At 50.0% G+C, this 140,828-nt stretch overlaps 4 protein-coding genes across 6 annotated transcripts; 3 read left to right on the forward strand and 1 right to left on the reverse strand.

The window, feature by feature from the left end:
• Window positions 1-264: 264 nt before the first annotated feature.
• On the reverse strand, window positions 265-32,350 carry Slx9 (SLX9 ribosome biogenesis factor). 2 transcript variants are annotated; one of them, XM_029482815.2, is made up of 6 exons: window positions 32,072-32,350; window positions 30,153-30,261; window positions 19,327-19,395; window positions 10,312-10,462; window positions 3,579-3,644; window positions 265-2,050 (listed from the first exon to the last, which is right to left on the reverse strand). In XM_029482815.2, the coding sequence occupies exons 1-6, from the start codon at window positions 32,207-32,209 to the stop codon at window positions 1,927-1,929; spliced, it is 657 nt and encodes a 218-aa protein (XP_029338675.1). In that variant the 5' UTR covers window positions 32,210-32,350; the 3' UTR covers window positions 265-1,926. The 2 variants fall into 2 exon arrangements, with proteins under 2 accessions (XP_029338675.1, XP_021030002.1); XM_021174343.3 differs by having other exon boundaries at window positions 3,579-3,647; window positions 32,072-32,340.
• Window positions 32,351-46,446: 14,096 nt separating this feature from the next.
• Window positions 46,447-82,930, forward strand: Itgb2 (integrin subunit beta 2). The gene is made up of 16 exons (XM_021174344.2): window positions 46,447-46,537; window positions 58,402-58,462; window positions 58,826-58,914; window positions 62,463-62,643; window positions 63,560-63,730; window positions 65,033-65,274; window positions 66,566-66,721; window positions 67,605-67,700; window positions 73,505-73,594; window positions 74,807-74,947; window positions 75,375-75,562; window positions 76,934-77,178; window positions 77,627-77,849; window positions 78,462-78,664; window positions 81,993-82,159; window positions 82,533-82,930. Exons 2-16 carry the CDS (start codon window positions 58,405-58,407, stop codon window positions 82,593-82,595), a joined length of 2,313 nt encoding a protein of 770 aa, XP_021030003.1. The 5' UTR covers window positions 46,447-46,537; window positions 58,402-58,404; the 3' UTR covers window positions 82,596-82,930.
• Window positions 82,931-99,861: 16,931 nt separating this feature from the next.
• Window positions 99,862-117,510, forward strand: Pttg1ip (PTTG1 interacting protein). The gene is made up of 6 exons (XM_021174088.3): window positions 99,862-100,079; window positions 105,099-105,151; window positions 107,664-107,772; window positions 110,865-111,036; window positions 111,931-111,977; window positions 115,797-117,510. Exons 1-6 carry the CDS (start codon window positions 99,974-99,976, stop codon window positions 115,832-115,834), a joined length of 525 nt encoding a protein of 174 aa, XP_021029747.1. The 5' UTR covers window positions 99,862-99,973; the 3' UTR covers window positions 115,835-117,510.
• An 11,539-nt stretch (window positions 117,511-129,049) lies between these two features.
• Sumo3 (small ubiquitin like modifier 3) lies at window positions 129,050-140,380 on the forward strand. Of its 2 annotated transcripts, none has more exons than XM_021174962.3 (4): window positions 129,050-129,199; window positions 132,707-132,835; window positions 137,016-137,087; window positions 139,087-140,380. In XM_021174962.3, exons 1-4 carry the CDS (start codon window positions 129,179-129,181, stop codon window positions 139,195-139,197), a joined length of 333 nt encoding a protein of 110 aa, XP_021030621.1. In that variant the 5' UTR covers window positions 129,050-129,178; the 3' UTR covers window positions 139,198-140,380. The 2 variants fall into 2 exon arrangements, with proteins under 2 accessions (XP_021030621.1, XP_021030622.1); XM_021174963.2 differs by lacking the exon at window positions 129,050-129,199 and adding an exon at window positions 129,485-129,826.
• Window positions 140,381-140,828: the final 448 nt, after the last annotated feature.

Genomic DNA, 140,828 nt, shown 5'->3' on the forward strand with positions numbered 1-140,828 from the left:
TCCCCCCAGCTCAGCAAACAGCCTCAGGGAAATGACAGGGCTGCCTCCTACTGTCTCCTGTCCCTACTGTCTGCCTACCTTCATGCTTCCTTGGTGGCAGTCCAGTGCAGAGTGGGATGTGTCCTGAGAGGGTGTGTTCAGAGAAGCCAGGATCCACCTCGTGAGGGAGGAACCAGGTACTGCTGTTCCCCATGGTCATTTCATTTATTATCTAACCTTCAAGTCAGGAAAGCCAGGGAACTGTATGCTTTCACAGAAACCATGTTACCATGTGACTCATGTTTATTCTATAAAGATCAGGAAATACACAAATCCAGCAAACTCCCACCATCCACGCAGAGGACCGCTTTCTTGGAATCTGCCTCCTGTGTCAGTCCACATGAGAACACACGCTTTGTCTCAGGTGAGAAGGGGCGAGCCCTGCCTGCCCAGTGTCTAGCCTCTGGCCAGCTGTGCGGCTCTGCCAAGCCTTAGACACATAACTCATGTCATACCACGTTTTGCAGATTCTGAGGTAGTCCCAGTGATGTCCGCTTGTCTCCTCTCCTGCTCACTGCACGTTAGTGTCCATGGTTGGGTGTGACCCCCTGACCTGCTGTAACTGACCTGTAAATGAAGCTGGCCAGTGGAATGCTCTTCCAAGAAGGACCCTGAAGGGTGGGCCTATGTTCCCCAGCAGGGGCATACTGGAAAGGTGCTCGCCATGGCCAGACCAGAGCTGCTTGAAGCCACATCAAAGAAATCTTAATATACATAACTCAAGGAAGGTGGAAACTTCCTAAGCGGTGTCAGGCACACTGGCCAGTGCTTGCACCACAGGTGGGTTTAGGCACACATGGCTTCTCTTAATGAGAGCCTATTCCCTCCTAAGCAAGGTAGCTGCAGTGTCTCAGCAGACTGCTGGAATGGCCCCTGACGAACGGATCTTGAGTCTGTGTCCAGGACGGTTCACTTTTTAATTAATTAATTAATTAATTAATTAATTATAGACAAGGTAGCTCTGGCTGTCCTAGAACTCCATCTGTAGACCAGGCTGACCTTGAACTTGGAGATCTGCCTGCCTCTATCTCACCCAGTTTAGGCCTATTCAGTCTTACCCACTTCCATTCACCAAGTGCCCTAGGTGTCCATACCATGCCTAGGGGGCTCACCTGTTCTGCCTGCTCCCCACTCACAGGGCCAAGGAGCCATGAGCACGTGGGCCACCCTTGTAAAAGGCTTGGGAACACCGTCGGATGAGTAGTGCCACAGACACGCCCAGGTGAAGCATGGGTCCATATGAGCTGTGGGGCCTGTGGATGCTGCCCTGAGAACTCACACAGGTCTAACACAGGTCTATCTTGCCACCCAGCCAAGTGGCTCCTGGGCCGGGCTGTTCTGCCTCCAGGCAGGACCATCTGCTTCTCTAGTCACAGCAGGGCAAGGAAAGGCAGTGAGTAACCTGGGCTGAGAGAGGTCAGAGCCACAAGAAGCTATGGCTTGGCTGAAGGCAAACAGTGTGAGAAACAAGGTGGCTGGCGGAGGGCCCTGCTGGGACCAGGATCCCAAACAGCTGGGAAGGAGTGCTGAGGCCTTAGGGACCGAGCGACTTGACAGGCCTCTAGTTTCACACTGGCGTAGCCCTTGCAGATCCCCACAAGAGCAACCACTCCAACTCTGGCCCCTAGCTGGGGACCCTGGGCTTGTTCCAGGGTCAGCAGGAGTGGCTGTCTCGAAGAGGGAAGTAAAGCCACAGATGGGCCTCAGGCCATGGAAGCCACAGTCCCTAAAGTCATTTTATTTGTCCTCACTGGCAGCTCTAGCTCGCCTTCCCTAGGTCTCAAGGCTGGCTAGTTGGCCATGCAGATACAGGATGGGATTCAAGAGCTGCCAGCACCTCTGGCCACATGTGAGTCCTCTGGATCTCATGGCACACGCTGTCCTTGGTCAGAGCTGTTCGCCACCTTCCAGCTGCATCTGGTGTGCCAGCTGCTGCCCGATGGCCAGCAGGGGACTTGCTCTGTAGGCTGGGCTGGCCAGCAGCTTCTGAAACCGGGTCCTTTCTTCCTCACTGAAAGTGAGGAAAGCAGAGGTCAGCATGGGGAGAACAGGGACCCCAGGTTCCATCCACACGACAGCCCAGACACCTAACACTGGAGCAGACAGCATCGGCCCAGAGCACCCACGAGTGCAGTACCAGGGCACACAGGCTGCTGAGCACATACCAACCACCCGTGGGGTCGCCCTACCAGTAGGTCTCAGAGGGATTTGCTAGGGGCTGCTGCCAAGGCACAAGCTGATGATCAGGGAGCAGTGGCAGTTGCTTTATGTAAGAGGTGCCTTCCTCCCAAATGAGCCCAAAATATATGTGCACTGGATTGCTGTGAGCAATGGGGCAGCTACGGACACAGGCAGCTTGGGGGCCTCTCAGATACGCAAGAGCCTAGGCTGTCAGGTCCTCTTACCCTTTCTCTAACTCAGCATGGCTACTTCAGTAGAGCCTGAAGACACAATGAGAGTCAGCAGAGAAGGCAATGTCTCACAGGCTCCTATATTTGAATTTTTGGTCCTCAGTTAGTAGAACTATTTGGGAAGGATTAGGAGGTGTGACCTTGTTGAATTAGGTATGTCACTGGGGGTAGGTTTGAGGTTTCAAAACCCCACACCCGGCTCATTCTCTCTTTTTCTCTACCTGCTGCCTGACTCAGTCAGAGAGAGTTCAAGACTAAACCTAGTAAGAACTACAAGACTAGATTTAGTAAGAACCTATCTCAAAAAAGCAAAAACAAGAGCCAGGTGGTAATGCACACCTTTAATCCCAACACTTGTGAGATAGAGGCAGCTGGATCTCTTTGAGTTTGAGGCCAGCCTGGTCTACAGAGCAAGTTCTAGGACAGTCATGGCTACACAAAGAAACCCTGTCTCAAAAAACAAAAACCTAAAACCAAACAAACACAGGACAGGCTATATCTCAGCAGTAGAACCCAGAATGTGTGGGGGTCTGGGTACAATTCCCAGTACTGGGAAGACAGTTTAGACTGTAAAATTCTATACTGATTTCCAAAATCAAACATAATCATTCAAAAGGCCTTACTCAATCTATACATTATTGACACAGAACACTCAACACTAAAAACTAACAGAGGTTGTATACAAACAAAATAACTACCCTGCGTGAGTGAGATCCAGGCTGCCTCAGGCTCCCCCAAGACAGCACAGCACTGGAGCTAAGTTGACAGAGACTTAAGAGCAGAGGCAAGAATCTCATGCCCAGGCTCACATCTGAGAAGAGAGTCAGGCAGCCAACAGGGCAACACCGCTGATGGACGAGGGGCAGAACTCCCAGCCACCTCCCTGGAGACTGGGGAAAGGAAGTTCTCACACCAGATAGCATCACCTCTCCATGGAGGAACTCCAAGGCCTAACTACAGGACAGCAAAGCTTTTGGTTCCCAAAAAAATGTCTCCCACCTGTAGTCAGAAGTCAAGCTAGGAGAGAGAGGAGGGTGGGAGGTAGAAGTGGGAGGGGGCTGGAAGTCGGGGTGGGAGTGCAGATCAGGATATCAGGAAGAAGGCCCTGTGGGGCAGGGCTATACTCACAGAAGCTGCTGCCTCTGTGCTGTGCTCATTCGGCTGAGCTCCACTGGCCGGGGCTTGCTGGTCACCCTGCTGTGGATACAGAGTCCAAGTGAGTCTGATACATTTCATCAGAGAATTTATTCTGTAGCTCCTAGTGTCTACAGCATCAGGAGTTCAAGAGTCCACACTGTACATTGGCTCTGGAGACTGAATCTAGATGAGCGGTGTCACCTGGCTACCAGATCTAGAGTTAATAACCACAGTATCCAGGATCTTGTCTCACTCCCTAAGGTTCCTGTGTGATATAGAAAGGTCTATCACCTCAGGGAAACACATCACTTTCGTACCCCGAATCTGCCACCTGACCAACCTGAGTGCTGAGTGGAGAACAAGTCCTCTAGGCGGCAGCCTGCCCTAGACCCTCGACTCCACTGCCAGGGCAGAACCTATTTCTAAAACCAGATGGCACTTCCTGGCATCTGTCCTCTCACTTTACTAGCGGTATGTGGTACCTGCCATTCCAGTGCAACCCTAGGAGCCAGGTACCAACCCATGCTGCCTCCAGATGCCAACGTGCACCGAGGGACATTCTAGGGCAAGAGTGTGGTGCCCGCTGACCACCAGAGGGGAGTGTCATGACAGATTCTCAGGCCTTCCAAGCCACTACACTAGGTATGACTGGGTGTGTGTGTGTGTGTGTGTGTGTGTGTGTGTGTAAGGTGGGGGGTGGGGGGGTAGGTCTGAGGGCCTGGGGCTCAGGACCTGGCAGCATCTCCTAAGGTCAATTCTGATGGCTGCAGGTCATGCCAAGAACATTCCTATAACATCCTGGGGAGCCTGGACCAATATCTGAAAGGGAGAGGCAGCCCCAGTCAGCAGCACAGAACCTGGGCAGAGAGGAAGAACCCAGAGCCCACCACCTGACAAGATGATTTCAGAGATGTCATGCTCAAAGAGAGGCCCAGAACGGGAGGCAGCCAGAGGAAGGGCCAAAAGCCCCGCTGTGTCCTGGGCCAACACCTAATTTAGGTTCCAGATCTATTCATGTTCCTTTTCAAATATGAATGAGCCGTGCTTTTGTGTCTTCTCAGTGACTTCTCACACCCTGGCCTCAGGTCCCTGCCTGGAGAAGGACTGCCAGGCTGCATGCAACCCTTTCCTGCCCCCGGGCTGTTAGGATGGTAACCTCAGGCCTGTTTGCTCGGCTCTTCCAGGGTCCCAGAATCCGCCATGGTACAAGAAGCAGCACCTCTGTTCCTCCTGCAGAGGCCCACTGCCTCCCTCAGGTGACCTAGCTAGTGAGCAAGCGCTCTCAGGCCCACTGGCTATACCATGGGGAAAGTCTCCCTAAATGCAGGTCAGGGCTGCTGAGTATGGTGGCAGTAGCCCAGGTCTTATAGGACTCTATGCATGGACACAGAGAGATCCTAACCTCAAAACACTGGAAGCAAGAACACAGCCTGACTCTGTAAAGTTCTTCCACAAGCAGACGGTGGGACTTCCTAGAGCACAGCCCCATGTGGTGTTTCATAACTGAAAAATTTAAAAACGGTAGATTTCCAAACATACAACAGCCAAAAATAAATCCAGAACCGAACGCAAAACCATTTAGGATGTCTTCAGAGCTCGTCTGAGCTGCATCATGTACTTTTACTGAAGTCTTGGTCCTGATTTTGCACAGCATGCCTGACACCTCAGCTCAGAGGTGAGACAGTTACATGGAGGAATGGCAGCGTTCTCCCTGCACAAAGCTTCTGGCTCCCAGAGAAGCACAATGGTGTCACTGTGGAGACAAATGCTTGTGATGTGTTCTTATCATCCTTCATGCCAGGATCAAGGTGTCTTTGCACTGTGGGTTTTAGAATCCTTGATTTAAAAATTGCTGTTTGAGGGGCTGGAGAGATGGCTCAATGGTTAAGAGCACTGACTGCTCTTCCGAAGGTCCTGAGTTCAAATCCCAACAACCACATGGTAGCTCACAACCATCCATAATGAAATCCGATGCCGTCTTCTGGAGGGGGGTGGGGTGTCTGAAGACAGCTGCAGTGAGTGGGGCCAGAGTGAGAGCTGGAGAGTTGGCTCAAAGGTTAAGAGCACTGACTATTCTTCTGAAGGTTCTGAGTTCAAATCCCAGCAACCACATGATGGCTCACAACCATTTGTAATGAGATCGGATGCCCTGTCTGAAAACAGCTACAGTATACTTACATATAAATAAACCTTCTTTTAAAAAAAAAAATTGCTGTTTAAGTTGCTGGCTTCAGTTTGTAAAAATGAATGAATGAATAAAAGAAACTGTGTTTGGAATCAGAAATTAGTTTACAGCAGTTTCTGAAACAGCCCTACCCACACATTTTGCCCTCTATACTGTTTACCATGTGACCCGCCATTCTCAGCACTTACTACTGTAATATAAAAATGAAGATTAACTGAAAAATACTAAAGAAGCTCTACAGCCTTATTAACACAGCCAGGATTTACAATTTTCTTAAGACTTGTTTTTTATTTTCACTTATGTGTACATTTGTGTCTGTGACTGAATGCCATGGGTGCAGGTGCCCATACAGGCCAGAAGAGGGCATCCGATCCCTGGAGCTGGAGTTACAGGTGGTTGTGAGCCACTCGGCTGGAAACTGAACCACAGACCTCTGCAAAAGCAGCAAGCGCTCTTCATCACTGATCCATCTCTTCAGCTCAAGACTTGATTCTTTTATGTTAAACAAGCATGCTCATTTCATCAGTATGCAAATATGCTTTAATCTTTGATGAGGATAAAATTATCCCACAGGATTTTTAAAGTAAATGTATTTATGATTTATTCTGTCAGTGTTTGATTTGCTCAGCTACCTTGTAAACCTCTGTACTTGGGGCCACATAAAACCCCCTCAACAGCCAGGCACAACGCACGCCTTTAATCCCAGCACTTGGGAACAGAGGCAGACCAGTCTGGTCTACATAGTGAGTTCCAGGCTAAACAGGGCCAGTGAGACCCTGTCTTGAAAAAAACAAAACCAAGAACAAACGAACAAAACAAACAAAAAAACAAAAACCCCCTTCTCAGGTGCAAAGGGGCCATGAGTGGAAAGCACAAGCCCTGTCCTAGAGAATTTCTTTTTGGTTTTGTTTTTTGGTTTTTTAAAAAAGATTTATTTATTATTATACATAAGTGCTCTTCAGATGCTCCAGAAGAAGGTATCAGATCTCATTACGGATGGATGGTTGTGAGCCACCATGTGGTTGCTGGGATTTGAACTCAGGACCTTCGGAAGAGCAGGCGGTGCTCTTAACCAATGAGCCATCTCTCCAGCCCTTGGTTTTGGTTTTGAAGACAGGGGATCTGCGTAGCCCTGGATGTCCTAAAACTTGCTCTGTATACCAAGTTGGCTTCGAACTCATAGTTCTGCCTGTCTCTGCCTCTGAGTGCTGGAATCAAAGGCGTGTGTCACCACACCTGGTTTGTTGTAGAGAATTTTCTCTCTCATAAGTAAGTTAGATGGAGACAGACAAGATGGTCTACCTCAGTCTATGTCAGGAATTCTGTAGAGCACGCCCTAGCCTAGCTCCAGTGAGTACCTGGAAGATACTGTGAATGCCCTCGGGCTATGCTGTCATTCAGCAATGTTAGGCCACACCATGGACTTACAGCGGACCAGGTAATGAGAAAGGGTCACAGGACTGTCTCATATCATGTCCCTCTAAACTTAGGACATGGAACAGGGATGGGCAAAAACTAGCTGAACCCTGTGCAGCCATCTGGATATAGCACCTTCCTTCCCACTTTGAAAAGCAGTACCCAGGACAAGGCCAGTTTAAAACAGTAAAGAGATACCTGGGGCCTGAACCCCAAGGGCCAGAACAGCACTAGGTGGCCCAGAGGGTGGTAAAGTGAAGGTATGGAGAGACATCTAAAGGCAGTCCCTGGCATGGGGAACATCCCTACTGCAGCCCTCAGTTCTGGGTGAGCCTCCCATCCTGTCTCCAGCCTCTGAGACTCCCCATGCTCTGCTGTGGGTTTCCTTTCCTTTCCCATATAAACCATGACCGTGATGTAACAGCTGTCTCTGAGACCACCGGATCCTAGGATCACCAGAGTGGAGTGAGCTGTCTCTGGTGCATGCACACAGGTGGCAGAGTGTCTTCTAACTCCCAGTACGCAGGCATGGGTCGGCTCTATTAGAAGTAAGACTCTGGAGTGCCCAACACTCCAGTCTCAGATCCTGCTGCCTGGTGTCATTCTCCAAGGCAAGGAGCCAGGTTCCTCGGAGAAACACCCGGTACCAGGACCAGGCAGAAGATGCCCAAGGTGAGCTTTCAGCATCTGCTGACATCAGAAAGTGAGGAAGTGCTGACACACCCACTCCACAGATGGGCAGATCAGAGCCATTTGAAAGCTGCTAAAAGAAATGACAGTGGCCACTGCTGGAACAATTTCAGCAATAAATAAAGTATCACTGGATGAGAGCCCACTGCATAAAGTAGATGCTCAAGGGAACCTAGTCCAAGGATGGTTTGTCACTGGACCACCTGGCAGAGGTGTTTCCCAGGATTCTCACTGTGAAAGGCTTCGTCCCCTTCCACTCTGTGCCTCTGGGAAGGAAGTGGTCACTCTGCGCCCAGGGTGAGGAGCTCTGCTCCCTCTCCTCAGAGGCAGGGTCTGCAGTGTCTGGGGGTTCTGCTGAACAGGAGTTTTGACTCTTCCCCAGTTATTGACCTAGCCTATCTCAAACAAGACAAAAACAAAACAAAACAAAAGACCCCCACCCCACTCACCCCCAAAAATGCTTGACTCAGTCTGAAAAGCTCACAGCCAGAAGGAACCTGAGTAAACAGGAGAACCACACTTTAAATTTCTTCCTGCTAACTATTTCATTTTATGATGTGTTTATACAGATATGTTCATATATGATTATATATATAATCAATCAATCTGTGTGTGCACGCACACAAGTGTATATGAAGGCCAGAGGTCAACCTCAAGTGTCTCCCTCAACCCATCTACCTTATTTTACTTGGAGCTCATCAATTTGGCTAGGCTGGCCGGCCAATGAGCACCAGGAATGTTGCTGCCTCCACCCACAAGGCACTTGGGTTACAGATACCACACCCAGCTTTTTACATGGGTGCTGAAGATCCAAACTCGGGTGAGGTGACACGCACAGAGGGAACTTCACAGCCTGAGATGTCTCCTCAGTTCTCTGGCCACTGCTTTAGATTTGAGACTACACACAGCTCGATCCTGGCTCATTGCCAGGATCAAATGACAAACCACGATGCTAATTTAGATGTTAACCGTCTTTGCTACTCTTGTGCAAATCTAAACTGCTATTGGTATTGCTTCTTATTCTGAGTCAGGGTCTCGTGCTGTCGTGCAGGCTAACCTCACGTCTGTAGCAATTTTCCTGCCCCAATTACTCAAGGGCTGAGATTCCAGGCACAGGCCACCAAAGCACCCGGTCCATGTGAGGAAGCAGCCAAAGCTGGGGCAGGATGGGAGCTTTCTCCCTTCACAGCCGAAGCAATCCTGGGAGGCTCACGGCCCCAGCACACCTCTCTCTGGGCTGGTAGAGCAGGCTGCTTGCGTGGCTCTCCCGGGTCTGGGAGCCCCAAGCACATGTCTCCGAAGAGAAGCTGTAGGAGGAAGGGCTCCTTGGGATCCTTGACCAGGGTCACATTTTTTGCTTAAGAACAGGAATGGACTCTGCATCGCTGGCTCTGCTCAGCTGCTGAGTCTTGACTCTGTGTTGGGGCCCTGTCTGGCCTGAGCAGAATGGGTATCCCATCTTGGGAACTCAGCCCTTGGCCCTCTGGTTCTATAGCCAGGCACCCACTTACCCCATGACAAGGGCCAGGGCTCACAGACAAGTGCACGGAACCTTTGCTTTATCCTCAGATAAAAATTCACTGGGAGAAAGATTTTTTTTTTAAAAGGCAAAATAAGAAGTAATAAGCCTTGGGTGGTTGAGGCAGGAGGACTGTTTTAAGTTCAAGGTTAGTCTGAAGCACACAATTAATTACACGCCAGTGTGGATAGTGAGACTTTGTCAACCCTCACCACCACCACCCTCCAAAACCCAAACCCAAACCAAAACTCCAGAAAACAGAAATGACAAAGCCGAGAGTTTTGAGAGCAGAGTCCTGAAGCCCCTCCCTCCAGCTGCCCCACCCCCACCCCCAGGGCAGCTCTGCACTGCTGAGCCCCGGGGCCTGCACCCATGCCTTATCCTTTCACTGAACAAGGACAGGTGCATTTAGGGCTATGTGGGCTCCAGCCCTCTCCCTGAGGTCTCCATGCAGTGTGCCCACATACAGAGGCTCACCATCAGTGGGATCAGGGGAGGGAGGAACCCAGGCAGATGTCAGTGAAGTTCCCTGAGAAAGGGATGTCAGAGCTGTCTGCAAGAGGATCAGGAAGGTCAGGTGGATTCACAGCAAAGGCCACGAGGCCTCATGCTGACCCTGTGCATAGTATGGAAACAGGCCAGCCAGAGGGAGGAAGGCATGAGGGAGCACACACTGGTGGGCTAGGCAGGCTTCCACCAGTGGTAGGCCTGGGGCTGCTTCCACAACACTTCATTTAAGGGCTCAGGGCAAGGGAGAGGCTCTCTGAGCCATGTGTGGCTTGAGCATCAACTCCCTCACCTTTTGGGGATTGAAGACTTCAGAGACCACTATCAACCCTTCTCCCCAACTCTGAATCCAGGGCTATGGCGATCCAGGCCAGCTCTGTAAGAGACATCCGGTGCCTGACACTCACCGTCTGGCTTGCTGCCGCTGGCGGCCGGCCTCCAGTTCCTGCAGCTCAGGTAGGGCATCCCTCAGGGGGTGCAGGTCGCCTACCACCACCATGGCCTTGCGCTTTCGTTCCTCCCTGAGCTTCTGCTCTGCCAGCTTTATGGCTTCAATTTCTGAGGGGAGAGACGGGAGTATATGGCAATTCAACCCCATTCCCTGGCCCCCTCAGGGGCCACCAATGCCAAGGCACCCACTAAGCTGTGTGTACCCTGAGGCCTGCTCGCTCCCACAGAGCACAAGTGTTCTTTGTTACACTGCTGTCACCTGCTTTGTGCCCCTAAAGAGTTGGGGGGCGGGCCAGCTCTGAGTTATTTTTTTCTCCTTAATCACAGAGGCACACTTTAATTACAGGGCTGACTATGAGCTTGGAGCTGCAGAACAGAGGCCTGACTCCTCTATAAGGGGTGCAGTGCAGGGCCTGGAAACACAGACACATAGGGACAGTGGGTAGATGCAGGCCCTGGGCTTCACTGGTAACTTACTGAGAAGCCACGGTGTCCTTTATCCTGGGCAAAATAGAACCGTGCAGCACCTCCCTGAGACATGAAGAGGGGGAGAGTGGTCCCATAGGGTAGAACTGTCAGCCATTGGGGACAGCAGGGAGCAGGGTGGGTGGCCAGGTCGCATGCACAGCATGAATGTAAGAGAAAGTTCACTGTGGGGCACAGTCTTGGAATTTAATGTTCTTCAAAAGGTGGATTCAATTCCAAATTGCTAATGTAACAAGTACTTAACCTTGCTGTCTGCCTGAATGTGGCTGTGGGGTGTATGCAGTTCTGGGAGAACACCCCACTCTCTCTGGGTACACAGCCACAGAAGGACCTTTATTCAGATACTTCAAACATGGTAGCAGAGGGGGTGAGGCAACCAGCAGCTTCCCCCTCAGCAAGACACAGCTAACTCTGCCACCCTCTACATCAGGGAAGATGCCTCACAGGACAGGTCAGAGAGGCCACCCTGACCACCCCAGGCAGGCCCAATACGTCAGGGTTCATCACTTCACACTGAGGCAAAGTCAGCCCTCCAAGGCCTCTGCCCAGTGCAGCCTAGCAGTCTGTGATTTATAAGGTGACAATTTGGTGGGGGTTTCGGTCTAGATGAAACAGAGCAAACAATTCACTTAGCGCCTCATCAAGACCAGCAGCAGAGCGGAGAGGGGCGAACTTCCCTGGCAGAAAGAAGGGCTGAGGGACCACTCCCTCACACATACATGCTGACAGACCCAGAGAAAGGACATCGAGGCTGAGGGAGACATGCAGCCCAAACTCACACAAGCAAATTCAGATCATAGATGCCCAAACAGGGTGATCCAGGGCGTGCAAGGATAGTTTGGGATCTGGAAGCTGTTGTAACCCACCATGACTGGGGGCAGCACTGGCTAAAAGGGGAAAAACTTGGTCACTAGATGTGCCAGAAGAGATGTGGTAAAACTCACTATCTACCCACGATAGAGTTACAGGGAAACTATAAACAGATCCAAGATAATAAATAGCTCATTTCTACTGAGTTCAACAAGATAGCACTGACCGCATCCTGGCACTCCGGTCTGGCAGCTCACTGCTACCAGGGAGGCAAAGACAGCAAGCAGAAGCCAGCAGGGGAGTGGACAGGGTCAAGAGATGTGCCCAGCCCCAATCCCTAACCCACAATGCAACACAACTTTTAACCAAGCTGAGAAATCTAAATCCTTTCTTAAGCAAACAAACCAGACAAAAACAAAAACCCTCAAATATTACAGACAGGAGGATGGCAATTCAAGGTCATCCAGACAGTCCAGGATCCTGAAGACCCTGCCTCAAAACCATAAAGATCTCAATGTGAACAAAACATTATTTCAACAGAATGAGCAAGAGAGCAAGTCTACTAATACTCAAACAACAAAGGGAGCCTGGGGCAGAGCACCAGACAGAGACGAGAGGTGGCCGCACTTGTGGCTGCCCCTCGCTCCCTGCACTGGAAGATGAACTACTTGAGTTAGACACTCTAAATAAGTAGAGAACCACAAAAAGTCAAAACAGTAAAGCCACACGACACCACTGGAATCCAGGAAAAGAAAACCGCAGCCGTGAAATGCAACTTCTGAGTTGCCTCCATCCGTCGGGTACATCAAGCGTCAGAAAGCACTTTACGGGGGCTGAGCTATAGGTGCTGTAGAGCGAAGTCCTGGAGGACACCTGGTCCACGCAAACTCTCAAGGGCCTTCATGCTCAGAACACCATGCTCCAGGGACGGGGAGCACTTCGCTCCAGGGACGGGGAGCACTTTCCGAGGAATCTGATACTGGGGAGGCAAAGTGGAGCAAGATGGAGAGGGGTCAGGGAAAGGTATAGCTTGGGACAGTTCCTCACAGTGACAGCAGGGAGAGTGTGGCAAACGATCAACAGCCACAGAAGAGACACACTGCTGATGGTACTAGAGAATCCAGTATGGCTACCAGACTTGAGACATATCCTGGGCCAGATCACAAGACATAGGCTGTTACTAAAAAAATAAGAAAATGACAATTACTGGTACTTTTTAAAACTTTTAGAAGCAATTTGTCCAAAACACAAAATACCAACACACACACACACACAGAGAGAGAGAGAGAGAGAGACAGAGAGGGAGAGGGAGGGAGGGAGAGAGAGAGAGAGAGAGAAATTAAGATAACAGTAATTTTAAAAACCTGACCAATGATGAGAGGCCCTTGACTTGATTGGGTGTCAGCAGCCCACTCTCCTGAAGCTGGGCTACAGACTCGGTGTGGCCACAATCATAACCCCTCTCACCCTCTCAGCTTCTGTTGTCGTCTTTAAGGAGAACGACATCAGTGAAATCGGATGAAGTGCTGAGAACCAAGAATGCCCAGAGCGAGCTAGGATGAAGGAGCAGAGGAGGCCTTCTGTGCCTGTCCCTTGCTGATACCAGAGTCATGGACCACAGCACAGGCATGGATGGAGGGAAGCCATGTGACTTTCAAAAGGACACTCCAAAGAGGAAAACTATCTGCACCAGACTGTGGCAGGACCACCTCCTAACTCACAGCAGCTCAGGATGGACCACAGCCTGTGGCAGGACCACCTCCTAACTCAGCAGCTCAGGATGGACCACAGCCTGTGGCAGGACCACCTCCTAACTCAGCAGCTCAGGATGGACCACAGCCTGTGGCAGGACCACCTCCTAACTCACAGCAGCTCAGGATGGACCACAGCCTGTGGCAGGACCACCTCCTAACTCACAGCAGCTCAGGATGGACCACAGCCTGTGGCAGGACCACCTCCTAACTCAGCAGCTCAGGATGGACCACAGCCTGTGGCAGGACCACCTCCTAACTCAGCAGCTCAGGATGGACCACAGCCTGTGGCAGGACCACCTCCTAACTCAGCAGCTCAGGATGGACCACAGCCTGTGGCAGGACCACCTCCTAACTCAGCAGCTCAGGATGGACCACAGCCTGTGGCAGGACCACCTCCTAACTCACAGCAGCTCAGGATGGACCACAGCCTGTGGCAGGACCACCTCCTAACTCACAGCAGCTCAGGATGGACCACAGCCTGTGGCAGGACCACCTCCTAACTCACAGCAGCTCAGGATGGACCACAGACTGTGGCAGGACCACCTCCTAACTCACAGCAGCTCAGGATGGACCACAGCCTAAGGACAAGCCAGGCTGTGACATTTTCAGAAGGAAACAGAAAAACATCTTCATGACTTGGGATTCTGTGTGTTCTGCCTGTCTGTCTGTCTGTCTGTCTGTCTGAGACAGAGTCTATTCTAGCCCTGGCTGTCTTGGAACTCGCTATGTACGTAGACCAGGCTACCTCAGACTCACAGAGATCAACCTAAACATCATCTTCTTAAAACAAGACACACTGTAACCATACGGGGAAAATACGGGTAAGATTTTTAATAATTAAACTCCTGTAGCTTAAAAATGAAAGTTAAGAAAATGAATAGGCAAGACAGTCTGCAAGGAATACAGCACACACAGCTGACCAGGGCCAGCAGGTCCCCAGCACACACAGAGTCCCCAAGCTCAATAATAAAAACGCAGAGCACCTGAAGAAGAATGACCCTCACTGAAGGTGAGATGCAGACGCTCTTTCACAGATCACAGACCAGCAGCCCGTGAGAGACAGCAGCCCAGGTCACCAGATACACGACAGAGGACGTACCATCACCGTACGCACAGCTGCGGGGCCACCACAACTCTCCTGATGCAGAAGGGGGACACATGAACCTTGGCTTCAGAAGAATGCCTGGCAGTGCTTACAAAACTAAACATACACCTGCCCTATGACCCAGCATTCCATTCCTAAGTATTTACGTAAGAGGAATAAAAAACATGTCTGCAGAGACACTAGAGCAAATGCTGGCCAGCCTTACTGACCACAGACAAGATGGAAGGGCAGACATCCATCAACAGGAGACAGGGCAGCAAGGATGACTGTGAACAAACATCGTGGTGCCTCTCAGCCATGGGACTGGCTGCTGCTGCGTGCAGGGCAGCCTGGCAGGGAGGCACTCTCAGGAGACAAAGTACCAACGTAACCACAGGCCCACCAGACATGGCACCTTCGCCGTGGGCAGGCGGGTGGCACACACAGTTGTCAGAAGTCACTGCTGATGCCAGGTAAACATCCTCTTCACAGGAGAACAGAGTTGGGGGGGCTGGAGAGATGGCTCAGCAGTTAAGAGCACTGACTGTTCTTCCAGAGGTCCTGAGTTCAAATCTCAGCAACCACATGGTGGTTCACAACCATCCATAATGAGATCTGATGCCCTCTTCTGAGGTGCCTGAAGACAGCTACAGTGTACTTACATATAATAAATAAATAAATCTTAAAAAAAAAAAAGAGAGAGAAAGAGAGAGAGAACAGAGGGGATCACAGACAAGTTCAGCACTAGCCAGCCTATCTGCCAGCAGGTATACGAATGCCCGCAACTTGCCTCAAAATGCACTAAGAAAGTGCTGATGGGTGGGCAGGAATGAACCAAGGAATGGCTATGACAAAGGAGTAAACTTAGCTCAGGACACAGCTAACATTGTACTCAGAGGCTGACATGGACACAGTCTAGCTACTTAACCAAATCTAAAAGAAAGCCAGGCCGGGGGGAAATCGGTGGAAGTTAATAATGCAGAGGAGAAGCAGGCAGGGCTAGTGATGAGCATCCTGGGTTTGTGCACTAAATCACTGAAGCTTCTTAACAAATCTAACCAGAAACGGTGGAACACAGAAGTGACCACATGCTCAGCAGATAGCAATCCTTCCCAAGGACTAGGGGTCAGTTCTCAGCACCCACATGGTGGCTCATAACCGGTTATAACTCCAGTTCCAGGAGATCTGATGGCTTCCTTTGACCTCTGCAGGCATGTGGGCCACTCATACACACACACAAAAGGGATAGAAATGAGAAAGCAGGGCTGGAAATGTAACTCAGTGGTAGAGTGATTGTCTAGCATACGAAAAGACCCTAGGTTCAATCCCCAGCATCAGAGGCAGGTGGGGGTGGGGACAAAGGCAGGGAAGAGACAACACACAGCCTTTTGCTGATAAAGTCTGAGAGCTGGTGAAATCAAACTAGAAGAAACCATGAGGCATAAAAATCAACTCACATCATCCACCAGGAACAAAAACTTCCACACCAAAGCCTCAGCACACCTCAGATGCAGCCAGGGCCACACCAAAGCCTCAGCACACCTCAGATGCGGCCAGGGCCACACCAAAGCCTCAGGACACCTCAGATGCAGCCAGGGCCACACCAAAGCCTCAGGACACCTCAGATGCAGCCAGGGTCACACCAAAGCCTCAGCACACCTCAGATGCGGCCAGGGTCACACCAAAGCCTCAGGACACCTCAGATGCGGCCAGGGCCACACCAAAGCCTCAGCACACCTCAGATGCGGCCAGGGCCACACCAAAGCCTCAGCACACCTCAGATGCGGCCAGGGCCACACCAAAGCCTCAGCACACCTCAGATGCGGCCAGGGCCACACCAAAGCCTCAGCACACCTCAGATGCAGCCAGGGCCACACCAAAGCCTCAGCACACCTCAGATGCGGCCAGGGCCACACCAAAGCCTCAGCACACCTCAGATGCGGCCAGGGCCACACCAAAGCCTCAGCACACCTCAGATGCGGCCAGGGCCACACCAAAGCCTCAGCACACCTCAGATGCAGCCAGGGTCACACCAAAGCCTCAGCACACCTCAGATGCGGCCAGGGCCACACCAAAGCCTCAGCACACCTCAGATGCAGCCAGGGCCACACCAAAGCCTCAGGACACCTCAGATGCAGCCAGGGTCACACCAAAGCCTCAGCACACCTCAGATGCGGCCAGGGCCACACCAAAGCCTCAGGACACCTCAGATGCGGCCAGGGCCACACCAAAGCCTCAGCACACCTCAGATGCAGCCAGGGCCACACCAAAGCCTCAGCACACCTCAGATGCGGCCAGGGCCACACCAAAGCCTCAGCACACCTCAGATGCAGCCAGGGTCACACCAAAGCCTCAGCACACCTCAGATGCGGCCAGGGCCACACCAAAGCCTCAGCACACCTCAGATGCGGCCAGGGCCACACCAAAGCCTCAGCACACCTCAGATGCAGCCAGGGCCACACCAAAGCCTCAGCACACCTCAGATGCGGCCAGGGCCACACCAAAGCCTCAGGACACCTCAGATGCAGCCAGGGCCACACCAAAGCCTCAGGACACCTCAGATGCAGCCAGGGTCACACCAAAGCCTCAGCACACCTCAGATGCGGCCAGGGTCACACCAAAGCCTCAGGACACCTCAGATGCGGCCAGGGCCACACCAAAGCCTCAGCACACCTCAGATGCGGCCAGGGCCACACCAAAGCCTCAGCACACCTCAGATGCGGCCAGGGCCACACCAAAGCCTCAGCACACCTCAGATGCGGCCAGGGCCACACCAAAGCCTCAGCACACCTCAGATGCAGCCAGGGCCACACCAAAGCCTCAGCACACCTCAGATGCGGCCAGGGCCACACCAAAGCCTCAGCACACCTCAGATGCGGCCAGGGCCACACCAAAGCCTCAGCACACCTCAGATGCGGCCAGGGCCACACCAAAGCCTCAGCACACCTCAGATGCGGCCAGGGCCACACCAAAGCCTCAGCACACCTCAGATGCAGCCAGGGTCACACCAAAGCCTCAGCACACCTCAGATGCGGCCAGGGCCACACCAAAGCCTCAGCACACCTCAGATGCAGCCAGGGCCACACCAAAGCCTCAGGACACCTCAGATGCAGCCAGGGTCACACCAAAGCCTCAGCACACCTCAGATGCGGCCAGGGCCACACCAAAGCCTCAGGACACCTCAGATGCGGCCAGGGCCACACCAAAGCCTCAGCACACCTCAGATGCAGCCAGGGCCACACCAAAGCCTCAGCACACCTCAGATGCGGCCAGGGCCACACCAAAGCCTCAGCACACCTCAGATGCAGCCAGGGTCACACCAAAGCCTCAGCACACCTCAGATGCGGCCAGGGCCACACCAAAGCCTCAGCACACCTCAGATGCGGCCAGGGCCACACCAAAGCCTCAGCACACCTCAGATGCAGCCAGGGCCACACCAAAGCCTCAGGACACCTCAGATGCAGCCAGGGTCACACCAAAGCCTCAGCACACCTCAGATGTGACCAGGGCCACACCAAAGCCTCAGCACAGAGAGCACAATTCCTTTTGCTGGGAATTGTGGAAAGGTGACCAGAGCAGCCAGCCACCTTCTTAAAAAAAAAAAAAATCCAAAACGCAACAAAATGTAACACTAGTAATTGTTGAGGAAATTGACCAATTTCTAGAAATACTGCTTCCAAAACACCCCTTTATTTAAAGTTTTCAAGAAAAAAATTTCAAGAAAAACTACTTTATTTTCAAGAAGAAAAAAAAAGGTAAACCATATTTAAACATGTAAGAACATATAGATGAAACTATTCCAAATTTTTAACTCCCAGAGTTAGGGCTGGGAGAGATAGCTTAGTGGTTAAGAGCACTGACTGCTCTTCCAAAGGTCCTGAGTTCAAATCCCAGCAACCTTGTGGTGGCTCACAACCATCCACAATGAAATCTGACGTCCTCTCCTGGTGTGTTTGAAGACAGTTACAGAGTACTTACATAAAAATAATGAATAAATCTTAAAAAAAAAAAAAAAAAAAAAACTCCCAGAGTTGGCAGAAACACACTAAAAAGAAAGATAACAGCTAAGAGAAACGCTACAAAGCAATCTTCGTGATTTTCAAGTAAACACAGAAAATGCTTGGGGAACGTCGCACATAATCAGCTTTGTGGAAAATGACTGCTTACTCCAGGAAGGGAGCGAGGGAGAGCTACTCCATCTGCTCCAAATGCTCGGCTGGAGACCGAGACCAGACTCAACTTCAGCCACGCAGGGTGGGCGGGCGGGCGGGCGAGCTGCCTTGCTCCTGCCATCCCACAGCTGCAGGACAGAGGCCCAAAGATCAGGAGCTCAAGGTCAGTCAGGCTTGGCTACCCACAGAGCTAGGCTGGCCTGGACCATATGAACTCTATCATCAAATGACAGTAGCCAAGCTCACACAGACCTGGGAAGAACAGCAGACAGGCCTCACCTGTGCATGAGGCTCTGACCCCAGAAATGTACAGGTTATCCCTGCAGTTAAAGCTTTTATCATGAAGCCCCAGACAGACCACTTTTATCCCAAGGGACAGAGAACTTTCAGGATGGAGAACTTTCTGTACGGAGGAGGAAGCAAGGGGGTTGCAGGAGGCTCACACTGGTCTACACCCACTCAGGGACAGATCGCCTCATGCTGCCCTGCTGCTGCCGACTCCCTCAGCAGCCACTGATGCTGCTTCTAACGCTTCCTAGGGAGTACAGGGTCTGAGAGGACAAGCACTTGAGCAATCTCCACAGGGTGCAAGTCCATCCAGGCGACACAGGCATCGGAATGAGAAGGGCAGATGCAGCTAACTCACAAGATAAGGATGTGACTTACTCTGTAACCATCGCTCACGGCGAAGCTTCAGCTTTTCCTTCTTAGGCAAAATGGCCTTTGGCTCTGCACCTGAGGAGAGAGCACAGGAGTAATGAGGTCAGTGTCTGTGCGGCCCGGGGTCTCCCCATCCCTGCAGAGGCTAAGGTCGATGACAAGCCTGTGAGTCCCCAGGTGATGAACAGCCTCAGGCTCATGCAGCAGTGGGTCCCTGTGCTGGTACAACACTGTCAGGTTCTCCAAGCTCAGCTGGACCCCAGTGTATTTGGGGAATGTGAGGATACCACAGCGCTAACACCAGGTCTTGGGCATGACAAACGGTCACCTTCCATGCCAGCATTAGGACCAAAGCATGAAAACAAAGTGCCCGTGACTCCTCCTGTCCTCAAGATTGCTCCCATCCCTGCAACGAAGCCTACAGCCCTGCATCTCCAATCTTCTGGTGGTAGCTTCCCCTGCCTGGTTTTGTCTTCTCTTCCTTGTGCTCCTTGGCCTCAAATAACCTGCTATGGTGTTCTGATTGGCACATCCCTACTGTAATGGCTGAACTGTGTTCCAAATCCAGTGCTGCAGTGCTAACTCTTGGTTCTTTAGAATGGAATGGCAGGCAGCCAGGCATGGAAGCTCATGCCTTTTATAATCCTAGCACTCTGAAGGCTGAGGGAGAACAGCCTTTAAGTTAGAGGCCAGCCTGGGCTACACAGTGAGTTTCAAAAGGAAAAGTAATATGACTATCTTTGGAGACAGGGTTTGATGGTGAGTTCTGGTTGCTGACTTGGCATAATGGATATGTTGGCTGATAAGGGACATTTTTAATTAGGTTGAGGTCGGAAGACCCACCCTGAATATGGGCAGCACCGTTGCAGGGCTAAGCTCTGGACAGGAGGGATGCAGAGGGCAAGCTCAGCACTAGGATGCTGATGTTACTCCATCGCTCTCTGCTCCGATGGTGGAGATGATCTGACCTGCTGCTTCAAGTTCCTGTGGCTTCTATGTCCCTGAACTGATGGGACTGTAACCTGGAATTGTGAGTCAAACAAACCCCTTCTCCCTTACGTTGCTTTCCTCCCTTACGTTGCTTTCCTCCCTTACGTAGTTTGGCCAGGTTGTTTTAGCACAGACACAGGTCTTGGGGCCAAAGAGGTGGCTCGGTGGTTAAGAGCACTTGTTCTCACACAGAACCTGGGTTCAGTTCCCAGCTACTGCACGGCAGTTCACAACCATATATAACTTGTTTTAGGGGGACCGAGACCTTCCTCTGACTTCCACGGGCACTGGACACACAGGGTGCACTTACATACTTGCAGACAAAATACTAATATAAATAAAATGAAAATGGAAAAACCAAAATTTTGAAGGCATGGGTCCCCATACAAAGGTGGTCTACATACAGGGAGGTCCCCTTTACAGATGAAATGAGACCATCAAGGTAGCCCTGATCTGACTTTTCCTTAGATGAAGACCAGGACACAGGTATATTCAAAGGGAAGACCATGGGGGGGGGGGGACGACTATGTGCTGGCCAAGGAGGACCAGGACACCCATGCCCCCATGCCCTGTCACAACTGCTACACCGTTCTCCAAAACCATGGCAACAATACACACTGAAGCCACTGGGTCTGTAGTACTGCCATCTGAGTTAAGTCCACCTTCTTAGACACCGGCCAAGGAGAGGCCTTGTATAGACTGCCAGACTCTGCTGGTCACCACTGCAGGCAGAGAGGGCCTCTAGGCACTTGTCTGGGGACATTGAAGAACACAAGTGGAGATATATCTGCACCAGGAGCCAGAAGACACGGTCCCACTTTTCAAAGGAGAAAACCAAGGCTGACCACTGCATACTCTGTGGTAACATCAGTTGGACCTGTCCCACCGACCAGAAGTTGACTGACTGGGGCATAGACAACCGGGCTATGTGAGCAGAAAGGATAGACAGCACTGATGGGCTGGCTCTGAGGGGCCTGGACAATGCTAGCTGGGCTTCCTCTCTCTAAGGATGGTCTCAGTCCAGTGGAAGGCAGCTGGAACCAGCTAGGGACACTGCCCAGCCAGAGCAGCAGCCCTGCCCATGATGAATAAGAAGGACTAAGTGTGGAACTGAGAACTATGAGGCAGGAGGAGGAGCTCCTACTGGTTACTGGGCCTCGGGCACCTGGGTTGTAGCGTTTTGGTGGGATGGAGGGTGGGGATCGGATCACTGGAATCTTTCCCTGCTGCTACTCTGTCCCAGAACAACACAAGGAAGGTCCATGCCCTTGGCCTTAACTGCCTTTCCCAGACCTGACATGGTTTTAGCCACAGAGAAGAGAGAACATGGTTTTAGTTCCTAAGAACATGTGTAGGAAACATGGTCTCCTGCCATCTCGTACATGTAGATGTTCCTGGATTGTATGATGGAGAACCTGCGTGTCTAAGGATAAACGTGGCAGAAGCAAGTTCTGTCAGGAGAAGCTGGAGAACCTGGTAAGCTGCTTCAGCCTCTGTTGAGAGGACGGGGACAAAGCCTGGGCGTTTGGTGACTCAGTTTCTCCCCATAGCTAGGGTCAAGGTGCTGGGGTCTGGTGCCCATGCTTCCAGCCTAACTCTACCTGTTCATTTTCCCTAGAAGAAGGGCCGGGGCTGTGCGCCTTGGGCTGGGCTGGGATAAGAGGGCCCAGGCTCCGTAGCTACTCCTCCAGCTGGCCTGACAGATGGAACATCCGATGCACTTCCAGTGCACCAGACCTAGGCAGGTGTCACATGACTAGAAGCAATGTCAAACCACAAGTGAGGTGACAACAGGCCTAATAGTGGGATGTCAGGCTGGGGTGGGACTTGGGGTTTTCTGAGGTGCATGGAAACTTGTAAGAAAAATGGGCCTGGCACAGCCAAGACAGCACCAACGGGAGTGGGAGCTCACACAGAAGTGCCCAGTGGGAAGACATCCCAGGGGACAGGAAGTAATTCTCTCTAAATGATTCTTTCAACTTTTGGTAATTGTGCAATTACTCCAAAGTAAAAATAACACCGAGGTCATTGGAGACTGGCCCTAGCAATCACATGCCTAGCACCGCACACAAGGAAGGATGTTGGAGCGGGCTACTGAGAACGCTAGCTAGAATGTGACCTTTTTAGCCCTCCGTCGCTCCGGAGAAACAGAACCGAACAGGCTGTTCTTGCAGATGCAAAGGGTTTGGAATGCTGAGGTCATGCAGAAGCTGAGGCCTGACGCAGCCCTAGGATCCTGCTGCACTTGGCACTGATGGTCACACTCGCTTCACTGGACTCTGCAGTGAAGACTGACGGTTACTCCCTGTGGGCAGAAAGACAGGCCCAGAAACAGGCAGCAACCAGACAGACATGGGTAGCCTCCATGATGAGGACGGGGATGTCTGTGACGTCAGCAGGCCTGTGCTGGCTAGAATACATACACAGAATGAGCTGTGGCTGCTGCCCAAACAGAGGGGGCTTCACAGGAGCACTGTGACAGAACAGCAGCTCAGTCCCAGCTGAGCTGGGGACAACAGAGCTTGGAGGCCTCTCCCTGGCTACCAGTTGTCACGGCATCCGCTGCAGCCTTTATCCTGTGAAGGAAGGAGACAGAGCCCAGCAAGCATTTCTGAGACTTGACAGTACCAACTGCTGTACTGGGGCAGGGCATCTCAGCCCCAGCTTCCTTACCAGAGACCTGGAACTTGGAACAGGTACCAGGATTACTGGGCCCAGGGCAGGCCAGGCCCAAATGCTTAACATTGACTCCCATCTACAGCTTACTCTTAAGGATGAGCAAATTGTTTAAAATAAAATTTGCAACAAAGTGAGACCTAAACCAATCACCATGGACCAGGCTGAAAGCAAGACTACTGGACAGACAGGAAGGGTGAGAACAGCAGTAACCTCAGCCCTGCATCAGGATTTCCCAGTGCCAGAGAGAGATGGAGATGTAACCAGCAGTCCTCCCGGGATGCTCAATGGTCACAGCGCGGAAGGAGAGGGGCAAGCAGTCTGTGTTGGTCAGCCTTCTAGTACTGTGACAAAATAGCTCAGATAAGCAGCACTGGAAAAGCCGTGTGCACCAGGGTGAGAGAATGGGTTTCAGAATAAAAGGAAGTGGGCTGGAGAGCTTGGGCAGTATTAGTGCTGGCCGTTCAAGCCTGAGTGTTTGAACCCTATACCAGTAGCCAGCAACAGTCAACTCTCTCACACTGCTGTGTGACCTCAAAACACATGAGGCTTGCTCTTGTGCACATAAACGTATACGCACTGCATACACAGACTAGTAATAAGGCATGCAGTTAAACTGTAAAAAATAGGAAGGGCTAGGTATCTGTGAGGGATTGTCTAATGAGGCTAAATGAGATAGGAGGAATTACCCTAAATACAGGCAGAGCCTCCCACCCACAGCCTGGAGCCCTGGACTGCAGAAAAGCAGAGAGTGAGTTGAACACAGTATCCATTGCTCTCTGCCTCCTGACTGTGGACAGGGGCAGTGGCTCAGGAAGGCATCTGGGTACCAACGGGCCAGGAAAACCGTACAGTGTCCCTGGGGTTGTCAAGCGCCCCCCCCCCGCCTCAAAAGGCACCTCCCTGTGGAATTTGGGAAATACACAGGGCAAGGGTATCCCAAGAGAGGCAGCTGGGTCAAAGGTCAAGGTCATAGGAAAGGAGCTGCTAACACAAGGTGACATCTGCATCCAGCACACGCAAGCAAGACTTTCCTCTTCCTGTTCCCCCTCCACACATACACACAAATTTTATCTCCAAGCCTACAGCTGCCCTCTAGCCCAGTTGTGGATCGATGGTGGGATTCCCCTCCCTTGAAGGATTTTGAAGTAGCTGGGAACAACCTGTAATAACAGAAGAGCCCCTGAGTCTTCTGGTTCCAAACAAGAGCCACCGGGAAGAAATGACACCTCCTTGAGGCTACCTGTCGTCAGGTGAGGTGGCCTGGGATAAAGCACAGAGATAATTCTCTGAGTACCCACAGGCTGAAGGACCAGGTGGGTCCTGAAGTCAAATGGGCATGCGGTTCTGAACAATGGAGCATGCAGTAGGCCCCACGTGATGTGATGTCACACACAGGACCCACACTGGACCAGGCTCAGCAGGTCACCAAGGCAGGGTCAGATGTCCCTGCTGATGCGTATCCTTTTCTTTTCATACAACTCCAAGTAGAGGCAGGGCCCTAATGGTCAAGCCTCTGCTACAGGGCTGGCTCTGTACTTACAGAGCTAAGGCCAGGCCTCTAGCAGGGCAGGGAGAAGGAGCCATATCCAAGTATCCTCAAGACTGAGCACGCCAGGACCCCAAGAGCCTTTACACCAGGTCCTATCTCCTGGGGTCCCACAAGAGTTCTGGGCAGGACCACCAGCACAGAAGGGCAATTCCTGCTGGGTAGAGGTGGGCACTCAACATGGTCCACTCACCGAAGAGCACAGGAGGCACACAGGCAGTGAGGTTGGCTGGTGAGCCCACACACATATTCTACTACATGTTCTGCTACTGCATGTTTAAACTGTTTATATGGCCTTAAAACAGGCAGCTTTAGCCTGAGGAAAGTGTGGCCCGTCCTGCTATTTGGAACATGTTCCTGTCCCAATCACAGATGCAGACCTGCTTCCTTACCATAGGCCAGCCGCTATGCTCAAGCTCTGGAAAGAGAATCTGGTAGGTCCTGGCACCTTATATACTAAAGCTGCAGGAAGGACAGAACCAGGCCTTGGCTGGCTCCCTGCTGGCTCCCTGCTGGCACGTACAATCACTTCCGCATCACACTCCACAGCTAGGTAACTGAGGACCCAAGGAATGTCACTGGAAGGGACACACAGAAACAGTTACTGGACCGTGTCTGTCAACAGGTGTTTGGCATCTCTACAAGATTTGTCCACCAGTATGTCAGCCTAGCACCCCACAGCTCAGCAGCCAGCACACACACAACACAGCAGCCAAGGTCAACTCATGCTGTGACTTGCTCCTAGAGTTTGTTCCCGTGACTCCCTGCTCTGTGCAAAGGCTAAGCCTAGGAGCGGAATGGAGACAGTGATGCGTACATCCTACTGGCTGCCGTAGCTCTGACTTCACAGCATTCTTCTAAACAATTCCTAAAGAAACTCATCCTCTGAGGGTTCCACACACAGAAGGAAGTCGCTTGCTGCAGGTCCCCTGCCCCAGGACCTAGGAAGGAAATGAGGCTCTGCTGCCCTCTGCTGGCCAGAGTCACGGAGGCCTACCGCTCATAGGAGGGGGAGCCTGAAAATGCACATTCACACTCTGCTAAGCACAGGGGAGGTCAGGGTCTGAAAAGATACAACCAACCAACCGGGCAGGAGCCTGTCATGATGCCTGAGGAGACCATGGAGTGCACTCTGGGTTTCCTGGGGCCACATCACACAGCCTAGGGCTCTTAATGACCTCTTTCCCCGCCTCCCAGTGGCCTTTGCCCCATGATCGAGAGAGACTGGTGGGGTGGTTCCCATGTTTCTCACAGCCTCCCCCACCCTGGCTCTGCTCTCCTCCTCTACAGGACTTGCCTCAGCCTGCCCACGGCTCGGAGCTAGAGTCCAGATGATAATCTGGAAAACGGATTGGTTTGTTTTCTGCAGTCTTCTAGTGTGCGGGCACAGAGAACTGGAAATAAAATCTAAATGTGTGCTTGCAGACTTTCTCCTCTGAACAGCACACAGTCATGTTCTAGCTTCGTGCCCAAGGTCAGCAAAGGCGGTCCCAGACAGCATACTGTGACCATCTGCCAGGCAGCGGCACGACCAGGCTCACTGCATCAGCTCAAGCCTTCTGCACACCAGGTAACACACCACGTGCAGGATGGGGGTGGGAGAAAGACTGCTTCATGCTGTCTGCCACAACTCCTTCCACACCGGCCAAAAGAGCAGGCAGGGGAACCACAGGCCACTTCACGGGAGGATCACACGGGCAAGACCCTCTATCCCATAGGACAAAGGTGAGTTTGTTGGCCAGGGACAGGGTATCTCCAGAGCAGCCTCACTCCTTTTCCCAGGGCGAGAGGTGAGGACACGTAAGTCAGAAGCCCCACAGCACAGCCGCAGAGCCCAGCACCTCCCAGGCTGAGATCTTGTCTGCCACAGGAAGATAAGCTCAGGGAAGCAGGAAGGGGCTGGTTCCCAAGGTACCAACAGAAAGATGAGAGCTGCCACCAGCAAAGCACTCACAGGGACACTGGCCATGCCACCTCCTGGGGCTACAAGCCTGTTCATGGTATGGCAGCCCATGTGTACACATGACGGTCATGGCGATGTCTAGTCTCTTCAGGACCATTCATTGCACTTAGAGCTACCTCAGTTCCTGGGCTAAGTGTCGAGTTGTTTGTGAGAGAGGGGCAAGAGGCGCTGCAGTGATGCATACAGTAAAGCACCCACAGGCAGTGCTGGTGCCCCTGAAACCAGCAGGTCACTGAGATGACTATGGAGCTGTGTATGAAGTCCTCAGTAAATGTGTATTGTCCACATGGTGGGCATCAGGGACCCCAAGGCCTCAGACCCACAGAAACAGCAAAGGCTTCTTCTGGTCCAAGTACAGTGTTTACCATTGATCAGTGAGTACAGAAACCACCAACTACACCTTCAGCCTTGCAGACGACTGCAGCGTGAGACTGCTGCCCTACAGAGAGAGAGCCCTTGGTCTGGCTCCTTGGTGCTTGACACAAGCTAGACTCATCAGAGGAGCCTCCAACGAGAATATGCTGCCATAAGACAAGGCTGTAGGCAATGCTGTACAGGACTTCCTTAACCAGTGATCAATGGGGGAGGGCCCAGCCCACTGTGGGTGGTGCCATCCTTGGGCGGGTGGTCCTAGGATGTATAAGAAAGCAGGCTGAGCAAACCATGGGTAGGGGTAAACCAGTAAGCAGCACCCCTCTGTGGCTGCTACATCAGCTCCTGCTTCTGGGTTCTTGCCATGTTTGAGTTCCTGCCTGGCTTCTCTCAATGAACTGCAATATGTAAGCCATATAAACCCTTTTCTCCCCATGTTATCTTGGTCATGGTGTTTCGTCACATCAGTAGAAACCCTAAGACACCATGAGTTCCCAGACTGCCTATGTGTCCTCCATCGGAGAGAGCACAGCCCGCCAGAGGCTTTCTTGTCCGTGTGTCCTTTCTTCATTCCTGCATTACCCCAGTCAGGTTTGAGCACCAAGTCATGCCCGATGCAGCGAGAGACTGAATCAAGGACTCAGCTCCCTTTGTGACCACTCTGACACAAGTCAGGTGTCCCTCCACCTGCCTGGCTCAGAGACTAAGCTGGCCATGAACAGAAGTAGCCAGTACCAAGAACACAGAAGGTACCAGGCAGCCAGAAGAATGATGCGGAGAGGGGTCTGAGATGCGGACCTCGAACCCTGGGAGACGCAGGCTTTGACCGTCTCAGCCAGGAAGGAGTATGGTAAAGGACTGGGGTTTTCCAACCGCAAGTCCCTCCTACACATGGGGCCCTCCCCAAAGGATCTTGCAGGCATTGTTACGGCCAACAAGCTGCTGATCTTTTGTGCTAGTGGGCAGAGGAAGAGGCAGGTCTATCCTACTTCGTCAGGACATTCTGTGAGGTCTAACAGTCACTATGTCTAGCTTAAAGTTAACTGAGGACAGGTATGTGGGACTCAAGGTCAGAATAACAACTGGAGAGACAGCCAGTCAGAAGGGCCACCAAGAAGGTGAGGGCTGATTAGGGGACAGGTGATACATACACCAGGAAGAGTCCCTGGATGTCTCAAAACCACCCCTAAGGAACTAAAGTTGGCTGTAGACTGGATGAGTCCTACATCAGGATCACCTTTCTCCTGGCGACACCCTGTGCCCAAACACATGAACTGAGGCATCACGGGCACGGAGAACCAGGGCTACGCTCTGGCCAGAGCTATACATGGTCCAAGCCAAGGGGCCATTCCCATGTCCCCCAAACCCATCTCTGCCACACACTAAGACTGCAGTCCCTATGACCCTCTCAAAGAGGCAGGCCGTGGGAAATACATGCAACTAAGGAGGTCAAAGGCCGCTCTATAAAGGTTCTCAGAAGTCAGATGTGATTTGTCCCTTATTTAAGGTTTTATGCATATATATGGGTATACACTTTTTTTGTTGTTGTTGTTTTGGTTTGGTTTTTCAAGACAGGGTTTCTCTGTATAGTCCTGGCTGTCCTAGAACTCACTTTGTAGACCAGGCTGGCCTCGAACTCAGAAATCCGCCTGCCTCTGCCTCCCAGGTGCTGGGATTAAAGGTGTGCGCCACCACACCCGGCATGGTACACAAATTTTTAAAACATCATTTTCTGAAGGATTCAATCAGGTACAGTCTTCAAGCTCTCTCTAGATAACTGTTACATTAACTCTTTTGAGGAAGCGTTGTTATCAAGTTGGGGCAGGTCAGAGGGTGACAGGTGGCTCCAGGATCATCCAAACAACAGGGCCTGACAGAGGTTCTAACAGGAAAAGGACATGACAGAGTTGAGGGAGGCACTGCCAAGGTAAGGCCAAGTTCTTCAGGTCCAGTTGGCAGTAAGAGGGCCCATAGCTGAGAGGAAACCTACGAACATCTTGCTGTCCCAAAGAAGGATATGCTAACTCCTCTGCAGTTGTCTAGCCTGGTCATCGTGCTGAGCCCACCTCACGAATAAGGAGCAAGGAACCAGAATTTGCTGAATGCCTGGACCTTTCTGGATAAGGTAACCTCAGTCTCTACGAGGTGGGTCTGTCACCACTTTATATACACCAAGACTGGCAGTTAAGAAGCACTGACTGCTCTTCCAGAGGTCCTGAGTTCAATTCCCAGCAACCACATAGTGGCTCACAACCATCTGTAATGGGGTCTGATGCCCTCTTCTGGGGTGTCTGAAGACAATGACAATGTACTCACACATATGAAATAAATCTTAAAAAGGAAGAAGAGGAGGGGGAGGCGGTGGCAGCTGCGGAGGCGACAATGGTAGTGCTGGGTGTGGTAGTACATGCCTTTAATCCCAGCACTCGGGAGGCAGAAGCAGGCAGATCTCTGTGAGTTCAAGCCCAGCCTGGTCTACAAAGTGAATTCCAGAACAGCCAGGACTACATAAAGAGAACCAGTCTCAAAAAAAAAGAAAGGAAGAAAGGAAGGAAGGAAGCCACTGGTAGCCAGGTGTGACAGTGCATGCCTTTAAAACCAGCACTTGGGAGGCAGAGGCAGGATAGCCTAGTCTACAGAGCAAGTTCCAAGACAGGCAGGTCTACACAGAGAAACCCTGACTTGGGGAAAAAAAAAAAAAAAAGAATGAGTCTGGTCACAATACCTTCAGCAGCAATTAGAACTGTCTTCACGGGGAGGGCAGGAAGGGGAGGAAATAAAAAAACTGTCTTGACTAGATGGCGACCACAAGGCCTGCCTGCTTTCTGCCACGCTGACAACACAGGCGCAGCATCAATGTTGCAGGTAAGTTATCTAGTGTAAGCACGCTCAGAATTTATGAATGGAATGCCGGGCAGCCCGATACCTGCTTCAAAAGACTCCTTGTGTGGCACCAAGGGTAGGCACCGGCATGTGGCACTCCTCAGCGCTAGTCTTTCTACTTTGGTATACTTTATTGTTCTTTTTTAATTTTTCCTGTAAAAGTAACATCTCCTTTAGTCTTGCTTTGAGACGGGGTCTTTCTACACAGCCTTGTTTTTTCCTGGAACTAGATGTGTAGTCCAGGCTGGCCTTGAATGTAGAGACTGGCCTGCCTCAGCCTCTCAAGTGCTGGGATTTAAGCTATGCAACACATGTCATGCCTAGTGTCATCTTTTAAAACACGGGCTAGTCCACAGGCAGTTAGGCTGCCCTCTCGACTCTCCCAAGGCAGGAACTCACCTCTCTTCAGGGACACCACACTCCTCTGGTCCAGCTCCAGCCTCTGCACCAACGCACTAGGGTCTATCTGTGTCCTGGCAAAGATGTCATTGTGAACGAATGTCCAGTCCTGCAGTCCCAACAGGAGAAGAGAGAGGACATCAAGTTGACCTTTGGTTTGAGAGTCACACAGCGAGAAGATGCTAAGGCGAAAGTCCTCTACTTCTCAGCCGGGGAGGCCCCGGAAGAGTATCTACATCCTTGTTCCCAGATCAGGCCTGTTCCTTCCTGCCCCCATCAGAGTTGGGACAATTAGAGTCTTGGGTAGTAGAGCCACATTAGCACAGGGCCTGAGCACAGCCTCCTTGCAAACATACGCAGATCCAGGAGTAGCTGTGAGGTAAGGCATGACTGCTGCTTACAACTGTATGCATGGGCCCTCCCAGGAGTGAGTAGAGGGAATCCTCTAAGTACTGGTCCTTGGGCATCTCTGAGGAACAAAAACAGGAATTACCAACCACATAACCCTCCAGTGAGGCAAAGACGCGGCTGGGTGAAGGGACATAAAAACAATCTCTGTCAACATAAGGCTTAAACTTGAGCCAAGTTACCAAATTAAAAGAAAAATGGGAAAAATAAGAATCAATGGCTGCACAGCACCTCCCGTGGGTGTGGGAGAAAACAGAAGCAGCTCTCAGTTTGGCCACAACAACAAATAAAAGCTGGGCACAGTGGGCTACAGCCTGGGCAGAGGGAAGTGACAAGCTGGGTGGGCTAGGGTGAAACCTTGTCTCAAAAGAATAATGAAACAATGAGATGAGGTAAAATAAAAATAAGTAAGATCTCCAAAGCCAAAGCAACAAGCAAGAGCCAGGGACACGGGTGGATGCCATGCTTTTAACCCCAGCACGTGGGAGGCAGAGGCAGGTCAATCTCTTATGAGTTCAAGGCCAGCCTGGTCTACAGAGTGAGTTCCAGAATAGTCAGGGCTACATAGAGAGACCCTGTCTCAAACACACACCAGAGACAGAGACACAGAGATAGACAGAGGCAGACAAAGGTAGACACACACACAGTAAGACTATGAATGAATCTTAACTAGGAGCTGGAGAAATGGATGACTCGTGGTTTAAAGCACTTGCTGTTCTTGCAAACGACCTAAGTTTGGTTCCCAGCACATACAACCATGCCTAACTCTAGTTCCAGGGGATCCACACCCTCTCTGGCCTCTCACAGTACCATGTGTGCATGCGGTATAAACATACATGCGCTCAAAACACATGCATAAAAGATTTTAAAATAAACCTCATCTGTCGAATGACATTGTGTTGGCTTTACAGAAGTATGAAACGTGGTGCACAGTAAACGCGTGAAAACCCCGCTTTAGCATTACTGATGGGAAGCCGTCGGCTCCGCGGTCCAATAATATCCCTCCTGTTGCTCCTATGCAAACTAGAAAACACTGCCGGGCAGCTGAAGGAGGAGCACGAGGCAAAGAATGTAGCCTGTGTGTGGATGTATCGTGCAACCCTGACAATATTGTGCTGAGTGAAAGAACCCAACACAAGAAACCAGTCTCCCTCCATTCACAGGCTGTTCAGAGCAGAAGCCAAAAGCAGATTTTTGGTTGCATGGGTGGATGGGGCCGTGGTTACTGAACCTCAGGCATGCCCTCTTCTTTACTTAAAGCCCCGTGCGGACTTTAAAGAGCCTTTGCTAGAGCCCTGAGACATTTCCAGAGCGTAGTGGGATGCTTTCCCCCAGCGATGGAGCTCACACCCCAACCGAGAAGGCATGACGGCTAAAGGTGGGCCGGGTCAGGACCCTAACCAGAGTGGCAGGAACACACACAGAAGAGCGACACCCAACCATGCAGGGCTCCTGATCTTTGGAGATCCGGCTCGGCGGAGACCTGGCCCGACACGCACCCCACACCTCACCTTCGCCACTGCTCCGCCCGCCGGGGCTTGTGGGAGCGCGGGCTCCGAGGCGCGGGGCACAGGGCCGGGTGCAGCCTCCCCGTCGGGTCTCACGGCCGCCCGGTGCACACGAGCCCGCAGCGCCCTCACTTTCCCCATCTTCCCTGGAGGTTTCCGCCTGCTAGCAACGCCGCCTCACTAGTGGAAGAGCCTCCCGGAAGTGCTCCCAGACAGCCGGAAATAGAGCCGCGGCTGCGTAGATCGGCGTTCGGCCGGTCCCCGGAAGTGCCTCCCGTAGCGCGTGCGCAGTTGCGGTGCTTACGTCGCGCGCTCCCGCTAGCGCGTTAGACGTGTGGCGATGTGACTGCAGCCAAGAGCCAGGGAAGTAAAACTATAGAAGCCTCCGGTGCACGTTACGCCATGTTTCTATCGCGCGCGTCTGGAGTAGGGAGACAGGTTCACGTCGGTTTTACTCATGCGGGTCTTTATGTGTGCAGCATGGCGTTTCGTCCTTAAAACAGGTCCTGGAGTTGGGGACTTTGCACTTCCACTTAAATGGGTACCAGATGGACCGAGCGGCCTTCGTCTTCCTGCACAGTCGGCTCCGTGTCCAACAGCCCCTGTGCACCCAGTGCGGTATTGCTTAAGGAAAGCAACGACGAAGGGTGGTTCCAACTCTTCACCCAAATGACACCTGTAAAATACAATACAAAACCAAAGTGAGCTATAGTTGGAGCCACAAAAGAAAGTTGGTTCCAGGCACAGCCAGGATAGAGGCCTTCTGCCTTCTTCCCTTCTAGGGTAGAGAGCATCCTGGATGCCAGGACGTCTCTGCTCAGGATCCACAGTGAGATGGGATTTGTGGGGAGAAGGTGAGCCCAAAGCGGAGTCCGGTGCCCCACAGTGGCTGAAGTAGCAGAGCACGCCAGGGAGCAGAGCCAATAAGCATCTTTCCGATGCGGTTTCTCATCGGGGGCTGCCTCCAAGTTCCTGCTCCTTCCCTGACGATGAGATCCAACCTGTAAGATGTAATGAACACCTTCCTCCCCACGCTGCCTTTGATAAGTGTTTTTATCACAGCAACAGAAAACAATCTAGAACAGTGAGTGGCTGCAGGCCAAGCAGTGCACTAGGTGTGAAGCTGAGACAAACTAGATTGAATCAGGCGACTTGGAGAGACGTTTGAGCCAGAACAGCTGAATTGAATCAGCCAGTCAGAGTTCGGAAAGAGCTAGAAAAGGAGAGCGTAGTCAGCAGTAAGCCTCCGAGACAACAAGGACATCAAGCGAATAAAAGTTACTTTCGCAAGCCTGTTTTGAGATGACCTGGGAATAAAATCCATTGAACTCTTCACAACCTGGTTCATCTCCCCAGAAGATCTGGCAGCCAGAGCCACCCTAAAAGTTAGCCTGGCTTTTACCTAGGACAGACCCTCACCCCACCCCCACCCCCTAAATGTTTTCTCCTTCTCAACCCTCAGCAGTGTTCCTGTGCTCTGGGCTGTCCGCTGGACCCCAGGTTCCCCCATGGAGGATGAGTTGCTTAAGGCCAGTTCCAGGGCACCCCAAGGAACTCGCAAGTCAACAAAAAGTTAATTTTTTAGAACCCTCAATTCTTCTTCCTGCCGCCTGAGGGCGCTCGTGTCCTGCGCTTCCCTGGCTCCTGGCAAACTAGTTTTGCAGTTAGAGGACTGTACAGCTAGTTTTGCAGTTAGAGAGAGGACTGTACAGGTATCTCTGGCTAATCCCCCCCCCCCCCCCCTCGGGCTCTAGACCGCGACCCTGCTCCAATTCAACTAGAGTGTAGGTGTGAACCACCACCCGCAGGCTGGTCCACTGATACAGCTACTGGGAGCCGGGATGGGGGTTTGGGGCGAGGGGAGGCAGACACTGTATCATCGCGCCCAGCCCTGGAAACACAACTGCCAGACCCCACAGGAATCAGCAGGGTCCAGATCACCTCTCAGTTCTTCCCCAGCCCCAGTGACTGATCCAAGACAGTTCTGCCTGGCTTTTCTCGGGGAGGAGGGCTCCCTTGAGCCTCCCAGGGAGGTGGCCAAGTTTGCTGGGTCCACCTTTCTTTGTGTGACCTAGCCAAGGCCTGAGCTTTTTCAAGCCTAGTTTCCCTGTTTCTACAGTGAGAGTGGGGTGGGGGTTAGAATGAGCTGCTTGAGGACTAAGAGAAAAGTGAGAGCCAGGAAGTGACCCCTAGCAGCTTATAGTTGGAGATCACAGATTCCCAGGGCTGGGCAGAAAAGAGGCTAGTCTCACAGTGTGAAGGGCCGGAGCCCCAGGCACAGGGCTGGCACAAACACACAGCATCTCGGAGGCCCAGGACCTTCTGGTGACAGAACCTGCAGCACAGAGTCCTAATTTGACTCTGATCATGGGTGCTAGACCAGCCGCTCAAGGCAGTGGGGCAGGGAATTGGCCTCCTGTCCTTCACAGCTTCTGGGGGGGGGGGGCTGGCTGAGCACCAAGGCCCAAGGTCTTCCAGCCACCTGGGTCAAACTGCAAAGGGCACAGAGCAACTTCCCAGGAGTTCCCTGAAGTCTGGTGATCAGGGAGATGGGGAAGGGCAGGCATGGGTGTCCATGTGCCGTTACCTCCCAGACCCTCTGGTGTGTACATTGATGAGAGGCCAAATCTTTGAAGATCAGACTCCATTTTAGAGAACCTGACCTAAGTTTGAACTCGGGTAAACTAACAGGCTGGTACCTAGCATTAGTTTCCAAGTTGCCCCCCTCCTCAACAAAACCTGAGCCTAGCTCCAGTCTCTAGGCTAATTCCCAGCAAGACCAGCATCTCCAGGTTATACCCTCAACATGACCAGTATCTCCAGGTTATTCCCCCGACAAACCTGCATCCCCAGGTTACAAGCCCACCCCTGCCTAATGACCACCAATGCAGAGGGGAACAGAAGATAATTTTATGATCTGACTCCCAGATTGAAAAGCCACAGTGGTTTTCCAATTAGATGCTTGCACACTTAACCCTCCCCCTGCCCCCAGTTGCTGTTTGTATAAAGCCTTCCCCTGATAGGTATTTGGGCTCCCCCAACTACCAAAACCGTCCCGAGAGATGGTGGTGCATTGGAACGGCCCAAGTTAGCTCAAATAGAATAGAAGCTAGACCCTGCTGTGAGTTGCATCAGATTGGTTCCTATCTGTTTGTTTTGTTTGTTTGTTGTTTGTTGGGTTTTTTTTTTTTTTGATTTTTTCAAGACAGGGTTTCTCTGTGTAGCCCTGGCTGTCCTGGAACTCACTTTGTAGACCAGGCTGGCCTCGAACTCAGAAATTCGCTTGCCTCTGCCTCCCAAGTGCTGGGATTAAAGGTGAACGCCACCATGCCTGGCTTCCTATCTGTTTTTTGAGGGGGTCACAAACACTTCCCTGGCACTACATTGATGCCACTGATTCTGTGGGCCTAGGCTAATTAGGAAGGAACCTGGCACCAAGGACAGAGAGACGACCACTGGGTAGGTGTTACCTCTGCCCCAGTGATCTTTGACTTCTTTCTAGCTTTGTTGATGGCTGGAGTCAAAACTGTATTTGGGTATCTTAGTACCATTTGTAGTCAGGTTATCTCCATAGCTGAGATTTTCCCGCAGTTTGGGGTCTCCCATCACACTTAGCTCCTGAGACTGAGGCAGCCCCACACTCCTACACTACAGAGGAGGAAGGGCCAGCAACCCGTCCAGGGTGTGTGTCCCTGCCTGTTCTGTGGGAAGCCACATGGTGACACCCAGGGCGGTTCAGAGGAAATGAGCAAGGGGAAGACCCATGTCACAATTTCAATAAAGTGCCAAGAACCAAGGGGACTGAAGATATGAGAGGCCCCAGTAGAGAGCCCAGATGGTGACCCTGATGCCCTTGTCCTTAGAGGTCAATGATAAGATTAATCAAACTCTATCTCTCTTTTCCCATTGAGTCAGCCTGCTGAGTAGGTAGGGCTGGTTGCCTGGGCCTGAGTGCTTCCATGAAGTTGACTTATAATAACCTCCTTACTTATTATAAAATGAATACAGTTATTTAATAATTCAAAACACAGAAGAGTCAGCTAATATGTTAACATCTCCTGGATCCTAGTGCCCAGAGTTACCTGGCTGCTTCCTCCCGGGTCCAGGGGCCCATCATGAGTTGACTGCCACCACCGCTGCTGTCTTTAGATCTTGACCAGCAGTCAGCACTGCCACTGTTCTTACACTTGCTTTCTGAGCCCTAAGGTGGCCCAGCTACTTTTGTTTGTTTGGTTGGTTGGTTTGTTTTTCTTTTTTCTTTTCTTTTTCTTTCTTTTTTTTTTTTTTTTTTTTTTTTTTTTTTTTTTTTTTTTGGTTTTTCAAGACAGGGTTTCTCTGTGTAGCCCTGGCTGTCCTGGAACTCTCTCCGTAGACCAGGCTGGCCTTGAACTCAGAAATCTGCCTGCCTCTGCCTCCCAAGTACTGGGATTAAAGGTGTGCCCCACTGCTGCAGACTGGCCTCAGTCGGGCCCCCTCAATCCACGGGAGAAATCAGGGTTCCAGTTACAGGTGGGCAGGGAGTCGGCAAGAAGGGGGTGACAAACAGACACGGACACAGAGAGAGTGTGTATCTGAATGTAATTTGTCAACGTGAGCATCAGTCTTATATATTACAGAAAACAGAGATGTGAGGCCATCCAAGGTACATTGAAGTTATCTGATGCAAAACAGAAGAATGCATACTAAAAGAGGGATAAAACCCAGGGCCTCACACATCCCTAAGCATGCACTCTACCCCTGAGCTGCCCCAGTGCTCCGTTTCTGATGACTTAACTATCTTCACATGTACCGGACCTCTGCTGTGAGCCAGGCCTTTTGCAGGACCCTGTCACGTGTCCCAGTCAGGGAAACTGAGGCTTAGAGGAAGACACGGAGTACCTTAAGGATCTGACTGTTGCTTGTCGACTGTGCTGCGCCCCATTGCTGCCCCAGCCATCATGACTCCCAGACAGACAGAGAAGAGCAGAGAAAGGACCCAGAGAAGCAAGAGTTCAGAAATCAGACTTTGCATCAAATGCCACCCAGACCTTCGACTGATGCTTTCTCTCCTCAGGATGTTAAAAGTAGCTCTGTTCCAACCCTAGTGGAAACCACACGCTGAGCAGGAAGCAGCGGTTTGAAAACTGGAAAGAGAATCGACAAAGGCTAAGGGCAAGCAGAGGTCTAACCCAGGTGGGGCCTGGGTTGAGGCTAGGTGCCTCCTGTATGACTCACGAACCTCTGACGGTTCCACAGATCAGCATGGCTCTTCAGGTGGAGGTGACTGGGCTAGTAGGAAGGTTTTTTGGCCTTCATGTTTTTGTAATGAAAATGTTCCTTCCTCCCCTTCCCCTCTTCCCACAACAGTCCTGTACTAGTTTGATTTTTTAATCAATTCTTTTTTTTAAAAGATTGATTTGTTATGTATACAAAGTTCTGTATGCGTGTATACCTGCACACCAGAAGACAGCACAAAGATCTCATTACAGATGATTGTGAGCCACCATGTGGTTGCTGGGGAACTGAACTCAGGACCTCTGGAAGAACAGTCAGTGCTCTTAACCTCTGAGCCATTTCTCCAGCCCCAATTCTTCTTCTTCTTCTTCTTCTTCTTCTTCTTCTTCTTCTTCTTCTTCTTCTTCTTCTTCTTCTCCTCCTCCTCCTCCTCCTCCTCCTCCTCCTCCCCCTTCTCCTTCTCTTTCTTCTTCTCCTCCTCCTCCTCCTCCTCTTATTTATTTATACTTTTTTTTTTTTGGACAGGGTTTTTCTTTGTAGCCCCGGATGTCCTGGTATTCACTTTGTAGATCAGACTGGTCCCAACTCATGTAGCTCTGCCTACCTCTGCATCCTGAATAATGGGATTAAAAGGCAGGCACCACCACCACCACCAGGCTTTAATCAATGTTTAACCCTTTGTTGTTCTGATTACACAAATGTTGTTCAGTGCTGAGCTAAATGGCAATTATGTTTTTGTGTACAACTTTCTGCTTTTCCTCCAGAGTTGGTAATTGCTTTTTTTTTTTTTTCTCAACTTCTTCTGACTCAGAGCCACATTTCCCTCAACTTCCAGGCAAGTTTGTAAAATGATTCTCAGAAAAGGCCCATGTAGTCCAGCCTGTCAGTCAGTCCCTCTGAGGAGAGCTAGGGATTTGAGTTTCGCCTATGAGGGTTTATTCCTATGAGGGCCAAAGTCCTGCAGCAATTAAATACTGTTATTAGCAACAGGTGATCCCACAGGCCTTCTCCGAGGGACCTAGCAGCCACTGTGTCAGCACCTGTCACCACCAGATGCGCTGGGTGTGTGCTTCAGATAAAAGGGCCCCCGGACACCCCAGATCCCTCTCTCTGGGTGTGTGTGTGTGTGTCCCCGTCACCGTCCTCTCTGCCTTCTCTCATATGTCTCTCTCTCTGTCTGCCTGTCTGCCTCTATCCACCTCCCCTCCCCACTCCCTCCCCTTCGACCGTGTCCCCTCTACTCTCCTCCCCCACCTAATAAACCTCTTACACTACATCTGTTGCATGAACCCACCAAAGGTACCCCACCCTTCGTACATCTGTTGCATGAACCCACCAAAGGTACCCCACCCTTCGTTCGCATTTTTATCCTATTGACTGTAACATCTTTTGGTGACTCAAGGAAGCAAGAAATTTGGCTTCTTCAGCTCCTTCCCACAAAGAGGAAGACAAAGGAGTAAGAGACTTGTCTTAGGGGAAGTGGTTGGGTGAGGAGCCATTGAGGTCAGGACTGGGGGAGGGAGGGACCATGGGAACAGCCCAGTTTCTTTCCCTCCATTCTGCGCTCCATCCTGTCCTGCGCTCACACCTGCCTGCCCTGCATTGGGAGGGCTAGGATCCCCTTGTGCCTGCTTGTGTGGTTCAAAAGTACCAAGTAAGAGCCCAGCACCCTGCACATTGCCCACAGGTTTCCGGTGCCACATCTCCCACGGCAGCTCTCGCCTACCCCTCCTCTTACCTCCTCCTGGTGCCAGAAACACCTCCCGCCCCTGGCTCACCGCAGAGGGGGGCCAATGCTAAATCTATGCTGCAAAAGGAAGTCTCTCAGGGGAAGGAGTCGAAAAGGACGGGGGCAGGGCACCAAAATACCAGAGTTGGGTCAGAGGGAAATTTGAACGGGTCGGGTGGGAGGGGCAGGGAGGCCCAGGGTTGCGGGCAGTCTGTGAGCAGTTTCTGAGCGTATTAAAAAGACAAAGTGCATCCTGCCTCAGTTCTTCCTCCTGCCTCTCTCTACTGGCACCTAGCCCCAGCGTGAGCAGGCTGGCCCTTGTTGGTACCGACAAGCAGTTCCCATCCATCGCTGACCTCTCCGATTGATCCTCTGGCATCCTCTCAGTATTAAGCGCAGCACCACTTCCCAGAATCCCAATTATCCCCAAGAGCCGCTAGCTTCTTAGTGGTAACTGGGATGGGGTGGGGTGGGGTATGGTAGTGCTTGGATGGGAAGAGAAAAAGATTGCACATGCGCGAGCACATGCAAGTGAGCATGCGCATGTACTTGTGCACGGGAACACACACACACACTAATAAGTCTTCCCACCCTCTTCTGTCTTTTTTTTTTTTAAGTCAAAATCTGACATAGCCAAGGATGGTCTTGTATTTCTGACCCCGCTGCCTTCATCTTCCAAATCTTGGGATTACAGGCTGGGGATTGAACCCAAAGCTTCATGGATGCTAGACAAGCACTCTACCCACGGATCTATGGCCCAGGACTCTTTCTCCTGTCTTGCTTCTGCTAACTTTGTTCCACCAGGCCTGGGTGATGTTCTGTGTTCCCACTCACTCTGTGTCCTGACAGGCTGCTGACCTGCTGGCCTCTTTTTTTTTTTTTTTTTTTTTTTTTTTGGTTTTTCGAGACAGGGTTTCTCTCTGTAGCCTTGGCTGTCCTGGAACTCACTTTGTAGACCAGGCTGGCCTCGAACTCAGAAATCCGCCTGCCTCTGCCTCCCGAGTGCTGGGATTAAAGGCGTGGGCCACCACGCCCGGCTCCTGCTGGACTCTTAACACAACTCAGTATTCTATAGGGCCAACTGCTTGGTCTCTGTACTAAAGAGAGGCCTCTCCTAACCCTCAGGGTCTTAGACTCCTACCTGTGAAAGTGAAAGAGACACATATGACCCAAAAGGGGAAGCCAGCCAGCTCCCAGAACTCAACTCCAGCTCCACCCACCCCTCCAGCCTCGGCCTGGCTCCTGCTGTAGTTCAGGAAAAAAGCAAAGGCACAGTGTTGTCTCTCGGTACTTCTGTAGGAAGGAAGCACACTCCTGCTCTCTGGCACCACCTGCCCTCCCAACTTGGACCAAATACAACCCAAAATTCAGTGGCTTGCCTTCTCTCAGCGGGCTGTCTCTGGCCTCTACTTGCTCACTGTGATGTGAGAGGCTGGTAGCTTCCTGCTCCTCCCATACCTCTTTCCTCTAGGCAGGGGCATGTCTGGCATTTTAGATGAATTGCTTTCTGTACTTGCCAGAATGTCACATAGAAAAATGTGACTGGGCTTTGGTTTCCAGCTTTGGGGGCAGGCTGTCCATTAGAGATACAGATGAGTATTGTATGTGGGGTCTACAGAAGTCAGGTGACATGGAGTCTCCAGCACCTGTCCTAGTGTATCCCTGCACTGAAGCTCTGCAGGAAGACAGAAGGGAAGGTGGGGGAAGGAAGGAGGAGGTGAAAGTGTGCATCGATACACACATACCACACACATACACATAATACACACCACACACATTCACACACACACACATATGCCATACACCACACACACATACATACACACACCACACATACACTACATACACACACACACCACACACATACACACCACACACCACACATACACATACAGGCCACACTACACACACACACACACCAACACAACTGACCATCAAGGCAGGGGGGTGTCTCCCCTGCTGGGTCATTATGGCTGTGCTCCATGCATGTCCTGTTCCCTGTGATCCTGCCTGGCCATCCATACTAGGTTCTCAAGGTCAAGTTGAGCCTTATTCCTCACCCAGCTGCTGCAGGTTCCCAGCTGCTGCAGGTTTGCCTCAGTGGCCCCTGCCAGCACCCGGATCTGCCAAGACAAGCTTCCCTTTTCTTTAAGTCCCCTCCTGTTTTCTGATGGTTTTCTCCTGTTTCCCATCTTTCTTTCCTCCCTTTCCCCCTTTCCGCTGTGAATATTTGAACTGCCCCATTCTGGTTCAGGAATTGGTCTCTTGACAGTTTTTGTATAGATGCGATGGTAATGTTTGCTGTCAAGTTGACCACTTTTAAAATCACCTTGAAGATAGACTTATGGGTGTATGAGTTACTTTTGTTGCTGTGATAAAACACCATAACCAAGGCAATTTGTAGGAGGAAAATTTGCGATTTGTACTGGCTGGGTCAGTTAGTGTGTCAACTTGACAGAAGCTAGAGCCATCAGAGAGGAAGGAGCCTCAGTTCAGAAAATGCCTCCATGAGATCCAGCCGTAGAGAATTTTTTTCAATTAGTGATCAAGGGTGGGAGGGCCCAAACTGTGGTAGGTGGAGCCACCCGTAGGCTGGTGATCCTGGGTTCTATAAGAAAGCAGGCTGAGCAAGCCAGTAAGCCGCACCCCTCCATGGCCTCTGCATCAACTCCTGCCTCCAGGTTCCTGCCCTGTGAGTTCCTGACCAACGATAAACTATGATCTTGAAGTGTAAGCTGAATAAACCCTTTCCTCCCCAACTTGCTTTTTGGTCATGGTGCTTCACTGCAGCAATAGTAACCCTAACTAAGACACAGTTCTGGAGAGAGATTTTACCCATGCTGGAGAGACATGGGGACATGAGCCTGGAGCAAGAAGCTGAGAAGTCACATCTCTGATGGCAGCCCAGCCACTAGGCTGGAAAGTTCAAGGTTGGGGGCAGGGTATGCCAGGTAGGGACTAAGGGATGCTGGGAGAACTGGAAGCCAGGTCTGCTTTGATGTGTAAAATACACACCTCAGCCCCTTGTTCAGGGGGTCTGCAACCAAACAGTGTCCACTGCAAGCACAGTGCAGAGAGAGTGAACTGAAAAGAGAACAAGGCTATCAACCCTCACACTCCACCTCCAGTGATGCACTTTCTCCAGTAGGGCCCAACCTCCTAAAGGTTCTATAACCTCCCAAAACAGTGCAGCTTACAAGAACCAACTGTTCGTGTACGATGCGAGGGGGTGGGGAGCACAAAGGGAGGCACACTTCACTCAAATCACCGGAGCATGTCTGCGGGGTATGAAAAGCCTAAACTATTTCTAAATTGTGTCAAGTTTTTCTACAAAATCATATCACTAGTTTGCAAATTTGATCACTGTGTGCATTGCACATGTGTATGTGTGTGTGTCTGATTTATTTCACTTAACATAATGATCTCTACCCTCATCAATGTTCCTGTAAACATCAGGATCCTATTCTTTTTCGTGGCAGTTACCCAGTGGCTAGTTCTATTCGTGGGTTTCTGAGGAAGTTCCATCTGGTTCTCCACAATGGATGGACATGCTAATTGGCACCCCTACCAAAAGTTCATAGTGTTAGCAATCAGGCATTACGACTGCCTGCCCTGGGGACCTAGTGACAGCGGGATATGTCATCGCTAGGTGCCAAGATGTGACACATTCCCACTGTCTCCCACATCAGTCTCCCACATCCCTCCTACTCCCCATCCATGCCTCCCCCACTCTCCACTCATGTGCCAGTCCCTCCTCATTCTCTTCCTCCCACCACCCTGGTCCAGACGCAGTGGCCTCTGCACATCCCTCCCCAGAAAGCCTCCCACATGAGAGCTGTTGCATGGTATGACTCTATGGCATCCATTGCTTAGCTCAGGACACATAGGCATCCCCCTGCCCCATACCCTCACTGCGTCTGCCTTTCTTTGTCCAGTAATGGCCATGCTGGGGTGAGAGGTCATCTCTCATGGCTTTGATTTGCATTTCCCCTAAGAACTAAAGTTGTTTAGTATTTTTTATATTTGTTGGCTACTTATACATATATTTCCGAGAAACACATGATCAGATCATTTGCATAGAGTTAAAATGGGCTTATTTCTCCTTTTGGCTGCCTGAGAAGAATCTCACCATTGTGCTTTTTAAAAAGGTTTGTTTTTCTAAATCATGTGTGCATATGCTTGAGGAGGCCAGAAAGGGGCTTTAGCTCCCCTGAAGCTGGAGTTACAGATGGTTGTGAGCCGCCTGGTGTGGGTACTGAGAACCAAACTGCAGTCCAGACACACTAGGATTCTTTTTCTCCTCCTCTTCCTCCTCTTGTTCGTTTTTTTGTTTTTTGAGACAAGGTTTTCCTGTATAGCCCTGGCTGTCCTAGAGCCGCTTTGTAAGCCATGTTGGCCTCAGACTCACCGAGATCCACCTGCCCCTGCCTCCTAAGTGCTGGGATTAACAATGTGCACCACCCTAGTGCTCTCAGTCTTGAGATGCACCCTGTGGCTAACGTTCTCATCCAGTCCTTCCTACAGGCACGGGATGCTTCTCATTCTGTCGGGTGGGTCTCCAGCTTGGCGGAGCTCTGGGCATCTCCTTTCGTGGTCTCCTTAGTAGTTAATTTTGACTTCCTTGAGATTTCTGTATCTTGGACTGAATTGAGACTTGCTTTGTACCCTCAGTGAGTGATCCCAACGTGTTTTGACATCACGGCACGGTGTGGAAAGTTAGAATATTCGTTCAAGCATTTCACAACATTCTATTTGGCCTGTCTGCTTCTGTGTTACACTTGCAGTGGTTAATTTAAACTAAGAGATGACCCTTAGAGAATTAATGAGACACTCCTTTGGGTACTTCTGTGAAGGTGTTTGTAGAGAGGGTTAACAGAAAACCCATCTTGAAGGTGATCAGAACCATCCCATAGGCTGAGGCAGGGATGGGGGAGAGAATCCAACACCCTCTTCTGACCCCCAGGGGCACCCACACAGACATACACACAAACACTTAAAAAAAAAAAAAGTTCTCCGGGTGTGGTGGCGCATGCCTTTAATCCCAGCACTTGGAAGGCAGAGGCAGGCAGATTTCTGAGTTCGAGGCCAGCCTGGTCTACAAAGTGAGTTCCAGGACAGCCAGGGATACACAGAGAAACCCTGTCTCGAAAAAACCAAAACAACAACAATAACAACCCCCCCCCCAAAAAAGGTGGGCATGATGGTGCACACCTTTAATCCCAGCACTCAGGAGGCAGAGGCAGAAAGATCTCTGTGGGTTTGAAGCTAGCCTGGTCTTTCAGGGCAGCCAGAGGTCCCGTCTCAAAACAAAAATGATAAAAATTAATTAATTAATTAAAATTTAAAGTGTTAATTCCAAAATAATATTTTTAATTAAACTTTTTTTTTAAAGAAAGGAAAACCTGAACCCCTACTGAGCTCCAAGACACACCACAGACTTCCCCACCAGGATGGCCTGTATCCCAGGTGATGAATCCTCCCTCCCTTAAAGTTCTTCTTGTAAGGTTTGGTTTCTGTGATAAGAAGTCCCACTGATACCACACTACACGTGTCTGCAGGTCTGTGGCTCCATCAGTTTGCTCCAGTCTCAGCTTTCCTTTTGAGTGTATTGAAAAGTGATCAAGGTTGTGGTGTCTTTGTGAGTGCTGTGGCATATGCCCACATTTGTCTGTTTGTGAGGGAGCCGGCTTGTGCATGCATGTTCCCATGGAAGCCATGGGTCTTCCTCAATTGCCCTCTGCCTCATTTTTTGAGACAGGATCTCTTTGCTGAGCTCGGAGCTCACTGATGAGCTAGATTGGTTGACCAGTGAGCATCAAAGATCCAAGAGGACAATAGTCCATATCTCCAGCTCTGGAGTACCAGGCACACACAGCCACACCCACCTTTACGCATGCCCGATGGGGTGCTGAGCTCATGTCATCAAGTTTGTGTTGCAAGCACTTTATTGAGCTGTCTCCCTGGCTTCTGAACTAGCCTTTCTGATATTTGGTGGTGTTCGTTAGTATTTTCTACAAGTATGTGCAGGTCTTTCATTCTTGACTTTTGTCCCCCGTCCCCTGTCCTTTTTGAGCTAGGATCTTACAGTTCTGCCTGGCTGGTCTTGACTTCACAGCGGTCCTCCTTTTTAAAAAAAAAAAAAAAAGATGTATTTGTTTGTTATATGTACATGAGTACACTGTAGCTATCTTCAGACATACCAGAAGAGGTCATCGGATCCAATTACAGATTGTTGTGAGCCACCATGTGGTTGCTGGGATTTGAACTCAGGATCTCTGGAAGAGCAGTCAGTGCTCTTAACCACTGAGCCAGTGGTCCTCCCGTATCAGCCTCCTACATTCTGGTATTACAAGTGTGAACCGATACACCCGCTTTCTGACGATGTTCTTTCAACAGTTGGCATCTTTTGCACGTTTTTTTCAACTGTGAGAAGATATAGAAAATATGCATAAAGGTTCAGGGCTATACCTTCTTGTAACCCTCTCAACCATTATCACCAGGATGTCCTGTGTAGCTGATGTCCCCACTCCACAGCTTTTATCCTCCCGTAACTATGTCTTTAAAAATTCTACCAAACATACTACACGAAGAAAGAGTAGCACATGAACACCCAGGTCTTCAGCCAACCTCCCCCTTGACCCCCCCCAGCCCCCCACTGTGGTCACCTCCTGGCCTCTGTCTTGTATCCGCACCCACCTCCAACCCCCATCCTGATTACAAGGAAGAAAATCTGCCATGTTTTTCTACCATTTGCGAGCATTTCGACATGTAACTCTAAAGATGCGGGTAGTGGGATGTAACCATGAAACATTGCTGCGGAAAGAATTAACTGTTTTCTCAGCAAGGCTGACATCTCAAATCTTATGCTAACGGTTCCCAGCTCCCTTCGGTGTCTCTCTTTCTGCCCTCTCTAGTTTTGCAACTACTCAGGTGGGGTTTTGTTCACCACTAACTTTGTGATTGAGTTTCTACAGTGTTACTTAACACATCCCTCCATGCCCCACTCTGCCCCATGTTTGCCCAGGACCTTCCCCTGCCTCCTTCTTCCCATTGGCCTGCTTCCTCGAGTGGGCTACCACCTCAGCCCATCCACTTGTAGCTGGGTTCTTCTCCCAGACTGAGAGCCCACACAATCAGCCTCTGTTTCCGCCTGCTGGTCCATGAACCCCTACCCCTTCTTGACATGTGAGAGAGCCCCTCGATGCTATCAATGGCTGCTGCTTCCAACAGTAGCCCCTCCACTCTTGCCGTAAAAGCTTGTCATCACCTACAAGCCCCTCCCTCTCTCAGTGTCTCTTCTCTAACGTCCCACGTGTAAAGGGGCTGAGGTGATACCCACATGTGGGCCAATCAGCCATATGTCACTCAACTTCCTCCTGGGCGCTGACTTAGAACAGGAAGTGTCAGGCGGGGGGGCCTCAGCAGCTGTGTTCTTTAGACACAACCACACAGCCAGCTGGCAAGAAGTAGGCAAAGACATCTCCAGTCAGATTCTCGGAGTGGAGGCTTCCTGGGACTGAGAGGGGGTGAGTGCAGGGCTCCTGTGTTCAGGTAGCTCTTATGGGAAACACCTCAGAAGTGGGCTCTTCCGGTGGAATTTCTCTTTATGACTCCAGCCCGACAGTCACTGGTGGCCTTTCCCCATCTCCCACCTTGCCTATCTGTCAAAAAACGGTCTTGTACATGTGGCTTCTGGCTATTCAGACTCTCCTGACTGATGTCCAGGGATGGGAGGCCTGGTACCACAGCTGAGCAGAGTCTCAGGAGTTCTGGGAACATCTGTAACTGTGAGTTAGCAGGCAGCCGACTGTGTTGATTCTCTCTCTGTGATAGTCGTGGATGCCCGGGGCTGAGGAAGGTCAGCTATGATGGGGGGTAGGGGGTGGCGGTGGCTGGGACAGATTGTGGGAGGGAAGGGGTCACATACTGACACCCACCTACTATGAATGGAAGTAGATACTTATGGTCATGGAAGTGGGTGTCAGATTGGAGGTAATGAGCAAGAAAGGAGCTGCTGAGATGTCCATTGTCCCCACCTGCTTTATAATGGCGTGTGGGGAGTGTGTATGTGTGTGGGGGGTGATTCTCAGTCTACCCTGCAAGTCGCTGGAACCTGGGCTCCAAAATGCCCAGCCCAGCCTACAGCATAGCAGATAATAAGGAAGCCCTCTATCCAAGAATCCCACCCACATACAGTAGTGGCCAGGCCTGGGGCCAGCAACCACAGGGTCATATCCCAGATAGGAAGAAGGTGTCAGGTGACAGACACCCTTTCCACACCCACCAGTGAGTGAGCAGATGAGAGATTGTTGATAGCTGCCATAAGCAGGAGTAAAATGAGCAAGTCCTGAGGGTTAGTTAGGGCTGGAGAGGCCCAAGTTTCCTATCTCCTCCTTTCTCCAACATTTCTCTGTTGACATAGTGGACACAGTCTTGCCGCAGGCATGCATTATGCTGGGGTGAATTGTGTTCACTGCGATTGTGGAGGAACCATGCAATCATCCTTTGCAGGAAGTGCTGCAGGGGGCCGGGGGCTATCTTTGATACACAGCTTGGGAGGAAGCCTTCTGCTCTCTGTGGAGAAAGGGTGTGAACTGGGGAGGCTGCTGAACTCTGGGGAAATGAGAGGGTGGGCTGACTGGCGCTGCAAACTCCAAATGTCTGCAGTCAATAATGACTGAAAACTCCCGTCAAAACTCACTCCCATGAGGAGTGAGCCCTGGAGACAACTGAGGCTCCCGCTAGCTACAATCTATCATCTCGCAGGTGCAGGTGACTCTCTGCAGGTGGTAGGGCTGGGGGTAGGGGTGTGGGGTGTTGAATGTGTGTGTATGTGGAGCTACACGGAGCCCCGGTGGGGTGACTCTGTAGGGAGGTGCAGGTTCTGAGTCAGCCACTTTATTCACATCTCTCCCACTTTGGACACGAGTCAAACCTGCCTGAGGTTCCCAAATGCTTCCAAGTGCACTCGGTCATCCAGAGGTTACATACAGTTCAAGCCTTGGGGGGAAAAACAGCTCAGGGCATCCTCTGCCTGGCTGTTGGACAACCTTAGGGGATGTTCAAGAGATAACCCCAGGCAGCCAACCCAGTACTGGCTGGCTCCATTCTGTTGCATAAAGGGAACCTCAAAGGGAAGTGTTGGTTTCCTCCCTCACCCCACATGCCTGAGGTCCTGTGGATCACTCTCCGTGACATTTCTATAGTGGGAGATGGTAGCCAGGCTGAGACAGGTGGCCCAGGTAAGCCAAGTGATTAGAGCCCTATGACTGCCAAGTGCTGCTGTCTCCCTAAAGCAGATATCTCTGCTGCCAGAGGTCCAGGCTGTTACAGGCTATTTGATCACACTGTGAACCCCAAGATTGCATTATTTACCAAAGGGGAAAAAGGGGTTTCTATTTGTGGTGTGGCCCGTTAGCACATGTTGTTAATCCCTCTGAGTGGAATACAGACACACCCTTAGTACCCACCTTTGCTCCCAAACAATGAAGGTAAAGTTAATTTGTAGAAGGAAGTAGCCATGTTTGAAAGTGGTATCTAATTGAGTGGCAGACAAAGTGACGAATCAGAGAAAGATTTGACTGAATAGGATATGCCCAACTCTCACTAGAAGAGAGAGGAAAGAGAAGCTACTTAGAGAGAGAAAGAGGGGAGGGGGAAGTAGGAAGAGGAGGAGGGGGAAGAGGCAGTTTTTAGTGGGAGAGTTGTACAGACACAGGTAAAGACAGAATGAACCAGAGAATGAGAAGGAGCCAGAAGATCAAAACAGATTGCTAGAGTTAGTTTGAGGCCAAACAGAGCAATTCAGAAGAAAATGAGAGAGGTCAGATTAAATCAGTCAACCCAGAGAGGAGTTTGAGCCAGAACAGCTGAGTTGAATCAGCCAGAATTGAGAAAGAACTAGGAAGGGGTAAGTTTATTCAACAGCAAGTCTCAGAGGCTGAAAACATCCTAGGCCTAGATTAGATTATATGAAGGCTAGAAGCATCCAGGACTAGGCCTAGGTTAGCAGACTGACGCAGTAAGCCTCTGAGACAACAATTACATCAGGCAAATAAAAGTTACATTTATACCAGGCCTTGCCTCTGCATGTGGATTTTGCAAATAGTCTGATAGGATTTGCTTAAAACTTTAAGAGGAGTGTTATAGTCCTTTATTTAGGAGCTTTTCTCATAGCAGAGCAAGCCTGTGGCACAGCCAGAGTCCTTATAAAGCAGAGGTCAGGTCACCCCTGTCATCACCCAGCAAGTGGCTCCTTGGTAAAGAGTTGGAGGATCTGCAGAGGTCAGGTCAGGTCCTGGACTATTGAGGACATGTGCCCTGACAGCTTCTCCCTCCTTGGAAAACACAGCATCTGGGCTAGTCACTGCCCCCACTCCCCCACCACCAGCATCAAGGCAGCCAACACTGTAGTAAGAAGCCAAGAGGCTGCCTTCTGCTCCGTCTTCCTGGATCCCACAAATACCCACATCCCCATGCCATCAGTCCTGAGATGGTCTGTGTAGGGTCTTAGAAGGTTGGGGTCCGACACCCCTTGGAGCTGACAGAGAAGAGACTGGCACTTTGGCTGCCTCAGAAACAACCTAAGCAGGAAGCCATACCTCAGCCTCACAATGCTATTTTGCAGCACCATCCCAACAACTTTCTGAAAGCTGGGCATTAGTTTATGGTCTAGAGGTCTCAGGGTTCTCCACAGAAATGAGCCAACGTGAGGCAGGCCCTTCAACGGATAGGATGAGGCCCAGTGAACTATGGGAGGAAAATCTACTTTGTTGAGTCTATTGACACAGAGGTTAATCTTGGAAAACGCCTGCTCAGTAATGCCCAGCTCCATATTAGAACCAGTGTTGGGGCTCTGTAGCTCAGCCACATAGACAAACAGGGCCACCTGTGCCTTCCTAGGTCTAGAAGTATCAGCTCTAGGGCGGAGCCAATGTGTACATAACTTGCTGCTGTGCCTGGCTCTGGGGCTTAGGTGACAGGCTGGGCCTCTTGGAGCAAACCCACAGACTGAGGCCAGGCATAGGTTAATAGAGACACGGGCTAACCCACCTGCTGATGTGATCTCCATTACTGTTTCTGGAGGACCACTGTCCACTTCCAGAAGCTGGCCCTGACACCCGTGGGCCTTCCATAACAGGGTTCCTACCAGTGATTCATTGAAACCAGTTATGGCCTATGTGCAAGAGACATGGACATGGGCGTGCCAGGCCTCTATGATGCTCAGATCAGGCCTGTGAGAGATGTAGGGACTTCAAGGCCTCGCCTCGATGCTGCTGCTTTTGAGGCAGAAGTCTCATATGGGCAAGGATCTCCCTGAGCTCCAGGGTCTAAGGATGCTCATGGTCAACCCCCAAGGGAAACCATCAATGGTGCCTGGGGTGCTGTTTGGAATGGTGGGAGCTTTAGAACATTCAGAAACTCAGCCAGGGTGGGGGCAAGACACAGGAAAATTAAGCCTATGAATCTCTGAGGGCAGACTGGATATCCCAGTCCATGGCCCGGAAGAGACCAGCAAGTGCTTACAGCTAGCAAAGGTCTGATGAGCATGTTCCCATAGCAGTGTGAGGTCACCATTCTTCCTCTTCCCAAGGTCACGATGGAACTCTCCTCAGGAATGTTGGCAGTGGGGACAGAAACATCAATAGCTTTGGGGACTGTAAGAGGCAATTTCCCATAGTGTGTTCACCATAGCTTTTAAGTCGGCTCTGTGCACAATTATGATACAAAGCTGGAAAATATAGACCGACAATGAAGGAGCCTGAAGGCACGGGGATGATGCTACCCACAAGACCTGGCATGTTTTGATCCATGGCTTTTTCTTTTTCCCTTCTGTTTGCTCTCACTGTGAGAATGAGTTGCTCCAGCGGCTGTCCGTGCTATGTCGCTGCTGCACCAGATCCCACAGGAAGGGCATCATGAATGTTAAAATGGCGACACTGCCTCCTTCCATTTGTAAGCTACTCCAGAAATGTCCCAGTTTTGATGGGCATCCCGCGTCCCGCGGCCTCTGTGTTCTGCCTGTTGAATGCTTCTCTGAGTTTACAGTCCACGCTTCTCTGAGAGGCTCACCTTCTGTCGCTAGCTTCTCAGATTCTTTTAGAGAGGAAACTTAGCATTTGCTGTTTACACTAGAATTAGCAGTTATCTCCGTAGAATTTATTATGCATGGAATGGTTTCTTCTAGCAGTATCTTCTTGGTTGTTTTCCTTTAGATTTTGTACACACGTTTCTTTACCATAAGGCACACAGCCTTGTATTATCTTTTTTCCCATTGTATCTTTAGTGGGTTCTGTTGAAGACAGGCTTTTAATGTAGCCCAGGTTGGCCTCAAACTCACTCAAGAGTGACCTTGAACTTCTGATCCCCTGGCCTCAATCTCTGCTTGATTTTTCTAAAACTGAGTTATACAGATTCCTCTTCATTCTGTGTGTGTGTGTGTGTTTGTATGTTTTGAGTATATTTGTTTGTGTGTGTATTTGTGTGTGTGTGTGTGTGTTTGTATGTTTTGAGTATATTTGTTTGTGTGTGTATTTGTGTGTGTGTGTGTGCTATGTGTATATGTGTGTTTATATATTTATGTGTGTGTTTTATGTGTGTGCGTAATTGTTTGTATGTGTGTATTTTGTGTGTGTATGCTATGTGTGTATGTGTGTTTGTGTATTTATGTGTGTGTTTTGTGTGTGTGTGTAATTGTTTGTAAGTGTATATTTGTGTGTGTGTGTGTTTTGTGTGTATGTATGTGTGTATTTTGTGGGTTTTGTGTATATATGTATATTTGTGTGTGTATGCATTTGTGTGTGTGTGCGTTTCTTTGAGTGTTTGGGTGGAAGCCAGAAGACCTCAGCTGTCATCCTCAAGAACCACTACCTCCTTTGAAACAGTCTCTCCCTGGCCTGAGCTAACAACCAGCCCATACTGGCTGGCCAACAAGTTCCAAGGATCTATCACCTCTTTTGAAATTACAAGTCTCTCTCTCTCTCTCTCTCTCTCTCTCTCTCTCTCTCTCTCTCTCTCTCTCTCCCCCCCTTTCTTCTTTTCCTTTTTTTTTTTTTTTAAACAACGTGTTCTGGGATTGAAATCTGGGTCCTTATACAAGTGTTTTACCAACATTCACTCTCCCAACCACTCAACCACTCTCATTCTAATGTGACCACAGCCACAGCACCGGAGCCCTGGCTGGGCCACGCTAGATCACCGTAGACAGCAGGACGCCTCTTGTGTACTGACATGTCTGTAAGGATGCTTTGAGTTTCCCTAAGACTTGGGGCTTTTCATTGCATTGTTTTTCTGTTCATTTTAATGAATTAATTAACATATGTATTCATTTATTATTTGAGAAAGGGTCTCACTTTCTAGTTATGGCTGTCCTGGAACTCACTCTGTAGACCAGGCTGGCCTTGAGCTCACAGAGATCCTCTTGCTTCCGCCTCCCAAATGCTGGCATTAAAAGGCTTGTCCCACTACGCCCAGCTTATTGCCATGTTTTAAATGGCTTTAGAAAGGAGTCTCATCTAACTTCATTTGGCCAGTAGCCACAGCCCCCCCCCCCCCCAACGCCGTATCCCTGGACTCCACCAATCATAAGTACCACTGCCACCATGTCTTTCCATCACTTGTGAAGTTTTCTTCACAGGCAGGCTCTGCGGGTTTTCTGAGTTCCTAGATCAGTATCCTCCCTAGTCAGTCCTCCCTCTGCCTCTTCCCTAATCAGTGCTCTCTCTGACCCCTTTGGCTTTTTGTTCCCTGTCTGCCTGGACCCCTAGGAACCCAGCTACCCCATCCATTCCCATAGGCCCTTAGTCCTGATTAGCTTCGTCAATTTTCCACAGCAGTTAGTCAATTGAGGAACTTTCTGGATCAGACCGTCCTGTGGGTATGTCTGTGGGGTAATGTCCTGATGATTAATGGATGCAGGCGGGCCCAGCCCACAGGGTGGAGCACTAGTCTCTGGGCAGGTGGTCACGGGCTATGCAGAAAGCCCGCGTAAGCCCGTGGGAGGGTGAGCCATTAAGCAGCGCTCCTCCATTCTTTTTACTTCAAGTTCCTACTTGACATCCTGCCCTGACTTCCCTCCGTGATGACTGTGAGCTGTAAGCTGAAATAACCTTTCTTCCCCCAACTTGCTTGTGGTCAAAGTGTTTTATCACAGCAACAAAAAGGGAACCGGAACAAACCTTGTCCCTGTGCCTGCCCAGAGCTCAGAATCCTAGAGCTCGCTGCTCCCTCTATTCCTGTGGTCCCTTGTCCTCTATCCGGAGCTACTTGATCCCTGAATAGAGTTCCAACACCCTAGAGCCCATCTGCCCCTTGTGGATGTGCCAAAGGCAGAAGTGACTCCATCTTGACACTGGGCCTTGGTGAAAAAGTTCAAGGCTAGGCTGTGATTCCCTGTGATTTATTTTTTGTTTTCCTGAGACAAGGGTGGCCCTAGGACTCCATCTAGTCTCCCATAAACTACACTGAGGCTCAGCCAGTCTTTGCCTAGGCCACCCCGTGTTGTTCTTAGCCAGGAGCCTCATGTCCTCTGACTGGAGACAGGAAGCCACCCACCACCAGCCTTCTGTTACATTCACTCCACCTCTGCTGACTTTCTTACATCACCATCCGCTCTGTGTGTGTGTGTGTGTGTGTGTGTGTGTGTGTGAGAGAGAGAGAGAGAGAGAGAGAGAGAGAGAGAGAGAGAGAGAGAGGTTTCATGCCCCTCCAGCTGGCTTTGAACTCACTATGTAGGTGAGGGTGACTGACTTTTAACTCCTGGTCCCAAGTGCTAGGATTACAGTTGTAGGTCACCACACCCTGCCCAAATTACCTTTTGTCTCCTGTTTCCTCTTTTGCCATGTGTATTTCCTTCTTCTCGGGGACGTGTTAGGATGTGGATACTTTCCTACTACAGAACCTAGGTGCCTTATCCGTCATGAAGTGGGGTCTTTATTCGCTCCTCTGTGGAATGCCATAGTCCCCAAGGGAATCCTCAGGGAAGAACAACTCAGACCTTACAAGGTTAGGGGCCTGCTGATCTTCACCACTTCCTGGGTTGCACCAGCACTTGCCAAGCAGATGGTAGAGATCTGGGTGTCTCTGGTGCATAGTTCTGACAGCTACGGGGGCTGAGTTTCTCAGGAGGCCTCTGTATAAAGTTGCATCTCATGACTTGGTGAGGGTACGTGCCTGAAGATCCAAAAAACCCCAGTGATGTCCAGACGCTAGAGGAGACACGGCAGAGCTGCAAGGTAGCCAGGAGGACAGCATCCACCACTGGGCATTTTTGCTTACCTTTGACCTCGTGCCTGTTCTGGTGGTACAGTGAGTTCCAGGGAGCTGGGAGCTACTGTCACCAGACGGTCATTTGCTGGCTGTCAGGTTAAGTGGAGGGGGCAGCAGTTAAAGTATCAGACACTGAAATTCAAACCTGTCTTTCAGAGCGCAGGTCCCACGTGCCCTTGGCCAACAGGTCGTGCTTCAGTGATAGGGCCCTAAGAGGGAGGGTTCAGAGATGAGAAGATAAAGAAGATAGGAAATCTGAGGTCAAGAGGTCATGCACAAGCTGATGTTTGATGCCAAGTGAGTTTATTAAGAAGTACATTCGGCTGGGTGACGGTGGGGCACACCTTTGATTCCAGCACTCGGGAGGCAGAGGCAGGCGGATCTCTGAGTTTCAGGCCAGCCTGGTCTACAAAAAGAAGAAGAAGAAGAAGAACATCTTTTTTTTTTTTTTTTAAGATTTATTTATTTATTATATGTAAGTACACTGTAGCTGTCTTCAGACACTCCAGAAGAGGGCGCCAGATCTTGTTACGGATGGTTGTGAGCCACCATGTGGTTGCTGGGATTTGAACTCCTGACCTTCGGAAGAGCAGTCGGGTGCTCTTACCCACTGAGCCATCTCACCAGCCCGAAGAAGAACATCTTACATACAGTTTATTTTAAAGACTTATTTGTTTGTTTGTTTGATGTATATGAGTACACTGTAGCTGTACAGATTGTTGTAAACCATCATGTGATTGTTGGGAATTGAATTCAGGACCTCTGCTTGCTCCAGCCCCGCTCACTCTAGCCCAAAAATGTATTTTATTATTGTATGTAGGTACACTGTAGCTGTCTTCAGACACACCAGAAGAGAGTGTCAGAAGAGAGTGTCAGATAACGGATGGTTGTGAGCCACCATGTGGTTGCTGGAATTTGAACTCAGGACCTTCGGAAGAGCAGTCAGTACTTTTAATTGCTGAGCCATCTCTCCAGCCCTTATATACAGTTTTTAAGGGAGAAGTAGGACAGTGTCTGAAAACAACAACAACAACAACAACAACAAACCTATCATATAATGGGACTAAGCCATGAGAAGCTAATCAAGCAATGTTGTACCAGGGGAAAATGGGATATCTCAAGGACATCGGAGACTGAGAGCACACAGCAGACCTTGCTGCTGATGCCCATAGCTTTAGAGTGACAGGAGTTGACTTCTTGGGATGAAGCCAGAGCTCCCCAAGGCCCCCAGACTGTTGCCAGCCCTGATAAGCATATTCCAGGCTCTAGACAAGAGACTATGTGTTTTTTCTCCATACTTCAGGGCTTCAGGGAAAGCCGTGGATGGTCCTAGCCCGCAACACCCGTGATCTGCTCCAGTTACACAGAGGAAATGGAGGCAGAAAGAACTAGACCGGCTTTGCTCTCTTGGGGTTCTATGATGCTGGTTTCGCTCAAGGCCCCAGAACTGGCCAGGCAGACCTTTCCTTGTGCTGACTCCCACAGAGACGGGAGCTAGCTGCCAAGGAGCTCAGGCCCAGACTCCTTTTAGCTCCTGGACCTTGACCTTTATCCATCCACCTGCCAAGCTCAGGCCACTATCATTGTCTGGGGTCCTCTGTGGGACACAGTGGGCCCAGGTGGAGCTAGACCCACTCTACACCCTGGTCAAGGAGCAGGAGGTGGCTACCCTGGCCACCATTTCTGATGATGTTTCAAGGTCAGGGAAGTGTGGTCTGTGGGTTGATCTTGTAACCAAGTTGAACTCGTGTGTGTGTGTGTGTGTGTGTGTGTGTGTGTGTGCGCGTGTGTGTGTGTGCTTGCATGCTCATGCACATAGGTATATATAATATGACACCCAGCCCTCTATCCTGATGCTGCTTGGAGCTTCTGTTTCCCCATTTGGAGAACTGCGTTTAAATACTGACTTTCATGGCTGTTTGGGGGGGGGGGTCTTTCCCAGAAGCACCGTGCCTGTGACCCGGAAGGGCTCTCTCCACTCTCCCCCCACAGCAGCCTCAGAAAGGGGGCTGTTCCTGACTGGATTTGCAATGCCAGCATGCAGATCTCAGAGACCTGAGCCAGGCCCCCAGGTCAGCCAAGCAAGTTGGTGTCACCCTACTGGTGTGGCAAAGAGCTCTGGGATGAGGATACAGAAGTGGGACCAAGAACAGTGGCTTCAGCTTGAGCTGGGTGCCCTGGGACAGGGAGATATAGAGACAGTCAGAGCTAAGATGGGTTCCAGTGGCCCAAATCCTCCACCCTGCCTTGCTATGGAGTCTGTTAATTCAGAAAGCTGGGGAGGACATCCTGTCTTCCCTTTTTTTTAAAAAAAGATTTATTTATTTATTATATGTAAGTACACTGTAGCTGTCTTCAGACACTCCAGAAGAGGGCGCCAGATCTCGTTACGGATGGTTGTGAGCCACCATGTGGTTGCTGGGATTTGAACTCTGGACCTTGGGAAGAGCAGTCGGGTGCTCTTACCCACTGAGCCATCTCACCAGCCTCCTGTCTTCCCTTAAGTGGGGAAGAGGAGTGGGCTTCATTTAAAACCTCTGGGCCCTTGATGGGCGTGGTGCACACGCCTTTAATCCCAGCGCTCCAGAGGCAGAGGCAAGTGGAGCTCTGTAAGTTTGAGGCCAGCCTGGCCTACAGAGCGAGTTCCACAACAGTGAGAGCTATACAGGGAAATTTTGTCTCAGAAAAACTAAAATATAAAATAAAGTAAACAAAATCTCTGGGCTCTAGAGGTTATCCTTCTGAGGTCACAGGCCACTTTTAGAAGGGTCAGAAATGAGGCTACATGGGGCCCATACCCACAGGTTGGGGTGGCCCTAGAATGGTGTCACATCTACCACAGAGCCTCAGTGTGGACGTTGGGCTTCAGGAAGCAAAGATGGTGTCAGGGGCCACCAGTACTCTGAGGCCACAACACGGCACTAAGAGTCATCCTGAAAGCAGTGGCCTGACACCCCAGTCCCCATCTCCACTCAGCCTATGTGGTAGCTCAGCCCTGCCCTGCAGAGGAGCTGGTCATGGCTTGGGGAAGTATGTTGATTTTGTTTCTGTCAACACGGCCTCTGGTGCTGGCATCTCTTTCTGCCTGCCTGCCACAGTTTCTCATGTCATAGGAAGTCAGACCCAGGGGGCACCCCACCCAGAATATTCTAGGCCTCTGTGGGCTGAGTGCTGGCCACTCTGGCTACTTCCGGGGAAGGAGGGTGGCAGCAAGGATCTGAGAGAATCCGTACTTACCAGTGCCCAGCTGTAAGGAAGAAGGTCACAACCCAGGCCTCTCAGCATGCCCAGACCCAGCTAGCCCCTACCCCCAACTTCCCATTATTTCAAAGCTGGCAATGCCATTGATTGTAAGCAAGACATGGTGCAGGAGCTATGGAAACAAGGCAGCAGGTGGCCAGCAGTAGGGTAGTCCAGGCTTTGAGTGAGCTCCAGGAAGCCTATTGTCCCCTGTCTGGGACAGGAACTCCAATGTCCCCAGCTGTAGCTCCTCCAGAGCAAGAATAAAATTGGTGCTTCAAAGAGTGCCTGAGACAACCAGAGACTTGCAGTCTCTGTGAGCCAGCTCAGTCCTGCCCCGACAAGAACTCCAAGTTCATGACTTTGCCTGGGCCCAGTTCTGCTGTCTGGGTCAACCAGGTCTGGGGGTCTAAGCTTACTGTGGTCTTTGAATGTACAGGTGCCATAGCCCTGGGCAGTGCAGGCCAATGCACTTGTGGGATAGAAATGGGCCTGCCTGTGTGGCATGTCTGTCTGTCTGTCTATTTGTCTGTCTCTCTGTATTCTGCCTGTTTGTCTGCCTGTCTATCTATCTATCTCTATCACATTTATCCATCTATCTATCTACCTATCTATCTATCTATCTATCTATCTATCCCTTCCCCCAACTCCCTATATGTATGTGCATACCTGTGGAATCCATACAGAGGCTGGCTGCCTGTTCTTCCAGGTACTTGACCACCTGAGCCAGTCAGTATTCAGGCCCCCATATCCCTCCCTGAGGTAGCTGGGTAACATCTGTGCTGGCCCTGGCTGATTTTCATACCCTGTGGCAGCAGACCAGCAAGGAGGAACTCACTCCTCAGGTGATCAGCCTGGAGTCACCTGGTCCTTCTCTCCACAGGACATGCTGGGCCCACACTCACTGCTGCTTGCCCTAGCTGGACTGTTCTTCCTGGGATCTGGTGAGTTCTGTGGAGCTGCCCCTACATGTGACATTCCTTGACAGTGGGCCCACCTCACATCTCCTTGGGCATGTCCCCTTGTGCATACGTCCCCAGGTGGTTGAGGAAGGACCAGCCTTTGGGAGTAGAGTCTCAGGCATGGATGATGGCTTTGGTTGCCTTGTAACAGGAGGCGGGGTCTGACCTCTAGAGCTTTGCTTTGAATTCCATTGGGGTGACTCAGAGCCCTTCCCAGACCCCAGTAAGGCCACAGGCACTAGCCTGTACCCTCCCCAGTGCCCCATCCACCTTTGCACCCCACTCATTCATGAAGATAGTCGGGGTGGATGTGGGGCCCTCATTCAGTCCTGTCTGTCTCCCCAGCTGTGTCCCAGGAATGCACCAAGTACAAAGTCAGCAATTGCCGGGACTGTATCCAGTCGGGGCCTGGCTGTTCCTGGTGCCAGAAGCTGGTAAGAGTTGTGTGGGTCACCTGACAGAGTCTAAGCTGCCCTTCCTTCCCACTGGCCTGGGTAGGAACCTTTGCTTCTCTGAAGCCAGGGTCACTAGGAGGACCTCCTTAGTACATAGCAGAAATGGCTATGGTATATGAAATATACCATGATAACCCAAGTTGACCCCGGGTACATAGGGAGGGACAGTCACATTTCACGATATAAGTCAAGAGCAGGGGGAGGCGAAGGCCCCCGGTCAGGCATGGCGGAGACTCTTCATCTTTGAATCACAGTCCTCGGGACAGCTTGCCCCTCCTCCTATAGAAGGCTCCTCCCTTGGGACTAAATCTCATTACGGATAGGATTGGTCATGAGCCACCTTGTGGTTGCTGGGATTTGAACTCAGAACTTTCGGGAGAGCAGTCAGTGCTCTTAACAGCTGAGCCATCTCTCTCCAGTCCGGGACTAAAGCTTATCCCAGCCTTCTCCCGGGGTCCCCAAGCTGCTGACCATACAAGAAAGCACACGCATTACTCTTTCTTCTCAGTTACCTAATCTTTCCTGGCGGAAGCTACAGCCAGCCAGCCCCTGTGCATCTTTCTCCATAGGTATTTGAGAATGAGGTTATTAGCTTACAAAACCCAGTAAATGTGTTTTGATAAAAAACTGTACTGTCTTAGTTACTTTTCTGTTGCTATCGTAAAAATACCCTGACGAGAGCAACTTAAGGAAGGCGGGGTTCACTACAGTCTGTCATGGTGGGGGAAGTCAAGGCGGCTGGGGTGTGGGCAGCTGGTTACTTCTTATCCACAGCCACGAAGCAAAGTGCTGAATGTTCATGTTCGACTGCTTTGCTTAACACCATTCGGTCCAGAACCTAAACCCACCTAAACCACGGGGAAGCTCTTCTGGGTTCAGTGAACCTAATCAATTACTTACCAGTGTGCCCACACAGGGGCGCTCTTCCCGATTCAGTGAGCCTAATCAGTAAGATTCCTCACCAGTGTGCCCAGAGGCAGAGTGATTTCTGATCCTGTCAGGTTGATAGTCAACCCTGACCATCATATTGTGTGTGTGTGTGTGTGTGTGTGTGTGTGTGTGTGTGTGTGTGTGTGTGTTTTCACAGGTGCTGAGTTTGAACCTGTTATCAAGCTCGGGAGATTGGACATATCAACCCAACAGGCCCAACCCAATGTGCCAGATTTTCACATTTTTCCTCACTGGAGTAGTCTCAGGTCACACAGGAGGCTGCTTTACACACCTTACTTCCAGAAACTTCCCAGCCTTCTTCCTCTTCCTGTCCTTGTCATTTTAGGGTGAGAGGAGCCACCAGTGTAGAATATCCCTTGGTGTCTCCATCCCACTGTGTCCTCTGATTCAGCTCTAGTGTACACTGGGGACACCAGGCAGTGACGACATCCTCTGTGCCCCACATGAGACATATGTGGTCCCTATGTCCCTCTGCTAGTGGTGTTTCCGGAGGTGCTACCTTCCAGATTTCTCCTCACTTCCTATGTCACCTTATAGTGAGTGACAGGCCATCAGTGAGGCCCTATCAAGCTGGCTGTCTCCACTAAACTATATCTGTGCCCTTGCAGTCTGTCTACTGGAGACTCAGGCAGGATCCATTACCAATGTAGTGGTTATTAAATGGCTCTCTGTCTCTCTCTGTCTCTGTCTCTCTCTGTCTCTGTCTCTCTCTCTGTCTCTCTCTGTGTGTCTCTGTCTCTCTCTGTCTCTCTCTGTCTCTCTGTCTCTGTCTCTCTCTCTCTGTCTCTCTCTCTCTGTCTCTCTCTCTCTCTCTCTCGTGTGTGTGTGTGTGTGTGTGTGTGTCTCCAGACTCCTACCTCCATTGGTAAATCTGGAAATCTTAATTTTGGTCAGTAGTTTATAACCATTATTTTTCCAATCTGATGTTCAACCTGTCCACATCTGGCCGCTGGACCCCTCTAAGCTGTTCTGGTGTTCTGGGTGCCGTTCATATGAGCTTTCTTGTCATTTTGTTTTGTCCTCAAATTTTTCTTACTCTAGACTGACTAGCTGGGCTGACTGTACTCTGGCCTCCCCTCCCCTCGCCCAAGAGTTAAAGTTAAAGACCACTCCTAGTATTGTGTTTTATAAAACGATAGGGAAAAAAGGAGTATGTTTGCTGGATGTACAGTCAGGTGTGAGAAGGGGGTGCCTCTGCAGGCCCAGGCTGAGGCATCCCTTCCCCCTGAGGGACCAGCCACACGATGGTATAGTATAGAATAAAGTTTGTTCAGGGCATGGGGAGGGGGTTTAAGGGAGCAGAGGTGGATAAGGGCAGAGAGAGAGAGAGAGAGAGAGAGAGAGAGAGAGAGAGAGAGAATATGAATAGTAGTAGAAGTCAGCCATGAGCATATGGAGCATGGGTTAAGAAGCAGGAGCAAGGGCCAGAGAGAGGAAGGAGTAAGCAGCCTCCTTCATAGTGAGTCAGGCACACCTGGCTATTGCCAGGTAACTGTGGGGTGGAGCCTAGACTAAATGCCAACTTGTAGGCCTTCGCATTCTGTGCTACTCTCCTCATCTTCTCCATCCCACAAGGCTTCTGGCTTCCATCTCCAGCAAACACCCCCACCATAGGCAGAGCTCCAGAGCAGAGAGGCCTGATGTTGTAACCTCTATCCTGTGACTGAGGGCTGTGGTCCAAGCCTTGGACGAGCCATTCTCGGATGAGCTGGCGTTTCTCTCTTCCTCTTGAGTCATTTGGCTCATCTGAAATGAACAGCCAGATGGCTAGTTCTGCATGGATTAATTACCAGTTAGCTTCTCTTCTCTCTGTTCTCTCTGGTTGCTTGTGTTCCTTGAGGACTTAACACGGGGCTCTGAAGGCCAATGCAGAACAGAGGGACTCTGGAGGTGATGTCTACTGCATTTCTGGGTTGGTGTTCTTCTGGGTTTACTTTCTGCGAGCAAGCAGGCAGTCCCTGGTGCTTCCCAGTACCTTGCAGTTGAGCCAGACCTGCTTTGGATGCAACGGGTTCCAGTTCAGGACCAAGAACAACCAAATACTTCCATGTCAGATCCATGGGACCTTTGAAGAGAGATGGTGGTCAAGATGGAGGTGCCCTGGGCTCTCCAGTCTCCTCACCAACTTGATTCCCTATGAACCGGGAGAGACTTGACCCCTAGATCTTCCCTGTATCTCAGCAAGAGCTGTCACATAAGCCTAAAGAGATTGATCACCTTTGGGAGATGGCTTCTCCCCATAACAAAGGTTCTGTTGAGAAAGGGTTAAAGAGTTCTGGTCAACACTGAAACTCAAGGATGCTGATTAGCCTTTTGGCTGGAGGTAGAGGACCCCATGTCTTTGCTGATGAAGTCAGTGCCCAAATGATAGAGAAAGGTCTATATAGTCTATGCTTTTTGGTAACACAGAGCTTTCAGGGAGACCTAGACTCTCTGGGAGTCCGGTCTTCCTTAGATGACTACTGCATCCCACAGAGATGGCTAACTGAAGTTTCAAGGGCAGGTAAGAAGGAAACAGGGCTGGATCCCACTATTCCAGCCTATGCCCTCTGCCTGACCTCAGATCCCTCCTCTAGAACTTCACTGGACCAGGAGAACCTGACTCCTTGCGCTGTGACACACGGGCACAGCTGCTGCTGAAGGGTTGTCCAACCGATGATATCATGGACCCCAGGAGCATCGCTAATCCTGAGTTCGATCAACGGGGGCAACGGAAGCAGCTATCTCCACAAAAAGTGACACTTTACTTGCGACCAGGTAGGTATGGAACCTGGTTGGAATGGGGAGGGGGGTGGAACATCCTAGAGGGTAGGAAGAAGAACCATGGCCGTTGACATGAACCCACATGGCAATTACCAGCCACAAGTTGCTATGATTTCATAAGGTTAGAAATATTGGGTTAAAGCTTTATCATTATCAACTGGCTCTGAAATTCTTTATTGGCATCTTGTAAATTGTGATTTTATTGATACATAAATCTAATTGGTTAACTTTAAGATTAAGAGTCTGATTTTGCTTGGCAGTGGTGGCACATGCCTTTAATCCCAGCACTTGGGAGGCAGAGGCAGATGGATTTCTGAGTTCAAGGCCAGCCTGGTCTACAGAGTGAGTTCCAGGACAGCCTGGGCTATACAGAGAAACCCTATTTCGAAAAGCCAAAAAAAAGAAAGTCTGATTTTACCAGAGTACTGGGTGTTGTGAGATGCAACTGCGAGGTTGGTGGTTCTATTTGGCCACTGGAGTGTGGAATCTCTGGTTACAGGGGATTATAGCAGAAAGGGAACTAGTGGTTCCCTGGACAAGCAAACAAGCAAGCCAGATGCTGGGAGGGGGGGGGGAGGTAGCCACAGAGAATTGACATGTTCATTTTTTAATATTTCCCCACAATAGATGGCACCCAATGTGGGGGCACCTGACTATTTCTAGCACCATAATCTGGGTGTCTAGGCTTCCAAGTCATTAATCTGCACCTTACAGAAACCCTCCACCATCCAGGCATTCTTGTACCTGGAGTGAGCCTACTTATCTGAGTTCAGACCTGCCTGTCCTGTGTTCTGGTCACAACCCCTTCCAGGTCATAGGAAATGGGGGAGGCAATAGGAATCTGGGGACTGGGTGAGATCCAAGACTCCAGCCAGGCTCAGAGTGTCCCTTGTTTTCCTCTGACACGCAGGGCAGGCTGCCGCATTCAATGTGACTTTCCGGCGGGCCAAGGGCTACCCCATTGATCTGTACTACCTCATGGATCTCTCCTACTCCATGCTTGATGACCTCAACAACGTCAAGAAGCTGGGCGGGGACTTGCTGCAGGCCCTCAACGAGATCACTGAGTCTGGCCGCATTGGTGAGACCTGCAGTGCACACACTCCTTTCAACCTTGGGAACTCCCTGCCACCCCACACCTCCATGCACGGTGGATCCGCAGAGGCAGAAGCTGGGAGCTGCATAGACAATGTTCGTGGGGCCAGAGTTCATCCTGAATCCTTACCAGGAGCTGTCCTTGGTCACAGGCTGCTAAGACCTCTCTCTCTCTAGTTTATATTTTGATGTTTAAAAGGCAAAAGTCCTACAACGCTAATTACTAAAAAGTATATCTACCTTAACACAGCAACCATGCATTAACAGAATAGTGGGAGTAAACTACAGGGCTAGGGCCACTGGGCAGGGGTCATAGGGCAGGAGTCACAGGGCAAAGGTTGTAGGGCAGGGATCACAGGGCTAGGGCCACTGGGCAGGGGTCACAGGGCAGGAGTCGCAGGGTGAGTGTTACAACACTGACCAATACCATCAAGCATGTGGGACAAGGGAAGAGGGTACCCCTACTCACTCCAGAACATCCCTCTGCCTCATCATCTATGTTTAAGGGTGCCCACATGAACACTTGAACACTGGATGCAAACTCATATATTCTTCTTCTTCTTTTTTAAGACTTTTAAATTTCATTTATATGAGTACACTGTAGCTGTCTTCAGACACACAAGAAGAGGGCATTGAATCCCATGACAGATGGTTGTGAGCCACCATGTGGTTGCTGGGAATTGAACTCAGAACCTCTGAAAGAGCAGTCAGTGCTCTTACCCGCTGAGCCATCTCTCCAGCTCCCATATATTCTTGTGTGTTCATACATTCACGTGTGTACATTCATGTTCACACATGTCCAAGATCCCATACACAAGCACATTTGCACATGTTCAAGCAAGCACATGTACAAATGCCTAGTCACACCTGTGTGCCTGTATGCCTGCATACACAAGACCACATGTATATATACAGGTACTCGAATGCCCACCCACACTCATGGTCACACCTGCCCATAACCCCATACATATACATACTCTGTCACATGCACATGCATGCTTGTACATGGCCTCACATATACTCAGCCACACATGGCTACACACATGCTTGCACCACATGCTCAGCTATCATGTTCACACAAACATCATCTTGCTTTCTCCCTTGTTTGGGAAACTGAGGCTTGGTCCTTAGCCCACTGGAAGGCTCACTGTCATGCCTGGAGCCCTGCCTGCTGCCTTGTCCCTGTGCCCTCCAGCCTCTGTTGTATATCCCTTGGGCTCCAGGTCTTCCCAGTCCTGGTGTCTGCTTCTGTCTGCTGTCCCCCTGCCTCATACCATGTACCCCTCAGGCTTTGGGTCGTTTGTGGACAAGACGGTGCTGCCTTTTGTTAACACCCATCCTGAGAAGCTGAGGAACCCATGTCCCAACAAGGAGAAGGCCTGCCAGCCCCCATTTGCCTTTCGGCACGTGCTCAAGTTAACCGACAACTCCAACCAGTTTCAGACAGAGGTCGGCAAGCAACTGATTTCCGGAAACCTGGACGCCCCTGAGGGCGGGCTGGATGCCATAATGCAAGTTGCTGCGTGTCCGGTGAGGCCATTGTCCCTGTTCAGATTTCCCAACTTCCTCAAACTCAGGGCCTTCACCAGTGCCGTGGGGCCTCTTGCTCTGGTGGGTGGGTCTCTTCAGACACTCACCCCATCTGGTCCCATGCTGTCACCCCAGGTCTCAGAAGAGCAGCCTCCGTGGCCCATATCACTCCCAGCCATAGAGAAGGAAGAGCCCTGAAAACACCCACCCATGCCCGTGCTAACTGACAGCCTTCATAGCTTTCCTGTGAGCCAGGCTACCCAGCAGCAGGTCTTCTGGTTCCTAAAGCCTTTTCCCTCTCAAATCAAGAGTGTGAGGACTATTGTGGGACAAGGGAACAGGGGCCCATGTCACCTCATTCACATCCTGCCTGTCGGCTCCAGATTGTGTTTATCAAGTGGTCACTGCAGCAAGCCAATCCCACCCCAGCCTGGCTCTCAGCTCTCTCACTTTGCTGGGTTCACGCAGTGGGCACACACACTCTACATGTGTGTTGGACTAGGGTAGGATACATGGGTGCAGCAAGTGTATGCTACTTCAATGGTTCCAGGCCCTTGGCTCTCCTGTGGATGTCCCTTGGTCCCTTCTTTTGTGGCTGGGAGGTGTTTGCATTTTAACATACAAGGCCATACTCTTTTCCTTTCATGACTGTGTTGCTGGAATCTAGTTCCGGGTCTGAAGAGGGTTGCAAAGACATCTCTCTTTAGATTCAGAAGTGTTTCTGTTCTTACCACATACTGCTGCAGGGCATGCTGGGAGTTGACGGCTTTGGCACTTCCTTGGCACTGGATTGGGGCTCTATCTTCCTCTGTCTGTCTGTCTGTCTGTCGTATCTGGGTGTGTGTCTGTTTGTTTCCATGTCTCTGTCTCTCTCTCTCTCTCTCTCTCTCTCTCTCTGTCTCTGTCTCTCTCTGTCTCTCTCTGTCTCTCTCTCTCTCTGTCTCTCTCTCTCTCTCTCTCTCTCTCTCTCTATATATATATATATATATATATATATATATATATATATATATATATATATATCTGTCTCTCTCTGTATCTCTATCTGTTATGTCTTGTCTCTGTCTCTATGTCTGTGTCTCTATCACTCTCTCTCTGTGTGTCTCTTTGTGTGTATGTCTCTGTCTGTTTGTCTGTCTCTTTCTCTGTCTTTCTATCTCTCTGTGTCTCTCTTTCTGTCTCTGTCTCTCTGTCTGTCTGTCTCTCTCTCTCTCACACACACACAACTCTTCTCCCCTGAGGGCCCCATGGGGAAACCAAGGCAGGTAACCCCTGGCTGCCCTCTTCCCAGGAGGAAATTGGCTGGCGCAATGTCACGAGGCTGCTGGTGTTTGCCACAGACGATGGCTTCCACTTTGCTGGTGATGGCAAACTGGGTGCCATCCTGACCCCCAATGATGGCCGCTGCCACCTGGAGGATAACATGTACAAGAGGAGCAATGAGTTTGTGAGTGTTCTGCCTGCCTTGGCACGCCCCGGTACCAAGGCTGGTTACATAAACATAAAGGTTACGGGAGTGACAAGGGGAAAGGCTGAGAGCAGAGTCACATTGCCCAATCACACAAACAGAACCCAGACTCCTCCTAACACGAATAACAAATCACAGATGTAATCCTGGAGACCCTGGTGATAACATGAGACTCCCAGCACCCACATCAGCCTGCAGGGCAGTCCTGACCCTGATCCTCATGGCAGAGGGCCTCACACAGCCTTCTCCATCCACCACACGGTCTCTTTGCGTGCCTGTTCTGCCTGCAATGACCTTGTCAGAGCCCCAGGCTATCCCTGCACACTCATTGCCTTCCCAAAAGTACCATAAAGGATTTTTTTTTTTTTTTTTTTTGAGCTCAGACTGCAGAGACTATCTGGAACCCACTGATTTGGAGTTGATAGCAGATAGAATAAGGGGGTCCTGACCCTGGTATCTTATGTCCATTAGCCGCCCCCCCCCCAAAGTTGAATATCATGTCCTTCTGCTATACATCATGGAGGTGAATGGTGGAACCTAAAATCTAGCACTAGTGGAAGCGTAGGTCCTTCCTAGGTGCCCATACACCAGTTCCTCAGGGTTCTGCTTGCGCTCCGGCTGGCTTAGCAGCTAGAGTGGTGACTGATGGTAGCTTCTTTACCTGGGATTAACATTCACAATTGTCAGTATTCTCTTCTTATATTTCAAAGGCTTTGGCTGGTTCCCTGCCAAGCCTGTCACAAACTCATAGATCTAACACCAAGGGAGGCCCAGCCTGAGCCAGGACTGATACTCTGTCAGCCCAGACGTGTCCTGGACGTGTCCTGGAAGGCTTGTCTGACAAGCTGTCCCCTCTCTCCAGGACTACCCATCCGTGGGCCAGCTGGCACACAAACTTTCCGAGAGCAACATCCAGCCCATCTTTGCGGTGACAAAGAAGATGGTGAAAACGTATGAGGTAAGCGGAACCTTGTGCAACGTGGGGACAGGCCATCTCAGCTGGGAGTGACAAGCCAGCTGGGCCCTGCCCAATAATGCCTTAGTTCTGCTTTTCATGCTGGCCTGTGGGTGGGTGGCCTGCCCAGTAGCCACAGTTCTCTGTGTGGGAGCATCCTGGATTCTGGTGAGGGAAGTTGACCCTGCTGTTAGGCCACACGGTGTCCATGTCTTGTCTTGAAATTTCACGGAGCTGCTTGCTTTCTTTTTTTGGTTTCTTTTTGAACAAAGCAGTCGGATTCTGCCTGCCCCACCCCCAAAACAAAGCTCCTTCGAGCAACCAGCACTCAGATGGAACCAAATTCATGTGTTGCTACCACCTTAGGAGACCTCAGTTCTGCCCACAGGGGGACATGGCCTTCCTATATGTGTTGGTTCAGGACAAGTCTCCCCAAAGCACCTCAACAAACAGAAGCCAAACCAGGAGCCGGGCGTGGTGGCGCACGCCTTTAATCCCAGCACTCGGGAGGCAGAGGCAGGCGGATTTCTGAGTTCAAGGCCAGCCTGGTCTACAAAGTGAGTGCCAGGACAGCCAGGGCTACACAGAGAAACCCTGTCTCGAAAAAACCAAAAAAAAAAGAAGCCAAACCAAAGCAAACAGGATCTTGGATTATTTGCCATTGGCTTTGAAACAGTTGTGCATCCTCCTGGGAGGAAGCAGCTGGTTTTGCTCTTTGTAAAGCAGTCAAGCTTGGTGATCCCAAGGTTCTGCTCTGGAGAGCTCACCCCTATGGTGGCCTCTAGAGGAAGGTGAAGTCCCACACTTGTAGTCAGGGGACTCTTGGACCCTTCCGTTCATAGAGCAGGAATCCCATTTGCAACCATTCATCTCTAAAGATTTATTTTATGTATATGAGTACACTGGAGCTGTACAGATGGTTGTGAACCTTCATGTGGTTGTTGGGTATTGAATTTAAGACCTCTGCTCACTCCTGTCCTCCCGGCTCGCTCCAGCCCAGAGATTTATTTGTTATTATAAATAAGTACACTGTAGCTATCTTCAGACACACCAGAAGAGGGTGTCAGATCTCATTATGGGTGGTTGTGAACCACCATGTGGTTTCTGGGATTTGAACTCAGGACCTTCGGAAAAGCAGTCAGTGTTCTTACCCATTGAGTCATCTCGCCAGCCCCATCCATTTACCTCTTACGATGGCCGTAATTGGGTCCCATGGTGTCCCCAAGCAAGAAGCAGCTACAGAGTTAGAGAAGTATTAACTGATGGCTGAGGCAGCTCCCCGTGGCCCCTCAAAATGCTACTTGTGGCTTATCCTGTGTTTCTGACGCTGATCCATATCCTCGGAGGGCAAGTTCACACAAGCAAGAGTCTCAGGTGTGGCCAGTCTCCCAAGCCTTCTCGCTGGCTTAGCGACTTGCTGGACTGGCCTAAAGAGTACAGCAAAGCCCACAGACTCCCAGTCAACTTGCCACAGTGGTAAAGTCAGTGGAGTAAAGAAAGTCCAAGGGCAAAGTCTAAGAGAGAGCTGGGGTTTGAGCTTCCATGGCCCCTCCCCTTTCAGGATCTCCAGCCCCATCTAAGAATAAGTGGATCCTTCATGGCCTGAGGGACACCCACACACACCTGCCAGGAGCTACTGCCCAGGGCTTCCTTTGGAATGTGTAGGGCATATGCAGCCCAGCCTGTGGACTGATCTTAATGGACAGTGGGGGCATGAGGGATTCTCTCTGCTCCCAGGGGCTGCTCAGCATAAGACCCTGAGCCAGAATGAGATGTGTACATTTGTCATGTGACATGAAGCATGGAACACGCTGGCTGTGATCAGTTTGTAAAGTCTGATGACTCATTCTTCAGGGTCAGAGAACTGCAGATCTCAGCCACCCCAGACACTGTAGTGCCAGGGAAATGTTAGTGGTTCCCCCAAAAAACAGAGAAGCCAATCTAATGCAACTCACAGCAAGGTCTTTATTCTATCTGAGCTAGCTTGGGCCCCTTAGCTCACCACTGACATGCAGGACGGTTTTGGTGGAGATGGGAGCCCCAAATGTCTATCTGGGCAAGGCTTTACAGTAAGCAGCAAGTAGGGGTAAGTGTGCAAGGGTCTAATTGAAAAGCCACTGTGGCCTTTCACACAATTGGCTGGTGTTGTGAGTCCTATCATAGACTTCTGCTCCCCTCTGCATTGGTGGTCGTTAGGCAGGGGTGGGCTTATAACCTGGAGTACAGGTTTGTAAGGGGAATAACTTGGAGACACTGGTCTTGTGGGAGATTAGCCTAGAGACTGGAGCTAGGCTCAGGTTTTGTTGGGGGTCAACTTGGAAACTAATGCTAGATACCAGCCTGTTAGTCTTTCTGAGTTCAAACTTAAGTTGGGTTTTCTAAAATGGAGTCTGAACTTAAAACATTTGGGCTCTCAACACGTTTAAAGAAGGGGCCCAGCTTTCTCCTCCATGAGAGGCAGCAATGCCCACCCAGGAAAGCCACTGTGGTAACTCTGAGCTCCGTTACCCAGTGATGTCAGAGAGCACCTGCCCTCTCATCTGAGAGTGACCATGGCTCCTCAGCCGACAATGCTATCACTCTGTCCTCACAGATAGCTGCAAGTGGCAACCCAAGCCAACCTTCCTTATATGACAGCTCTGGGCAACCACGTTACTTCCAAATGTGCAGGGCACAGGGTTTGGACGTGAGCAGAAGTGTGGTGACTTGGGGAAGGGTGGGGAACACATGACAGCTGGGAAGATGACTTTTGTAGGCTATGCATTGCTGAATGAGAAATGGGGAGTAGGCCGGGCGTTAGTGGCTCACGCCTTTAATCCCAGCACTTGGGAGGCAAAGGCAGGCAGATTTCTGGGTTCAAGGCCAGCCTGGTCTACAGAGTGAGTTCCAGGACAGCCAGGGCTGTCTTTTCTCTGTCAAAAGAGAGAGAGAGAGAGAGAGAGAGAGAGAGAGAGAGAGAGAGAGAGAGAGAAATGGGGAGTAGGCCACATGGCAGATCTGAGGCAAGCCATGATTACTGAGGTAGGTAACCACCATGATAACACTTCTACTGTCAGATTCCCAGACTCCAGAAAGTATGCAGTACCTTGGGGGAGAAGGAGGGACAGACAGGCTTGGGGATCCTCTGAGTGGGCAATGGGAACAGCCATGGAAGGCAGTGACTTAGTCCAGCACAGGACAGCCAGGGTGATCAGTGGAAGCAAGAGACCACTCCATAGTCAGAACACACACACACACACACACACACACACACTCCATAGTCAGAACACGCACACACACACACACTCCATAGTCAGAACACGCACACACACACACACACACACACTCCATAGTCAGAACACGCACACACACACACACACACACACACACTCCATAGTCAGAACACGCACACACACACACACACACACACACACCCTGCCAAACGCACCACGTTGTCTGCAATTGGGCTGCGAATCGTCCTCTCCTCACAGAATTGTAGCAATCCTAACTCTTCTCTGTTGGTGACATGAGGTGTATCTTAGAAGACAGCATGGTAATGAGGGAGAAATCTGCAGATGGGAGACGGGAGTCCCAAACCCACCCACTCACTGTGCTTTGATAGTTGAATCAGGCAGGGCTCCCTAGCGGAACTGAACTGGCAGAATTGCATCTATGTTGTACAAGGCGATCCACTAAAATGCCTGGCAACCAGTAACAACTGGAGAGTCCCATAATAGCTGCTGGCTGTTTTTTCAAAAGGCCGAGAGCTCAGTAGTTGTCCAGTAAACAAAACTGGACTTGCCCAGAAACATGTTTTAGCTGGCTCCAGATTTAATCAAGTTGACAATCAAGACTGACGGCAGCAGGGGTCACAGGTCTTCCTGATCCTCTGTCCCTTGGGAGATGCCCGAGAATCCAGAGAGCACATGGAGACTGTACACACCAGATCCTTCTCCGCATGCACAAACTGTGAATAGAAGAGCCGGGCTCTCCTAACTGGGACTGGTCCTTTGCCGGGGCCAATGAAGTGCATTGTAGAACCCAGGGGTGGTTGCTAGCTAAGCTTTGACGGACTCACCAAAGGGACAGACTTTATTCCAGAGACTCAGGAAGGGTGCTGGGCCTGAGTGGCCTGGTCATCAGTTATGTGGAAGTGTGCAGGAGAGGGATGATCATTTTTCTGTCTGTGAAATGGGGTGTGTCCATGAAGAACACTAGGAAATGTGTGAGGAAATGTCTGTCATTCAGGGGCCCTGTCCGGCCTACTTTCTCTGAGGAGCAGCCCTGTCCTGCAACAGTTCTTGTCCTAGGGTTATATAACCGTCATTGTTAAGTTAGAAATCTGAAACTCATTGATATGGTCAAAACTCAACCACTTCCTGCGATTTTACCACATTTTACTGTTATCTGTGTATCGTGCTGATGGGGTAAGAATACCATCATGTGTTCCTAACTCAGAGATGCCATTGGATTGAAATGTCTGCCGGGTATGTTCAGGCCCAGGAGTGTGACCTCCATTCAGGGCTTTGGAGCTGGGCTTCCTTCTGAGACAGGGTTTCTCTATGTAACCTTGTAACTCTCTCTCTCTCTCTCCCAATCTCTCTCTCTCTGTCTCTCTCTCTCTCTCTGTCTCTCTCTGTCTCTCTGTCTGTCTCTGTCTCTGTCTCTCTCTGTCTCTCTCTCTCTCTCTCTCTCTCTCTCTCTCTCTCTCTCTCTCTCTCGACTAGGTTGGCCTCAAACTCATAAGATATCCACCTGCCTCTGCCTCCCAAGTGCTGGAATTGAAGGCATTCACTCCCACGTGGCGTCCAGCCCTCTTCCTTTCTTCTTCTTCTTTCTTCTTCTTTCTTCTTCTTCTCCTTCCCCTTCCCCTTCCCCTTCCCCTTCCCCTTCCCCTTCCCCTTCCCCTTCCCCTTCCCCTTCCTCTCCTCCTCCTCCTTCCTCTTCCTCTTCCTCTCCTCCTCCTCCTTCCTCTTCCCCTTCCCCTTCCCCTTCCCCTTCTTCTTCCTCTTCCTCTTCCTCTTCCTCTTCCTCTTCTTCTTCTTCTTCTTGTTTTTGTTTTTGTTTTTTCAAGACAGGGTTTCTCTGTATAGCCCTAACTGTCCTGGAACTCACTTTGTAGATCAGGCTGGCCTCAAACTCAGAAATCTGCCTGCCTCTGCCTTCCGATTGCTGGGATTAAAGGCGTGCTCCAGTACGCCCAGCTCCTCTCCCTTTCTTTTTTTTTTTTTTTTTTTTTTTTTTTTTTTTTTTTTTTTTTTTTTTTGTGGTTTTTCGAGACAGGGTTTCTCTGTGTAGCTCTGGCTGTCCTGGAACTCACTTTGTAGACCAGGCTGGCCTCGAACTCAGAAATCCGCCTGCCTCTGCCTCCCGAGTGCTGGGATTAAAGGCGTGCGCCACCACGCCCGGCTTCCTCTCCCTTTCTTAATCAGAAGAGGGGATAGAATCTATGCTCTGTCACTGGCCCATACCCTTAGCCCTCTACTCAGTTTTTTTCTAAGACGGTCTGGCTGGGTAACCCAGTCAGGCCCCGAACTTGTGAAGAGAGGCCTGGGGCTTCTCTGAAAACACCCAGCTTTTCAGGGCCTGCTGCTTTCCAGGCCCAGCACCTAAGAGCTTGACGTTCTTCAGCTAGGGTGACAGGCTGCTCCACCAGGCCTGGCTGCCTGGGTTTTGCTCCAAGAAACTGTTGCCTGCATGCAGCGGTATTAGCGCTGACTCGTTGAACGTCCTATGAGCCAGCTCACAAGAAAGGGAGGCCCTAAGCAGCCATCTCCAGCCTCGTGGCTGTGGAGGGGCCTGCGCTAGCTTGATCTTCTCCTCAACAGAAACTCACAGAGATTATCCCCAAGTCAGCAGTGGGGGAACTATCTGACGACTCCAGCAACGTGGTGCAGCTCATCAAGAATGCCTACTATGTGAGTCTTCAGCAAAGCTGGGTGGGGCAGGCTGGCAAGCATCCAGTGGGTCAGCGGATAAGTGGATGGGGGTGGGGGGATGAGGAAGATACATTGTCTTTGGGGGTTCTTGCTGAGATCCTCATAGCTTCTGGACAGGCAGGGTAGGGAGAAAGAAGGGAGGATAAGGAGAGATAGACCGGCCACTTGCCACAGCTTGTGTCCTTCCATGCCGCCCTGTCTCAGACCCCACCTGGGCATTTCCCAAAACACCAATGGCAGGCCCTTCTTCCTGGCTCTTCCCTGCAGCCGCCATGGAATAGCAGGGAAGTAGAGGGCTGGAGAAGGCAGAATGGTACCTTTCAGAGTGGGGAAACCCCAGAAATCAGCACAGTGACCTTGGACCTTGTGAAGACTCCCTTGTGCCTCTTGTATGACAGTCCCTAATGTTATTCTGGGTGAGCCCTCCTTAGCCCCTCTTCCATCCTTCTCCTCCTCGGGGATGGGCAATCTGTCCAAATGCACGCAGATTTGCTTGCCACAGAGGCCCAGTGTCCTGGTGAATACCGGTGTGCACCCAACACGGCTCATGGCTCAGAGCTCAGACACATCCAGTCCCAAGAAATAACAGAAATCTCCTCTCAGTGACAGGTGTCCCCAAGTCTGGCCCACATCCTGTTGCTGAACATCTTGAAGACTGGCAGTACATATTGTGTGGGAAGCCTCTCAATATGACTACTGCTTATTAGAAAACAACCCCAGGGCTGGGGTAGGGAATCCTGTTTTCTTCTCTGGCCCTGTGAGCCCTGGGTGCTGCAGGCAGACTGCTGTACCTGGCCACTGCCCAGTCATGCCTAGCTCTATCTTCACAGGGACGACTTAGGTGATGCCATCTTTGCCTACTTGATGGATGCCACCTGTACTCTTTCTCTTTCCAGCTGTGCCTCAGCTCTCACATCACTTCAACAATCTATCATTCCTCTGCTGCTAACCCTGGGGTTCAACAGTGAAGGGATAGTCCTCACAGGGTCCATGGCCCGTGTCTGTGCTGGTCACCTGCTGGTAGCCTGTCTCAGAGCAACCCCATGACATCAGTTGTCCCATGCTGTCGCAACCACTGAGCTCCCGTTAGGTGTCTGTGTCATCCGCTGATGTGCAGGAGGGACTTGATGAGTGAGATAGAAGGGACAGCCACTCCTGTCTCTCCTGAGCATAGCTGCTTTCTTCCCCTAGAAACTCTCCTCTAGAGTCTTCCTGGACCACAGCACCCTCCCGGACACCCTGAAAGTCACCTATGACTCCTTCTGCAGTAATGGAGCATCGAGTATAGGCAAATCCCGAGGGGACTGTGATGGCGTGCAGATCAACAACCCGGTGAGCCTGGCCTGCCTATGCACCTGTGGTTCCTATAGCAGGGTGCTGGAGGATCCTGTGGCCATCTTGGTGACCCACTCCCAAGGACAGCTAGGAAGAAAAGGAGAATCACAGGAATCAGCAAGGGAGGAAGGAAACCATTAGTGACCAGGGCCTAACCTCCTCTTCTTCTAAACACCCGTGAGGAGGCCAGATAGAACATTAGGGGAGGGTACCAGACATGGTGTCAGCTGCAACCTCATGCCTATCAACACAGTGAATACCTGAACATTTCTATTTACATTGGCCCTGGGTAGAAAGATGGGTATGGGGTGACAGTACCCTCTAGGGGCACCTGCTGGACATGTATCTGAGAGGGTGGGCAAAGGGCAAAAAGCAAGGCCTGGTCACCCACAGTTGGGAACTGAAGGCCGCCATTCCCCTCTAGGTCACCTTCCAGGTAAAGGTCATGGCTTCCAAGTGTATCCAGGAGCAGTCCTTTGTCATCCGGGCACTGGGTTTCACGGATACAGTGACCGTGCAGGTCCGTCCCCAGTGTGAGTGTCAGTGCCGGGACCAGAGTCGGGACCAGAGTCTCTGTGGAGGCAAGGGAGTCATGGAGTGTGGCATCTGCAGGTGAGGAGGGTACGTGTGGCCTGTGGGGCATCAGTTCATGGAAAAGGTGTCTGCAGATGAGGCCAGCCCATAGCATGGCATGCCTGCTTGTGAGCCACATGTCTTCAAGTAAAGTAGGTATGGCCAGCTCACCCAGGAAATAGATGCTCTACAGGAGCTCCCGTATCCTAGCTCTCTGACCTCAGAGACTCTGACCAATCAGATTTGTAGCATGTGGTTAGAGCTCCTTTGGGATAGCTGACCACTCCTGGTAGCCTGGACCCTAAAGCCATCCTGTGGGCATGTATATACAGGCCTCAGTTCAGGATGCTCTACCTTGAGGAGGAGGAGGAGGAAGAGGAGAAAGAGGAAGAGGAATAAGAGGAGGAGGAGGAGGAGGAAGAGAAGAGAAAGAGGAAGAAGAGGAAGAAGAGGAGGGGAGGGGGAGTAGGAAGGATGTAGTGTGCCCAGCATAGAGGCTATAGTTGCTGGTCTGGATATTAGCCATCTCCTTCCAATTGCTGTCCCAGTTTCTGATCTTTGAGATGCTCTATCCTGGGCTCAAGAGATGGCTCAGTGGTTAAGAGCACTGACTGCTCTGAGTTCAAATCCTAGCAACCACATGGTGGCTCATAACCATCTCTAATGAGATCTGATACCTTCTTCTGGTATGTCTGAAGACAGCTACAATATACTTAGATATAATTATTATTAATAAATGAGTCTTTAAAGAGAGAGAGAGAGAGATGCTCTATCCCACACCTCAGACCTGCACTGGCTGTATACCTCCTCCCAGAAACTCTAAGAGTGGTGGTTTCTGCGGCTGCCCCATCCCCACCCCCGGCCAGTAGCACCTTGCCCTGATCCTAAGTGTACAGCCCTAGGTGGCCTCTCTACAAAGCTGAGCTAATTTGCCTGGAGGATTGGGCCATTGGTCAGTGAATTCTGTGGCTTCCTCCTGCAGGAGGACACTGCAAGATGTGTTAGGGTTAGCTACTGCCATTCTTCTCTTACTAAGCTATGTATGGTGTCTATACATTCTTCTGTCTACCTAGTTCAGTGATAAGGCAGTGATCTTGGATCTCTACCAGACCTCTTTCCAAGTCTAGGTCAGGAGGGACAGATACTGGCTTCTTGGGACAACCCACTAACACAAGTCTCAGGCAGCTCCCAGGTGAGCCTGCAAGAGGCACCATGCTCATAGACCAGTCACTGTGTGACTGTGACCCCGGAGACATCTTTGCCTAGTACATAGCACATGCTCAGGAGACATTTGGAGAGCAAATGTGCTATGACATACTTTACAGGTGTTTGAGTGACTGCTGGGCCGGGAAGGACAGGTACCCCCTTCCCAAGGGCACACCTAAGTACAATCCCTTCCAATCACACCAGGTGTGAGTCTGGCTACATTGGGAAAAACTGTGAGTGCCAGACTCAGGGTCGGAGCAGCCAGGAGCTGGAGAGAAACTGTCGGAAGGACAATAGTTCCATCGTGTGCTCAGGGCTTGGGGACTGCATCTGTGGGCAGTGTGTATGCCACACCAGTGACGTCCCCAACAAAGAGATCTATGGGCAATACTGCGAGTGTGACAATGTCAACTGTGAGAGATATAACAGTCAAGTCTGCGGTGGCTCAGGTTAGTGTTGGGGGCTTTCTTGTCCGTTTGTACCAGGAGATCTTAAGTGGGACGTAGCGGGGGGGGGGGAGCAGACAGACAAGGCTAGCAATGACCTGTATCTGTGTCTGTGTCAGTCAGCATTGTCCTGGGAATGTTGTGGAGGGAAATAGTCATGTCCTGACCCAAGAGCTTTTCAGATACAATAAAGAGGTCCCATCTGGCTGGATGGTGGCCACGTTGCTGAAGATGCAGGTCAGGAAGGTATGCCTGGCCTCTGTGGTTTTGCTAAGCTATCCTTCCATAGTGCTCTGGGGTCATGTGAAGAGGTAGAGGAGGCTTAAGTACAAGTCCTCCTTGATTGGTCTGGGGAGCACCGAGGCCTGTGGAGCACGGAGGAGGGAGGATGAGTCCCTGTTCCTAGCAGCCTGCAGGGAAGTGAGTCATGTTATCCTCTGTTGTTTTCCAGATCGGGGTTCCTGCTCCTGTGGCAAATGTAATTGCAAGGAGGATTACGAGGGCTCGGCCTGCCAGTGTCAGAAGTCCACTACGGGCTGTCTGAATGCACGGCTGGTAGAGTGCAGTGGCCGTGGCCACTGCCAATGCAACAGGTGCATATGTGACGAAGGCTACCAGCCACTGCTGTGTGAGGACTGTCCCAGCTGCGGCTCGCACTGCAGGGACAACCACACGTGAGTGTTCCCACTGCCCACATTGGCCTCACTGCTGGACTACCTGGGAGCCCTTGGGGACACCACTGCTCCAGAGTTCTTAGCAGGATTCAGCAGGTCCAGTGTCCCTGCCACCACCTGCCTTCTTGCATGGCTGCAGGAGCCCTGGCTTCACAGGGAGGATGCTAGGCCTAGGCCCCTTCAGCCCTTGAATGAAGTTTCCATTAACACTGGCTCTGCCTTCCATACCCTGGTAGGACACAATTTGTGTCTCTCTCATCCCTCCCAGGCCCTCCACCTAGGACCACCTAGTTTGCAAATGACCACACTCTCCTTAGACCATACATCAGACACAACCATGTTTTTTCCTGAATCATACACATGACCTTGCATAGCTCTGCAGTCCATGTACCCTCAAATACCAGTCAGTGTACCCACATACACCTGGACATCCTAGCACACACACTTTGACACACTAGCACACCCTTCCACAACCACACACCTCCACGCACCTGCGTGCCCTGACGTCGCTGATGTGCCCTCGAAACAGCCAACATGCGCCAATTCACACCTCATGCCCTTACATGCTCTCAACACCCACCTCACCTGACTCCTCCTCCTCCTCCTCTGCAGCTCTTGTGCCGAGTGCCTGAAGTTTGATAAGGGCCCTTTTGAGAAGAACTGTAGTGTTCAGTGTGCCGGTATGACGCTGCAGACTATCCCTTTGAATAAAAAGCCCTGCAAGGAGAGGGACTCGGAAGGCTGCTGGATAACTTACACTTTGCAGCAAAAGGACGGAAGGAACATTTACAACATCCATGTGGAGGACAGTCTAGGTGAGGCTGGGTGGTACCTGGGGGTGTGATCTCATGATCTGGTCTCAGTGGAGCATAGTTCTCAGTGGAGAACTCTGACCGTGAGGCCTTTGCAGACAGTGAGGGGGCTGTAGAGGAAAACATCTCTCTTCAGTGGGGCAAAGCAGGAGGTGGAGCTGTATGAGGAGATGAACATTAGACGGAGCCTCCTGGTGGTAGCTCTAATACATACTGGGTATTGTCTTAGTTTGCTGTGAAGAGACACCATGACCAAGGCTACCAAGGCAAACATTTCATTGGGGCTGGCTTACTGTTTCAGAAACGTAGTCCATTATCAGCACGGCAGGAGGTGTGGCAGTGTGCAGACAGACAGACATGGTGCTGGATGAGCCAAGAGTTCTACATCAGAGAGCAGAAGGAGAATGGTTCCACCCACAGTGGGCAGAGCTCAAGTATAAGAGATCACCAAGCCCGACCCTACAATGATATCCTTCCTCCAACAAAGGTACACCTACTCAAACAAGGCCACACCCACTCCAACGAGGCCACACCTCCTAATAGTGCCACTCCCCCATGGGCCAAACAGTCAAATACATGGGTCTATGGGGTCCATTCCCATTTCAAGCCACCACAAGTAGGATGCCATTGCAGTAGCACCTTGTCTAGCCAGAGCATCTCTCATGTCATGGGAGGATCCTGAGGGATGGTGGCTGTTGCTTCAGGGAAGTGGAGGTGATTCCATCCCCAAACATTGTTTGCTGGCCCTCCACTTGGTTGTGGTCTTTGCCAGACCCAGTAAGACCAGTGAACTTAGAGATCATGACCTGGTCTCTAGCGTCACATCCTAAAGGCAGGTTTCCTGGGGCCTGTTCTCCTAGACAGGGGAAGCAGAGGGTGTGTGTGGTTGGTGCACTCAACGCCCCATGATGCCCCAAGTCTTGGAAGAGGCCAGACTTGTTCCTGTACATTCCGGGAAACCATTAGAAATTTCCAGAAAGTGACCATACTTCTGCTGTGTTTCCTTGAAGTCTGTATTTTCTAGTTTTTTTATCATGATTAGTGTGTACATACACGTGTGCACATCAGTCACCCTTTTTTAGCAGGGGCTCAGACTGGGGTCACCCTGTGTGCACAGCACACGCCTTTACTGGCTGATCCATTTCACCGGCTCCTAAATGGTGTTTTTAAAGGTCTGCCTATCAACTCCTTTGCCAGGGTATAAGTTGGGTCTTACACTGCTGGAGGATAGCGTGGACACAATTCTATCAGGAACCAAGTGGACACAACCCTGTCAGGGAATGAGGTGCATGGTTTTGTGAGGGGCCAGGTAAACACAGTCCCTTTAGGAAGTAGTGAAGGTGATCTTGTCAGGAGCTGGGTAAGCATAGCTTTCTTATAGGTCAGGGCAGATATAGTCTTGTTATTGTATAACTGCTGTCCTGTCATTAGCCAAGTTGACGAATTATACCCTAATAGACCTATGTATTTGAGTGCTTGGCCCACGAGGAGTGGCACTATTAGGAGGCGTGGCCTTGTTGGAGTGGGTGTGGCCTTGTTGGAGAAAGTATGGCACTGTGGAGGCAGGCTTTGTAATCTCTTATACTTGAGCTCTGCCCACTGTGGAACCAGTCCCCTTCTGCTATAGACACAGGTAAAATTGCTGTTTGGTCTAGGACTTAACAGAGAGGAGATAAGCAGGCAAGATGGTCTGGAGGGTGGAACAGAGCCTCCCTTTGAATGGAACCCAGAGAAGTGGCACTTAGAGAAACAGGCGACGGATCCTGGGGTCACCAACAGATGAAGTAAGAAGTCAGATGCTGAACAGTTTGGGAGTATATTGAATAGCAATGACCCAAGAGGATGGGCATGATGGATTTGGGCAAAAGACAGATCAGAATGTCTTGTAGACTTAGGCAAGCAGCCTTGAGATGTCAGCTACCCACTGCATTCAGACTCAGAAAGCTGAGGGGAACTGCTGAGGAAGCCACTCAGGTGACCACCAGAAGCTTGTGTCAGCAGCATACCAGGCTCCTATAGGACCCATAACTGCAGCCCCCTGAGCCTGTCTTCAAGTCAGGAACTCCTTTTTAAAAAAAAAAAAAAAAAGATTTATTTATTTATTTATTTAATGTAAGTACACTGTAGCTGTCTTCAGACACTCCAGAAGAGGGCATCAGATTTCATTACAGATGGTTGTGAGCCACCATGTGGTTGCTGGGATTTGAACTCCGGACCTTTGGAAGAGCAGTCGGCACTCTTAATCGCTGAGCCATCTCACCAGCCCCCAAGTCAGGAACCCCTAAAAGGCAGATAGGATGCAGACTCTGCCCTTGGTGTTTGAGAATGCTGGCTGTAGCCATGTTGGAGATTACGTCTGGTTTCATGCCACCTTGGCCAAATTATTTAACCTCTATGAAGGCAAACGGGCCTCCCTGAAAAGACCATGATAATATGAGAGATTCTATGACAATGTTGTTGGGGACCCACCCAGCAGGGAGAGGTTCACACTGACTGTTAGTAGCCCTGTCCCACTGTCAGGGTCTGCTGTGTAGCCTACTGCATTCCAGGACCCACACCCAGGAGAGGCCACTGGACCTTGGGACAGTGTCCTGCTCAACACAAGGCCACCTCAGTTGCCTGACCACAGACCTCTGGTTCCTGGCATCGGTTATCATGGAATCCCTTTGCCTGAATGTGCCAGCTCAGACATTACTGCCAATTCTCATAATGCACAATGAGATAGTCAGGGGTGCCTCGGGCACAGCTCTAGTTTGGGAACACCAGTAGGTGGTGACCAGAGACACTGTCATTTCTTATTCAGTTGTTTATTTATTTACTTAATGTGTATAGGTACATTGTAACTGTACTGATGGTTGTGAACAACATTGTGTGGTTGTTGGGAATGAAGGTTGCTCATTGCAGTCTGCTCGCTTCAGCCCTGCTTGCTCTGGCCTAAAGATTTATCTATTAAAATATCTAAATACACTGTAGCTGTCTTCAGACACACCAGAAGAGGGCGTCAGATCTCATTACAGATGGTTGTGAGCCACCATGTGGTTGCTGGGATTTGAACTCAGGACCTCTGGAAGAGCAGTCAGTGTTCTTAACCACTGAGCCATCTCTTCCGGATGCTATCATTTCAACCAAGGTTTCCTTAGGTTGGCCATGACCTGACCAAACAGCCTTTATGTTTCATTTGGAAGCACAGGGCCTGATCTTATTTCTGATAGGAGTGTGGCTAGATTCTCTCATCTTCTTGTGAGATGTGGCAAAGGGTGATTTCCCCCTGTGGCAGGACCGACTACTGTAGGGTGGGGCTGACATTTTTGGTTGTGTGCTTTTTCCCTAGAGTGTGTGAAGGGCCCCAATGTGGCTGCCATCGTAGGGGGCACCGTGGTAGGTGTCGTACTGATTGGTGTCCTCCTCCTGGTCATCTGGAAGGCCCTGACCCACCTGACTGACCTCAGGGAGTACAGGCGCTTTGAGAAGGAGAAACTCAAGTCCCAATGGAACAATGTGAGTGACCTTGCTTTGGGAGCCCTTGTGGTGCATGGGTGCTTCCTCTTCTCTTTGACCTCTCACAGGCAGCAATGGGCATACTCTCTATCCCAGCAGTGCTTGGGAGACCCACATAGAGTGCCTTTCCTAGCTCTGTTACTTCTCACAGTGGGACTCGGGGCCATCTTGGAGAGATGGCGTGCGCCTCACCCCAGCTTAGCCTCCGGTCTTCCAGAGTGTGCTGTGGTATGCAGGCTTAGCCCTGAGGCTCAGGCCCTGGGGAGGTTTCCTGTCCTGGTTGGCTCTTCAGAGAGACTTCTATTGCTCTGGTGGCATCTTGGAGTCCTGACACCTCCCTGCACTGACAAGAGCATATCTGCTTCCTCTTTAGGACAACCCCCTCTTCAAGAGTGCTACGACAACGGTCATGAACCCCAAGTTTGCTGAAAGCTAGAGCATGAGTTATCATAATCAAGCAGATGTGACCCCCTCAGACCACGCCTCCTCCCCTCTGCAAACACAACGTGGCTTACAGCTCACCCCAGTGCTGCCAAGGATCCAAAAGCCTGCTCGGTTTCTTTCCGCCATTATATCAAGTCTGCCAGGGTTTCCAGGGACTTGTCTTCCGACCTGCACAATCTTGCCGCAGAGCCTTAAGAATTGTCCCGAGTCCCAAGAGGTTCCACCCACATTTTCTTGCATAAAGGAAGACAGCAGTCTCGGTAAAGGTGGCCCCAACTTATTTATATTTAAACTTGTCAGGGTATAAAACTCCTATTATATTGTTAACATCCCGTCTGTTGTATTATATGTGCGTATAAAAACTCTATCCAACGTATTATATCATAATCATGTATGAAAAATAATAAAGCTTCCATCCATGCTGTCCATGGAAGGTAAGCTTTGTGGAGTCTTTTGGGGCAAGGCAGCTGAGGTTGTGTGCTTTGTCCCGCCTGCTGTTTGTCCATCTGCATCCTGAGGGTTCAGCTGGGATCTGGGCCATAGAATGGGAGACTTAGTTCTCTTTTTCGCTGCCCATGGGCCTGTATGTATGGAGCCCTCTGAGACCCAGTGCTAAATCCTGTGTGGCTGCCTAACAAGGGTGTCAGATGACAGAAATGGCACCCTCCTCTCTCTTGCTCCCAATATCAGTCAGGTTCAGCGCAGAAGGCTAAGATGGAAACCAGAACACAAACCGCAGAAGTGGGGTAGGAAGTTCCTTTCTCATAGGTTGTCTTGGGGGGGTGACCCAGAAATCACTGCTGACTCTAGTTCTGAGTGAGTGAATGAACCCCAAATTGTGTTCAGTGATTATGATGTTCCTGGGTCTCTAAGAATTATGACTGAGCCTACTAGGTAGCTTTTTTTTTTTTTCTGGCAATATTTGTTTGGCCTCATGGTGTCAGGTGGTTCGGTTGCTTGGCCCCACATGCTCAGAGCATTCTGTCAGTGGGAGCATACTCTCCAAACTGCATACCTCATGGCTGTCAGAAAGCAGAGACAAGACAGGATGTGGCCAGCAAGAAGCTAGCCCAAGGACCGACCCCCAAGGACCCATTTCTTCCAGCTAAGTTCTACCTCTTGAAGTTCAACCTCCCTATATAGTACCACTAGCTAAGCACCAAGGCTCCAGTATTGGAGCTTCTGTAGAGGGACACTCCATATCCAAACCATAGCACCCAGCCTCATGCCCAAGCCTGAGAGCAGGAGGGGCTAGGTGTGGCCAGAGAACCCCTCAAGTGTTCTCACTTTTAGACAGAGGCACGCTCACTCATGTTCAAAAATGCGTATATACACGACTGAAGTGTGCCCGACAAAGTGCTAGGTGTGTGTCAGAGCACGTTCCCTGTGTAAAATGATACTTTGCCCTTTTCTTACGACTATAATTGTTCAAAGTCCAGAGAAAACTGTTGATGAAAAACATTCCATTCGCTCAAAAAAGCAAATGATGCATTTCAGGTAGAATGAATGACATAGTCGATCTCCTCTGACCTCAAGGAGATCCCCAGAACTCATTCCTCTGGGGAGGCCTGCGTGGTAGTTAATTTAAACCAAGGCACAGCTGCAGGGCCCCTTGTCTAGCGCCACCTGCTGGCAGAGCTTGCTGCTGTCTACCGTCTGGTGGAAGCTTTTCCTGCCATGGCTGAAGGAAAGCCCTTGCCAGTCTCACCGGAGCTGCCCTGACAGCAGCCATCAGCCTGTACTCCCAAACGCTTTGGAACATTTCCTGGACAATACTCACTCCTTATGGGGGAGCTCTACCTCAGCCAAGGCAACGATCTCCCTCTGATGGGCTTAACAACTCCCTTGCTGTCATTGCGAGTGTGGCTGGCTGGGTGGCCAGCCAGTCTTTGGCTCCCCGATTCTACCGGGAGATTCTCCCCACTCTGGCTACCCTTGAGTACCACACTATCACCTCTTGCCAGAGAACTCACCCTGTGGTTCATAACAAAGTGCAATAGTGGAAGAGAAGTAGAAGGACCAAAATCTCACGGTAGAATTAGACCTGAGGAAGCTTGTGAGAGCTGTCTTGCAAGATGAGCTAATCCTCAGCAGCTACCGAATCTCCTAGGGTCTCGATTCTAGACCCGTGGGTAATGGGTTTGTGCCACACATAAGTGGTCCAGCATCATGTATTTTGTTACAGCAGAAAGAACAAACTGAAACATGCTTTACTTCCAAATAAGTGTATTTGAAGTAGTCACCAAAGATTAATTTTTATCCTTCTTAATGAAGCAATGCCCTTCTATATTCAGGAAAAGAATCTGACTTTGTCTTATTAATCCGAAAAATTAGAAGAAAATTAAGCAGGGGCCAGAGAGATGGTTCAGCAGTTAAGAATGCTTGACGTGCCGGGCGTGGTGCCACACGCCTTTAATCCCAGCACTTGGGAGGCAGAGGCAGGCGGATTTCTGAGTTCAAGGCCAGCCTGGTCTACAGAGTGAGTTCCAGGACAGCCAAGGCTACACAGAGAAACCCTGTCTCGGAAAAAAAAAAAAAAAAAAAAAAAAGAATGCTTGATGCTCCTGCAGAAGACCTGGGCTTGGTCCCCAGCATCTACATGGCACAGTGGCAGTAGGCTGAGCCACGGGGAGGAAGTTGTCAGCAAGGGCTCAGTGAAACCACTGAACTGGACCATGCCATGGGGAGAAATAAAGGTTTAGTGGGGATGGAATTTTTGCAAAGGGTATCTGGGGTAGAGGTGGGGGATGACAGAGAGAAGCCCATTGGCAGAAAAGCAAGCATATTTCATTTGTTAACAGGGTGGGGGATCTATGAGCTAATACAGGCTGTAGGAATGACCCGGAACTAGATGACGTTGCCCAGGGGTTGGTTTAAGGAAGGTTCCTGATAAACAGAAACCTACATCTAGGCTTCGGTTTACCCAGCCAAAGTCCTTCTGTTTAGGAGATTGTCATCAACACTGACTTTTGTTTTGTGTTTTATACAAAGATAAGGAGAAGAAGGGGGAGTTTGGTGGAGGAGCTATGGTATGGTGTGGGGGAAGGGGTGCTTCCCTGGGCCCATGCTGAGGCATCGCTTCCCCCTGAGAAGCCAGCCATAGTATAGTCAGAATAGTTTATTCAGGGCATGGGGAGGGGAGTTGAGAGGGTAGTAGAGACTAAATGGGACGGAGGGGAGGGAGGGAGAGAGGGAGAGAGAGAGAGAGAGAGAGAGAGAGAGAGAGAGAGAGAGAGAGAGGAGAGAGGTAGGAGAGGAGAGGACAGGAGAGGAGAGGAATAGAGGCTGGCCATGAACACGTGAAGAGAGAGGAGGGGGAGAGTGGGAAGAGGATAAGGGAACAGGAGCAAGGGAAGAGAGCAAGAAGAGCAAAAGAGCAAGAGAGAGAGGAGGGGGCAAGCAGCCCCTTTTTATAGTGAGTCAGGCACACCTGGCTGTTGCCAGGTAACTATGGGGCGGAGCCTGGGGGCCACTTTGGACTTAATTGAAGTGAAACTCTAAGCCTGGGTCCATATCCAGCACTGAGTTGTTACTATATCACCTTGAACAAGTGACATCTTCCATCTTGTTGAAAGTATAGGTACAGAGATGTTTCAGTAACTGAGAGTATCTTTTACCCTACCAGAGGACCAGCACATTAGGAGGCTCACAACTCCAGCTGAAGGGGGAGATGGGACGGGGAGGAATCTGTCTCCCTCTTCTGATTCCTGGCAACTCCAGCTGAAGGGGGAGATGGGACGGGGGAGGAATCTGACTCCCTCTTCTGATTCCTGGCATGACCTCCACACTGTTGCATACTCTCACAAAGCACGCACACCTGTGGGACCATGGGTGGAGGGGAAGAGGGGTGTAGGCGAGTGTCCGCGTCCCGCCAGAGTTCCGGTGCTCTGGGCGGGCAGACGTGGGAGGACTACGCACGCTTTCCACACGGCCCCAAGTGGGCATCTGAATGTATCAAGCCACTGACCCCACAGTTCAGGTGGTGGACAAGGGGCAGCCCCCGGTACCAGGTTCTCAGCCTCCAGCATCCCACGCTGGATACGTGGAGGAACTGAGAACAGAATAGGGGCCCTGGGGTGGCACTTGGCCCCAGAGATAAGGGAAGGGGGGGCAGGGGGAGAGGGGGGCACTGGGTGGTTCCCATGCAGGCGAGAGTCCTTAGTCCGGTCAGTGGCTGCAGCATAGGAAGGCCTTCTGTGGAGAGGTTAGACAAGGCTTGTCAGGAGAAAGCCTAACCCATCGTTTAAGGAAGGCAGGCCTTCACGGCAGGCCCTGATGGTCAGAGATAGTCTATGGTTTTAGAGCTTTATTGTAGAAAGGGAGGGAGAAAGGAGAGAAGGTAGGAAGAGAGAGGGAGAGACTGGCCATGCCCAAGTGGAGAGAAGGGCTAGAGAAAGAGAGGAAGAGAGCTAGAGAGTAAGAAAGGTTGAAAGCTTAAGAGAGCGAGGAAGGGCTGGGCGTGGTGGCACACGCCTTTAATCCCAGCACTCGGGAGGCAGAGGTAGGCGGATTTCTGAGTTCGAGGCCAGCCTGGTCTACAAAGTGAGTGCCAGGACAGCCAGGTCTACACAGAGAAACCCTGTCTCGAGAAAAAAAAAAAAAAAGAGAGAGAGAGAGAGAGCAGGAGGGGCCAAGCAGCCCCTCTTGGGCTTGGCTATCTTGCTGTTGCTAGGTAACTGTGGGGAGGAGTCTAGCCAGACTGCCAGAAGCTTGGGACATTGTCTATGTGACTAGAAGCCACATGCCTCTCCTGTGGGGGCTGTGGGGGCTGTAACTTTGACAGGAGCCAGGGGGGTCCAGGAGACATGATCGAACACCTTCCGTCCCATGTAGGTGGAAATTACCACCCCTCAGGTACCACCAGGGTTCAAGACCTAGGCTCGGCTGGAAACCAGGCTGTCTGTGTGTAGCCCGTTGCCCTACACACACCTATAAATAATAAAGTAAAAATAAACAGTTCTAAATACATAGGTTCAGGAATCCTTGGATGCCTGGCTCCCAGAAGGACTGGGATGAGAACCTAGTTTTCTGAATTCCTGAGCCCTAAAGATCCCAAGTGTAAACCAGGTCCCAAACCAGTGAAGCAAACAAAACCCCTCACAGCCCCATCAGGGCCATCCCGAATTCCAGAGAAACGGGTTCTTCATTCTTGCTTAATCCAGCCGAAGACGATTGGGTTTCTTCCCAGGGCACAGCCCCTCCCTTGCCCCAGAGCTCTGCTGACCTGGATCTCCGGGGACCCCAGCCCCACCCCTTGTAACCTCCCCTCTGGGACTTCAAAGTCCCTACCCAGCTTGCTTGCCCGGTAGAGAAGCACCTGGTAACAAAATGTGCCAGGAGACAGGTCCCAATTTCCACTTTTCAAGCTGTGTAGGAATGGAATTCTGTGGCTAACCAAGGAATGTCCTCACATTGATGAAAGACCAGTCACACAGATACTACCAAATAGAACTGAAAATCCCCAGCAGATGACTCAGGTATCAGAAATTCTGACACGTGAGCCTAGAATTCCCTTACCTGCTGAGCTGCTGCAGCCATACCATGTGGCTGGGCCGGGCTGTGAGAGACTTTACTGTGACTCTTGGGTGCAACTACCACACTGCCAGGGCTGACACCATTCTGTGTCTGGCCTCAAACTCAGAGATCCATCTGCTTCTGCTTCCCAAGTGCTGGAATTAAAGGTGTGCGCCACCACCGGTGTCTCTTGAGTTCTTTAACCATCTCCTCGGGAAAGCAAGCACCCCCTGACTTCCAGGTCATTGTTTCTCTCATCTTTATTGCCTGTGCTTTCTGGACCACAGGCTATGTTGTGAGTCATTCCTGGGATGGAAGCTCTTGAACACCCAAAGAGGTACCTATGGATGTCATATGTGTGGTCACATCAGGTGCCGTTCTCCTTCTTCACTGCCATCTGCCTAAAGCAGGAATGTGGGCTCTGAGAGTGTGTGTGTGTGTGTGTGTGTTCACATGTGCATGTGTATGTGTGCATGTGTGTGCACATGTGCGTATGGGATATATTTTTGGTGCTTCTTCTCACCAAAGTACTGCCACCTTGCACAGCTGGCTTGGTATGCATGGGGTCTGGGGATTTGAACTCAATTCTTCATGATTGCACAGCAAACAGTCTCACCCATTCCATTCAGCCATTTCCCTTGCCCTCAGGACAGGTCTCTCTCTCTCTCTCTCTCTTTGTTTTTGTTTTTTTTTGTTGTTTTGTTTTGTTTTGGTTTTGGAGACAGGGTTTCTCTGTATAGCCCTAGCTGTCCTGGAACTCACTTTGTAGACCAGGCTGGCCTCGAACTCAGAAATCCGCCTGCCTCTGCCTCCCAAGTGCTGGGATTAAAGGCGTGCGCCACCATCACCCGGCCTCTCTTTCTCTTTCTTGTGCACGATTTTAATCCCAGCAGTCAGGAGTCAGAGGCAGGCAGATCTCTGAGTTTGAGGCTAGCCTGATCTTCAGAGTGAGTTTTAGATAGTAGGATAGCCAGGGCTATACAGAGGAGCCCCGTCTTGAAACACACACACACACACACACACACACACACACACACATGTTGTAGTAAAAAAAAATAATGGGGGTTTCTACCCCACCTTTGATCATTCAATTCCCAAATAAAAGACACAATACCTTTATATTTATGATAAGTCATCTTGGGGGGGGGGGTCGAGACAGGGTTTCTCTGTATAGCCCTGGGGCTGTCCAGGAACTCACTTTGTAGACCAGGCTGGCCTGGAACTCAGAAATCAGCCTACCTCTGCCTCCAGAGTGCTGGGATTAAAGGCATGTGCCACTACGCCCGGCTTTATGATAAATCTTAACAGCACTACAGCTGAGCGGTTATCTACCCTCTAAGAAGCTATTTGTCTACTTCCCTGTCAATAACCCGGAGATATCACTTGCCTTGTTCTGCCAGGCCAGCCTTCATACCCCAGGGCATCTTCTCTGCTCTCCTCCCCAGGATCTCTGCCTCAGACCTCACACCCAGCAACGGAAGCCCCACCTACTTCTCTTCTGCCCTGCTGAAGGCTGTCAGCATCTTTACTTAACCAACCATTTTAAATTAAGAAGCAAGGTTACATAGCATCACTTGTGTACGTGAGGATCTCCTCATTCCTGAGGCATCCAGGGCCAGAATTTAGCACTACAGTACATAGCAACATATTAAATCTCAACACACACACACACACACACAGAGAGAGAGAGAGAGAGAGAGAGAGAGAGAGAGAGAGTATGGATGTTTTGCCTGCACGTATATGCATCATGAGTCTGCCTGTGGAAGCCAGAAAAGGGCATCAATCTCTTGGAACTAAAGTTACAGATGGTTGTGAGCTGCCATGTGGTTGCTGGGAGCCAAACCTTGGTCCTCTGGAAGAACAAACCTCATTCTTAACTATCAGAGTGGCACAGAGAAACTAACGATCTAGATCACTCTGTGGACAGAAAGGAAGGTTTTTCTTCCTTTCTTTGTGGGGCTTAAACTGACATCTTGGGGACCTTGGCAGAGAGAAGAGAAGAACAAGATGGTGGGAAAGCAAGCAGATTTTCTATACCACCAGGGGGAGGGTCTGAGCTGCTGTGGCTCTCCAGACTGATCGGGAACTAGGTCCTCTTGCTAGAGGTTAGCTAACCTTTGCAGGAAGGTTACTGGAGGATTGAGGGTGGTTTCTGATCACAGAAACTGCCTTGAGAGATCTGCTTTTTCTTGTAAACTGAAACCTTTAGGCTCCTTTCACTTGATAATGATCCTTCTTGTTTACCTAGCCAGAGCCCTGCCTTTTCGGACAATGTCACCTGCACTGCCGGTTGGGGACTGGGAACAATCTCTCCAGCTTCTGCCTAGGTGAAGTGTCCGGAGGCTGGCTTGTATTTTGTAAGGCTGATACCGGTAGCATTCTTGCATATGAGCTAATGCAGATCAGCGTCCTCCCACCCCTGTTACCCTCATTAAGTTAGTACCCCGTGGGGCCAGTGGGACTGCCCAGTGAGTAAAAGCACTCGCCATCAAGTTTGATGACTTGGGTTTGATCTCACAGTGGAAGGAGCAAACCAACTTCTGAAAGTTGTCCTCAGACCGCCACATGCGCTGGGGCGCGTGCGCACAGGTGATTTAAATGAAAACAGAATGCCGACTTAATACTGTGTGGTTTGATGCTAGGACAAAAACGTGCAAGCTTCCCTAGACATTCTACACCAGGCTCGTGATGACTGTTGTTTTGCTCTGTTTTGTTTTATCCTGCAAGTGGGTTTTCAAGTCTCTCTTTGTACAATATTAGATGGCATGAGGGCTGCTTGCCCAGGAGCGTGGCAAGCTTTTAGTCCCCATTCAGCCGTTGCACACAGAGAGGAACTTTATGCTGCACCAGAAGGAAATGAGACCAGCTTGTTAAAAGGTTCCCTAGCACACCAACGCACCAGTGACTCTTTTGTCCTTGTGCAAGGGGGTGAAGCATAGGCTTCCTGTGAGTACTGTACCAGGCACTGAGTTAGCCCAGGTTTGGGACACTGACCCTGGGCTCTAATCTGTGTCCCGGCACCTTATCCTGTGCTGGTGTTTGTTTGTTCTGGCCACTGAGGCTCACTGGGGCGTTGAAACTATGGTAGAGGTCATGGAGGTGGGAAAAGGAGGAACTTGGGCTTGAACTCATGGCTTCACGTCAATGAGACAGTTTATTCCTAAGCCCAAGAGGAACGACCACAGCTTGGGAACTTGGACTCAGGTTGTCCTGAGTATCATGCTCCAAACGAGCAAGCAGTTTAATAAAGTTCTCGCAGTTACAGAGCAAAACCAAGTCATATTTCAAAGCACTTTTCAAATATAGTAAACATCGCCCTGGCACAGTACAACCACGCAGGCAAATCTCTGCTGTAGGTCTCAGATGTTATCTGATGGCAGTCTTAGCTTTGGGTTTGGCAGATAATGGTCTGCTAAGAATGTCTTCTTCCAGAGGTTGTACCCCATAGTAAAAAAGATATTAGGGGCTGGTGAGATGGCTCAGTGGGTAAGAGCACCCGACTGCTCTTCCAAAGGTCCAGAGTTCAAATCCCAGCAACCACATGGCGGCTCACAACCATCTGTAACGAGATCTGACGTCCTCTTCTGGAGTGTCTGAAGACAGCTACAGTGTACTTAACATATAATAAATAAATAAATTAAAAAAAAATATTAGGTCAGAGGCAGGTAATGATTGGCTATTAGAGAAACTAAAGGTGATTTGGCTCTGGACCTGCAACCTACAACATTTCAGTTCTCCAAGATGATGAGTTCTAATCAACCAAGTGGCCTTGTAGAGTCTTCAGCATAAAATGTTTCTTTCTTAGGAACTTTAGTTTATACCAGTCCCCTGTGAGCCCTTCTGGACTTATGACCATGAACAACCCACAACCCTTGGGTCTGATTTTTCCATTACTGCTCTGCTGGAGCTGTAATTGGACCCAGGGGCGCATCCAGTAGGTTCTTGGTCCAATGAAGAAAGAATTCACTAACAGATGCAGATGGACCACAGAAAGTCAGATTTATTTAATGGAATAGATAAATAGTAAGTATACTTCAAAGATGGCAGGAGCTGGCCAACCTAAGAAATCGCAGCAGTAGACGACCTTGGGTTGTTTTGTATAAGGTTAGTGTATATTCATAAGGTAGATGAGGCCATTTTCTCTGTCAAATCAAGGCAGATAAGATCTTCCTTTTAGGGTATTTTCCCCAATGACCCTTCTGTTAGAAACCCACAAAATGGGGAAAGGTAGTGAAAAGTACAAATCCAATGCCATTGTAACCAAGCCTGGGTCTCCTGAGGATTCACTGTCACATGACACACGATTAGCACAACCCCACTGGAGCCTGAGCCTCCAATACAGTAGAAAGAACAGTGCTTAACTATAGTGAGGTAAAGACAGCTGCGGCTTCCTCGGTGGATGAGTTAGCATCTCTGTTGTTATGATAAAGCCAACTGACCAAACCAAAAGGGCAAGGAAAGGTTCTACTTGGCTTAACTTACACTTTCACCCAAGATCCATCATTGAAGGCTCACGGCAGGAACTGAGGCAGAGCCTCAGAGGAGCACTGCTTCCATGCTTGCTCCCCATCACTAGCTCAGCTCCTGTTTGTCTATAACCCAGCTCCACCTGCCCAGGGATGACTCTCTCCCATGGATCATTACTCAGTAAAATGCCCCACCCACAGACAGGTGTGGTGTGAAATGTATTCCATGTGCCTGGTCCATTAAATGACCCTCCTGCTCTTCGGTGATAGTTGGCTCCTGGACTTTTGGGAGCAGAAATGGGAGGAGGGAGGAGGGAGAGGAGGAAAAGGGGGAAGAGGAGGATGATTAGGGAGTAGGCAGAAGGTTCTAGAAGACAGAAGAGTAGGGTCAGAGAAGAGAGTTGATTCAGGAAGAAAGGAAATTGAGAAGTGCTAGAGAAGAGATTTTGAAGAGAGAAAAATAAGAGACAGTTGAAAGTGAAGTAGCCAGGCAGTGGTGGCGAATGCCTTTAATCCCAGCACTTAGAAGGCAGAGGCAGGCAGATTTCTAAGTTCGAGGCCATCCTGGTCTACAGAGTGAGTTCCAGGACAGCCAGGGCTACACAGAGAAATGCTGTCTCAAAAAACAAACCAAAAAAAAAAAAAAAAAAAGAAAAAAGAAAAAGAAAAGAAAAAAGAAAGAAAGAAAGTGAAGTGAGCTAGCAGGCTGAGAAGACATTCAGTGACCGTTGAAACGGAAGAAGCTGAGGTGAGCCACAGAAGATAAAGGAAGAATCTACAAACAAAGTAGTGATAAGAATATAAAGAAAATGAGCTGGAGAGATGGCTCAGTGGTTAAGAGCACTGACTGCTCTTCCAGAGGTCCTGAGTTCAATTCCCAGCAACCACATGGTGGCTCACAACCATCCGTAATGAGATCTGATGCCCTCTTCTGCTGTGTCTGAAGATAGCTACGGTGTACTTATTATATACATAAGATAAATAAATCTTTTTAAAAAAAGAATATAAAGAAAAAGAAAAAAAAGAACAAAAAGAAATGTTTCCAAAAGCTACAGTCGGCTCACAGAGCAGTTCGATGGTAGAAATTCTTTACTTGACTTTCCTCCTAGATGACTCTAGCTCTTGGCAGGGATCCTGGAGGTTTGGAGACCTGGGAGGAGCAGCTGGTACTTCAAGGCTCCAAGGTGAGATGGTCGCTCACCAAGTCAAAAGGCGATGAAATCAGGCAGAGAGAAAGATGGGAGACGGTTCCCCTTGTAGCTGCAGACTCAACTCTCTTGGGTTCCAGTACCAGATGATAAGTTATTCTCTGCTGACAATTCAAGCCAAATTAAAGTATATAAAGGCAGGTTTATCAGGGAACTGGGTTCCCTGTCCCAAGGAACAAGGCCAGGGAAGTCACTATGGGGAGGAAGACAGAAGGGGGGGGGGAGAAAGAGCAAAACGTACATGTGCAAAGAAAGAGAGAGAGAGAGAGAAAACAAAAATGTCTGCATTATATAGTGTAGAGATTCTGGGTGAAGGGGAAGCCCAGCCCTTGGGCTGAGAAAGTTCAGGCCAGAGGTCAGGGTATGCCAGCCATGCCCTGTAATAGGTAGGGACTGAGGGATGCTGGGAGAACCTGGAGGCCAGGTCCACTTTGGTATGTTAAATATGCACCTCAGCCACTTGTCCCAGGTCTGAAAGCCAAGGCTAACCAGTACACTTAGTTACCCATGTCTAACTCCTTGCCTAAACAATCTCAGTGCAGGTGAATGGCACTGCCTTGAAAATGGAGCATATAACGACATACATTCCTGTTATGTGTGGTGGTTTGAATCTTCTTGGCACAGAGAGTGACACTATTAGGAAGTGTGGCCTTGTTGGAAGAAGAGTGTCACTATGGGGATGGGCTTTGAGACCCTCCTCCTAGCTGCTGGGAAAACAGTAGTTTGCTCCTGGCTTCCTTTGGATGAAGATGTAGAACTCTCAGCTCCTCCAGCACCATGCCTGCCTGGGTGCTGCCATGCTCTCACCTTGATGACAATGGACTGAACCTCTGAACCTATAAGCCTGCCCCAATTAAATGTTGTCCTTATAAGAGTTGCCTTGGTCATGGTGTCTGTTCACGCAGTAAAACCCTAAGACAGAAGATGGTACCAAGGACTGAGGTATTACTATGATAGGCCTGACCATACTTTTGTTTAGAGGAATGTGAATTTTGGAACTTTGGAAAGCAGTGGAATGTTTTAAGTAAGGCTTAATGGAACATCCTAGTAGGAATGTGGAAGACGTTGATGCTGAGGCTGATTTTAACTATGCAGACTTGGCCTAAGAGGTTTCAGTGAAGAAGAATTTCAGTATGTGGCCCAGAGACTGTTCTTGTGATATTTTGGTGAAGAATGTGGTTGCTTTTTGACCATTTCTGAAAAGTCTACCTGAGGCTCAGGTAAGGTTAGATAAGAGATTTTTGTTAACTGCATTGACAAAGGAAGTCTCAAAAAAAAGCCCAGCAGAGACTTTCTGCTTTAGTCTCATGAAGAGCATTTTGATCAAGTATAGCAAGCTTCAAAAGGAAAAGTACAAAAATGTATGGTTCAAAGAATAAAGAGGCATCAAGAAGTAAAATGGAGGAAAATCCTGGGTTCAAGGAAATAAGAAGACTAAGGGAGTGGTGACCTCGGGGCAAGATCCCACCCAGCCAAGCTTATTGTTTATGTGTTTGCAGTTGGGCTTTATTCCATGGTTATCGTTTTTATTTGGACTTTTAATCTGGAATGACCTACAATGAAGGGCACTCTTGTGATCCACATCTTGAGAAATAGTGGCCATGAAATAGCCCAGGCATGGTGGTACACATCTTTAATTCCAGAAGATAAAGGCAAATAGATCTCTGAATTCAAGGCCAACCTAGGTCAAAGCAAGTTCTAGGTGAAGAAAAGTTTAAGTCCAAGCATGGTGGTACACACCTTTAATCCCAGGAGACAGGCATGCAGATCTCTGAGTTCAAGGTCAATATACAGAGCAAGATTCATGACAGCCAAGTTTAGGCAATAAGGAGTTGGAAAACTGAAAGCTAGTGATAATAACAAGAGAGCAATGTTCCAGTCCCAGCAAGGAACAGAACCTGGCAGATGGCTCTGGCTTTACAGTCAAGAATAGCAGGGACAACTGAGACAACTGATGCTGGTTAGCTGGAGCTGTAAAAGTTTGCAGTGATTAAGAAAAGACCAGAGCCGGGCGTGGTGGCGCACGCCTTTAATCCCAGCACTCCGGAGGCAGAGGCAGGCGGATTTCTGAGTTCGAGGCCAGCCTGGTCTACAAAGTGAGCTCCAGGACAGCCAGAGCTATAAAGAGAAACCCTGTCTCGAAAAACCAAAAAAAAAAAAAAAAAAAGAAAGAAAAAAAAAGAAAAGAAAAGAAAAGACCAGCATCACTGCAGTGAAATCTTTTGGGAAGTGTTTACTGAAAGCACAAAGAAGATATGTTTGAGAGATAGCCAATGTTGTACCTGGTGTTGCAGCTGAACTTGGTAATGTGTAAGAATCACCCAGGTGGTACTGGTTTTGAAGGTATGGGGTTATGAAGAGCAGCTGAGGCTTGATACTGTAAGAGGCCAGAGAAGGCCAATAGTGAAGTTGCAGTCTCAGTTGCAGTTGATGGCCCAGGATTGAAGAGGTCAAAGAGTGGGGGATTGGCACCAAGAAAAGAGCTTATGAGAAGTTATTGGTGAAGGCTAGTTGCAGTAGAAGACTCCAGCAAAATGTAGATACCAGCACCATGGGATGATTACTAAGAACAGCAGCAGCAGTGGAGTGGAGTCAACCAGAGCCTAGAGTGCTACAGAGGGCAGAGCTGGAGAAGGGATGCCTGCCCTTTGGAGGAGCCCAGATGATCATGTGTTGATCCCAGATGCTGGAACAAGAAGCTGGAACACTGAAGTTGCCTTGGATACCCCCAAGATGTTAGAGATGCCAGAGCCGTGGGATACCTGCCGAGGAAAGCTGCTAATGGAGTGGAACCAGCTCAGGAGAAAGAATTATGCTATAGTCAACAATGAGGAAAGGAATGGGACATCAGACATGGGGATGCAGAATTTGGGGTTTGCCCAGTTGGCTTTTGGTCTTGCTTTGGTCCAGTATTTCCTCATTATGAAGCTTTGGAATGGTAATTATAACCTGTGATGTTGTTGTTTTTTTGAGACAGGGTTTCTCTGTATAGCCCTGGCTGTCCTGGAACTCACTTTGTAGACCAGGCTGGCCTTGAACTCAGAAATCTGCCTGCCTCTACCTCCCGAGTGTTGGGATTAAAGGCATGCACCACCACGCCCGGTTTATCTTGATTTTTATGGGGGATTATAGTTAGTCATTGGTTGAATCTCAGAAGAGACCTTGAATTTTGGACTTTAAACATTGTTGAGACTGCTATAGATTATGGGGACTTTTGAAGTTGGACTAAATGTATTTTTGCATTATACTATGGCTAGGTATGGTCCTCATAGATTCATGTGTTTGAACAAGCCTATAAGGGGTCAGGGAATGGAATGTGGTGGTTCAAATATGCTTGACTCAGGGAGTGGCACTATTAGGAGTGTCACAGTTTTGTTGAAGGAAGTGTGTCACTGTGGGGATGGGCTTTGAGACCCTCTTAGCTACCTGGAAAACAGTAGTCTACTCCTGGCTTCCTTTGGATGAAGATGTAGAACTCTCAGCTCCTCCAGCACCATGCCTGCCTGGATGCTGCCATGTTTCTGCCTTGATGATAATGGACTAAACTGCTGAGCCTGTAAGCCAACCCCAATTAAATGTTGTCCTTTATAAGAGTTGTCTTGGTCATGGTGTCTCTTCACAGCAATGGAAGCCCTAAGACAATATGCAATATTATAATATGGCCAAATAGCCTACTTCCTTTCTGAGATTCTTTTCTGTCCAAAGGAACTTCAGATTATGGCCATAATGTATGCTACGCAAGGCTGCAGAGATGGCTCAGTGGATAAGAGCATTCATCCTGTTACTTCAGTTGATGAGACCTGTGCTGCCAATCGAAAGGTCTCAAGCATAAAGAAGTTCACGGTTCCCAAGTGCATCTTTGGGTTATCTTAGGTTTCCTGGAGGAGGAATTTGAGCAGAGCGAGGGGATGCATAATTAAACAATCATGGCCACACTGTGGTCTGGTTGCTCACTGTCTTAGTTCTGGTCACTCACAATTCCATCTAACAGTTTGTCCTTGAAAGCAGTCAGGACAGGAACTTATGCAGGGCAGAGATCTGGCAGTAGGAGCTAACACAGAGGCCATGGAGGAGCGCCACTTACTGGCTTGGTCCTAGGTAGCTTGCCTGGTTTTATTACAGAATCCAGGACCACCACCCAGGAGTGAGCTCTTCATCAATCACTAATTAAGAAAATGCCCTACAATCCTGCCTCCTACATCCAACTCTTAGAAAACCCATTTTCTAAAAAATCCCTGAATTTTCTAGAAAATCCTTGAATCTGAAACTATAATGGCTCAGGGTTTTGGAGGGTCAAGAGAGCTTCAACCTCAGATACCTCAAACACAAGGATGGCCGGCATTGGCTACCTCCCCACTCCCAACCTGGCACCAGAAAGGTAGCTCCCTCACCATTTTACCCTTAACAGTTATCAGGCTTCACTTCTTGTTTGACCTTATGTTTCCCCTCACCCCCACAACCGTGAATATGCAGAATATGCAGATAAAGCATCTTCCAGAACCCCTGCCCTGGCCAATGATTCATGGCCACAAAACCCCTTGCCTTAGAGACCCTGACCACTCCCTGGAGGGGGGCGTGTCCTTTGTCCCACTCTTTTCCCACCCAGATCCTGCACTGCACTAACCAGGACTCTGCTAAGCTTCCCTTGTTCTGGACCAGCTCAGTGCTACAAAGACCCTGAGTCCTCCCAAGCTCAGGAATTGAAATCCCACAAATCCTCATCCTGGAAATCTCCACGGGAAGTCCCGCCCCCAAGAAATCCTATATAAGCTCTGCCTTTGGCTTAGTTCTCTGCTGCTTCTCACCCTAGCAGAGTTAGCCGCCCTCCTGGTCCCCCCCCCCCCCATAAATCTCTTGTGTGCCTCGTATGTCCTGTGACTTTGTGGTATTCCTTGGCTCCCAATTGCCAGGAAGCCTCTCGAAGCAGAGCTGTAACATTTTTCCCGGAACAGAACTTGGCTGGGGAAAACCTGCCTGGCCGGAGTAAAGTTGTAACGCTTTCACTGGGGAAAACCTCCCTCTGCCAAAGCAGAATTGTTACACTTTCGCTGGAGAAGTCTTCCTCTGCAGAGCAGACCTGTAACACTTTCCATGGGAATCCCCTCCTGCAGAATTGTTATACTTCCTTTGGGAAAACATTCTGCCGCAGTACCAGGAGTGGAGCTGGAACACTTCAAGCCTTTTTCTCTTCAGAGTTGTAACACTTACAGTCATAACTAGCTTGTATCAAATGGACATAAAGCTGGTGGGCTCTCAAGCTTGTATCCTATTTTGCTTACTCCTACTGGAGTCTGGGTCTTTAATGACTCGAGAAACTTGAAAGCCACTGTCCCACATTGATCTTTTTGGTGTCTAGCTATCTAGGTCTCTGGTTCATGCACAATCAAGCAGGGAAGGTACCCTCTTACTCAAAGCTCCTGTGTCTCCCAAGTTTGCGTTCCCAGTCACTATCAATAAGGATTTGTTTTGTTTTCTTTGAGTCAGGGTCTCATTGGTTAAGGAAGACCTTGAACTTCTGATCCTTCCAATGCTCCACTCCCAAGTGCTGAGATGATAGGTGTGTGCAATCACGACTCATTTGTGAGGTTCTGAGGATGGAACTCGGAGGCTTTGTGCATGCATTGGTTGCCAGGCAAGCAATTCTACCATCTAAACTACACCCTCCACACTCCCTCAGTGATTTAAACGCCTTTCAGTAACAAGTTCGAGACAGCTTGGATGCTATTTTAACGTAAATCCACAAAACCTGCCCTCTGGACACGCATACGGCTCTGGCAGAGAATCAACAGGACTGGCAGAGGTTTCTAAGAGTTGGCGGCTACAGAGCAGTTGTGTTGGGCAGAGCAGCTGAGCCTCAGAACCCACCTCAGTCCAGCAGCTCCATTCCAGAGCAAGTGGCAAAGCTACGCTGTCCACTGCCCAGCCTAGTAGTCTACTACGCACGCGCGCTGCTCTGACGCTCCCGTTATTGCTCCCTCCCGGCAGTTCCAGCAGCGCGCAGGCGTGCTAAGCCTCAGCTGCGCCGGGAGGCGGGCTTAAGTCAAGGGGCGGAGCCAGCGGCTGCGCACTAGCAAGCTCCGCCCGTCTGGCTCGCTTACGGAGGCGGAGCGCTTACTGTGGAAACAACCTAGCTCGGCGTCGAAGTTGAGTCGTCTGAGGTCCCCGCCGACGACGCACTCACCATGGCGCCTGCTAACCTTGGGCTGACGCCGCACTGGGTGATGCTCCTCGGTGCCGTGCTGCTGTTGCTTCTGCCCGGAGCCTCCGCGCAGGAACCTCCGCCAGTGGGTAAGGCCCGTGAGCCTAGGGGCCGAGGAGTAGGAGGGCGGCCGGGTCGGATCCAGGGCGGAGCCCAGCCCGCGGGCTTGGCGGCCTCTGCGCTCACGCCCTCCCTTGGAGCTGGGTAAGGCAGCCACTGCTGGAAGTTAACGTCGTGCCCTGAGGCACGAAAGACTTGGCCAGTCGGAACCGATGCCTCGGCACCTGCTTAGCAGCTGGCTGATTGGGGCTCCGGGACCATCTGCATTCCAGCACTGTTTTTGTTTGAGGGCAATCAGGGAGCTGGCAAGTTGTGTCCAAGACTGAGGCTTGGTCAACTTTCTGACCTTTGTACGCTCGCTAGAGTTGACGAGGCGCTGCAAGAAGAGTATTTTTGTTAGCTCAGGCTCTCTCAAGGAGTCTTGACACTCTAGCCTGTCACGGTGCGTTTTCTCTTTGTGACCTTTTGCGAGTTGTCGCGACTCTCTGTTTAAGTTGCTTATCTGCTCCCAGGTATGCCTAGGACTGGTCTGCGACTGCCTCACTCCTGCTACCTTGGTGAGGGTGACTAAAGGAGCTGACCCTGGCCGCCCGGGGGGAACTTGGGGCTAGATTCTCCAGTGAGGACTTTATGCCAGGCAGAATGTTGGGGAGCCTGTGGAGACCCAGGACCCTTCCCAGTGCCTCAAGGGTGTCTGCTGCGATACTGGGGGGGGGGCACGAACCTCCACCTGTTGCCACAGACCACGTGTTAGGTGTAAGGATTCTACTCCTTGACATTCTATAGGGAGATGGCTGATGTTTAAAATGGCTAGTCTTTACAAGGAGTCTGCATAAATTTACATTACCGTATCCCAAAACTCACCTTTTTTGTTGTTTGAGACTGGGTTCAGGCTGATTTTGAACCTTTTATTTTGAACCTTTTTTGTTTGTTTTTTTGAGACAGGGTTTCTCTGTGTAGCCTGGGCTGTCCTGGAACTCACTCTGTAGACCAGGCTGGCCTTGAACTCAGAGATCCGCCTGCCTCTGCCTCCGGAGTGCTGGGATTAAAGGCGTGCGCCACCACGCCCGGCTTGGTTTTGAACTTAAAAGTGTCTGCCTCTGCCTCTCAAATGCTGACCATAAAGGTGTGCACCCACCCTGCCTGGCAAAACTCACCCTTTAAACATTTTTTGTGTGCTTCACAGAACCTGTAATAGATTATAGATCTGTAGAGTGAAATTCGAGACATTTGAGGACACTTTGACAGGGCTTTTGGACCCTCTACTAATGGCGTGTGGAGTCACTGTCTCTGAGCTTCATCCTGGGAAAAACAGTCCCTAAAAGGACTGCAGTTGTGTTAGGAACACTAAGACACAGTGATGGCTGGTGCCGGTCTCTGGGTAGGGGGTCCTTACTGAACACCTCAGTTTGTAGAGGAATCTGCAGTTCCCCTCCCTCTGTCCCTGAGGAACCTGCCTTAGTGAACTGTTTTATTAAATACTGCATACATGCCTTTTGGGGTGCCCTGCCCCTCCTGTTCTCAAACAGAGCAGTGTTGAGGACTACTTTGTCAAGCAAGTGTACTCCCAACATGACAGTAGAGATGCCCTCTGAATTCTGTCACCAGAGTGGGTACTCTTAAGCCCTTTCAAGTTAATTTCACTTGGGGCACAGGAGATGGCAGCATGTTTCATAGGTTTACAAGGGGTAAGGTTCACTTCCTTAGTCTCCACAATCATCCCTTTCCCACATGTAGGTGTGTCTTTTTGTCCTGAGGACCTGAGTTGACTCACCCGAAACGTCAAGGACCCACTCAGAAGCGAGTCACTATTTATTGCCTTTTCATTTAATTATTAAATGAGTCTGAAAGTTCTTTAAAAATGAGTAAATAGCTTCTAAACTGAACTCTAAGCCACAGCGCCTCAGAGTCAGGACATCCGTGATCGGCACTGAGAAACCACGAGGACATTGTTCCTATCTCCAGGGTGTGGTTGGCTGTGTCTGTCCCGTGATGAGGTGAGAGATACTGTGTGTGGCCTCCCTGAAATGTGAGCCACGGGGCAGCAGGTTGTCAGTGTTTCCTTCCTGGCCACATGAGTCTGGGAGTTACTTCAGCCAGGATGCTTGCCATTGATGCTCTCCGGTACACAAGATCTGTGGAGGAGGAGTGGGAGGAGGAGGGGGGGGTTGCTGTCCCCTGGGGATTCAGACTGCCCAGTAATGGGCAGGGCCAGCGTGGCCAGAGCTCAGGGACTCAGGGGCTCAGGATGTGTTTCTTGGAACTCAGTTCTTTCAGTTCTCAAAAGCCCAGTTACCAAAACATCCTGTAACAGATCCGGACCTCGTCATTCCTGGGGCCGCTGTGTGGGCTGATAGTAAGCAAGACCATCCTTTCTTGTGGATGACTTTGAAAACGCTGGAGAGTGGGTGTGTTCAGCACACCCTCAGCTGTCAGCATTAATGAGAAAGATCCCAGTGTGGGGGTGTAGGAGCTCTAAGGGGCAGTACAGCCAGCTAATGGTGCAGCTGTCCTGAGTGACCACATACTGTGCCGTTCCCTCTCTGTGCTTGTTAGGGTTGGTCTCTCCTCTCCTCTCCTCTCCTCTCCTCTCCTCTCCTCTCCTCTCCTCTCCTCTCCTCTCCTCTCCTCTCCTCTCCTCTCCTCTCCTCTCCTCTCCTCTCCTCTCTCTTTCTTTCTAAAAGATTTATTTATTTTATATATATGAGTGCACTGTCACTGTCTTCAGACACACCAGAAGAGGGCATCAGATCCCATTACAGATGGCTGAGCTGCCATGTGGTTGCTGGGAATTGAACTCAGGACCTCTGGAAGAGAAGTCAGTTCTCTTAACCACTCAGCCATCTCTCCAGCTCCAGTAGGGTCTTTCTTCGCTTACTGTAAAATCTGCTCATTTAAATTTTTTTAATTGCAAATGGACAAATTAAAGTCTTACAGCTTGTTACTAATTTGACCAAATCATGGGAGTAAGTTGTTGAGGTGGCCTCTACCCCTAAATTCTTCAGAGGTAATTCCTTCTAAGAATGAGGAGAGCCTCTGCTCAGCTTAAACATAGTTGCCAAAGCTGGGGTGTTATAGAGTGGAACTCAAATGCTCGATGTACTGCATAGCCCACACCCGGATCTACCAGTTTCCTCAGTGAGCTCCTTTCCGTTCTCTACCTCCGAAGCCTAGGACCATTTTAAGTCACTTCAACTTTTACATCATTTCCAATCTCCTCAGTTTCTTCTGAGCTCCTCCGTCCATCTTTGTCTTCGGAAAGCCAGTCTGTAGAGATCCCCGGTTGGATGTTGCCCTTTCTTTTTTCCCGAGACAGGGTTTCTCTGTGTAGCCCTGACTGTCCTGGAACTCACTCTGTAGACCAGGCTGGCCTCGAACTCAGAAATCTGCCTGCCTCTGCCTCCCTGGGATTAAAGGCATGCGCCACCACACCCGGCTGGTGTTGCCCTTTCTATTTTCTTTCCCTTAGAGACAAAGTCTTACTGTGTACCTCTGGCTGCCTTGGAATTCACTATGTATACTAGGAAGGCCTCAAACTTCCAGAGATCCACCTGCCTCTGCCTCCTAAGTGCTGAGACTAAAGGCAATTGCCACTACGTTCCGCTCCGACTTTTCCCTTCTAGATTTTGTAAATAGACAAAGCTGGGGGAAATCAAGTGTGTAGTGGCACCTGACTGTCCCTTTGGTGATAGGCCTGTGCTGTTAGCCAGGCGCAGCCTTTCCTGGGTGTCCCTCCAGGTCGGTGGCAGAACACCGGGGCCAAGTCTTGCTTTGCTTGAGTCTTTTTGAGGCAGGATCTCTGTGTAGCTCAGGCTAGCCCTCATCCTTCAAGTGCTGAGCCCGCAGGTGTGCTCCCCACCAGTTTTTCCTCTTGAGATAAGTCTTTCTTCCTGTGAAGTTAGAAATGTACCCCTGGGTAAGTTTCTCTGTGCAGCCCAGCTTCTCTAGATGCAGAGACTGCAACCTAGCAACCCAGTGAGCCAAGCATCTTTTCCCAACACTCTTGCTCTCCCCCTAAGTGATGAGTGTACATTGTGTATTACCACTTGGCCTTTGATAGATGGCTTCTTTCAGCCCACCTGGTGTCAGTTTCACTTATTTGACTTCTCTTTGTGGCTTGAAGTTGATCCACTGTGTAGATACTCCAATCTAGCTGTCCCTCCTTCTAAACGTGAACATCTGGGCTGTTTCCAGTTGGGTCATTATGGATAGAGATACGGTGAGCATGCTTGCCAAGGGCTTTATGTGGTATGTCTTCTGATGTCTTGAATAGGATATCTCTAGTGGGCTTGCTAGTCACAAGAGCAGCCATTTCTAAAAATGGCTGAGCCAACTCCAAGTGTGCATTCTCGTTGCTATGTTGTCCCTGGTCATCTCTCTTAAGTTTAACCTTTCTCATGCATGCATCTCTGTGGAGGTTTAATTTGTGTTTCCCTGGCAACCAATGACTTGAGTGCAGTGCCCTTCTAAAGTGTGCTTGTTCTAAGGGATGGCGGGCAGCAGTGGCCCAGTTGGACAGCATGAGAAAGTCTTGATGTATATGCTACATCTATACATTTGATTTGCTTGCATTCCAAGGCTGATAGCTATATAGACTTTGACCCGTTCCTAAAAATAGTGCTTTGGGTGCTGGCTCTGTCCCCAGGTGCTCTGCATGACTGGAGCAGGCTGGTACCACTTGGCTTCTTGGGTTTGGGAAGCATAGCCCTGGCTGGGGAAGCTTGCCCCAGGATCTTGAGATCTATCTAGAGGTAAGTTTGCAAGCTTGGCTTTGCCTCTAGGCATGTCACTGTATGGCTGTGGCCTCCTGCTCACAGGAGCATGGCAGTAGCAGTAGGTCTTGGCAGGTTAGAGGGTGCATTTTCATGGCTCCCCCTATAAAGGAGAGCTGTAAAACACAGCATTCTTGCAGGAGTGGCTCTTGCTTGGTGACTTGCCTTCAGCAGGAGTAAGTTGGGTGCCCTCAGTACCAGCAGAGTCTCGGTCATTTCGGGCAGAGGTTCACAGCACTTGTTTATTTTTTTATTCTTCCCTGTCTCTCCTGACAGGTTGCTCTGAGTACACAAACAGATCCTGTGAAGAGTGCCTCAGGAACGTCTCGGTAAGTTACTTGGCTCAGACCCTTGCCCTCAAGTCCAAGGAGGTGTTTGTATTTGGGGTGATCTGTCATTGGGGAGTTGTTGGATGCTTTTCATGGTGGTTGTTACATACTATCCCAGCTTCTCTCAGGCCCCTGAAGCCTTCCCATGAAAGGTGCAGGCTCCATCCAGCATAGCCAGTGACCTGGTTAGGCAGTGTGGGGATACACCCTTCCTGGAGCTGCCTGTACTGACCTTGGATGACTAGGACTGCTTACCTAGGTCACCTTGGACTGAAGTGGGCCTCTGAGGGGTGACCTTGGGTTTTGATTGGGCCAGCAAGTGGGCAATAGTTCGCAACAGAGCTCTTTAGATGTCCTGGGAGGACTCTTGGCTTCTGCAGGGTGGGAGCCTGCTCTCTGGCCAGCCTGGGAGGCTCCTCTGTGCTGCTCCTTGAGGCTGAGGAGTTCTTGGGCTTGTTTAGCTCAGTGCTGTGCAGCTTACATTAGGAACTCTGAGGGGGTAACAGAAGTGGAGCAGCAGATGGTCAGAAAGCCGTCTTAGGAGGCTGCTCCCTAGAGACTGCAGGGAGGATTTGTGGCATCCTGGGGCCGGGCAGCATGTGTCCCATCATCAGCCTTGGCTCCTACCACAGGACGTTAGGAGTATCTTAGAAAGCAGTAGAAGATGCTTAAAGGAGCAGTGCAGATCTGAATTGTGTCTAGTTACTTTGTGAGACTCCAGTGGGCCGCAGGATCTGGTAACTAAAAATCATCTGCTGCGCCTGCCTCAGTATTGACATTGCTCGTGCTGAGTCTCCTCCCCCATGGGTGGGTTTTCTTGACTCTCTAGGTTCTAGTTCCCACCCCCTACCCCCAGGAGGTCATTTTAGTAGTTAAAAAACAAATAGCTCACTGCTGTCCTAGCTTTGTAACCTCATTAACTTGGGTTGTGCCTGGTGAGGACAGAGTCCACAGAGGGACTTGCCGAGGTCACAGTGGCTTAGTCTAGTTGGGTAGAGCCTGAGGCCTGACCCTGCCCTGAACCCAGACAGCAAGGCTTCAGAAAGGCAAGGTGGAGAAGGCTAGCCCAGACCCAAAGGTCTGCCCGGAGACAAGGTGCTAGAAAGAGAAGGGTGCCTGTAGGCCTTCTGAGCACCAGTGGCCTAGAGAGAGGCTGCGCCATCCTTGCTGCTGCTGAGTTCAGAGGCCTCTTCAGTTAAGAACAAAACAACACCCACAGAGAGTGCTGTGTTCTCTTTGGAGCTCCTAGTCACATGAAAATGAAAGATTAGCCGGGCGTGGTGGCGCATGCCTTTAATCCCAGCACTCGGGAGGCAGAGGCAGGCGGATTTCTGAGTTCGAGGCCAGCCTGGTCTACAAAGTGAGTGCCAGGACAGCCAGGGCTATACAGAGAAACCCTGTCTCGAAAAACCTAAAAAAAAAAAAAAAAAAAAAAGAAAATGAAAGATTAGACCGAATGGCTTGAGCCTTGTTTATTAACCAAAAATAATGTAGGACGGAACCCCTCGGATGGAAACAGGATCTGCCAGGACTTGCTGCTGTTTGCCATGGAGTGTCAGGAACCGCTGTAAATACACAGTGGACACTAGCCCTGGACATGCTTTAATGTTCTTGTGATAGATGTTACTCCAAACTGAGACCCAAACCTGCTTTTTAATTGTTGAGGACCCGGTGGCTTGCTTCCTCTGCAGATGTGTGGAGACAGGCTAGTGCTCTTGAGAGCAGAGTTCCTTGCCTGTGATTGTGTGTAGTCTTCCCAGGGACACCTATCTAGGTCAGCTATGCTGTGTGCTGGTCACCCTCAGCCCTGTCTAGCACTGTGTGCTGGGTGTGGTGGGACCTGCTCTGAGTTCTGAAGTATGTTGGTATGACAGTACTGTCTGTTTGCTGTTTGCTGGTCCATTCACACCCCAACTCTTGAGGGCTTAGTAGAGTCCCCTGGAGGGTCTGTCCTATTCTGATCCTTCAGTGATCCCTGTAGCACCCTTCAAAACCAGACAGTGCAGTGTAAGATGGGGCCCAGGACCTCCTACAGAGCACCTCTGAACCCCACCATCTGTTCTGCAAACACCTACGGGTGCTCAGGTTCCCCTGTCCTGTGTCTCTGGGTGCTCAGTGAAGGCCCCAGTTATCTGACTTCCTGCACTGTAGGGAAATGCACTGTACAGTGTGAGGAGCCATGCTGTGGGAGGAAGCAGGCAGGAATGGGGGCGGGGCAGGCCTCCTTGAGGAAATGAGGGAATCATTCTCAGGCTTGAGGAAGGGGACTCCAGAGAAAGCAAGCAGGCCGCAAAGGCCCTGGAGCACAACCACCTTCATGACCTTATGGCTCTGTAGGGGTGGACAGGGCTGCCAGCCACTGTGTTGGCCATGGAGCAGAGGGCCACCAGGGAGAGCAAGAGTACTTGGGAGATGGATGCCCGAGATCCATCTAGTCTAGAGAGATGGCGGCATGGGTAGCACTGGAGGCAGGACGTCTGTTGAAGGGTCTCCCGATGCCGGTCTCTTTCAGTGTCTGTGGTGCAATGAGAACAAGGCATGCCTGGACTACCCAGTGAGGAAAATCTTGCCCCCTGCTTCTCTCTGTAAATTGAGTTCCGCTCGCTGGGGCGTATGCTGGGGTAAGTTGTTTTCATTTACTTCTTGTAGAATCAGTGGGGTTTGATATTCTGGAGCTTATGCTCAGTCAGCACAAAAGTTACCAGGAAGTCACCAGGAATGCTGCGTACTGACTCTGGAAGAAGGAAGTGAGGGGCCCTGTGGGGGTCGGCTGTTTGGCAAGCAGCCAGGGACCTGGAGGGCTTCAGCATCAGTGACCACAGCACTGCACAGCCCGCATCGTGGGGGGTGGGGAAGGGCATGTGTAGAGCCTGTCCATATGGCCCATGTGTGTGATGTGCTACCTGGGAGCCTGAGCTGGCCAGTGAGTCCCTGCTGCGGACCCCGTTAGCCCAGATGCCTGGCTATGTGCTTATGTCTGTGGTGGTCATTTTCCTCCCATGAGAGAAATTAGACCTGTGGCTTCAGCTTTCCCTTTAAGTACATTTGTGCTGTTTGTTGCTGTCTGGAAAGTCATTTTCCTGTCGTGAGCTGTGTCTACCTTTGGTGGTGTTAGGTTTGGGATCACTCAGGCCTCCTCCAGGCCTGTGAAGGAGCAGGTGTCTCGCAGAGCACTAGGATATGGTTTGGTTGATGGTTCCTCGCATTTGCACCATGGAACCTCTCTGCCCCTTATTACATCTTGTTTAGCTGTCTTTACAATTCTGTTGGCCTTCAGGTAGAACAACTTGGCTGTTGTAAATGACCAGGGAATCCAGAAAGCAAGGAGAGCAGACACCGGGCATCTGTGTGGTGTGTCTTTGGTGTCCAAGCACTGTTGTGTCTGTCCTTCTGCCCCGGCACAGAGAAGCCTGAGGTCTTGGCCCTGGGACCCTCAGCTTTGGGGCCCTGTTTGCCACTCATAGCTCCTGTCATTGATGTGTGAATTCCAGATTGCCTTACACCAGGGTTATCTGTCACACTCAGAGGAACAAGGAAGACCATGCCAGAGCTTCCGCAAGTGTCCCCGACTCCCAGGCCCTGAGGCCTTCACTGGAGGACGCCCTGCATTCCACTGCTTCCCCCCTCTCCACTAAGGCTGCCTCACCTGAACTGTTGTGCACAGCATACAGCAGTGTCACCTCACCTATCAGCCCGCAGCAGCAGAGAGGGCGGTCACTTGTTTTGCCTTTGACTCATTGGGTGGTGTGTGGAGAAGGGTGAGCTGTTGGCCTGACTAGTGACTGAAGGTGTTGAGCTATGTCAGCCGCTGTGTGCTCTTGATAATTGTCTGGTGCTATGCAGTTGCCACCCAAGTTACAGGATGGTGAAACAGCTCTCCCAGCGCAGGGCAGATGAAGTTCCCAGTAGCTGTCAGCAACTGTAGTTACCACGTGCTGCCAGCAGGGTGAGCTGGCATCTGGGGAGGCAGCCTTGTACCTGGTGAGAGCAGGCCTGGTCCCTGGTGAGCTCGCTCAGTTACTGCTGAGGGTTTCGAGGGACTGAAATCAGCAGCTGGGCCTGGCCTTGTGATGGAGGATGTTGCACAGGGTTCATACTCCCCTGTGCAGAGGAGGGCACTTGAGGGCAGGCCACCAAGCCTCCTGATTTCACCATAGGTCAGCGTGGCTTATCATACTGATGGCCAGCCTGCACCATGACAGTCAGTTCTTATGAAAAACCTTTAGTCATTTTTTTCTCCTCTAGGAAAACTGTTACAATTTTTACTCAGGTTTTTCATCGTAATGTCTTGAAGTATTATTGTTATGTTAATTTGAAGAGAAGAGAAGACTTTATGCATTGACCTTTGTGCTGAGCAAGGTGTCACTCCTTGTCAGGCCATGTTTGCACGTGGGGAGAAGCCCCTGAGTCTCCCTGAGTGGTTACCAGTGGAGCCCATGCTTTCCGTCAGGACCAGCTTTCCATTTTAATCTGGGGCTGACTTTAGCTTCTTGTCAGAGAAGCTGTGGGAGTAGATTAGTTTTCGTTAGATCCAGCTGTCTAAATGTTCTCATTTGTAGGTTGAGCTTTACAGAATTCTGTAGTTAAAAACTGCGCCACCCACTGATACCGATGAAGGGCTTCTTTCTAACCACACAAGTTGCTACTTTCTGCACACTTTGGGACTGGCACCGTGGGTAGACGGAACACGGGATCTGAGCCACTGCAATGCCTACTTCTGAGTTTAACGAGCTTGGAAGCTGAAAGGAGTCTGGTGGAGGAGCACGGGCCACTGAGCTGGGGCTGGCTGAGGGAGCCCTGCAGCAAGGGGGTTTGAAGTGCTTTGGTGCAGAGCTGAGTTTGGTGACTGGGCACACTGGCAAAAGCACCGCGGGGCACTTGAACTGCCTCTGGCTTGAGCACAGTAGTGGAGGATCCTTGGCTGAATTTGTTTTCCTTTTTTTTCTTTTCGAGATAAGGTTTTTTCTGTGTAGTCCCGTCTCTGAACTCTCTGTAGACCAGGCCTTGAACTCAGCGATCTGCCTGCTTCTGTCTTGAGTGCTTAAAGCCGTGGGCTAGCGTGCTCCTCCTGGTGCTCCACCTGGCTTCTCTGACTGTTGTTTGTTTGGTGTTTTTATTTTTGGAGACAGGGTTTTTCTATTTGAGGCCTTGGTTGTCCTGGGACGCAGTTTGTGGGCCAGGTTGGCATTGAACTCAGAGATCCACAGGCTTCTGCCTCCTGAGCACTGGGATTAAAAGCATAGACCATCACCGCCTGGCTAGTTTTAATATAAAGACCTTTAAGAGAAATTTAGAAGAACCTTAAAGTTTATTTTCAGTTTGTATCAGCTCCTGAAGGTTGGCTGTACTAGCACATCACACCATTGACACCGACTAGCCATTTTTAAATATTGGGGCGTCTATATGCTTGGCTGTGCACATGCTGATGGTCAGGCCTTTCCCCACTATAGGCAGCACTAAGGAGTCAGGAGGTCTTGAAACAGACACACACACTTGACATCTTTTCTTCTTTTGGTCTTAAGTGGGGAAAAGGCTGTCTTGTCTCATTAGTTTGTTTGGTTAATCTAGAAATCTTAAGTTTTAGACACTGCCTGAAAGGAGCCCCATGTCCAGGCCCCGTGCTTAGGATTGCTCCCGTGACATGAGGTGGTACCCTTGGGGGTGGAGGCAGGCCGTGCTTGCCCAGGTTTCAGCTTTGTGCTTGGGCTTGCAGTGAACTTCGAGGCCTTGATCATCACCATGTCGGTGCTGGGGGGCTCTGTGCTCCTGGGCATCACTGTGTGCTGCTGCTACTGCTGCCGCCGGAAGAAGAGCCGGAAGCCAGACAAGAGCGATGAGCGGGCCATGAGAGAGCAGGAGGAGAGAAGAGTGCGGCAGGAGGAGAGGTGAGGCTGGGTTCCTCGCTCAGGCGCTTCCCTCTGACTTGACAGGAAGGCGGCTATGAGAGGCAAGGGTTATGAGTCACGCACTGTCTCCATTTCCAGAAATGTAGCTTGCTTGTTGTCCACTGTTGTCTTGAGCTGAGGTTACATGAGAAGCTGGCCGTGTCTAAGACCCCAAGTGCCTGGCCTACTCTTCACTAGTGGAGGAGGCTGGCAAAACCTGTGCCGCAGTGCTCCTCCACCTCCTGGCCGTGGTAGCTATAGGGCTGCCATTCCAGCCTGTAATGATGGAGTAACCTAACTGTGTGGCAGACCCTGGCTGAGCTGCCTAGTTCCCAGAGCCCTGAGTCTCCTCATGTGTGCTGGGGCTCATGCAGACTTGGAGGCAGATGGTGACCAGGAGCTCAGATCTGAAGCAGGTAACATACATAAATGTTAACAGTCGCCTTCTTGTGGTTACCTGATGCAAGGCTTTGACCCGTTGCACTTTCTCAATGAGAACTTTAAAGGATCACAGTATTAGACATTTGAATTCTTTTTATTGTTTGTTTATTCTTTGAGAGGGCCTGACCTTGAGCTCTGCATCTTCCTGCCCCAGTCTCTTGAGTGCTAGGGTAACAGGTGGTCACCACCATGCCCAGTCAGAGTTAGTTGATGGAAAATAGTAGACTGGCCATCAGAGCAACCTCTGCAGACTGGCTCTGCAGCCACCCTGCTGGTCGAGTGGTAGGTGTGACCTAGTGGGGGCACAGTCACCCCCACCTTTTGAGGGGCTTGTGGAGAGTGCTGAAGGAGCCTTTAGCCTCTGTCACAGGAAGTGAAGGGGTTGGGGGTTGGAGAGGACCTTGCTGTCGTAAGTAGATGTAACTTGGTATTTCTGTATTTTTTTTTCTTTAGGAGAGCAGAAATGAAGTCAAGACATGATGAAATCAGGAAAAAATACGGTAAGAACGAGCTGGCTTTCTCTTGACCGGGTGGGATGTGGGTAGCTGCTGCTTTTCCAGAGAGTGGTTCTCCAGGCAGCTGTGCAGTTGCCAGAGCAGCACCAGAGACTGACCGCACTGCGTGCCTCAGAAGAGGGGAGCTCCGTTCTGGCGGCTTTGGTCTCAGCCACAGGCTTTCTTCATATTCATGGAGTGTGACACTGTAGGAGGATTGTTCATAGCTGCTCGTGCCCATTTGCCTTAAAATAGCACACAGCTGTGGAGCTAGCCTTGGGTCTGAGGTTCCTTCCCTGTTGTATGTCTCTTACTGTCTTCTGACGGGGCTCAGACCACTCTTCTTTATCAGAGGATTGGCTGAGACCAAGGCTTGCCACCCCTCCCTCCATGCTTTCTGCTGCATCATCTTGTTTGGAGAAACTGGGGAGTGACTGCAGGAACCAGACTGGTGATGGCTGCCAAGTGTAAGCCAATAATTGAGGTAGAAGCCCAGCATGGTGGATCCTCAGTCTCCAGGGTCACACGTGACTCTGCCTGCTACTCCTGGCTCCGAGCTGGTTTTAAAGCTCAGAAAGGGCACTGGAGCTTTCTGCCTGGACATTATGGCTGAAGAGGTTGGGTGCTGTGGAAGCTGACCCATCATTCACCAATCCATAGTGGGAAGGCTCCAGCTGCGAACCTACTTTTTTTGGCCTTGAATCACTATCCTGTCATTTTTTTTTCCCAAGATTTATTTATTTTATGTATGTGCATACATGTAGTTGTCTTCACATACCACAAGAGGGCATCAGACCCCATTTCAGATGGTTGTGAGCCACCATGTGGTTGTTGGGAATTGAACTCAGGACCTCTGGGTCAGTCAGTGCTCTTTTTTTGTTTTTTTTTTTTTTTTTGTTTTTTCGAGACAGGGTTTCTCTGTATAGTCCTGGCTGTCCTGGAACTCACTTTGTAGACCAGGCTGGCCTCGAACTCAGAAATCCGCCTGCCTCTGCCTCCCGAGTGCTGGGATTAAAGGCGTGCGCCACCACGCCCGGCCAGTCAGTGCTCTTAACAGTGCTCTGAACAGTCAGTGCTCTTAACTGCTGAGCCATCTCTTCAGGCCTTGAGTCACTATCTTAACAGGAGAAATATGATGAAGAAAATTCTTAAAATATTACCCCAAAATAGGCATTAGAATTATTTCATTTATTTAGTGTGTGTGTGTGTGTGTGTGTTGTGTGTGTGTGCATTCTCACATACAAACATGCTAGCATGCACATATGGAGGTCAGAGGATAACTTCTGGGAACCATCTCTTCTGGCATTTGGGTCCTGGAGTCTTTAGACATGATGGCAAGGATTTTACCTACTGATCCCCATCTCACCAACTCCCAAGAAATATAGTTTTGAGGGTATATATATATATATATATATATATATGGGGGGAGATCATATTTGTGATGCTTAAGGGCCTTACCCCCCAGGAATTCAGTTATACCACTTTGTATGTGGGCTTCTCAGTGCTGAGGTAAACATCTTTAGGGGGAAGCACTTCTTTTTTTTTTTTTTTTTTTTTTTAAATTTTAATTTTTATTTCATGACAATGGGTGTTTTCCCTGCATGCATGTCTTGAGCCACTTCCGTGTCTTGTGTCCATGGAGGCCAGAGGAGGGTGTCAGGTCTGCTGGGACTGGAGTTACAGTCATGGGTTTGGTTTTGAGCTGCTACATGGGTACCAGGAACCGAAGGAGAGAAGTTGGTACTCTAAACAGCTGAGCCATCTTTCCAGACCCTCACAAGACAAGTTTTTTTTTTTTTTTTTTAAAGATTTATTTATTATACATAAGCACACTGTAGCTGTCTTCAGACACTCCAGAAGAGGGCACCAGATCTCGTTACGGATGGTTGTGAGCCACCATGTGGTTGCTGGGATTTGAACTCTGGACCTTCGGAAGAGCAGTCGGGTGCTCTTACCCACTGAGCCATCTCACCAGCCCGGGGAAGCACTTCTTTTGTCTCACAGTGTCACAGTTTTCTGTCCAGGGTGCACTGCTGTGGGCCTGTGGTGAGGCAGACCATGGCGAGGGAAAGCTGCTCACCTAACAGCAGCCATGAAGGAGTTAAGGGGACAGCAGTGGGAACAGGGTGGGCCCTTTAGGGCTTGCTTCCTTCAGCTAGGTCCCATCTCCTGATACTGCCATCATGTATAAGAATCCATAATGGGAATCCGGCATGGTGGCACACACCTTTGATCCCAGCACTGGAGGCAGTAGCAAGGAGATCTCTAAGAGTTGGAGGCAGGCCTTGTCTACATAGTAAGTTCCAGGCAAGCCAAAGCTGTGTAATGAGACCCATCTCAAAACAAACAGAAGAAACAGACAGAATTCGTAAATAGGTGAATCTGTAGATTGACTCAGGGCATTTATGACCCTATCGTGGAGCTTACATCGGAACGTTTGCTTCATTGACTAAAACGAGACTTTGTTCAAGTCATGGCACTGGTTCATTTTCTTATCTGGGGACATGCTATAGCAAAGTCCAGTTGCCCCCGTACAGCATAGCTTCTCTGTTGGACACTAAATGTGCAAGTCTTTGGTTCCCTGCAGGGGCTGTAGCCATCCCTGCTTGCGTGAGTCAGGGCTGTGCATCTCTTCTCATTTGGCCTATCATGCACTTGGACTGAGCAGTGTTGCAGCTGGGGGGGTCGGGGGGGGGGAGCTTCTTCCCCAGCACTCCAGCTGCAGGTTCTGCATGCTGCTGCCTGCACTGTGACCTGGGCTTCTCTGATATCACAGCTGTCCTTGACCCTGGCTAGCCCTTCTCTTTTCTTTCTATTAATCTCTGTCCTTCATCTTTATGTGTGTGGGGCTTCTGGGTGGGCAGAACATAGAGATCCTGGTGTCTCTGCCCTAACAGAATCTGAGTCAGCAGATTACAAGTCATACAAGTGAGATGTGGGGGTTGGGACAAGAGGCTGTGTATGAGTCAGAATGAGAGATCAGGGGTGGTACAAGGGAGATGCGAATAAATGGGAAGAAAATAAAGAGAAAAGTGGGTGGGTGCCCCAGACTCTGGGTAAAGTCATCCCGTGTCCAGGACTACTAGAATATTTGGTTCTCAACTTGATGGCATGTGCTCTTTTTATAGTTTATAGTCTTGACTCACCAGGCACAGCCACAGCTCTTAAGAGGCTGGAGGTGAAATGGCTTGCTTGGTCTTTCTGTGTGATTGTCACCACTGTGAAAAGAAACATGTTCAGAAACTTCCCTGACTTGTGATTTCAGCTGTGGCTCATTCCTTAGGAACGGTTGGGATTCCAGTTCCTGACAGATTTTATTTCAGTTTTAAAGTCACCTGTAGCTCAGCTTCAGCAAAGGTCAAGAATAGTATAGAAGCTTGCTTGGAACTGTGGTTAAATCGTCATGTAAAACTTTGCTGAGGTGTATTGTGTTTTGCAGGGGTAGGGCGGGCAGTTTTGTTTCATTTTGTCTTTGTTTGGAGTTGGTTGGTTGTTGAGACAAGGTCTCACTATGTAACTCTGGTTGGCCTAGAAATCTACTGGTAGACCAGGCTGGCCTCGAACTCACAGGGTGAGTTCTCCAGGGTGCTAGGATTAAAGGTGTGGTAGCCTAGCCTTTTGTCTTGCTTAGTTTTGTTTCAGATATTTCTTGCTCTAATTCAGGCTAGGCTCAAACTCACAGTACTCCCCCTGCCGTAGCTTCCCTGGTCCTAGGATTATGGGCATAAGCAAGAACACCCAAGGCTATACATTGCTTTTGTGAGTTTATTTCCAGTTGAGTGAGTGAATTTGTAAACCAAGTTCTTTTTTCCCTTTCTCCCTCAGGTCTGTTTAAAGAACAAAACCCGTATGAAAAGTTCTAAGGTTGCTGGCACACACTTGCGGTGGATCGTGCAGTTCCAGAGTTTCTTGGGAGTGCACCCCCCAGCAGAGCCTGCGGAGACCTCACCACCATGGCCACCCTTGACCTGGGTGATCCCTCCAGCCTCTACTGGGACCAGCGTGGCCTTGAGAGGACAATCCTACTCTTGTTCCCTCTGTGTCTGTATGTAATCACCTGAGACCTTAATCTCGTTGATGTCCTTTTTGGGGGGAAGGACGTATACTTGGTCCCCACACTCTACAAGCCGATTACAAAGCTGGCAGCCTGAGGTGCTGACTGGCTGCTGAGTGGCCTTGCTGGAAGATTCACATTGCAACAAGCCGGAGTGATGTTTACTTTGTTATGGCAAGAACTGACCACCGCCCTTGCTTCCTGAAGGCTGTGTTTTCTCTGTAGGCCCACTGCTGTGATGCGCCCTTGTTGTTTTAATTTTGGTGGCCTCTTGGAAGGCACTGTCCCTAAGTCTGGTAAAGATTGCGTTCCTAACCCAGCTCCATCCAATAACACAAAAGCTTATAAAGTCACCTGAAGTCTTTAATAATCCCTCAGGAAGCAGTCCTACCAAAACCTGTCATGAGACGTCCAGGCCTCTTGGATGACATTTTTCATTTTCAGTCTTTACTAGACTGAGAATCTTCCTGCCGTGGGAAACCTGAGCTCTAAATTCAGTTTGATCCTCTTGTGAGGGCTGAATGTCCAGCCATGCTGGTGCAGGGACTCCAGTGTCCTTAGAAGGGCTTTGTGGAGGGTCTTAGACATCTCCGTCTACAGGTCAGGCAGCTGTTGAGTTGGTCCTGTATGTATCATGGAGGATGAACAGCGTGTCCACTGGCCATCCCATTGTGGGAGCTGAGTGTGTAGGAAGATAGGAGGACCCCACACCATCCTGCCTTCCAGGAAAACTGCCTGAGCTGGCATAGACACCCACCTCACTTCCACTCTGCTTCCAGCCACGCCTCCTCACCTATCGTGCCTGACACATCCGCGCGGGCCCTGGGAAGGTTGTCAGGAGACACTCGGGTCCCTGAGATTCCGTCCACACTGTACATTTCTTTGAAATCCAGATGTGTCCTGTAAGCAGATCACAACCCTGACGGCAGGGTAAGGAGTAAAGATACTCCGTCTGCGAAAGCAGCCACCAGCAGATGCGGTGGCTTTACTGTAGGCTCCCTGATGCCTGAGAGACCTCACCTAGCATCTCGGTAACCTTTTCACCTGTCAGTCTGTCCAGGGATTAACATTTTCCTCTCTTCCGATTTCAACAAAGTAAGGGAATAACCTTTACCACAATCTGGAGTCTTACCATTTTTCTGCTTTGTTAGGTGTTTGATGGAACTTAAAGCGTTGTAAAACATTTCTTAAGTATTATAGCAGCCATTGAGAGTTATCTTTCTCCTGTCTATAGAAAGGGAACCCTCCTCACAGGCCCTGATGAACTTCATATTAATATGTCGCGTGTATAAATTGTACCTGTTAGGTTGCTGAGCTGATGTTAGAGTATTTAATTCTCCAGCCTAAGGAGTGCAGCAGGTGCTCATGAGAGTGATCTGTGCCTGCCTTTGAGCAGCATGAAGAGAAGCCATAGAACCAAGCCTGACACCATCACACCCAGTGCCTTAGTTTTTAACCACTGTCCAATAAAATGGTTGACTATGACTTTGATTTCTTTGTGTTTTGTCCCAAGGGTGGACTGGAGCTGTGGCTTTCCAGGTGAGGTGTATTTGCCCTGTGACCTGTGTACCATGTTCCACGGGGACTGACTAGGCCAGTCCTGAAGTGGTCACCACCCCCTGCCCTCCATGTAGAAAGGTCCTTATTGTCATCTGCCCTGTCCAATCCCACCCCACCAAGCTCAGCATTCCATTTTTATACTGGTACAAAGGTGACCGGGCCGAGGAAGTGGCTCTGCGTGGCTGGCCCCTGGTGCCCGCCATTGGCATGGTAGGTGTAGCATAGATAAAAGTGTAGGTGTTGCCGAGTCTGCCTGTGACCTGCTGTTGGCTGTTGACTCCCAGGGTCCTTTGTCTTAGCTCAGCCTGGCTGCTTGAACCTGTTGACCATTGTAGTAGAGACAGACATAGGGGACTGGGCATGGAAACTGACTCTGCTGCTTTCAGGTTAACGCTAAAATAAGGAGACTGGCTTACAAGCCCGGGAACTAGGACATAATTCTGAAATATGCGGGGGTGGGTGGGTGCGGAGGGGGGTGTCAACAGCCTTCTGATATAAAAGGCATGTCCCTGGACAGATGTGTTTCCAGGAAACACAAGCCCTGGGACAGGCCATCCAAAGTGTCAGACCTGCCAACAGACCACAAAAGGTGAGGACAGGTCCCAGAGCAGGTGGGAGCCCACTCTCCCAGCCTTGTCTTGGGACCACAGCCCTTTGCAGGTTACCCTGGGCAAATGATGTTAGCAGTTGTCATCGTAGATGATGACAGACTGAGAAAATCTGGATGGGTGTGGGAAGGCCAAGAGAAGTCCTGGGGATCCAGTTGGCCAGATATTAGATGTGTTGAATCTTTAATGTTCCAGGGGAGCTACCTAGGAACTGCTCTAGATCCAAGGGTATCCTCAGCGTGAACTCTCATATTCACTCCTGCAGGAAGAGAGCACAGTGTAGCTGGATTGAGGAGGGGCTCACTCAGCAACTTCCTGTGTCTGCAGACAGAGGGGACAAAAACATAGTCATATAACATAACTAGGTTTTTTGTGTTTTGGGTTTTTTGTTTTGTTTTTTTTTTTTTTTTTTTTTCGAGACAGGGTTTCTCTGTGTATCCCTGGCTGTCCTGGAACTCACTTTGTAAACCAGGCTGGCTGGCCTTGAACTCAGAAATCTGCCTGCCTCTGCCTCCCGAGTGCTGGGATTAAAGGCGTGCGCCACCACATTTTTTAAAGAAACCAAACCTCACTACACCAAGGAGAGGAAGGGATAGTTGATTCTGAGCCAAGTATGTGTGGTCATGGCTCAGGAACATTGATTGAGTTTGCTCTGAAGGACATGTTCCACCTTGGAAGTGGTTGTGTGAATAGCCACAGTCTCTCAGATACTATCAGTGACATCTTTAGCCTTAGCTAGAAGCAAGAAGGATGGTAAGTCAACACTTGGGAAAGTTTTCCATAATAGACACAGCGGTGCTGGGTCAGCTTCGGAGAATGCAAAGGTAAGGTCAGGATAGTTTGTGCTCCTTCCATCCACCATCAGGATCTTCAGCATAGATCTAGCTTCCTTAGGACATCAGATAGCAGGTAAGCTTCCATTCTGGATGAGGTTGGGCACTGAATTGGAGCACTGATGAGAGCAAATTATCCCCACCATCCCCCCAGTGTGGGGGGAGGCTGTCTGAGTGGGATGCCGGTGTGTCAGGACACCACTGACTTAGCACTGACGTTTTAAGAGTTACGGGCTGCAGTCATAAGAGTAGGGTATACTGTGCTGTGCTCATGGGTTTGGGTGTTGGGGTTACACTACGTTATAGTTGAAGTCTAAGTCTTTTGGTGCTTCTGCAACCCTGATGGATTGGGGCTGTGACCCTCCCTTGGTCAAGGGCCTCCCAACCAGCCATGATCTTCCCTGGGAGTGCCCTGCCCAGTTTTTCCATTGAGTACCTCATGGTCTTTATGTAGGGGGTGCAACATACGGATGGTGCCTATCTGGCATGCTCAGTTCCCACTGAGGGTTCCATGTGGACCTCAGTCTACATCTGCCCTTTAGCAATGGTATGCCTAAATTCATCTCAAGTCTAGACTGCTTTCATGGAACACACCTTTTTTTTTGTTTTGTTTTTTGGTATTTTGGTTTTTTGAGACAGGGTTCTCTGTGTAGCACTGGCTGCCTTGGAACTTGCTCTGTAGAACAGGCTGGCCTTGAACTCACGAGACCTGTCTGTGTCTGCCTCCCGGGTGCTGAGATTAAAGGCCTGTGCCACCTCTGTCCAGCTGGAAACTCCTCTTTTCGTGTGTTTTGGTTTGGTTTTTTCTGTACTCTCTGTCCTGTGTTTGGGTCCCTGCTGGCCCACCACCCTGCTGACCCAGCTCTGTGATGGGTTTGACAGTCCTGGCTCTGCAAATCATTAGCTTTTCCTCTTTGTAGGAGGCCAGTGCTTTCTGGATTTGGAACATCCAGTGTTTGCAACTTCCTGTTCATGTCAGTAAACAGCCAGTGTGGATGGTGACCACACCATGGGCACAAGTAAAGGCTGGCGAGCTGCAGCTCACGTCGACACTGTGGAAACACTATTTGCTGTGACTTCCGGAAACTCCCTTACATCGTGTCTCCAAACCAATTAAGTGGGTTGAGTTTAGCCGGGCGTGGAGGCACACGTCTTTAATCCCAGCACTCGGGAGGCAGAGGCAGGCAGATTTCTGAGTTCGAGGCCAGCCTGGTCTACAAAGTGAGTTCCAGGACAGCCAGGGCTACACAGAGAAACCCTGTCTCGAAAAACCATTTAAAAAAAAAAAACCTTCGCATTGCTGTTGTATTCCCCCGCGGTTTGGGAACTATGTCTGATTTTCTTGAGCTGATCCTATGCTGTTGTTTTTTTTCTTTGCCCAACTGTTGTCATCGAAACTGACTATCACCGCCGCCACAGAGCACATTCACAACGTGAACATTTAATGTGTTTAAATCCCCCATCATTCTGTTGGCGCCTGTGTAATACCTAGATCTTAACATCTTGAGCCAGGCAAGGGGTGTGGCTTGCCTCTTTCTAGGTCCCTCCCACACCCATTCGTCACCTGCTGCACGTGATTATCTGGGATGTTAAGCCCAGTGATTGCATTTTTCTTTTTACATTATGCACCAAATGTTAAGCATTAAGTATACGCTATACCGGCTTCATTGCTATTTTTTTAAAAGATTTATTTATTTTTATTATATATAAGTACACTGTAGCTGTCTTCAGACACTCCAGAAGAGGGTGTCAGATCTCATTACGGATGGTTGTGAGCCACCATGTGGTTGCTGGGATTTGAACTTCGGACCTTCGGAAGAGCAGTCGGGTGCTCTTACCCACTGAGCCATCTCACCAGCCCCCGCTATTTTTTTTTATGTCAGGAAATACATCACAAAAACTTGTCCTTCCAGATAAGAGGCGACTTCATACTTTTTGCAGTGTGCAGCTTGCTCAACAAAAGCACAGTTACTGCCTGATTTTCTTGGTCATGGGTTCAATTGTGCTTTTGGTTGTGTGTGTGTATGTGTGCATGCCTGCGTGCACGCATATGACATACATGGTGATCAGAAGACAACTTTTTGGGGAGTCAGCCCTCTCTTCCCCTCATGGGTTTCAGGGATCAAACCCAGGCTGTCAGGTTTGTGGGGCAAACACCTTTACTTGCCAGGCCATCTCATGGTTCTTTTGCTGAGCATCTGTGGGTAAGTGTGCTCTTCCATGACCTGGATTTCTGTAAATGACCAGGCACTTACCGGCCCTGCCCTTCACTATTGCCCACACAGCACAGGAGCTCCACCCACAGCTGTGGGCAGTGCTCTCATTGGTAGAAGCGTCTACTGGGCAGTACTCTTGGCGCTCATCACTCCTGTTGAAGACTCAGATGGAGCCCTTTGTTTCCTCTGGATGCACGGTCTTGCCTTGCTTTGTGAGCAGTGGACACCTAAGCAAATGACAACTGAAATGTCCTTCCTTGGCTTGACTCTTCTAACAAGAACTGTGGGTTTGGGGCACTTTTCCGTGGTGAACTGGCTGGTTTTGGGTGTCAATTTGACACAGGCTGGAATTATCACGGAGAAAGGAGCTTCAGTTGGGGAGATGCCTTCACGAGATCCAGCTGCAAGGCATTTTCTCAATTAGTGATCAAGGGGAAAGGCCCCTTGTGGGTGGGACCATCTCTGGGCTGGTAATCTTGTTTCTATAAGGAAGCAGGCTGAGCAAGCCAGGGGAAGCAAGCCAGTAAGGAACATCCCTCCGTGGCCTCTGCTCAGCTCCTGCTTTCTGACCAGCTTGAGTTCCAGTCCTGACTTCCTTTGGTGATGAACAGCAGCATGGAAGTGTAAGCCGAATAAACCCTTTCCTCCCCAACTTGCTTCTTGGTCATGATGTTTGTGCAGGAATAGAAACCCTGACTAAGACAAATTGGTACCAGCATAGTGGGGTATTCCTGTGACAACCTGACCATGTTTTGGGGAGGACTGTGGAAGGACTTTGGAACTTTGGGCTAGAAGATCTGTTCGGTGTTAAGAACTCTGTGGGATGTTGTGTAGGAGCTTGGAAGATAATGTTGAGAACAGTGCAGAAGATGGAGGCCTGGCTTGTGAAATTTCAGAGGGAAGATTAAAGACTCTTTTCAGGGCCATTGCTATTTTGATTGTGAATATTCTGTGGTTCTGGTTAGCTGGAGCTGAAGAATCAGGTGTGATTAACAAGATACCAGAACTACTAAAGCAAAACCTTTGCATTACTGGGACTATTGATGCTGGTTAGCTGGAGCTAAGAAATTAGTGGTGATTAAGAAGAGACCAGCAGCCGGGCGGTGGTGGCGCAAGCCTTTAATCCCAGCACTTGGGAGGCAGAGACAGGGGGATTTCTGAGTTCGAGGCCAGCCTGGTCTACAGAGTGAGTTCCAGGACAGCCAGGGATACACAGAGAAACCCTGTCTCGAAAAACCAAAAAAAAAAAAAAAAAGAAGAGACCAGCAGCCCGGCGGTGGTGGCGCACGCCTTTAATCCCAGCACTCGGGAGGCAGAGACAGGGGGATTTCTGAGTTCGAGGCCAGCCTGGTCTACAGAGTAAGTTCCAGGACAGCCAGGGATACACAGAGAAACCCTGTCTCGAAAAACCAAAAAAAAAAAAAACCAAAAAAAAAAAAAAAAAAAAGAGAGAGAGAGACCAGCATCATTGAGGTGACATCTTCTGGGAAGTGTTTTCTGAGAGCACAGAGGCTGTGTTCCAGAGATAGCCAAGGTTGTACCTTGTTCTGTGGCTGAACTTGGTAATGAGTAAGAGTTACCCAGGTGGTACTGGTTTTGAAGGCGTGAAGGGGTCACGCAGAGCAGCTGAGGCTCGGCACTGTGAGAGGCCATGGAAGGCCATTGGTGAAGGTGCAGCCTCAGTTGCAATTGATGGCCCAGGACTGAAGGGGTCATGCAAAGGAGTTGAGGCTTGGCACCATGAAGAGAGCCTATGAGAGGCTATTATTGAAGCCAAGTTACAGTGAAAGACAGCAGTGTTTCGGAGATGCCAGGACCATGAGATGGCCACCAGAAAAGCAGCAGGAGTGGACTACAGGCAGCTGGAGCATAGAAGACAACATGTGTGCTACAAAGGGCATGGCTGGAGAAGTGACCCAAGCCCTTGGAGGATCCCAGAAGATTGTGAGTTGGATCCCAGACACTGGACAGTTGGAGTTTAATTTTTGCTTTTGATTGTGACTGTATATATATCAGGATATTTTTCCCTCTTGAAGGAAGAAAATATTTTAGTGGATCTCACAGTTAAGATACTTTTTTATTGTAAAAAGACTTTGGATTTTAAAAGATATTGGATATTTAAAAAGGATTGAACTTTTAATATGTAAAGACTGGGACTTTTAAAGTTATTTAAGATCTTGGGAATAAATAAGAACTAAGGGTTGGGGCTTACTAGTGATGTGTTTGTGTGTCAAGTTGACAAGGGGTCAACTTGACACAGGCTGGAGTTATCACAGAGAAAGGAGCTTCAGTTGGGGAGATGCCTCCACGAGATCCAGCTGCAAGGCATTTTCTCAACTAGTGATCAAGGGGGAAAGGCCCCTTGTGGGTGGGACCATCTCTGGGCTGGTAGTCTTGGGTTCTATAAGAGAGCAGGCCGAGCAAGCCAGGGGAAGCAAACCAGTAAGGAACATCCCTCCATGGCCTCTGCATCAACTCCTGCTTCCTGGCCTGCTTGAGTTCCAGTCCTGACTTCCTTGGTGATGAACAGCAGTATGGAAGTATAAGCCGAATAAACCCTTTCCTCCCCAACTTGCTTCTTGGTCATGATGTTTGTGCAGGAATAGAAACCCTGAATAAGACACGTGGGATGGACGCTCTCTCTGCTATCTGCGTTTTCTCTTTGGTCGGTTTTGAGAATCCTCTTTTATTGTACTTTCAAATATTCTTGTGCATTATTACCTCTCCCCCCAGGGGCTCATTTCACAAAAGTTAGACCTGTGTGCTGGCGTATTTGTTTGGCTGTTGTATTAGGTTCTTATGTCTATTACTCTTCCAATCCTATTCCACCCTAATCCCTTCTAACCCCCCAACACTAGGTAGGAGACAAAGAAGGTCAGAGGAGAAATGGGACATAGTAGACCTCTTCAGTCAACAAAATAGGTTACTTTCTGCTGATTAGGGTGCTGTGTTCCTTGAGGGCAAGTCCAGTCTTTGTAGTCAGGATATCTCCAATTTCTAGTCTCTTTGGTCACAACCATTTGACAAACCACACAAATAGCCGCCAGGAGAAGCAGCCACTGCCAAAGGCCCTCTCAGGGTTCTCCCATTTATACCATCTCCAGAGATCGCCCCTAATTAAACTATCTGCAGCTGGCAAAAAGACACACCCCAACAACTGCATGAGGCAAATCATAATCACCTGCTGTGAAGCAGCCTCTTATCCCACAGCTGGGATTAAAAAAAAATCTTTACATGACTTTTTTTTTTTTCAATTATTTATTCACTTTACATTCTGTGTGCAGCTCACCCTCCCAGTCCCACCCTAACAAATCTCTCCCTGCATTACCCCTCCCCTTTTCCTCAGAGAAGAGGAAGCCCTCCTTTGGTACCACCCCACTCTGGTAGACATTTAGTCCCAGCAGGACTAAGTACACCCTCTCCCACTGAGGCCCAACCAGGTAGTCCAGGTAGTGGAAAGGGATCCAAAGGCAGGTAACAGAGTCAAGAGAGTTCCACTCCACTTGTTAGGGAATCCATATGAAGACCAGGCTGCACATCTACAAGTGTGTTGGGGGTCTAGGTCCAGCCCCCGCATGCTCTTTGGTTGGTGGGCCCATAACTGGGTTTTTAAAAGAAACCAAAATTCTCACTACACCTGTGTGTATGGGCCCACATCACAGGCCTCTCACTGTATGCTCCATGGTCTTCCTGCCTGTCTGAAGATTTCCTTCTGCACTATCTTCCAGTTCCCTAATCTTCTCTTCCACTGGATCTTATCAGCTTTTATGGTCTTCCAGTGGATTCAGATTCCATTTGCTTTTGGAGAGTTTCAGTTGGATTCTGAAATATGTTCTACTTCTCTGTGCAGTTTCTGTCTTCAAATCCATTTCCTGGACGTATTAAGCACAGCTACTTCCCAGTCTATCTGGTTAAGTCCACACTCTCTCCTGTGGGCTACTTTTTCCTGGATATGTTTCCTGGACTGGGTCATGCGGTTTTCTTTGTAAACATTCGTTCTGGACTCTGCGAAAAAGAACACATCAGCTAAGCGGAGTCCTTGCGCAGTATCTTCACACGAACTCTTTGCCTCAATCTTTCTGCTTCAGGTTGCTGGTGGGAAGCAGGACGGATAAGCTTTGCCCAGATTGTAACTGGACAGGATGGTCTTGGGGCTGCAAGGGCTGAACATACAGCTACCCAGCTGTAGTTACAGGCCGCCCTCGGCCTACAAGAACCGGGTACTCCTGGAAGGCAGGCTGGGGCTGAAAGAGAGACTAGATGGCCAGAGAAATAATGAGGCCAAGACAAATTTTCTCTGATTAAGCCCCCAAAGTTTACTAAGAGTCTGTGAGTCTGTGCTTATAAAGAGGGGAGGCCCATCCCCCCCCCATTCATTCTTGGTACCTGAAGCCAGCCTGGAGGATAGGATGTGTCTCCAGAATGTCTCAAGGGTCTCTCAGCAGGTAGCAGAGTCTCAGAGAAGAGCAGAGGTAGTTGACATAACAATATAGCCATCTAAATCCGAAGGCTACACTGCAGGTGGCCAAACACTGCAGGCTGCGGGAGGCTGTACCCAGCCTCTTTCCTAGTTTCAATGCTTTGGTGGCAAAATACCCTGATGAAACCAGTTTAGGGAGGGAACGGGTTTGGGTCTCAGTTCCAGGACCATCCTTGTGGGGAGGCCAAGCACCCTTCCTTTCTTGACTTTCCTTTCCTTAGAGAAAGTCTCCTTGTTGCTAGCTACCTGGAATCTTTATGAAAAAAAAATTAAAATAGCTAGCTTGAGATAAGGAGTCTCCTTCAAACTCGGGATCTTCCAGCCTCTGCCCCTCTGGTGTGTGGCACTGTGTCCAGCAGCTATGGGAGGCAACAGGACCAGGACATCCTTCACTGCAAGGGACCTTTAGAATCCATCTTTACGGGCAGTTCCTCTGAGCCAACCTTCTCTGGCTTTTTGATACTTGAAAGCATGCTCCATTTGTAGAGACATTTATTTAAGTCTGTAAGAAACAGGAACATATTTGTTTAGTCTCTGGAAATGCCTTAGGTTGTGTCTCTTTGTTCCATTTTCTTTCCTTGAGATTCCGATACATACTTGCACTGATCCGGGGATTCTGGTCAGGTGGATACACACTTGCAGCTGATTCCGCAGGGCCTCTGTTTCTTCCTGTCCCTCTCTTCCCCTGAGACCCCAGAGTCCCGTGATTTCCCTTGGGAAGTTCCTCAGCCAGGGCCCTCTCTTCATCTTCTCTGGATGCTGTTCTTGACCCTCAGCTGTCTCCTTGGAGGAGTGTGTGACCAGGTGTGTGTGGAACCTCAGCTTATTATGGGGTGTCTGGGTCTGCTGTATGAAGACAAGCCACTCTTCTTAGGTAACCAAAGTCATGCTAAGGTCCCATCCATGCCCAAGGGGCCTCCTTACAACAATTAAAAAAAAAAAGTGTGTGTATGTGTTCTTTCTGTGTGTGGGTAGGTGTGAGTGCAGTACCTATAAGAGGCCAGAAGAGGATGCCAGATTTCCTGGAGAAGGGGTGCTGAGATCCAAACTCAGGTCCTTTGGGAGTGTTCTGTTTACATAGACATACATATATCTTAAGAACAGGCTTTGAAATACACACGAGTGAGCATCTTCCTGTTACCAGTTGTTCACTTTGCACAATGGTAGGCTTTCAGTGTGTGAATGGGTCACCATATGATGTGAATGGATCGCAGTGTGGCTGTTCCTTGCTGCAGCTCACATAGGTGCCGAGTTCATCCATCCTGAGCTGCACATGTTGTTCTCCGATCACTTGGTAACAGATGTCCTCAGCCACAGACCCTCAGGTTCGATTCCTGTATCCTATAAACTGTTAATACAACACTTTATAATGCTTGGCATCTTAGAGCTGATGGTACACTGTAGTCTGAACACTGCCTACCCCGAGTCACTCACTGCTATCAGTGGATGGAAGGTGTGCTCTGATCTCCAACTGCTTCAGTCAGCTTGGTTTCTGGAGTCTCTGTCTCCCAGATACACAGTCAAAGCTGGACATCCCAGAGATATGTTCAGCTAAGGATGACCATGGTCTGTATTTGAGGAAAATCCATACCTTGGTCTGGTTTGGGATGAGTTCCAAATGCGTCCTTGTGGAAGACCTTGACAACTTCTCAAAGAAAGGTCATGTGTACAGGGGAAAGGTTAAAAAAGGTTGGTCTCACAGACACTTGGCTTAGTGGCTTTGCATTGTTACCAGGAAGTGGGGATACTTGTCTGCTGGCCCTTCCTTGGAACAGAAACATACTTCTGTCAAACTGAGAGCGCCACTTCTCTGGAGGCTGCTGTGTGGTCCTGGAACACGGCCAACACCTTCCTGAGACAACTGTGGGTGACTGTGTCAGCCCTGACTGGCCTGCTTTGCAGGTGTTAGCGGATAGACACAGAGGGCCTGTGGGCTGCATTCTAAAAACCTCACGCCAAGATACAAGGAAAGGACACTCCTGACCCCTTAGCCAGGGCTCCCGATGGATCTACCAGCTCAAGCTTCCCTTGTTTTGCTTACCTAGTTGACTCCTTGGGCATGTTATTGAACTTCTAGGTATCTTGGTGTGCTGTGTAAAATGGGTTATTAGTGTCCACACAATAGCATTCCAGAAAACAGCAAATGGTAGGTCAGGGGGTAGGCTTTCTGTGCCTGCCACTCTCACCCACCCCAGCCACCTAGTGGTTACTTTGGGACTACGTAAGGAGGGAGAAAGGCAGCTAGATAGTGAGAATGAAGGGGAAGAGCTTGTCCTTCCTGGAGCCATCTTGGGAATGGCCCTTGAGGAGGCTGGTCCACCCCATCCAGGTAATCAAATGAAAAAAGATGAAATGGGAGCATGTGCCGGCTTTCTGGGCCAACAGAAGCCATCCTCTGTGTCCTCAAAGGATACCTTTTCCAGACATGAGCCCTCCTGTGACATTCAAATTCAAGGCCATTGGCCTGTTTCAGGAGTGTGTGGTCCATAAACCATGCCTGGTAACCTCCTTACTGGTCTTCCGGACCACCTGAAAGGGTTAGCCTGAGTTTCTTAGCCCTCTCTTACCCAAATGTAGCCTGCATATAAGAAAAAGTCCCTGATGCCGGGGCCTAGCAAACACAGGAGTGGATGTTCACAGTCAGCTATTGGATGTATCACAGGGCTCCCAATGGAGAAGCTAGAGAAAGTAACCAAGGAGCTAAAGGGATCTGCAACCCTATGTTGGAACAACATGATGTACTAACCAGAACCCCGGAGTTCTTGTCTCTAGCGGCATATGTATGGAAAGATGGCCTAGTCGGCCATCAATGGAAAGAGAGGCCCATTGGACTTGCAAACTTTATATGCCCCAATGCAGGGGAATGCCAGGGCCAAAAGAATGGGAATGGGTGGGTAGGGAAGTGGGGGGCGCTATGGGGGACTTTTGGGATAGCATTGGAAATGTAATTGAGGAAAATATGTAATAAAAATATTAAAAATTAAAAAAAAAAAAAAAGAAAAAGTCCCCAAATGTGGGTGGCGAAGAGGCTGCTGGTTGGGCCAAAGCGTTCCTCTGGGTCCTGTCCTAGCATACGGCGCCCCCATTCCTCCCGTGCCTCCCTGCTCCCTGCGTGGCCGCGCACTCTTGTACCCACATCCGGGGTCTCAGGGCCTAGGACCTTGAGTCGCGCGTCCCCGGGGCTCTGCGCGCACCCGGGCGCCTGACCCGCCCCGTGACGCATTCGCAACCGTCGTGAATCGCGGCTGGCCAGCGCGCACCCGTGGCGCGGGGCACGCGCCTCGTGCACGCGCCCGGCCACGTGACTACGCGCGGCCAACCAGCGCGCCGGGATTTAGGGATAAAGCGCGGCCCCGCGACAGTTGCGGCGGGAGAGCGGCGGGGCAGAGAGCGTGACTCGCCCGCTCCAGTGCCACCGGTTCCCGCTGCGCTTGCCGCCGCCGTCGCTGCGCAACCATGTCGGAAGAGAAGCCCAAGGTAAGCCCGGTACGCAAGCCGCAGCAGATTCCGCGGGACGCAGGCTGGGCCGCGCGCAAACAGGGCCCGCGGGGCCGCGCCCGAGCCTCCGCGCCCCTCCCCCACCGGCCCGCGCCCCTCCCCCACCAGCATCGCACTCCGCCCCGGGCTGCGCGCTAGCCCCACCCCCGGCTGTGCCTCCCGCCACACCAAGGCTCCGCCTCCGGGGTAGCCCCGCCCCGGCTGTAGCCCCGCCCACGGTTCGAGAACCCGGAACTTGGGTGCTGGTTCTTGGTTCGCGGGGTCCTCATTCCCAGACGCGGCCATCCTTTCCCGTGCCGTGCTCACAGGTGCACGCGTGGTGCCGCGCATGAGGCTCAGCGGGCGCTCTTGAGAGCTGCACCGGAGTAGGAGCAAAGCTGGCCGCTCCGGGCTTCCAATGTTCGCCCGGCCGCATGCCCTCCCAATCCATTGCGGTGATCTCGGCAGTTGGTGCGTGGGAAGGCCAGGGTTGCCCATTCCAAATTGGACAGTTTTCCCACCCTCACCTGCCCTGCTGGGGGCAGTTTTATCCAACGGGAGATAAACGTTGGAGCCTGGCATTCTGTGCTCTTGGCCGGCCTGGAGATGACCACTGTCTTGGCTCAGGTGAGAGACCCCAGGAGCAGGGCAAGCATCTAGACTAATGTCATGATACCATGCTCAGCTCGCTGATCAGGTGAGAGACCCCAGGAGCAGGGCAAGCATCTGGACTAATGTCATGATACCATGCTCAGCAGCCGAGCCCAGAAATATCTTGCCTGCGGGGTCCTTACCTTTAATTTCAGCTCAGCCTTGGGTCCTGCCTGCACCATCCCGGATATTGAATGAGCACCTGTTCGCCCTGTGCCAAGAGTAGACAACTTACTTTATTATATTTTGTAGCTGGTAACTACAACAAGAGTTGTAACCTTTTGGTGCGGTTAGGCAGGAAGTGAATACCTGGTGTGTACTGGAGTGGCCATGCCTTCTGCCTCTCTGGGTTAGTGGAGACAGAGGGTTATGTTCTATTTTGGTGACGCAGCCCAGGGGCTGTTGTCCTCTAGGCAGATGCTCTACCAGTGAGTTACTTCCTCTCTCCACCCCCCCTCCCCCCACAGCCTCCCCTCCGCTTTTTTAGACAAGGTTCCTTTGTGGTCCAAGCTGTCCTGGAGTTCTCTAAGACCAGGCTGGCTTCAAACTCGAAGAGATCTTCCTGCTTCTGCCTCCTGAATGTTTCCCTGTGTAGTTCAAGCTGGCCTCCACCTATACCCAGGAGCTCCCGGGTGTCAGGTGTTGGCAGTCACTGTGCTAAGTAAGCCCTCCTTCTTCTGTATTTACTTGCTAATTAGAGAACTCCAGGCCGGAGTCCCGCCAGGTATCCTTCCGTTGGAGGGAAGCAAGCCTGAGGCCTTTTCACCCCTGTCTCTGTTTTTTTTTTTTTTTTTTTTTTTCCTTCGAGACAGGGTTTCTCTGTGTAGCCCTGGCTGTCCTGGCACTCACTTTGTAGACCAGGCTGGCCTCGAACTCAGAAATCCGCCTGCCTCTGCCTCCCGAGTGCTGGGATTAAAGGCGTGCACCACCACGCCCGGCTCTGTCTCTGTTTTTGAACATACACATCCTTTTGGGAACCGGGCGGGTTAGAAGTCAGTCTTGGGACCTGGAGTGATTCATGCTTCTCACTTGCGGACTTCACTTTTTCTCATATTGGATGCCACTCTTTGGAGAAGGGGGCAAGCTCTGTGGACAGTGCTGCCATGTCACTGGTGTCCTGGGAGTGAGTGAGAGTGTGTGTGTGTGTGTGTGTGTGTGTGTAAGCCTCACATGGGAGGGGAGGGGAGGGGAGGGGAGGGGATGGTGCCCTTCAGGTCCCTGTTGGAACCTCTCTCCTGCTGAACTATTTCTCAGACTAGAAGGAGCCATGCTCCTACCCAAGGCTGTTAGGATCCAGTGCAGGGCAGGTTGCTTTCTGCACCCCGCACCTGAGCTTCCTGACACTAGTCTACTTCTCTCTCCCGGAATAAAAAATTTGCTGAGGACATCCCAGGGAAGCAGGGTGGTTCCGTGGAACCATGGGGGAAAAAAAAAGCTGGCATGAGGACAGGGAGAAAGCTTGGTCTGTAAGTAGAGCGAGAGATGTTTCCTTAGAAATAAATGGTTCTCAAAAACTGGAGAGACGGCTCATTGGTTAAGAGCACTGACTGCTCTCCAGAGGACCAGGGTTCAATTCCCAGCACCCACATGGCAGCTCACAACTGTCTGTAACTCCAAGATCTGACACCCTCACATTGACATAGATGCGGGCAAAACACCAGTATATATAAAATATTAATTAGCTAATTAATGGTTCCCAAGGCTGGAAAGACAGCTCAGCAGTTAGGATCATGGGCCGCTCTTTCAGAGGACCTGGTTCAAGTCCCAGCACCCATGTTACTGCTGACAAACATCTGTAACTCCACTCCTAGAGGCTCTGGCACCTTCTCTGGCCTCCTTGGGCACTGCCTACATGTGATTCACAGACATACATGCAGGCAAAATACTGATACACATTAAAATAATAATAATGAAGGTTAAGAAGTTGCCATGAATTCTTTCATCCACTGTGGCTAAAATATGCATCCCATGGGCTGAACAACAAGAGGAGTTCCTTTTCGAACTGAACAACCCAAAGTGGCCCAGAACAAACTTTTTGTTCAAAATGTGTTTCCAGACAACACGAAGCGCTGACTGTGCCTTTGCCCAGCAGCTTGCATGTATCATGATTATATAAAAACTGCTGCTGCGTAATAGGATTTGTCCTCCAGTATGGCGGATAGAACCCAGGGCCTTGAGCACACACAGTGTTCTTTAGAGCTATACAGCGCCCTGGAAGAAAGCATAGTCTGAGATCAGAGGGCCTGGGGGGACAACAGCCTTTACCTTGCCGACTCCAGACAGTCCAGGGGACCACAACCCTTACCCTCCTGACTCCAGACAGTCCAGGGGACAGCAGCCCTTACCCTCCTGACTCCAGACAGTCCAGGGACAGCAGCCCTTACCCTCCTGACTCCAGGAGGACCACAGCCTTTACCGACTCCACTGGATTCCCTCAGGGTCCTCCAGTGGCCTCTGGTCCTCCACTCTTGGCTTTATGTTGGCTTTTCTTACTAGTCATAGAGAGCCAAGTGTAGTCTCAAAAATGTGTGTTTTTACTAGCCTCATAACTAATTTTAAAACAAAGATGGATTTTCTTTGGCTCTCTAGATTTAATGAGCAGATTTTTGTCTTTGAGTTGGTAGTCTGTAAGGACTGGCTTTGCACTGCGGTTTCTATCACGGTGCCTAACAAATGTAGGTTAAAAATACATTCTGTGTAAAAATAAGACAGTCACACGAGCAGCTCTGAGCTGCTGGGGGAATTTTGAGAATTAGGTTGGTTTTAACGACTCAAAACAACCTTACCCAAGGACTTGCACTTTAAACCCTGGTGATTCTGAGCTGGCTTTTGAGACCCATTTTCTGTGTCTTGCAGGAGGGTGTGAAGACAGAGAATGACCACATCAACCTGAAAGTGGCGGGGCAGGATGGCTCAGTGGTACAGTTCAAGATCAAGAGGCACACTCCACTGAGCAAGCTGATGAAGGCCTACTGTGAGAGGCAGGTGTGTGCTGGCCAGAGAAGGAGCTCTTCCGGGGCGGGGTGTGGGGTGGGGAGCTGGGGGGCGGTTGGGGGTGCTGCTTGTGTTGCAGGCTTGCCCTTGTTGCCCTGGGTCTTGCTATCTGCATGTCCTTCTAGCATTGTCTCTCCCTGGGCTCCTACACATGGATGGGTGGAGCTTTGGCTTGAGCGGTCTCCGGAGGGATTTGTTCCTGATAGGCCATCATAACGGTGCACACTCCTGTAGGGCCAGCACATGGCTCTGGTGAGAGGCCCTGTGGTGTGCTCAGATGTGGGATCAGTGCTGGTTTGAATTCCTCTTCCTCTTTCTGTCTCCATCCAATTGTGTTTGTGTGTACTGTGGCGATTTCATTTTTTTTTTTATGTTATTTAGGAAAGAGAGGAGACATGTTGACCCTGTCCCTTCATTACCGTTTCAAAATAGCAAGCTGACTGACCTTGTCCCCAACAGTGACCAGCTGGGTTATCAGTGTCACTGAACTCATGGCTCTTGTACACACTATGCTTGGGTCTGTCCATCATCTATTCATTCTTAGTGAGGACCTTTTGGCAGGTGGGTATGCTCTAGCCTGCCTGGAAGTCCTTAGTCTCACTTGCTCCTCTGTTGTCTGCCTCAGTGGCTGCCTGGCTTGCTGCCCACATTCCTAGGTGCCAGTTCCTGTCTGGGCCCTGCCGTCTGGTGTGAGGGTAGCGGCATCTCTCATTACAGTGTGCTGCTGTCCTTTGATTTTGTTGTTGAAAGGCGGTGCTGTGCTTCTCCTTGCCGCGCCCCCCCCCCCCCCTTGCTCCCTCGCCTGAGGCCTGCAGATGGTGGTGCCCTTGGCCTCTCTCCTGGGTTTTGACCTCAGGCACTTCTCACCTGTGAAAGGTGAGTTGGAGCTTTCCTATGATGCCGTGTCCCCTTATGCCCCCCCCCCCCAGTGAGTCAGCTGCTGGTGCTGTATGCCACCATCGGATGGCACGTGTGTAGGTGTGTTCGGTGCTGTGCTCAGTCTGCTTGTGTTTGCGTGGGCTTCTGGTGCTCCCGCACCTTCTGCTGAGATGCTTGCTCTTTTGGAGGGCACATACTAGGTCAACTCCTTCAGCATTCTTGGGCATCCTGCTGGCCCCACCCGACCCATTGTTTGGAGGTGAGGTTGTCTGCACAGCTGCCTTCACACAGTCTTGGGAGAGTCATTGTGGGGGCTTCTTTTGTCTTCTCTTGTGTCTTTTTCTGTGTTAATTCCCCGTTTTTGCCTTGGAGCATCATCTCCCATATCTGAGAGGCCTTGCACAGCTGGCTGTGTGTAATAGTCTAGACTGAGGTACACTACTCGGAAAGTTGCCGTAATTCGTAATTCTCTGTGAGCATCCTGTGTTTTAGAACATGAGTGACATTCTGATTCTCTGATGTGGGGTCTCAGCAGGGGCTCAGGAAGATTCTTCTCACTCTGGCAGGGTGCTCTCTGGGCCCTCCCCATCTGTAGACTCGCCTCTACCTGTCCTTGCTCCTGTGTAGCCAGACACCCTCCTGTGCTGCTAATGCTGGGAGTACCTGGTTCTCCTGCAGTCAGCCAATCTGTGTGCTTGCCTGGGACCATTTCCTCCTTTCAAAGATTTATTCTTTTATTATGTATACAGTAATCTGCCTGCCTGCATGTCTGAAGAGAGCACTGGACCTCATTATGGATGGCTGTGAGCCACCATATGGTTACTGGGAACTGAACTCAGGACCTCTGGACAAACAGTGCTCTTAACCATCTTAAGCCATCTCTCCAGCCCCATCATGCGTCTTTTTTTTTTTTTTTTTTTTTGCTTTTCGAGACAGGGTTTCTCTGTGTAGCCCTGGCTGTCCTGGAGCTCACTTTGTAGACCAGGCTGGCCTCGAACTCAGAAATCTGCCTGCCTCTGCCTCCCGAGTGCTGGGATTAAAGGCATGCACCACCACGCCCGGCCCATCATGCGTCTTAACTGCTCCATCTCCTTCCTGTTTTCTGCCTCCTGAAGTTGAAGAAACTGGAAATAATAGAATTGATGTGGTAGAGGATTTGCTGATAGATTTGCTTAGGAGACTTGGAGTCATACAAAGTGGAATTTGGCTAAAGGAGCACTGACTCCAAAACACCCCACGGATGAGTGGGTGCCAGCCAGGCCTGTTAGAAGAGAAACTGAGGGTGCCAGGATATAAGTGTTTATTCTCAAGGACTGACTATTGTCTCTGTTCTCACAACAAAGGAGACAACCCTGACTTACAAGCAGCTGCTAGACCCATACCCCTATCACATAACATGCATCTAACAAGGCAGTACAGGGGACTGAGCAGGGTCACACCCAGTGTTAAGTCTTGGCCTGATATAAAGCCCCCAGTTCTTTTATTGAGAAGTGCATAGTGTGATTAGGTGGGCAAGATTACCCCAGGTAAGAACTATTTGAAAGAGAACAGCACTGGTGTACTTAAAATAATTTAATTCTGGTGATTTAATAATTTAATACACTATATCTTTGCTGCATAAACTTCTCATCTGCCTAAGTGGCCAGGCTTGCAGTCTCCTGTCTCTGTTTAAATTGTTCAAAATGTAACATGGGCCTGGGATCTGAAAGAGATTTAAGGATGCCATTGTGTGTGGAATTCATAAGCCTATGGTGTATGTAAGTTAACAAAATCTTCTGTTTAAGGCCACCTCCGCTTTGGGCATTAGCCAGAGTCAAACTCATGCTATTGTATTAAGGAGCTTTCCCCGTATCTCTTAAGTGTGTGGAGTGACTTCTCACTGGGAAGGCATGTCATCTCTGTAACGTGCATGATGCTTTCTCCTTCCTCTGGTCGGATCTCACATATTTGACATATTTGAGTCTTTCCTTAAGTTGTCACACACACACACACACACACACACACACACCCGCCCAGTTTTGGCTTGTATTTAAGAGTGAAGCAGCAAACCCCCGTGGGAAAGAGAAGTGCTGTGTGTTTTGATGGAGGTGGCAGAGGCTGCACATCACAGGGTGCGATGTTAGAATTGGGGGCTCTGGGGGCCCAGTGCGGTTTCCTGAGGAAGATTGCCTCCAGACTGCATCCAGCATCTGGGGTACAGCTGGAAGACTGAGAGGTTTCTGAGGCACTTTGGAGATGCTAGCTTTTATTAGCCTACCCTGGGAACCCACTAGTCATATCTGTCTTGACAGAGCTCTGAATCCACATCTCTAGGAAGCCTTGCTTATTCCTGTGAGAGAGAAACTTTCTTGGCCTCCCAGGGTTGTGGGAGACTTTGAACCCTTGGAAATTTATGTGAACTTTCTTTTGTTTGTTTTATGTACATGGGTGTTTTTGCTTACATATATGTCTGTGCACTATACGCATATCTGGTTGTCACAACAAAAGAGAACATCAGATGCCCTGGAACTGGAATAACAGGTGATTGTGAGCTGCCACATGGAGACTGGGAAACTGAACCTGAGTCCTCTGCAAGACCAAGCTAGCTCTTCTGCCCCTGCATGGGAACTTTCAAAAAGTTTACCCAGGGGTTCCTGGTCTTACCATCCCTGGGTCCCTGAGCTTTTTGGCTCCAGCACACATGAGATTGCAGTGTCCTGAGGCTTGTGGCTTCAGACTCCAGCCAGCAGAGACCAACCATCTCTGCATTCCTGCCTGGAGGCCATGCCTTTCCTTCAGTGAGCAGTCACAGTTTATCATCTGTCCTGTTTCTGGGACAGCAGAGCTGCCAAGGTAGAGGGTGATTCTGCTGGGGGTTGTTGACCTGCCTCCTCTGACAGGCTGAGGCCCACTGCCCTCCTTTCAGGGTGGAAAATGCCTTTCCTTCCTGCTGTCCTCCTCACAGCCTTCCTGGTTTTGGTCCTCATGGTCACCTGACCTGCCTTCTCTCTGGGAACTTTCCAGAGGAGGAAATGGTACAAAGTACAGAAGGGAGGAACTTGGCTCAGCTTTCCTTTTGGGAGGAAGTGAGAGGCAGAACTAGGACAGGCCTGGTGTTGGAATGTTCTGGAGATTTCTGAAGGGTTAGTTTGGGGCAGCATAGGCTGTAGATTGTGGACCACCAGGGCTTTCTGCTCAGCTGGGTCATGTGTGCTTGTGCAGAATGCTCATATTGTTGGTGGCTCTGAATATATATCTCCAGGTTACACTGTGTATCTGGGAACATCTAATTCTTTTCCTTCCTTTTCCCCAGGGCTTGTCAATGAGGCAGATTCGATTCCGGTTTGATGGACAACCAATCAATGAAACAGACACTCCAGCCCAGGTATGAAGTGTCTGTCTCCAGGGTCTGTGCCATTTCTAGTATCTAAACGGTGTCCTTTTGGATCACTGTTATTTGAGAAATGGCTTGTTTCCACAATGATTTTTTTTTTTTAATTTATTTTTATGGGCATTGGTGTTCTGCCTGTGTGTATATGTGAGGGTCTCAGTCAGATCTTGGAGTTACAGACAATTGTGAGCTGTCATGTGGGTGCTGGGATTTGAACCTCTAGATGAACAGTCAGTGCTGCTGACTCGTGCAGTTATGCTGAGCCATTTCTCTAGTCCCTCCGAAATGATTTTGCTTATTAGACTTCAGAGTCTGATACTTCGAGATTGAGTTTTTCAGATCTGTGGTAGTCAGCCATATCTTTGCTGTTTAGAGATGGAGTCCGAGTGTAGGACCCATCTCCTCAGGACAATTGCCCAGGAATCCACTGTGCAGCCTGTTGTAGAATGCACAGCTCCTGTGCTCCTGAGGGCTTAGTGCCAACCATTTGTTCTTCATTGGAGTTATTTGTCTTACTTTTAAATTTTTTAATTAAAAATTAAAATTGTGTGAGGGGTGGATAGATGGCTCAGTGGTGAAACCAACTTGTTCTTGCAAGGGACCTGGGTTTAGTGATACCTACATGGCAGCTTACAACTGTCCTTAACTGTAATCCAGGAGATCTGATGCCCTCTTGTGGCCCCTAGGCATTAGTCACACATGTGATGCACAGACATATGTGCACATAAAAATTATTAATTAAAAATTTTTTCTTATGCTGGGCATTGGTGGCACATGCCTTTAATCCCACCACTTGGGAGGCCAAGGCAGGCGGATTTCTGAGTTCGAGGACAGCCTGGTCTACAGAGTGAGTTCCAGGACAGCCAAGGCTACACAGAGAAACCCTGTCTTGAAAAACCAAAATAAATAAATAAATAAATAAATAAATAAATAAATAAATAAATAAATAAATAAAAATTCTTTTGGGCTGGGTGGCTGTGGTGCACATCTTTGATTCTAGGATTCAGGACTCATAGGGAGACTGATCTCTGAGTTTGAGGCTAGCCTGGGCTACAAGAGTGAGTTCTAGGGTAGCCATAACTACACAGAGAAATCCTGTTTCAAATTTCTTTTTTCTTGTGGGATTGAAGAGATAGCTTAGGGGTAGAGAGCATTGGCTGTTCTTCCAAAGGACCTGGGTTCGATTCCCAGCACCCACATGGCACTTCAATACTGTCTATAACTCCGGGGTTGGGGGATCCACGAATCCTCCATGCATTTGGGGCATATAAGCTCACATAACTACATACACAAACACATAAAAACAAAAGATTAATGAATAGTAGAATTTTTATTTTATTTTATTTTTCTTAATTTTTTTTTGTTTTTTTGAGATATGGTTTCTCTGTGTAGTCTTGGCTGTCCTGGAACTCACTTTGTAGACCAGGCTGGCCTCGAACTTAGAAATCCGCCTGCCTCTGCCTCCCCAGTGCTGGGATTAAAGGTGTGCGCCACCATATCTTTTTTTTTTTTTTTGGTTTTTCGAGACAGGGTTTCTCTGTGTAGCCCTGGCTGTCCTGGCACTCACTTTGTAGACCAGGCTGGCCTCGAACTCAGAAATCCGCCTGCCTCTGCCTCCCGAGTGCTGGGATTAAAGGCGTGCGCCACCACGCCCGGCTGCGCCACCATATCTTTAAAGTGCTGACATTGCAATATATAAAGTAGACGTAAGTGCACAAAGTGTATTGTGTGCCTGATGAGTCTGTTTGTAATGACCCCATTTCTCTCTCAGTTCTTAGCTCTGACTATTCTTCTGTGAATCTTGTCAGAAGTCGGGTGGATAAATAGTTACTGTGCTCCACAGTAACCCTTTTTTCTCGAATGCTGCACTCCAGCCAAGGTGACTGGGCTGTGTCTAGTGTAGGGGAAGCTGTTTGGGAGTGTGGTATCAGTGTGAACTCACTTCTGACATTTCCTGTCTCCTCTTCCGGGCCCTCCTTGGCAACCTGACCAGCTGGAGATGGAGGATGAGGACACCATTGATGTATTCCAGCAGCAGACAGGAGGATCAGCCTCCCGAGGGAGCGTCCCCACACCCAACCGTTGTCCTGACCTGTGCTATTGAGCAGTGACCATGCAGCCACACCCAATCACACAAGAGTCAGCAGAAGCCAGAGTCACCGAACGATTCTCCTTTTCCGACGTGCTTGGAGTGAACTACACATAGACCACACTGCGGGGCCGAGAGCATTACATAACGTGGCCACTAGGAGGGTTTGGTTTGGGGGAAATGAAACGTGAGGTTTTGGGGTTTGTTTTTGTTTTCATTTTTGTTCCCTCCCATCCCTAACATTTTTCCCCCCCAAACTTGGATCTGGATGTAGAATCTCACCCTATGGCCTGAGTCCAATCCCTAGAACTGTGGTTTCCTCCGGTGTGACTTGTCCTGATCAGGTAGAGAGAGCTTGTGGTCATATTACCCAATGGGCATGCCTGTGGGATGTGGGGAGGGGCAGAGAGGCAGAATTCCACCTGTTTGTTGTAGGCATAGAATATTAAAAAATGTGAGATACTATAAATTTGAGCTTTGTCAAACATATGATAAGTTAAAGGGAAAGACCAGTGCTTCTTAAGACCGTGAGGGGTCTTCCTCCTGTGGCCAGGCGCTCCTGCACGTGCCTACTTCCTACTCGGTACTGGTAATGGGTACATGGGTAAGGGTGGTACAGTGAAACCCACTCTCCCCTTTTTATAACGTAGAAGAAAGTAATTGTCCTGTTTCATTTGGGAATTGAATGTGGCCTCAGATTTCTTTTAGTACTTGCTTTCAATACATAATTATGGTTTCTGTATAAGAAGGTAATTGGTTAAGTATCACGTTTTCAGCCATGTTGTGTAAGAGACCTGCTTTCAAGTGTGGTTGTAAAAGCAAGCCTGGGAAAGGTGACCCTATTCTCACGGACTATGCTGTGCAGCTTTCCAAGTGTGTATTAAAGTGACAGACACATCAGTGGGTGACTTGGGTTCCGCATTGTGGGGTCAGTTCAATGTCCATAGTTCCTGCCTGCCATCCTTCTGTGAGGGTCCATTGCTGCTTGATGGCCATCTCTGCCTTTTATAGTCACCTGACACTGACCTACCATCTCTCGCTTGCTTAAAGTCTTGAGGAAAATGTTCCTGTTCCTGTTTGCTGCGTGGGCCTGGGTGGGATGTCTGTTGGCTCTGTTGTGTTTACTCACCAGTTTGTACATTATCTGTTGTCCTTTACTACTGTAAACAGTAAATATAGTTTGGTATTCTGTCTCTTGGCCTATGTTAAACACTGTATTTGGAGACTGGTCATATGTCACAGCTCACTGTTGACAGTCTGTCCAGTGAGGCCACTTAGACGGACAGACAAGGCAGTTGCTTAGCTTGCTCTGTATCATGTGCCCCACTCTGGTCCAGCTGCCTGCCTGCTGGTCCTGACTCTGCACATACCACTTGGCTCTCCTCCCCTAGGTGTGTGAAGATAAGGTGGGCTTTAGAGGCAGGGTGTAGTGTGGGGTATCAGTCAGTTCATGACTACTTACTAATCTGCTTTGATATGAGTTGATGTTAATTTAGCTGTGAGGGGTTTCAGTATTTAGGTTAGATAAAATCCAGAGTTGTCATTGCCTGAGCCATGTTAGTCTTATCAGTCGAGCGCAAACTCCAAGCACCTAATTCATCCAGCAGGAATGTGTGCATAAAATAGAGGACAGAGCCGAGCCATTT

This window comes from Mus caroli, unplaced genomic scaffold, assembly GCF_978045245.1.
Source record: "Mus caroli unplaced genomic scaffold, Mus_caroli_1 scaffold_9, whole genome shotgun sequence".
Lineage (NCBI taxonomy): Eukaryota > Metazoa > Chordata > Mammalia > Rodentia > Muridae > Mus > Mus caroli.

What these genes read in the sequence shown, in the direction of transcription:
- Slx9 (XM_021174343.3), bottom strand. Translation starts at nt 32,209, where the DNA reads ATGGGGAAAGTGAGGGCGCTGCGGGCTCGTGTGCACCGGGCGGCCGTG. An exon ending in TGTGGTGTCCCTGAAGAGAG is followed by an intron (nt 19,396 to 30,152) that starts GTGAGTTCCTGC and finishes CTCTCTCCTCAG; the next exon opens with GTGCAGAGCCAAAGGCCATT. An exon ending in CAGCGGCAGCAAGCCAGACG is followed by an intron (nt 3,648 to 10,311) that starts GTGAGTGTCAGG and finishes CTGTATCCACAG; the next exon opens with CAGGGTGACCAGCAAGCCCC.
- Itgb2 (XM_021174344.2), top strand. Translation starts at nt 58,405, where the DNA reads ATGCTGGGCCCACACTCACTGCTGCTTGCCCTAGCTGGACTGTTCTTC. An exon ending in GTTCCTGGTGCCAGAAGCTG is followed by an intron (nt 58,915 to 62,462) that starts GTAAGAGTTGTG and finishes TCCCTCCTCTAG; the next exon opens with AACTTCACTGGACCAGGAGA. An exon ending in CCATGTGGAGGACAGTCTAG is followed by an intron (nt 78,665 to 81,992) that starts GTGAGGCTGGGT and finishes CTTTTTCCCTAG; the next exon opens with AGTGTGTGAAGGGCCCCAAT.
- Pttg1ip (XM_021174088.3), top strand. Translation starts at nt 99,974, where the DNA reads ATGGCGCCTGCTAACCTTGGGCTGACGCCGCACTGGGTGATGCTCCTC. An exon ending in AGAGTGCGGCAGGAGGAGAG is followed by an intron (nt 111,037 to 111,930) that starts GTGAGGCTGGGT and finishes TTTTTTCTTTAG; the next exon opens with GAGAGCAGAAATGAAGTCAA. An exon ending in TGAAATCAGGAAAAAATACG is followed by an intron (nt 111,978 to 115,796) that starts GTAAGAACGAGC and finishes TTTCTCCCTCAG; the next exon opens with GTCTGTTTAAAGAACAAAAC.
- Sumo3 (XM_021174962.3), top strand. Translation starts at nt 129,179, where the DNA reads ATGTCGGAAGAGAAGCCCAAG. An exon ending in TGTCGGAAGAGAAGCCCAAG is followed by an intron (nt 129,200 to 132,706) that starts GTAAGCCCGGTA and finishes TGTGTCTTGCAG; the next exon opens with GAGGGTGTGAAGACAGAGAA. An exon ending in AGGCCTACTGTGAGAGGCAG is followed by an intron (nt 132,836 to 137,015) that starts GTGTGTGCTGGC and finishes CCTTTTCCCCAG; the next exon opens with GGCTTGTCAATGAGGCAGAT.